Source organism: Saccopteryx bilineata, chromosome 5, assembly GCF_036850765.1.
Source record: "Saccopteryx bilineata isolate mSacBil1 chromosome 5, mSacBil1_pri_phased_curated, whole genome shotgun sequence".
Lineage (NCBI taxonomy): Eukaryota > Metazoa > Chordata > Mammalia > Chiroptera > Emballonuridae > Saccopteryx > Saccopteryx bilineata.
The window spans coordinates 251,486,943-251,631,121 of NC_089494.1; the positions used below are offsets into that span (position 1 = coordinate 251,486,943).

At 44.4% G+C, this 144,179-nt stretch overlaps 1 protein-coding gene across 2 annotated transcripts; it reads left to right on the forward strand.

Moving 5' to 3' along the window:
• The first annotated feature begins 10,810 nt into the window (after nt 1–10,810).
• Nucleotides 10,811–121,061, forward strand: ADGRA3 (adhesion G protein-coupled receptor A3). 2 transcript variants are annotated; one of them, XM_066279429.1, is made up of 19 exons: nt 10,811–11,205; nt 41,612–41,683; nt 44,153–44,224; nt 51,546–51,617; nt 57,935–58,006; nt 60,253–60,413; nt 62,796–63,009; nt 67,424–67,588; nt 70,422–70,623; nt 72,335–72,490; nt 83,718–83,879; nt 85,389–85,592; nt 93,402–93,615; nt 93,857–94,065; nt 103,189–103,313; nt 104,369–104,492; nt 115,261–115,406; nt 119,198–119,293; nt 119,431–121,061. In XM_066279429.1, the coding sequence occupies exons 1-19, from the start codon at nt 10,961–10,963 to the stop codon at nt 120,671–120,673; spliced, it is 3,954 nt and encodes a 1,317-aa protein (XP_066135526.1). In that variant the 5' UTR covers nt 10,811–10,960; the 3' UTR covers nt 120,674–121,061. The 2 variants fall into 2 exon arrangements, with proteins under 2 accessions (XP_066135526.1, XP_066135527.1); XM_066279430.1 differs by lacking the exon at nt 57,935–58,006.
• The last annotated feature ends 23,118 nt before the right edge of the window (nt 121,062–144,179 follow it).

Consider the following 144,179-nt stretch of genomic DNA (forward strand, 5'->3'; position numbering starts at 1 on the left):
TTTATATGCACACACACACATATCCTCCTACATGGGGAGTTACACACATATATGCACACACACATGTATGATTTTTAAAACATTTTATAATATTTTTTATACTTAAATCTTTGATCTCTCTTTAATGAAAGAAAGAAGTCTGTTGATAAGCAGTGAGTAATAATAGCTTGTAACTTTAAAATAATAATTATCCTTTGCCTAGGAAATGTAAAGACCTTCACAGCAGTAATTAAATGGGTGCATGCCTATCCTTCTCAGCTGACAAGTACCCCGAAGGTGGTGACCAAGCCTTTTTTACTCACTGAATTTGCTCTCGGCACTGAGAAGAGTACTTTCACACGGTAAACTCAGTAATAATAATCATCCATTTATTCACTACAAAGAATAAATTCTAAAAATAATCCTTAATTTTAAAATTATATTAGTAATTTATGAACACTCTAAAACATAACAAACAACATAGAAACATAAAGAAGCCATCAACATTGGTTTGCAAGCCTTCCATTCAGGAGAAAACGTGATGCACGTCCTGTGACCTTTACTTTCTATGTTCCTCCTACGCGCCGGGCCATTCGAGGTAAAGGCGGCCCAGTGGACAGCTTCTCTCTGCCATCATGATGCACAGTGCTTATCTGGGGAAATCACCCATCCTACACTTGTTCCAAGAGGTGTATTTTCAACCCAGGCCAGGTCAGTCAGAGGACTCCCTTGTCCCCATCCTTCCTTCAGGGATGTGACCCAAGACAGGCGAGTCACAGCCCTCGCAGGGAACACTGGGAGGGAGAGCGATTGTTCTGCAGGGGATTTACAATATGAAGACAATGTAAGGGTGAAGTCCCCAGCAGGTTTTCAGTTACTTGGTGAGTAGTTCTTTCCATGGAACAAAGCCACAAAGTGCGAAAGAGATGGAGAGAGAGCGAGACAGACCTGGGGACCCAAACGGAATTCCCTTTTGTTTTTAAACCAGTTGGAGCTGTGTTTCTGTCACTTTCACCGGGAACAGTTCTTGACAAACATAGAAATAGTCAGATAGAAATTCATAGTGTCATGGGGAGGCACCAAGAAACAGGTGACTCTTGACTGTCCTCTTTTCAGAGTCTTACTGTGGGGAGCAGGGGGGGCTACACAAAGCCAAGAAGAGCAACAGCAGGAAATGCAGTGTTCTTAGCTGACGGAGTAACCAATAACCCCTGAGATTCTCAACTAAAGGGTTGTCACAGTGTGTACAGGACAGCACCCTAAACAGAAATTGCCCTTCCTCCTAAGACTCTTTATACAGGGTGGGGCAAAATTAAGTTTACAGTTGTGAGTACATGAAACAGTTTATTCTTCCATTATTATTTATCAATTACTGTATTATTTTCCATAAGGACTACTGTCAAGTTAGTTTGCTCTGCCTCTGTGTATTGCCATATTAGTTGCCAGGCAGATGGTTTTGATTATATACTCCCATTAGAAGGGACTGAGTTTTATATAATGAAGATTAGAGAAGCTAATTAAGTGGATTTAGAACTTAATATTCAGAGCTTTTACAGCCAAACAGGCTTCACTTAGATGAGTAACTTTGCATGATAGGAACAGACAGTAGAGTCAGAGGGCTGGGGTATTACCAATTATAATCTAGCAATGAGAGTATCAAATATTCAAATAGATTTAAGGCATAAGTGCAAGTATGAGAAGTTTCAAAGCACTGTCAAGTGAGCTGGAGAGTTGACCTCATAAAGAAATATTTTGCGCCTGACCAGGTGGTGGCGCAGTGAATGGAGTGTCGGACTGGGATGCAGAAGGCCCAGGTTCGAGACCCCAAGGTTGCCAGCATGAGCGCGGGCTCATCTGGTTTGAGCAAAAAGCTCATCAGCTTGGACCCAGGGTCGCTGGCTCGAGCAAGGGGTTACTTGGTCTGCTGAGGGCCTGTGGTCAAGGCACATATGAGAAGGCGGTCGATGAACAACTAAGGTGTCGCAACAAAAAACTGATGATTGATGCTTCTCATCTTTCTCCATTCCTGTCTGTCTGTCCCTATCTGTCCCTCTGATTCTCTCTGTCCCTGTAAAAAAAAAAAAAAAGAAAGAAAGAAACATTTTGCTTAAGTTACCAAACAACAATTAAATTGTGGTTATTATTTGGTAGTAGTCATGGAAAGACACATTAATAAATGGAGAAATGCTCTCCATTCTTTGGCTCATTCATTCATTCATTCATTCATTCATTCATTCATCTATTCATTTGACAATACTTATGGAGTACCTACTTCATGCCAGGTGCTGTTAAGGTGCTGTGGATACAGTAATCAACAAGTAAAAGCTTTGCCTTCATAGACCATACCTCAGGAGCATCTCAGGTATACAGAACTGAACTTAGAATATCCACCTATTACTCTGTGTGGTGACGGGCATTCCCTTTCCAAGGGGTTAGAACAATTGAGGTAATTACCTGCACAAACAGAACTGCGACAGAACCTGTGGAGGTAATGGGCTTGCTTCCTTTGGAATTTTCTGTATAATTGCTTCAATTCCCCATTTTTGTCTTGCTAGTAGAACTATTGAAAAATTAGCTAAAAATGTCCACAGCACTTATTTTGGGGGTATTTAGAAATCTAGAGATGAAAGGAGCTGACTATATATGTATAATTGCAATGTAGTGTGACTGAAGATGAAACGCGTTTGTATTTTATAATGTTTATAATGACAGGTTAGGAGTATACAGGATGTTTTTCCCAGTGACCGATTCCATGCATCCTTTCTTTACTTTCCAACGTTACCAGAATGTGGGGACAATTAATGGGTTTCTCAATTTTTCAGGTAGGGAAACAGATCTTCAGTGGGTGACTCGTTCAAAACTCATGACTACGTTTCTAAGAAAGTCTGATTACAAGTTTATAAGAGAAAACAATTAAACCTGCGGAGTTTTCCCAGATCTCTGGCTCAGGCTTCCACGTGAACCAAGGGTACAACCTCACACACATTCATTTAACCTCAGACCTTGGCTTCTCTCTCTAGAATAAAAGGCAACGAGCTAAATTCGGGCTCAACTATCTTTCACCAGGCACTTAAAGATGTAAAAATCATGTGTTACATGCTTTTGATGTTATCACATTAATTGAATTAAATTTTAGATTAAATATTAAATCAAAACTCACAACAACTGAAGAAACTTAGGCATTAAGAAGTGAACTTGTGTACGGTAACCCAGCTAAGGATCGAGTTCAATATATATATTAATCCAGATATGCTGATTTCAAAAGTCAATGATTTTCCTTTCTACTTCAGCACTTTCCCCTGTCTGTTAGCATTCTACAATGTCACAGAAAACTATACACACAGTCTGACTTGTTGACATAGAATCTAAAACAATCCTGGTATCCACAATACATGTGACTGAGTGAAATAATAACTCTAAATTAAAATTTAAAAGTTTAATTTATATAACCAAATTATTTGTGACGTAATAATGTTTGAGGATTCTAAGTGATACGAGTGTGTTTAAAGTATATTATAGAAATCCTAGAAGGTATTCAGTGTTTTATTACCATACTGATTCAGAGGTTGATTCAAAGTGGTAATTACTTTGTAAGAAATGTATAATTTCAAATATACCTTCCAATCTGTTCAGCTCAACAAACGGATTTTCATGTTAACTGACACTAAGGATGAAAAAGGAAATGTTTCTTTTTCCTTTTTTTTTATTTTATTTTTTATTTTTTTAATTTTTTTTCATTTTTCTGAAGCTGGAAACAGGGAGAGACAGTCTGACAGACTCCCACATGCGCCCGACCGGGATCCACCTGGCACGCCCACCAGGGGCAACGCTCTGCCCACCAGGGGGCGATGCTCTGCCCATCCTGGACGTCGCCATGTTGCGACCAGAGCCACTCCAGCGCCTGAGGCAGAGGACACAGAGCCATCCCCAGCGCCCGGGCCACCCTTGCTCCAATGGAGCCTTGGCTGCGGGAGGGGAAGAGAGAGACAGAGAGGAAAGCGTGGCAGAGGGGTGGAGAAGCAAATGGGCGCTTCTCCTGTGTGCCCTGGCCGGGAATCGAACCCGGGTCCTCCGCACGCTAGGCCGACGCTCTACCGCTGAGCCAACCAGCCAGGGCTCTTTTTCCTTTTTTTGTGGTTTTTTTTTTTTTTAATTTAGACTGAAGGGTCATGATTGGCACATCTGCTGCTGTGCCTATCATTACAAGTTACTAGCTGGTTGATGGATATTAATTATTATACTTGTTACATAGAAGAAAAACTGGTAATAACATAGATAGCTGATATAACAAGACAGTTTAGATACACTAGTTATATTTGGGAAATAGACACTCAGGGAATACTGCTTTTTGGAGAAACTATCTACATCTCTGACATGGATTAAATTTCTCAATTTCCCCAAAGTCTATTGTTTCATCTGTCACATAATATGTTTTCTGAATTATTTTAAAATATTTAATTCTGCTATAAAAATTATAGAAAAAAAGGAAGAATAGATGACATTAAATAGAGAAGCATATAGCTTGTGAGCCATGGTAAACATAGAAAGAAAAGAATACATGTATGGTAAGCAGATAAAAATAATGAAACAAAGGTAAACATTGCATAGAGGTAGAAAAGGATGCAAGGACTATGTATGCACAAATATTTAAGACTCATCACTATGCACAGAGCATATAAGATGCTCAATAATTGTTGGGCTGAACATCAAATTTCCACTGGTGACATCCAACCTGGCTCACTGTGTTCTCTGTTTAAGAGGCACAAATAACATTCAAAGGTGCTGATTAAGCAAGTTATGATTGTGGCCATGCACAAGCTCCCAAGCATCTTTCTAACAGAACAAGTGAGCTGTTGACTCCAGATATACTAAATTTGTTCAGTCAACTTGCTCAAAGTCAACTCTCAGGGTTTGAAACCACACCAGTAGTAGGGAAGTCCGATGTGTCTGAGTTAGAAGACAAAGTGACAGATAGACTGACGTAGGTATTTCATACGAACATTGTATGACCCAATATTAAGGTGGTGTAAGCTCTCATCTGTTTGTATTTTATTCTTTGTGGATACTCCATCGCTTTCCCTGATTCACACCATGTGTTTCAAATGGATAGAATAAGCTGTGTGATTAGAGCATCTTAATTTGGACTGTGAGCCTTTCTGTTTCACAACTTCTGTGCTAAAATACCTGGTCATACAGTTGGAGACAACAGTGACATCAAGATAATCCCCCATGTGGCACGGCTGGCTAATCTTTGCTTCATACTTCGTCTTCATATTTAAAATTGATGATAATTACTTTGCAGTGGGGAAAGAATATGCCATTTCAGAAAGATATTGGGTCAACCAGAAAGAGCATTTAACTGTCACAGGGATACATTTCAGACACTGGAGGGAGCAGACAAACAAAAGAATTCATGTTTCAGCTGGATAAAATCAGAGCATTTGAAAGCTGGTTCCAATTCAAACTCCCATTCTGTCTGAAAGGTGAGATTTAGTGACATGTCAAAGGTCACTACTGCTACTAACTAGGAAGCCAGAACAGGAGCTGAGCTGTCTAAAGAGGCTCGGGAGTTATTTGAGATACTATTGCTGTTTCTATCTGGGTCCTGGATAGTGACCAAGCACACATTCTAGCACACGCTACGTAATAACTAAAAATATAAACCACAGCAGTTACAATTTAATAGGTTAACATGAAATGATGCAAAAATAAACAGAGAGCCTGTTTATTAACAGGGTTCACGGAAGTGTCACTGAGGCAGGTCAAGTGCTACAAGTTGCCATTCTTTCTCCTGCCAATTTCATCATGAAGATACTCATTTCCTTTTGCTTCTAGAAGACAAAACTTGAGTCAATCTTCTCAAGTTAGTTGATTTTAGCTGGGAGTTTATGCCTAGTTATCCAAAATATTTAATTCAAAAAAGCTTTTACCTACCAGCTAATATATGTGAAGAAGTGGGTTAGATGTCTGGAACATAAAGATGAGTACGATTATGGAAATCAACACTTTGGACTTCGTACCACATGCCAGACACTGTTCTCGGCACTAGAACACCACAGTAACAGTGGTGTAAAACAGAATACCCATCACCAATAAAAGTAAGTCCAATGGCCCGAATGGCAGCACCACTATGACCTCAGGGATCCCAATGGCTTGGGTCTTCCCATTTCCTCTGAATATTTTGGGATTTTCCTTTGGGCTTCTTGCCTTGTGGTCACAAGACCTGTTTCAGCTTCAGGTACCATGTCTTCACAATACCACCTCCAGAGCCAGACGAACAGGGGTGGTGACAGACATCACCCATGAGTCTCTTTTCATCACATAAACAATGTCCATCCTGAGGCCTCCCTGCAGACTTCCCCTCCGACTGGTACTGACGAGAGAACTTTCTGTGACGTTGAAAGCACTTCGTCACTTGTGTTGTCGGAAACAGTATCTGCCAGCCACAGATAGTCGGCAAGCGATTGCGTCGTGGCTAGCGTGTCCTAGTTTTACTTACTTTAAATTGAAATACTCACATGTAGCTAGTGCCGACCGCAGTGGACAGCACAATCCGTTTAGTCGTTTGGCCTAGAACTAGGTTAGAGCCACCAGTACCTGGAAGGGAGGCTGGGAAACGGTTAACGTCTTCAGTCGCTGAGAGAGAGCAAGTTTGGTAACGGCTCTTTGACAGCATCCCCCAGTGTCTGCCCCAGAGAGTGAGTGAGTAAGACAGAGTGTCATAGAGCTAGTACTGCGGGGGTGGGGGGGTGGGGTGGGGTGGGGGGGAGGCCAACGGACATCAAAGTGAAAAACAAATAAATTTAAAAAGGTAGATATCTTCAGGTCCAAACAAGCTCTGTTATCTAAACTTGGTCTCTAGGTAATTGGTCTAGATTCTTGAGTAACATAATAGGGAGTGATTGAAGGTGGGAGGGAGTAATTTAAGAAGGGGGTGGTGGTCGGGAAAAGCCTGTAGGGGCTCACAGTATGGTAGAGAAGAAAGAAGACTGGCATGTACAAGAAATTGTTAATGAATAGGGTGCCAGATATGTATATATACACATATACTTATTACATATGGATTCACACACATAGCGATTACAATGTCTACATTAGGAGGAAAAACAAAGCATCTTTGAGTGTTTGTTTCCCTGGTATCTCCTACAAGCCTTACATAACATAGCAAGACAGGATCTGCAGCATAGACGCTTTGGAATGTGGTCCATCTACCATCCCAACAGCAGCAGTTGATGCAATGCAGCTTTACTGAATGGCGTGTACATGAATATGGTTACAAGCGATTTCTCAAAACAGTTTCTATGGTGTGTTCGAAAGTGGGACAATCACAAACCCAGTAAAAACTTTGAAGGGAACTGTTAAGTCCTGCAACTTCAAACGGTAGAATATTCTTGACGCCTGAGGGGGAGGAACAGCAGCAGATAGACCTGTCCTGCAAGCAGCCGCCAGGGTTGGGGTAGCTTAATGAAAGTGAAGAGTTTGGTGTCACCGAGCATGAGTGACAGGAAGTTTCAGACAGTAACATCCTCTGAGATCTTTGTACGTGTGGATTCACGTACCACATCTTTTGAACCCACTCTGGTTCAACGTAACAGACAGTTGTGCACATTCAAAGAACTACAGTGCTGTTCTAAAGCCCTTTCCAGTTTTAATATTCTGCTATTTTGTGATCTATGATATTTAATTTTAAAGATAGTATGAGTGATTTCTTTCTTTCTTTCTTTCTTTCTTTCTTTTTTTTATGGAGACAGAGAGAGAGAGTCAGAGAGAGGGATAGACAGGGACAGACACACAGGAATGGAGAGAGAGGAGAAGCATCAATCATCAGTTTTTCGTTTTGACACCTTAGTTGTTCATTGATTGCTTTCTCATATGTGCCTTGACTGCGGGCCTTCAGCAGACCGAGTAACCCCTTGCTCAAGCCAGTGACCTTGGGTCCAAGCTGATGAGCTTCACTCAAACCAGATGAGCCCGTGCTCAAGCTGGCAACCTTGGGGTCTCTAACCTGGGTCCTCCACATCCCAGTCCAATGCTCTATTCACTGCGCCACCGCCTAGTCGGGCTTGTTTTTTGTTTTTGTTTTTGTTTTTGTTTTTTTTTTTTTTTTTTTTTTAGCATGAGAAAGAAGGAGAGAGACAGACAGATAGAGGTACAGGCAGAAAGAGGCAGAAACAGACAGGAAGGGAAAGAGATGAGAAGCACCAACTTGCCAACTTGTTGTTGTGGCACTTTAGCTGTTCATTGATTGCTTTCTCATACATGCCTTGACCAGGGGGTTTCAGCTGAGCCAGTGACCCCTTGTTCAAGACAGTGACTTTGGGCTCAAGCCAGTACCCATGAAGTCATGTCTATGAACCCACAATTAAGCTGGCGACCCCACACTCAAGCTGGCGACCTCGGAGTTTTGAAGCTGAGTGCTCAGCGTCCCAGGTTATGGCTCTATCCACTGTGCCACCGCCTGCTCAGGCTGGTATGAGTGATTTCTATGCAAGAATGACTGAAATTATCCATATCATAAAACATTTCCTCCATGTTTCTCTTCGGAGTCATAGTACCACCTGAAATAGCCTTTTTTTCCCTGATAATTCTATGCTTTACATACTCTCTCACCTATAGTGAAGTAGAATGAGGCTATGTACCAAATTGCTGTCAGTATTTGCGGTAAACAAAGTTCAAAAGAGACATGCATTGTTCAACAATAGGCTGAAATGGACTATGTGAAAACATTCAGATTCTAAGTTCATGTAAGAATTTGTGGCTATGACAATGATGACATGGGTATTAAAATCTCCTGTAGTGCTACAGTAAGAAGTCTTTATCTTTATAAAGAAAACAGATGATGATGATGATAATGATTTTCTTTGGAAATAAAATACTTGAAATAAATTCAAGAGAAATGTGACCAGTTTTGGCCACTTAACACAGAAGCACCAGTTTGCCATCTAAGCTTACTAATGGCTTGAAAGTTATTTAATGGTGGTGTCTGCCGATCTCCCACTTTTTCTCCTCATCACTATTGAGACCTGCAGTGTTCAGCTTGGTGGGCACGAGGCACCTTGGGCTATTTAAATTCAAATTTAAATGAATGAAAATGAAATAAAATGAGAAATTATGTTCTTACCTCACTCTAGCTTCAAGTGTTAGACAGCCGGCATAGTCGCCATATTGGATAGCCCAGACCTAGAACATTTTTTATCATAGGACATAGTATTAGCCAGGGTGCTGTTAGGTCTACATAGTTGAATCTAAGAAATTTTGGTCAAATGAAGTGGTATTTAAATTTAACGCCATGATGTATGTTAAATGAAGGCCATTTACTTACTATTGAGAAAGTTCTTGTCCTATAAATGGATTTCTGTGGATTGGTTCCCAAAATAAACTCCGTAGGGGCCTTAGGTAGTATTGGCCTTGAAGCCTTAGAGTCAGGCAAGGGTTTTAGAGGGCAGTGTCTATAGCTCTCCTTTCCAAGGGAGTGAAAAATCTCCAGGGCCAAGCAATGTGCTCCTCTAGCCTGTACCCCCTTCCTCCTTCTGACCCTAGAATGCACTGATGAAAAATTCCCAAGGTTATTTCCAGGCCTGGAGCAGGGCTCTTCCTAGAATTGTCCTCCAAAGTGGAAGACCAAACACCTTGTGTGCGCACTCCTAGGCCCAAGGGGCAGACCAGGGGTGTGGACAGAGTTTGGTCGAGAGGGCTGGGGTGTCCACACATGCAGAAAGCCCCTCTTGTTCACAATGGAGCTGGCACAGGGAGCAACAGTGATGGAAATGCTTAGGTCAAAGGCTGAGGCGGGGTTCTCTTCTCTCGCCATGTTCCAGGGCAGAACTCCAAGGTATCTGAGAGCTCTGTACACAGGCCTGGCCTTACAGGTTATTATTAAGGTATATTTCTCAAGGCAGGAGAATAGACTATATTTAATGTTAGTTTAATATACTTCTCGTAAATATTTAAACATAGGGTAAGTGAACCCTGATCTTGCAAAGGTTAAGGCGGGGCAGGCAGCCTTACATAGAAGAGTATGTAATGTATTTAGCTGGAGTTTCTTGGCTAGTTTGCTCACTATTGCTCTAACTGGTTACATCTGATATCATTGGATGTCACAAGGGAATTTCTTTCAAAAGTCTGCTGGTTCAAGGAGGCCTCAACGCGTCTTTTGCAGGAGTCAAAGCCAGAGTTAGTTACTGAAAGCCAGAAACGTCTGGGAGTCCACTTTCTTGGCGAGGAACAAGTTCCCAGCTCTGCTGTATCTGGGACAAATGAGACTACTTACAGTGTGGCAGGAGGTTTGAAATCCCTTCCTGGAAGGGCGGTGGAAAGGAGAGTCCTTCCGATCTAGCTGGTCTGGGACCCTTTTCCCTCGCCTGTCCTTTCACTCGGCATAATCAGCCCTGCTCTGCCGCCACACTCAGGCCCAGCCGGCTCCTCGGCCGAAGGGGGCGGCCCCGGGGCGGCCGGGGCGGCTTTGTCCGGAGGCTGGCCACCCCGCCTGGAGTTCGGACTAGAACTTTCTCCCGCCTCTCCGGGAGTTACCGTCCTCCCGCGGGGCCCCCACAGCTCCCGCCCGAGGCCGGGGTCGGGCCCCAGGGCGGTGGGCGGGGCGGCCCGGGCGCGCGCCCCTCCTCCCGGAGCCGCGAGCGGGCGGCTGGGCGCGGGGAGAGGAGGAGACCGGGCGGCGGCGGAGGGCGGGGCCGCCGCGGGCCGGGCCGGGCCGGGCCGGGTGGGAGGCGGCGGCCACCGAGGGGCAGCGGCGCTCCGGCCGAGCTGCAGAGCGCGCTGCGACCCGCGCCGCCGTGACCCCGCGGCTCCCCGGAGGCCGAGCGCGGCTGCAGCGGACAAAAGAGCATGCCGGCGCCGAGGAGGGCCCGTCCTCCGGCCGCCATGAGGCTCCGGGCGCCGCCGGGCCCGCGCCGCGTCCCCGCCCTCCCGGCCGCCGGCTCGGCCCGCTAGGCCGGCCGCTCGGCCCGCAGGCCCGGCCCGCAGCATGGAGCCGCCCGCGCGCCCGCCGAGCCGCCCGCCGCCGCCGCGTCTGCTGCTGCCGCTCGCGCTGCTGGCGCTGCTGGGCGGTGGCCGCGGCGCCGCGGCGCTGCCCCCGGGCTGCAAGCACGACGGGCGGCCCCGAGCGGCCGGCAGGGCGGCGGGCGCCGCCGAGGGCAAGGTGGTGTGCAGCAGCCTGGAGCTCGCGCAGGTCCTGCCCCCGGACACGCTGCCCAACCGCACGGTCACCCTGTAAGTAGCCCTCGCCCCCGGGACGCGCCCGGCGGGGCTTCCTGGTGGCGGCGCCGCCGCCGCTCTGGGTGCAACTTTGGAGACGGGTCCCGCCGGCACCCACGCGCCTTTGTATGAAGGAGGCTGCAGGCAAGGGTGCCGGCGGGCGGAGGGCTCTGGCCGGGCGCCTTTCGGGGGCTAGCCCGCGAGGCTGCCTCCGAGCCGCCTTCCGGCTCCGCGACTTTGCAAAGGAAAAGTTTTCGGGTTCCCAGGCGCGGGCCGGGCGAAGCGCTTCGGTCGCCGCGCGTGCCACGTGGGGATCCGAGTAAACATGCAGTTGGCAGAGTTGCAGCCCATTCATCCTGTGCTCGGGCTTCCAGAAAACTGCGCTGGATTCCGAGCGCCAGTCCTTAGCTCTGTGCACGTTAAGTTACACTCGGATGCTATTTTGCAACATAAAACAATATCCAAACAACACAGGATTCAGAACGCTCCTCCTGTGTGTGATTCCCCAATCTCCAGACTATCTTAGTTTTAATACGATCAAAGAGCACCTTTTAAAATTGAGTTGTTATTAAGGACCAGAAACATTTGAGATGGAGAGGCTTCACTCCCCCGTTTTCGTGTGTGAGAACTCAGGTTGCGAATCAGAACACTTCGGGATTGAACACTGTGGGGCTGTTATCCTTCCAGCTGGAGGGATAGGTTTTCGGGTTGAGTTGCCACCTGGAAGGGGAAGTTTTTGGTCTGGTAACTTCAGTCAGTGTGTGCTGAGATTCGCAGTTCAGTTCGCAAGCGTGGTTGTGCGGATTCCAGCCGAACAGTTGGCCACAGTGACTCTTGATTGTATTTTCTGAACCATGAATTGGTTTGGAAAAGCTTTAAACTGTTACTAATGGATCTTTTATTGAAGTGAAATATGAGTCCCTTGGCTCCACGTTCCCCTATGTTGTTTTGTAAAAAAAAAAAAAAAAGACCCAAGAACATTATAAAAACATGAAGTGCTCCAGGGGAGCAGCAGGACCCATGAAAAACTTAAAATATGGTTTCCAATTTAACCCAAATTAAGCAGGGTATTGGGTAAAATAAATAAAATCTCATTACTGACACCTTCATTTCTGTTCCTTTGAATCACGAAAGGTTGAACACTGAAGTGTGTGTGTGTGTGTTTATGGAGGCATGAAAGTGAGTAAAAGTTTTGGTTTTGTTTGACTCCTTTACCAACACTTGAGCATTTGGTAATGGCAGCAGCTGTATTTATTTATTTGTTACCAGATTCTTTGAAGTGGAAATTCAGGGTATGGGACCTTAATTACAGCCTTGAGCCAACTGGAGAAAGCGCCCCTGTTGGAGGTCCCCCTTATTGCTCTCAGGAATTAGTCATGGGACATTGGGGTTCTGGATCAGTGGCACTAAAGCTGATTCAAGTTTAGGTCGAGTTTTTCCAAAGCTTCAGCAGTTCCATCTGTATTGATCAACTACTTGTAAATTGTTGATTTTGCTTTACAGACAGGAAAAAAAAACCCCAAAATGATAATGTAGAAAAATCACTTTTCAGAATATTAGAAGTTAAACTTTTTTATTGTTTCTCATGAGCTGATGAAAAGATAAATGCCTGTAGAATGTTATTTTAATCCAATATTTTTGCACCTGAAAGTTCTTTAGATGAAATTGAAATTAATAAAGTTTACTTGGCAAGAACTCATAATTTATTTAAGGATCAAGTAAAGCTGACGTTCTGGGTTCTGGATGAAGTTGGTTCCAGATGTATTGGACAGGTAGAGAGTCTTCCAGGCCAGCTCCGTCATTTTCTCGAGGGAATGAATTTGAGGGTCACTGTGAATAATGACTTGCCCAAGTTCTCACAGTGAATGAACAGTGTGGGGGGGGGGGCGGGGGGCAGGGGTCCATGTCCTGGATTCTCTCCTGTAGCTCTGATGCTTCTTTTCCCTCTTGCCTTCATTTTTCTTCTTCAACCCAGTGTCCCTTGAGCGGTTCCCCTGGGGAGCAAGCAGCATGTTGAGGTTTGAACGGGGTGTGCGCTTCCCAGGGTTGCAGCAAATTACCACAGACGGGTCTGTTCAAACAGATTTCATCCCTCACAGTTCTGGAGGCCAGACATCCGAAATCGAGGCATCAGCGGGGCCACGATCCTTCCCAAGGCCCCAGGAGAATCTTGGTTCTTTCAGCTTCTGACCTTCCTTGGATTGTGGTAAATCACCTGCCATCTCTGCTTCTGTCTTCACATGACTGTCTTCCCACTCTGTGTCTCCGATACTCTCCTTTCTCTTATAAGGATGCCAGTTATTGAATTTAGGGTCCACACGAGTCCAGGATGATCTCATCTCAAGATTCGTAACTTAATTACATCTGCAAAGGCTCTATTTCCAAATAAGGTCACTATCAAAGGTACCAGAAGTTAGGCCTTGGACATCACTTCTTGGCATACATGACTCAAGTCACTGCAGGATATAAATATAAACGTAGTCTTTCTTTACCAGGCACTTGGGGAGATATTCTCTTTCTTTACCAGGCACTTGGGGAGATATTCGGGGAGAAAGATTCATGAATAAGTCCCAGAACATATGGTAAATGCTCTAATATTGAGGTGTGCTTGTAGCAAAAGGAACCCAGAGCTGGGCAACCAAGATTTCTTTGGGGCACAGTTGGAAGGACGGAGGATCCTGGTCCAGTTTGAGAAGGATGAGAAAGATAATTGGGAAGGAAATGGTGAGGGGCTGGGAGGTGGGGGACCCCAGCATGCCTGCCTGTGTGGAACTGGCAGTGTAGTTTGCAGTACTATGCAGTTGATGTGGCTTGAATGTCAGTGGCCCGTGTCCATCCTCTGCACAGAGTGGTCAGAGGGGAGGCGCTAGGGGCCAGTGGAGAACAGGCAGGCTCCCTGGTTTGAGATTTAGTCAGAGGGGAGGCGCTAGGGGCTAGTGGAGAACAGGCAGGCTCTCTGGTTTGAGATTTAGTCTTTTAGGTATGGCCAGTTGCTTTCAGTTGAAAATGGATGGGGTTGAGAGGATGGCAAGGATAGAACTTATTTTAATAATGAAAAATAAGGCCTTTTCTCCATAGCGGACGAAAGGGACTTAAACATAGCCTAAAGCTCAGACTCTTCAATTGTGAACACGCTCGTTTCCACATTTACAGAGAGTTGGAGCAGAAATTCTTGGCATGACCACACATGTTCTCTGTATCTCATGTAGCCTTTTGGATTAAGGGATTAAACTGCGTTTATTATTTTTGCATATACCTTGAATAAAATCTTTGCCCCACTGAATGCTTTTGTAAGGAATATGGTAAATAATTTAAATTTTCACGTTGTATGTGGCATGCTGCTCAGTATAAGTTTTAAAAATTCTGAGGACTTGAGTGATAGGGCATTTTGCAGATTTAGCCCTTGCTTTTCCAGATGTTAGTATTTTTCTCATGATGTTACATGGTGATTGTAGACAAAGGTGTTTTTTGTTTTATTCTTTTTAAAATTTATTTATGATTGATCAAGTAACTCAGGGACAAAAGCCAGATTTTTTTTTTTTCTCAGACTGTTTAACAGACTAAAATAGTACGTGAGTTTTGGTTTTACTTTGTGAAACTCATGTTTGTTTGCTGTGGGAGAACTGGCCGTTGGAGAACCCCAGATGCCCCAGAAAGCCGTGCTTGTGTTGTTCGGAAACTTAACTTCCTAGGGGAGAATGGACTTGCCCCAGAGAAGAAGGCATTTAGGGAACAATTACAGAGTGTCTGTCATTAAGTCGTAAATCCTGCGCTGTGGACTGACTGTTCCGATGCGTTAGGAAGCCTGAGGAGGGGACAGGTGAGTGGGCGGCAGGATCGTTGTTTTCACGTTTCCGGAGTTAGGACGTGAGCGCAGCCCGATCGATCGATCAATCGGAGGGAACCCTGGGCCTGAGTTGTGGGAAGCAGGCGATCCGGAGTGGAGTGCAGCCACGCCTGGTGCCTGGCCCTGCAGGATTGGGAAGGTTTCCGGGACCAGTGCTCAGCCGCGGTATTTCAAACCCGGGTCTGGCTGAGGTCCGTCCATCCGGCGGGGGCGAGTGTGCGGCAGGCAGGGGCACACTGGTGCAGGGGACGGGCCTGCGAAGGAGCTGCTGGGGTGGCGGGGAGCACCCGGGGTGGATCTGGTCATAGAAGCCAAGAGGAGTTCAGGTGCGAAGACAGGAATGGGCACCCCCATTGAGAGGTGCTGAGATTGAAGAACAGTCACGACCACGGGGGTTGGCAGCCCCCTGGGCCCCCTGGACCCCCTGGTGCTCTCCCTGAGCAGTAGCTGTGGGCCAGCGGCCATGGAAGGCAGGTTGGGGCGCTGTGAAGGGAGAACGGAATGAGGTGGTGATCACAGCACCCCGATGAGGGCGAAGTCTGGCGGGAAGGAAGGGCTCTTAGGAAGGCATGCGAGTGTTGGAGCAGGTCTGCTCGGGAGAGGAAGTGCGTGATGGGAGGTGAGGTGGGCTGGGAGCTGGTGCGCAGCAGAGGGCTTGGTTCTTGGTGGCAGCAGGGACTTGTCATCGCCACAGGCTAGCTAGCGGGGAAGGTGGCGAGCATGAGCAGAAAGGCAGGAAGGCAGGTAACGGGCGTGCAGGTGGGGTGCAGAGGGCTTTCCGGCCCATGGCCGCTATTTCTCAGCCACAGAGCGGGCTGAGGCAGGAGGGCAGGTAACGGGCAGGCAGGTGGGGTGCAGAGGGCTTTCCGGCCCCGTGGCTGCTACTTCTCAGCCACAGAGCGGGCTGAGGCAGGAGCGCTCCATACGTGGCGGAAGAGCAGTGGGGTGGTCCTTTGGGGAGGTGGGAAGGGGAGCTATTGGATTGCAGAAATGTCAACAGGGTGGAGTCATGTCCATTTTCGCTCTGTGATCAGACTCGAAGGGAGGTGGTCTCACAGGTGTTTCTCCCGAGCTATGTTCAGCCTAGAGATGCGCACAGTTGGGATCAGCCAGGCTGTTGCTTCGCCAGGTGAGTACAAGAGACAGGAGCAAGTTCGTGAATACCCCAGCAAGCTACTGGGGCCTGAATTCCCACGGTCAAGGGTAAGGTTTCTACCTTGGAATTCAAGATCTTAAGGTCCTACCTACTTATAACGCTAGTGGTCAAGGCCAAGCAGGCTCCCATTGGATGCGGGCAGACAGAAGAACCACAGAGCTGAATGGCGTTAACATCATTCCCGTTGATTAGATTCTTGCAAGAGCCGGTGAGCGAACTGGAAACCAACCCTCTCAGGCAGGATCAGGGAAACCGGCTGGAGAGCAAGTTCCCATAGCCTTATGTAGGACTGGGAGGCATGTGCGTGCGCGCGCACATGCACACACACATATACACACACATACACACACACACGTGACTTCTTGCCACATGCTCACGTACTACTCATGCAACGTGCATGCAGCTGGAAAACAAGCGAGCAAGCCTCACCACAGCTACTTTGCCTCCAGTACCTCTATAGCCTTATTTCCCAACATAGCACAGAGTACTTCTTTCCCGCATGTCGAGTGCGGTACCGTTATGTTGTGGGCGCAGTGCCGAGTGGTAGGGTTCAGGGGTGAGAGGACGTGATTCTTTCTCCCAAGGACCAGGCTTGTCCACAGATTCTCTGCTTAACCAGAAGGCGGCTCTTGCTGGCCCCGAGCAGCCTGTGCTTTGTGTCTTGTGTGCCTCAGCGACCTCAGCTGCGCTTACCCGGAGTCCCTGCTTCTGTACATTCTGGGTCCTTCACAGGCCAGCTCAACTGCTGTAAACTGGCTGTCACCATTTCTCTGAGCAGGGCTTATCGTCTGCTCTGGTGTCACATAGGATGCTGACGCTACTTTCGGAACACCCTTTGGCTTGAGGGAGGACCGTGAGGCCTGTCCAGCAGGTGCCTGTAGTGTGTGTGGGAACGCAATTGATCTTTACCGACCAGAGCAATGCTAAGGAAGGTGAAGCCGTGTGGTGGGGAGTCAGGACAAGTGGGGGCTGGAGGAGGGATGCCAGTTCTAATTTCCACCCCGTTGTGGCAAATGCGAGCATCTGTTCATTTAGTTTAGCTCAGTCAGCGTGTCATAGTTGTAGGAACCCCTCAGCCCCAGTTCAAGAAGGGGTATATTCACTCTGTTTACAGTTATATATGACCCCTGTGGTCTTATGTGTCTGGTGAGCACACGTGTAAGACAGTACGTTGGCAGGATGCTCAGAAATAGTGCAGAATGTTGGGCAGCTGTAGGCATTTGGCTGATGAGTGTAGGTCTTAAGTTTTTGCAATGCTACGAGCACGTGGTGCCTGACCCCGCCTCGGACTCCTGTTGCTTCTTGCCTGTTCACAGTCCTCCAGCATCGGGAGTAGATGAGAGAAGCTGGTGGGTTTGGCAGTAACCCAGAAATCAAAATACCAGGAACAAATGAACACAGCAACGTTGGGAAACTGTTGCTCCAATTAAGTTACAGTGTCTGTAACTTCTTAGGAGTCTGTAAAGATGGCTTAAAAAAAAAAAAAGCACGTAACAGCTCTGCAGAGGAACTCAGAATGACACGGTGAAGTTTCTTTGATAAGCGTGCTCAGTGACTCCCCGTCCAGCTACTTACTTCTCTGCAGGCAGTCGTTGCAGTGCCGGCTGTCTTCCTGCAGAGGAGTCTGAAAGTCCAGAGAACACAACCAGTTTATTGTGTGCCAGCATTTTTCTCAAACAGATAAAACTAACGATACAGAGTTCTTTACAGTTTAGTCCCTGACGAACTTGGTTTTTGCAAAAATTAGGAAACTGTAGGTGCAAACCTACTCAGTTTTTAATTGTTGTCTGACTCAGTTTATTTTAACACTCAATACCATTTTAATGCTTTATGTATGGTTTAGCTTACATTTCTGCTCCAGTGCAGACACTTTTAGTCTGAAGAGGGAGTTTTTACAAAAGTAAGCAGTGCATCTCCCAAGCAAGCTTTTTAATTTTCCTTTCCATGATGAAACATTTTAGAAATGTTGCACGTCTAGTGAGGGGCTCTCCTCCCTGTTGGTGTGGGGCGGGGTGGAGATGTAATCTGCATCCCACGGGAGGCGTGTGTCTGCTTGGCCACTTGCAGTATTATGTTGAACCCATTGCCAATACGGAGCTTTTCACCCAGGGAAGCATTTCTTGTCCTCTAGGTCCTCCTGTTGAGGGCGTGGAGGGAACAAATGGATGGTTTAAGGGATTGTTATAAAGAGAACCCAGCGGCCTGACCTGTGGTGGCGCAGTGGATAAAGCGTCGGCCTGGAATGCTGAGGTCGCCGGTTCAAAACCCTGGGCTTGCCTGGTCAAGGCACATATGGGAGTTGATGCTTCCTGCTCCTCCCCCTGTTCTCTCTCTATCTCTCCCTCTCTCTCTCCCTTTCTCTCTAATAAAAATGAATAAATAAAAAAAATCTAAAAAAAAAAAAAAATTTTTAAAAAAAAAAAAAAAAAAAAGAGAACCCAGAACAACCCCTCTCCCTGCCCCCAACCCCCTGGTCTCATCTCCCTCTTTGTCTGCAGGCTGCAAGCCCAGGTTTGAATCTGCGCCTTCCTCATACTTCCTCATACAGCATAGACAATCCAAAGACCAGAATTTACTTTGATATATACTCTTCAACAGTGGCATGCTTGATAATTTGTACCCTACAGTTTTAACTGCTTGCTTTTGCATCCATTGTGCAAACAGTTATCCGTTGCTTACGCCGCCTGTTGTGGACTCAGGTGAGCTGCTGTGACTTCTCATCTCTGGGCGTGACTTTGTGTGTGTGTGTGTGTGTGTGTGTGTGTGCGCGCGCGCTTATTAGACCAGCTTTATCCTAGTCTTTTATGCTGGTATCCCTTCCTGGAACTCTGCCTCTTGCCTTCGAGCTGTACGGTTTCTGTCAGGCATCTCTCGGGTTAGACTCGAACATCCGGCTCTTTATGATGAGATTTAGCCTGCATCTTCCTCCACTGTGCCCTCCCCTAAGCCAGCAGGGAGATAGGCGAGTAATTGGTGGGCTTAGAAATTATTAAAGGCACTGGATTTCTAACAAGCAGTTGGCAGACCTGGTTTAGGAATCACCTTGCTAAAGGGACGGATAGAACTCTTTGTTCAGTGCCCATCCTTGCTCTCCCTGCCTGTCCATCAGCTGGGCACAGAACTGGCTGGTTGGAAGAGGTGAGGGCATTGAGCCACAAACAAGCAACGCACAGACAGACAGCAGTGCGGTGACTACCAGAGGGACAGGGACGTGGCAGGAGGTACAGGAGGGCAAACTGGGGATAAATGGTGCCAGAAGGAGTCTTGATTTTGGGTGGTGAACACGCAGTACATATACAGATGTTGTATTAATATTAGAGAACAGTATGCTTGAAAACTATATCATGTTATTAACCAGTGTCACCTCGAAAAAGTACAAACAACAAAAGAGAACGCAGAACCCTTTTCCCTGCCTAGTATGTCTTAGACGTCCTGTAGCACACAATCTCCTCCTCTGCGGATGGCGGGCAGTTCTTCCCAGGACTTCTCACGTCACGACGTGTGCACAGTAATGATGTTTGTGTGGAGGGTGCTCAGCCCTAGTCCCACGGCCCTGGGCCCCGCATCCCGGCCCCAGGGGTCGGGAGCAGTTCTCTCCACCTTCCTGTAACCTGCTTGGTGAGTTGGATGTTGAGGTTTTCGGTCTTGCACTGAATTACCTGGGGGCATCAAGAGCTCGGATGCCTGAACCAGGGACCTCATGCTGTATTTTACTGCTTAAGGGTGGGGCCTGGCCTTTGGTACTTTTTAGTGCTCTGCAGGGGATTCTGATGTCACCTGGGTTGAGAAGCTGTTGCTTCGTAGCCCAGTGATCTGAAGGGTTAACCGTTGTCACCAGTGGTCATCAGCTGCAACAGAGCAGGTAGAAGAAAGCGCAGAGGAACTAATTGAGGGCAGCTGCCTCGTTTGGGAGGGAGGGACAGTACCAAGCGGAGCAAAGAAGGATCAAAGTCAAGAGACCTTTTTTTTTAGGACAGATAGCTGAGAGCTTTAGCATTGGGCCTCACTCATAGGAGACCAGAAAAACGACTCTTTGTAAAGTGGGGAGTGATGTGCTTGTGCCGGATTTAATATCAACTCATGCTGAACGAATTAACTGAACGGGCCCGACATCATCCGGCATTTGCCCAAACCAGCGTTTGAGGTCCTGATAACTCGGGGAGCGGGCAACAAAGCACACATGGCCCCAGCCTGAGTGTCGTCTGCATTTTTTACTTTAGATTGCAAATAGAGTCTTATTTCCTGGTAAAAATGCATGAGTAATATGAAATAATAAAGAAGTACGGAGAGCCAGTGAGAGGTCCAGTTTTCCAAGGATGTGCTTGCTCTGGGAAGGAATTCTTTTTTTTCAGTTTTGATACAAGTTTGATAAATAAAAAGAGCTGCTTTTAATTTGCATTCTGACTGTAAGTAAGAGATTAATATTTTTGATGTGTCTACGGAAGAGTCATTTGTATTTGGCAACCTTCTCTGTAAACTTTGTTTCCAAAAGCCACCCCCCAACCTGTACCCCCCACCCTGGTCCTCTTGAGATGTTTAGAGACAGCTCATCATCCAGCAGTATATTTCTTTCATTGTTTTCTTGCTGCTTTGGTGGGGACTTAAGGAGGCGGGGCTGTGGGCATCCTTGTCGTATTCCTTTTTTTTTTTTTTTTTTTTTTTTACAGAGGCAGTCAGAGAGAGGGATAGATAGGGACAGACAGACAAGAACGGAGAAGTGAGAAGCATCAATCATTAGTTTTTCGTTGCGACACCTTAGTTGTTCATTGATTGCTTTCTCACATGTGCCTTGACCAGGGGACTACAGCAGACTGAGTAACCCCTTGCTCGAGCCAGCGACCTTGGGTCCAAGCTGGTGAGCTTTGCTCAAACCAGATGAGCCCACGCTCAAGCTGGTGACCTTGGGGTCTCGAACCTGGGTCCTCTGCATCCCAGTCTGACGCTTTATCCACTGCGCCATCGCCTGGTCAGGCCCTTGTCGTATTCTTGACTTGAAGATTGGCAGGCCTGTAGGGCAGATGACACAAGAGATGTCCTCTCTGACAAGGCACATCACGCATTGCTAGGCTGTGAGTTGGTGTCATCTCGTGTCTAAGGCATCTGCTAGTTGCTTTTAGCTCTTTATTGATCCAGGTGACTGACATTCTTGGTTCTTAGTTTAAATAAAACTTAAAAACGGACATCTGCCGCCCTTTTTTCTTCTGCCCATGTTTTTCCTTCTTCAGTTTACATTATATAATATTTGAATAGTTGTGTGTATTTGAAATCTTTAGTTCTTAAGTAATCGCTATGGGGCGACAGGGGTGGGGGGTTAGGTTTGTGAAATTAGAACATTCCATGGGAAGAAGACTGATGAGTAGTAGTCCATTGTCCGCACAATCTCTGCTTGAGAATTGTTATGACATTGTTTTAGCACATTGGTAGTTCTGCTTTGTAAGTGCGGTTCCCAGCTATTCAGGAATGGTACTTGCAGGCTAGAGTGTCTGCCCAGAGGAGGAGTAAGCAAGCTCCCTATGGAGGCTGGGGAGGAGAGGATCCCTGGGGTAATCTAAGCTCCCCTGTGCTCCCCTGTCCCGCACTCTCCAGCTCAGAGCACGCTGCACAGCATGTGATTGGGAATTAAATTCACTCCCTATAGGAACACATTTCTGAAGTGGGAAACAAGGTTCCGAAGATGTGACGTGGCCCCATCTAGCGTGTCAGTTTTGTGGAGGTCAGAGCCTTTGTGTGCTCCGAGCTGCAACTGTAGCACCTAGGACAGTGATGGGCATTTACACCAACAGACACTTCTGTGCTGGCCTCATACTGTGGCCAGCTGGACAGCAGGTTGTAAATTGTGTTGGATGACACTTGGGTTTCAACCCTCCTTCGATTTAATAGAAGGACACTTAGACTGGCCTAAGAGGTGTAACAGGAGAACAGATTTTTTAAATAACAGTTGTTCAACTTTTCTTTCTTTAAGCCTGTTTGAATCCAAGTCTAATTAAATTGATTCGCTTCCCATCACGATAAGACTTAAAAGCATTCTTTGTTTTTATTGTGCAATTCTCCCCAACGCGCCCCCCCCCCCCCCCCGAAAAAAGCAGGAGGAGATGGCTGGGTGGTGGATTCGGTCTCCAGGACTGTGATTGAGACGATGTGCTTTCTGTTGGATTCATCTGCTTTTTTAACCTGCCTTTTGTTTGTTTGTTTGTTTGCTTGCTTGCTTGCTCTAAACAAGATCAAGCATTTACAACTCGCCCTTTATGGCCAGAACTCCAGGGCTAGGCTGACTCTCAGTCCCCGTGATCCTCTCCTGCCTCGTGTCCGCTTGTATTACTGCAGCTGTCACCCTGTTTGAAGTTATTTATTTACGGTCTTTGCTCTCTTGCCAGATTGTGAACTCTTGAGGGCGATATCTGTGTCCTCAGCATATAGTACACAAACGCTCAGGAAGTCTTTGTTTAAAGAAGTCCCATTAGCCCCTCCCCCTTTTTTCTTTCCCTCCTCAGATAGGACTAAGGTAAGAATCTTACATTAATCTTAACGTGCCATGACTTATCTGTCCTGGACAAAGTATCTAGTCTGAGACTCTTCCAAGCTGGATCCTCAACCCACAAGGTCTAGGCTTAAACTCCCCCTCTTCATTTGATGGTGAAAAGTGTCTGTCTTTTATTTTTCCCATTTTCTTGATCCAGTTTCCTCCTACTTCTTGAGAAATTACCACTTACCTTTTCAACATTTTAAACTTTTCCCCTCATCTATGATGTTTTTCCTCAGCATACAGAGCTGTGTCCTGTTTTTCCTCTGCTCTCCCCCAAATTCTTCCTGTTAGCACCATATTGGAGTGGCCATCCCCTTCCTTTATGATTAAACTTCAGGAAGAGTAGCTTGAATTCATGGTCTTCATTCCTTTACGTCTCTCTCATTTCAGTTCTAGCCCATCGCCGCCCAGTGTCTGCGGCCCTAGATCCAGACACCTTTCATTCCCCACTACCTGTGACTTCTCCTGGGCCTTTACGTCTCCCTCGTTTCAGTTCTAGCCCATCGCTGCCCAGTGTCTGCGGCCCTAGATCCAGACCTCTTTCATTCACCACCACCTGTGACCTCTCCTGGGCCTTTACGTCTCTCTCGTTTCAGTTCTAGCTCATCGCCGCCCAGTGTCTGCGGCCCTAGATCCAGACATCTTTCATTCACCACCACCTGTGACTTCTCCTGGGCCTTTTCGCTTGGTGGTCACCACATCCATTACCACACTCACTCCGTGACTGAACTTCGGCCATTTTATGTTGTTTGGGCTCAGAAGCTCTTACAAGGTAACGGCTGGCTTGTCTGTGCAGTTTCCCTGCTGGGATAGACCTGGGACCCTCAGCTCCCGGTGGGTGGCCCACCTGGTGAGGGAAAACTCTCGGGAATGGGGGTCCTCCATCTGAACCCGTGAGCAATAGAGATTGTCTGCTTGAGTTGATTTTTTCTTTTTTGTGACATAGAGACAGAGATAGGGACAGGCAGGAAGGGAGAGAGATGAGAAGCATCAATTCTTTGTTGCAACACCTTAGTTGTTCACTGATTGCTTTCTCATATGTGCCTTGACCGGGGCGGTGGGGGGGGGGGCTACAGTACACTGAGTAACCCCTTGCTCAAGCCAGCGACCTTGGGCTCAAGCTGATGAACCTTGCTCTAACCAGATGAGCCCGCGCTCAAGCTAGTGACCTCGGGGTCTTGAACCTGGGTCCTGCACATCCCAGTCCGATGTTCTATCCACTGCGCCACGGCCTGGTCAGGTTGCTTGAGTTGATTGCCTTCTTACAGAACCCTGCTTTATTCTTCTACTGTGACTTGATTTTTCAGGGCTCCTTGCTAAAACCAGAAGTGTTTGTGCTGTTGTCTCGGGGATGAAGTTGGAAAACTTGTCCCTCAGATCAGCCTAGAAGTTAGCAACCACAGACTAGGGCTATCTATGGCTGTAAAACTGACAGGCCTGCTTTCTTCTTTTCATGGCTATTTGCAGTTTTCTGCTTTATGTATTTTTTCTCTTTTTAACTTTTCAACCACAGTTGACGTTCTATATTATGTTAGCGTCGGGTGGACAGCGTAGTGGTTAGATGTAAGTGACATAATGTACGAAGGGGCCTCCCCTGGACGTGCCCTACCCACCAGGCACCACCGTAGTTCTTACAGTATTTCTGACCCTATGCCCTGGGCTGTTCTTGACGTCCCTGTGACTGTTCTGTAATTACCAATCTGGACTTCTCAATCCCTCCACCTTCTCCACCCAGCCCCCCCAAGCCCTCCCCCTGGCAGTCTGTTCTCTGTATCTGTGAAGCTGTTTCGGCTTCATTTGTTTATTCTGTTCTATAGATTCCTCTTCTTTCTTAACCTTTGTAATGTCCTCAGGATCTTGTGTTAGTACGTCCATCATTTCTCATCGTAGCAAATCATCAAGGCTTTCAAATCGCAGGTGTCCTGTTGTCCCTGTGGGTCACAGCAGAGGGGGAGGTTATGGGGACCTTCTACACGGTCTTAGCCTTTACAGGGAAAGCAGAGTGTAAGGAGCCCCCGGCCTGCAGTCGATGCAGAGCCGGCTCCCGTTGTGCCCAGGCAGGTGTTTCTGGGAGGTCAGCATAGCCCGCCCCACTCGGGTTCTCTCTTGTTCTTTCTTAATTTCATTGCTGCGCAGCTAGTCTGTGAGAGTTCGTAAGCCTGTGGTCGTGTTTTATTCCGGCTGAGTTTATGCGCCAGTGACGCATTTATTTTGCTGTGGGAGGGGCTGCAGGGTAGTAAAGAAATCGAAAGATCCTGGCCTTCTTCTCATTTGTTCTTTCAAGAGAATATTCCAGAAAACACGTCTTAGCTTTCTAATGGAATTAACTTGATAGACCTGCTCTTTCCAGTTCTGATCTGATCTTACAGTGACCGTGATTGGGTTACGTAGTTAAAAAGACATTCTTTCTGATGTTAGTTTGACTTTCTCTTAAAATGTGTCTGGTAAATGTGGCGACCTACCATGAGTAGAGAAACCTATGATGTCTGTAGAATTTCTTGGCCTTCAGAACTTTTATTTATAAGTGCCCTTAAAGGGCATAAGTGTTCTAATAACAACTGGCATTTAGATATTTGTTACGTGCCAGGTACTGTGCCAAATACAGCATCACGATTGTTAAGACACCTTCATGAGGTTGGTATTGCTCCCATTTTACAGGTGTGCCAACTGAGAGTGAACAGGTAATTTGGTCCATCTGGCCAGGATTGTGACCTCTTGACCTGTAATTCTCACTGTAGTTATATCCATAAACGTCACAGACAAACCTAAATGATGCTCCCTGTAGCAGGAGGGTTGGGATAAACCTTTGTAGAACAGAAGATGCAGAGGACTGTGTGTTGACAGGATTTCTTTCAAGGGATCTAAGTGATGGGAAAATGGTAATTGAGGATTTTCACCCAGAGTAGATTTGATGTCCTAGTAGCTAACTGTTAAAGGAAAGAATTTTAACATCCCATTTTATTGTTTGTCAAGTGGTTAGGGAATGACCAGGGGTGTTTATATTTAGGTTTGCAGTGTAGTACTATTGATCATTAAATAATCAGTCCTTTTCTTACCTGTATCCTTGAGATGGGAAATTTTATCCTAGAATACTAAAGGATCCTATCGCAAACCTAGCTAGCTGCCAATTGTAGATGAGAGAGGTAGTCACATCATTGGGGGGAGGGGACTTGTGTTTTTGGTAGGTCCTTGTCTGAAGTGAAAAGAAGCCATAACACTCCAGCTCTCTTTAGGGAGGGCTTACTGCTACGAGTCAGCTTTGTGCCGGGTAAGCAGAGAGCTGGCATTCCTGTCCCTTACTTGATAAAGGTGATTGAACGGAAAGGTGATTGAACGGAGGATACAGAGGGAATAGCCAGGAGACTAGATAGATAGAGGGCTTCCAGTTGGCTTTGCAACAAAGGAGAATTGTGGCCCTATGCAAATCATTATTGATCTGGCCCTCACTTTCCTGAATAGTAAAATGATGTTTTAAACTAGCTAATCTTTAAGGTCTCTGTGCTGAAATTTTGTGATTTTACGTGTCCTACAGAACCAAACCTGGTAAGATGACTGAGATTTTTTTTTTTAAATCCACAGACTTTATAGAGACATTTAATGAAACTTGGGTCATATTATTAGAACTCATTTACTGCATTATAGTAGTTGTAAATGCAAAGGCTTCTTTCTTGGGGGGTGGTGAGTGAGAGGTGGGTATTGGGTCTCTGCAGTCCTCAGCTCCTGGCCTGCCTGGATCCTGAGCCTGGCCTGTCTTTCCCCACCATTCCTAGCCCTCACTGCCCCACTCTGCCTGCTCAGACCTGCCCTCACTTCCTGGGGTTGATCCCCTGGGCCTTCTGTTCTCCCTCTGCTAACTGCTTTTTTGTTTGTTTTTAAGTGAGAGGAGAGGAGAGAGTCCTGCGTGCCTGCGGACCTGATCCACCCAGCAGCCCTCGGGGGTGATGCTGGGCCAGCCGAGCCACTGGCTGCCAGAGCAGGGGTGGGAGAGAAGGGGAGAGGAAGGGGCAGAGAAGCAGACGTCCTTTCTTCTGTGTGCCCTGACCAGGTATTGAACCTGGGACGTCTGCACGCTGGGCCAGTGCTCTGTCCGCTGACCCCAATGACTAGGGCTTTAATTTAAAAAAAATTTTTTTCCCTCTTAAGTTTCTCTCTTCAATATCTGAACACTTTGAGGAGCTGTTTTAGCATTTGAACTCTGGCTGTCTCTTTGAAAATCCCCATTTCTTCCTCTGGAATATAGATTTTTAGAACACATCTTCATCCTAGAAATACAGATAGGAATCGAGGTTCTTAACATGCCAGCTCATGGAGCAGACCAGCCTGCGTGACAGAACTTCTGAGTGCCACAGGACTCTATGCTGTGTCCCCAGTGTTTAGAAACAGACCCTTTTTAGCCTAGTGAAGATACCCTTTGTGACTAGATGCACGCAGACACACATACACACACACACACACACACGGTTTCCCCCATTTTATTTCCACACGTCGTGAGCATCCTGCAGATTCTTAATCACACAGTTACTCTTCCCTGCCTCGCCCCTGCCCCCGGCCCTTTGCCTGTGTCATCACCTATTTATTCTGAGGCCTCCACACCGGTGTTCTGGCTGATCCTGTGTCACAGGAGTTCTCTGCTGACCTCTGACCCCTAACTTCCTCCCTCTAAGAGAACAGGCCAGTCCCTGGTCACGATCCCACCACCAGCTGTGAAGGTGCATTTGGGGTCATCGTTGGCTATGATGTCACGTCTGTAGTACCACCAGTCCGGCCAATAGATTCTCGGAGTCCTGCACCAGTAGGTCGATTGGGAGTAGCCATCAGGAATGCTGTGTGAGCTTCTCAGGCAAGTGCTGGGACTGAGGATTTGGCACTGGACAAGAAGGTGGTGGCCCTGAAAGCCCAAAACTTTGATAATGACTAGATTGTTTTGTTTTGCTTTTTTAATTTGGTTTTATACTCAGGATCTCAAGGCTTTTTGTACTATCAGGGTTTTTGTACTATCTTCCCTGTTTGGGAGTTTCGACAGCTACTTTGAAACAGGACTCAGCCACCTCAATTGACAGCCTCAAGAGACTTTTTACCGTTAGAATTATTTAGATTCTACACTTACCAGGAAGCTCAACCTTTCACTCCTCAGTGATAGTTTCCAAAATCCAAGTATCTTCTCATAGAGAGCGGCTCCCGGCATTCGGACCGGCTGCCTGAGGATCTCTGGGAGGTTGTATTCAGGGGACAAGCTAGTTCCCCTGTAGTCAGAACTCCTGCAAGGTACTAGAAAAAGACAGACGATCCATTAGAATCACGGGCCAACAATAACAGGTCATGTTTGCTGAGTGTGTTGGATCCTGTCCTAAGTGTGTGAAGTCTTGTCTTAGTTGCTTCCTGTATTTCCCAGTGAGGTCATTATTAGTATGATCCCTCTTCTGTGCCCGAGGCAGTAGGGCGTGGACTGGACGCTCATTAGTTCCCTGAGGGCACCCAGGCCAGAGGTGGTGGAACCAGGATTTGACCCCAGGCAGTCTGACTTCCAGAGTCCATACTCACAATGCCTTTGGCACATTATAATGGCCAAAGGGCATTTCCAGGCCGTCCCAGAAAGGGAACACAACAGGTTATCTCTGTTGAAAAGGTTCTTTCTCTTCCTGTCAGCCTTTTGGATTTCTACTTTTTTTAAAAAAAAAATAAAGTTCAGAAACATTTTCCCCGCTCTGTTCACCTGGGGTCAGTGGTGCATTCCTCTGGTGGCACTTGGCACTTAGAAGCATGTGTGCGGTTAGTCATTGAGGTTCCTGTTTGTATCCTTAGTGTCACTCCCAGCGCACAGTAGGTCCTCAGATATAGTCTCAGTTAATGAGTAGTTGGTCCATCGTGAACTGCAGCTTAAAAAATCAAAGATCCTGAAAGAACTTCAGTATGGGTTTAGTAGAAAGCTCTCCATTCATTTAAAATGGCAAAAATTTTGCTTTTATTGTATTCGTAAATATTAAGCATCTAGTGTTATTTATGATGTATCCACACCTTGGAAAACGGGCTGCCTGAGCTCATGGAGCTGATTTGTTCATAAGATAAGATGAGATGTTATTTACTCAACAGTTGTTCATTTCTAGGCAGTTTTGAAAGATATCTACTGTAGCAGAAAAACCTTCAGTTTTTCTTGAGCTATTTAATTACATGTAAACGTACTGTTCAGTGCTAAAGCAGAAATATAGATTATTTCCTTTTTATTTATGAAACTGCCAAATAAACTGAAATAATCCTAAGAAAAACGGTTGTTAGAAAAATGTCAGGTCTTTAATAAAAATGTCTGGCAACTTGAAATGTTATTTAGTGAACCATTTGAGTAGTTGCGGGTGACCATGTGCTCAGGTTGACACCTGTTAGCTTTGTGTAGATATTAACGGCACTCCTTTTATTCTCAGTGTCTGTTTGAATATAAATTATATCGTGACCCTCATGTAGTGTGTCAGCTGTTGATATCCTTGACTTGATGCTTCGTTGTACATAATGGTTCACCTTGCAGAGATGGATGTTGGAAGTCCTACTGCGAACAGCTTTCAGGGGGCTGGGGGAGCACGTTGGACCCCACCCTAATTCCCCAGATCTGTAGACAACACAGGGTGGGACAGAACTAGCTTTACAGTTGTGAGTACGGGAAAGGGTTAGGATTGATTAATTAGTCTATTTTCCCATATGAACCCCACCCGCTATTAAAACCAAATAATAACAGTGACTGTGTTTTCATGTTTGTTTGGAGAGTTAGAGGGTCTTTCCTTTAACACAAAGTTCAGAAGTTTTACTAGAATAGAACTGTGTGTACGTTTTCCCCCCATTAGCTTGCCTGCTACATGGTTCATTTCTATAAGTCCATCTTCAAACTGGAGACATTTCTTTCCTTTTTTTTTTTTTTTTTGGTTTTGGTTTATGTACATATCTGTATTAGACATTAGTCTTCTATTGTGATAAAACATACGCAACATTTGTCATTGTGACCATCTATCTGTAAGGGGCTAATTCAGTGGCGTTCACCGTGTTGTATTACCGTCATCACAGTCTATACCCAAACCTTCCAAACCTGCTCATCCTCCCCAACGTACACCCTGTGCCAATTAAATAATAATTCCCCGGTCCCTCATTCCCCACAGCGCTCGGTAGCCTGTAACCTCTGTTCTACCTTCTGCAGAGAGATTGCCTTTGTTTCTGTCATTGTAGCCATGTGTGCCCCTTGGAACGCCTATGATTGTGAGTATACTTCAGATTTGTTCTTGATTTGCTTCTCAGTAGTCACTGGCTTTATCTACTGAATTTTAAAAGTCAAGTTATGTCTTTTCACAAAGTTTTAATTTCCTGTGCTGTCATTGAATCTCCTTTGGTTGCCTTACTTATCTCTATTCTTGAGCAGTGTCAGCGGTGGACCGTCTCATAGTCCATGTCGTTACAAGCAGACTTCAGCTTGCTCCCTCTTTCCCACTGCCGCTGGGTGCTTGGGGGTGGGCACCTTTGTCTCCCCTCGGCCCTCTGCACAGGTCAGAGCCCTCCGTGCTCTTGGAGCTGGTGAACTTGAGTGATGAGAGGGCTCAGTGGTGCCCCCCGCCCCTGCAGGCGGGTGATAGGGGCACTAGGAAAGCCCACCTGGGAATTTAAATAACGTCAGATCCTCATGTCCTGTGATTCTGAGTGAACTGGTGGAGAAAGAGTTTGGTATTTTTTTTAAAGCTCCTTACCTGATTTTGGTTTGCAGCCAGAGTTGAGAACCCGTGCGCTCCGCCGGGAGTGGGCAGACGTTTCCGTCCAGGCCCAGGCAGTCCGGGCCGGACAGTTAGCTGCAGCTGCTCCTCCCGGCCCTAAAGCGGGAGTGAACATGGCTGTGTACCCTGCAACTTTGTTTCTCACAGCAGTTCGCAGACTGAGTTTGCCGAGCCCTGATCTCAACCAGCGAGCACAGTTACCCCAGGTATGGATCGCAGCACGGAAGGCGGGAGAGGGGCTCACGTGACGGTTTATCATGTGAGGCGCAGGAGTGGATTCACTGGCCTGCTCTCAGCGACCACACCCACCCGCCGCCACGGCTCCGTCCGCAGACGTGTAGTTCGGCTTTCTGCAAAGGGGGCTTGGCAGGCCGCGGCATCGTGATCGCGGTGGAGAGTTGATCGGTTACATAAGTGTTAGAAATGCTCGTATACACTTGAGTAAGCATCTTCAGTTCAGGACGCAGTGTCCTGTCCGAATGTCTGAGAACAGGGGGCTGATAGAGCAGGTGGTGATTTCTTACTGCCTTTGGTCAGAGAGGTCCGTGGCTGGTGATGTTGTTGAACTTCAGTTCTGCTCTGTGGTCTGTTCTGTTTGTGGAAACAGTGGCTTCCGAGCGTTGGACGCGGGTGCCATGATCCTCACCTGCCGCTGTGAACTACCTGTACTGGGACGGGGACGGTGTTGTCTCAGTTTTAATCTCATTTTTAAAAAAATATTTGTTTTAAACAGCATCTGTGAAGTTACGGTTTCAGGTAATTGTATTTTCTTTAGCAACATGTTAAAGTAGAAATAAAAAATTAGGAAAAGATCTTCAGGAACCCAACAGCTGTGAGTGGACAGTTGGGCGTGGCAGGCCGGCGCTGTTGGCTTTTTCCGGAGGCAGCACAGTGGCCGGGGTGGCGGGTGAGCAGCAGCAGGGGAGGAGCCCAGGGCTGACCCTCACCCTTTTCTAGCTGCGATGACGTCCAGTCGCATGGAACCCCCCAGCTTGCGCTTGAGGCACTTGCATGCGACATGCATTCTTCACAGAAGCCCGCCATGTTTTCTCAGAAATGCCTGATGTCAGGAACTTGTCCAAAGTCATGAAGCCGGATCCTGGAGTTAAGATTCAAATTCAGGTCCTTGTCTCTTGCGCTCAAAAATTATTAGGACAGAGAGGAGGCAAGAAAGTGATCTCGAACAAAAAAATGGGTTAGCGTCGCCAGGTCAGGGAATGGACACCCCCTCCCTGCCACGCGCAGGCCCAGCCTCCGACGCCCTTGCTTTGCTGTTGGTGGTTGGATGCTGGACCAGGATGACTGTGGCACCTGAGAACGGGTGTGCTCCGGGGCCCCTGACTGTTTTCCAGGGAACCCGGGCTCTGCCTGTGGTCGACATAGGAAGTGTTCTGTCCTAACAGGCACCCTTGGTGCTCGACAGCACTCAGCTGTTACGTGAACGGTCGTTGAGTTTTTGGCAGATTTGTCAAGACAGCGTTAGCCCACCAAGTCGGCCCCCTCATCCCTGAGCATCCAGGGAGGAGGGCGGAGAGGAAACAGTGCTCTACTTCTGGGGAAACAGCCCTTTACAAACCCCCAAAGTGCATATCCACTGAACCACGTTTGTGTACTTCCTCTCCTTTCCTTCCAAGAACTCTACTGGAAATGACAGAAAGAGAAAACTGTGAGAATATGAGCAGACCCGTCACTAACGGGGCTGGAGAAGGAGAAGGGCGCTCCAGTGGTCCAGAAGCAGTGGGGCCTCGTGGAATCCGTAAAACAGCGGGGATCAGGTCAATGGTGGCATTACACAGCAAAGGATCTCACAGCCCCGTAGAGGCAAAAGCAGGACGAGCTAGAAAAATGAGTTTTTCCTAATGGGATCCTGGCAAGTTCCCAAGATTTGAAGCTATCGGGAGTGGCAATGAAAGTGGGTGAGGAGAGAGCTCGCCCAGAATGAATGAGCCTGAAACGGCTGCTCTCGTTTGGCTTTCGGAGAGTTTGGCTCCAAGGCGCGGCGGCAGGGCTTGCCTCTGCCAGGAGGACCGTCCAGCTTAGTTTTCAGTAAACTCGGAGGTTTGCCAAGGCAGGATGCGAGGGGGGGGTGGCAGCCAGAAGGAGCCGTCGTAGGGGCCCCCACCTTCCAAGGATATGCGTCTTCTGAACCTTGAAATGCACTTTCGTTCCACCTCCCTTTCCTACCGTTCACCATTATCCTCCTGTGTGCCAAAGAGTCCTTGTGCCACCAGGGGTCCTCATCAGTCCAGACCCCCTCTGGAGTGTAGGCAAGCAACCGAGGGTCATCAGACGTTTGAGAGAGAGCACATCAACAGGACGGTTGGCGAGAAGCGAAGACAGGAAGACCGCAGTTCCTGGTCTCAGTCTGCGACAACAGCAAATCTGTGGACAAGAGCATCCGTGGGAAAGGCGCCCTGGGAAGAGGAGGGGTCTGAGAAGCTCATGGTGGCCAGGTGGTGACCGGAGGGAGCTCTGACTGGGGCAGGAGAGGGGGCCAAGGGCCAAATGGGAACTGGTTAGGGCTTGGGAAATAGTGGTCTGGAAAATGGGGCAGAGTTTCCTCCAAAATTCAAAGCAACAGGTTCAAGCGGAGAATCATGAGGGGAAGTGAGCGCTGTGGAGGGTTGGGTCTGGGAGGCAGGTTCCGGAGTGAGAAGCAGATGGGGAAGGGAAAAGCAGCCAGTGTTCCTGTGATTCTCGGGTGCCATGGGAGATCAGATGCCTGTTTCCAAACAGCTTATCCAGGTGGGAGCTGAGAGACCATGCGTTCATGAGCTAGCTCGCTTCCCTCAACTGTGTGCTGCTTTTTCCCACACCACGAAATACCAAATCTTCAGTACGTCAGTTGACACCCAGCCTTCTCATTCAGAGCTCTTCCGAGTCACTTGACCGTTCTTGTTAATGCATAGTGTCGTTTCCCCACAAAGGCTTTTACGTTGTCTATTTGAAAATAATTTTAAACTTAGGTGAAAGTTAAAAGAATCAGAAAAGTAAGTGGATTCTGCTGTCACTAACGCTTCATGCCTTTGTTCTCTCAGTTGCTTTGCTGCCTGTGACTGTATGATAAATATGTTTTAAATCGTTTGGTAGTATGATGCATACACCATACCCTACTGAGCTTTTTATAAAAATGACCTTAACTGTGTTATTATTTGCATCATTAGACTTGGTAATACAATTTAGATATCTGTGAAGTTGGGTTTTGTTTGTACTTTTTACTTGGTTAATTTAGCAAGCCTCCCCCCTCCCCCAATTTAATTTAATCATACATCCCTGGAAGTTGAACGGCTTCCTTTATAATTTCTCTGGCAGCTGAAGAACGGGAGCTGCTTCGGGGATAGTTCTCCACGGCACATGAGTGAGTCCCACCAGCCTCTCCTCGATGTGAAATTCTGAGAGATGTAATGTTTCTGCTGCCTTTCATTACGCTGACTGCCATATAATGGGCAATCTTCTGTTATACCACTTTTAATTTCAGCGCTGTTTCGTATGGAACCTTAATGTATAAAGGAACCTTAATGTCTAAACATTAAGCCATAATTAAGGATCCGGAGTTAAAATTCAGCCACAGTTTGTATATGTGCCAACATTGACAGCCACGCCTAAATTCATCACTAACTCTTTTTCCGAGCAGCTGGGAATTTCTTTTGATATCAGTATTAGGGTGCTCCTAATTTTAGGAGGGTTAAAATGTGGAAAAATGTATCTTAGAACACTTTTGTGGCGACATTAAAAGAAGAAAACTGGACATGCTCTGATAGAATCCCCCCCCCAATTTTTTTTTTTCTTTTAAGTTTCAGAGAGAAGATTGTACTTCTCATCTGTCTCTCTGGATGCCAAGACTATCCTGTTTTGTTTTTTATCATTAATTCCTTAGAGAGGGATCTTTGACCATACATAGAAACGTTTTGATTTCACTCATTCATTGAATTGACGTTGTGGGTATCTTGTCAGTGGGATCCTCTGGGAAGCACTTGCTAGGGTGAGGTCCGACGTACAAAATTTTTACTGGGGAAAAGAACTGAAAACACAAAGGACGATGAGGCAGAAGCGGGTGCGGGAGACTTTGGACCGGATGCGGGTCCAGCAGCCGCGAAAGGAAAGGGGAAGGAAGGACGCATGTGAGGAATGGGACTGAGACCCCAGTGCAGCTACAGGGAGGTGGTGGCCAGCCCGAGAGGAAGGTCTGGGGCACAGATCGCCCCGCAGGGAGTCTTTACTGGCTGGACCTGAGGGCCTCTCCCCACCGCTGTGCTCAGCTCCTGGCTGGCATCACCTGCAAGGTGAGCGGCCTCTGCCCAGAACCCGGGGCAGACCCTTCGGATGGCCGCAGGGAGATCTGAGCCGTGCGCCCCATTGCTGCAACAGCTACTGAAACTCGGCCACTTTGGGCGTGAACCTGAGGGAGTCGCTTTACCTTGCAAATTTTTGTTGCAATTAAAAAAAAAAAAAAGTACTGATACGGTAGGGTTGAGAGGCGTGACTGAGTAGTATATCCTTAAAAAGAAGGGTGGCTGAATGATGGAACCTCTCAGCTGCTAACCATTATGTTCTTTTTGTGTGTGTGTGGGGGGGTGGTGATGGTCAAGGTCTCTCCACTTTACGGGTTTGACCTTGTCATGGAAAGCATGACAAATACAAACATACCGGAACAGAGGTATCTCAGATGATAAGTGGTGCTGTTAAAACCAGACGATGTGACAGAGTGAGGGCGGAACATTTTCTGACACACAAGCACGAGAGCGTACCACACAGCATTTCTTCCTGCCTGAACGGATGACTAAATGGATGCAGCTGATGGAGGAAACGTGGGTGGGCAGACTAACAGGACAGGCCAGACTGTGTGCCAGCACGAGGGCAGGTGGAGTTCAGTGTGCTTTTGGTTTTTGTTTTTTTACAACAAATAGATGTTTCTCTCAAATCAATCAATAGATTTAAAAATTAAAAAAAGTGTAAATAGTCTCTGAAAAGGGTATCTTCAGCCTTGAACACCTTAGGATCAATTGTTTCAGTTATTGATAGGGAATGAGCAGAGAGATATTCTGTTTTTTTAATTTTAATTTTTAAAAAAAAATTTTATTCATTTTAATTTCTTGTGGTTTTAAAATAAAGATGATTGAAATGGATGGGGAGTTTTGGAATCCAGCAGGTACTCTCTTACTCTTACTTGCTAGGAAGAAATACCTTAGAAATCAGGACTTCCGCCAGGAAACAGAAACTGAACTGGGACAGAGGACACTAAAACAGGAGTCGCAGCTTTTCCCTGCAGAGGGCCAGACAGTAAATACTTCAGGCGCCCAGGCCGGGGGGCGGGGGGGGTGCTGTCAGGGAGACGGGGCCTGGGGGGCACAGCAGGGAAGCCGCCTGAGCCCGCCGGTCCCTAACGGGCACGGCTGTGTTCCAGTCCTCCTTTCAGAGCGCTGGCCGGTCCCTAACGGGCACGGCTGTGTTCCAGTCCTCCTTTCAGAGCGCTGGCCGGTCCCTAACGGGCACGGCTGTGTTCCAGTCCTCCTTTCAGAGCGCTGACATTTGAATTTGATGTGTATCGTAAAATACTATTTAAAAAGGAATTTTTTAGCCTTTTAAAAATATAAAAAACATTCTTAGAGCCCATGGCCCATCAGGAGAACAGGCGGAGTGTTGGATTTGAGTGCCCTTCAACTAGAATGTTGAAGAACTTGTGGGCGAACCAGTTTGCGTTACTTGGGAGAATGAAGCGAAGCACTAAGAACTGACTTTTGAGGAGGTCACATTCCTGAGTTTAGCTTATCACAGGTGGTTCTAAAGGTTTAGGCCATACATACGCCCACTGAGGTTAGTGACTCAGAAGCATAGCCTTGCTCGATTGCCCATTTCTTGTGGTTGGTTGAGCGAGAGGGAGCACGAGCGAGCACTAGTCTGCATGATAAATCTCATACGCAGAATCGGATCCTATCACTCCTGTTTGTAGTACCTGAGCAAATCATACCTGTCAAGCGATGGAAAAGGCATGCATGCCTCAGTCCTCAGCATGTCTCTGAGCTTTCTGTACCAGTCCCTGAAGAGCGTCCGCTCCCCAATTCTGCAGCCTGCCCCTCGCGCCCATCTGTATGGTAATCTGTTCAGCAGACAACTAGAATGGATCCCTGAGTGCTGGAACCAACCTAAACATCCGGTCGTTCGCTTTTACAAACAATAGTGCAGTGAATAATTTTGTTAAATCATTTTTTGTATAGTTGTTGTATCATTCTTTTTTGCATAATATATAACCACACGGCATTTAACATATTGTGCAAACGTGCAAGTGAATGTTTAGGATATATTTCCAGAAGTGGATTTAATGGGTCAAATGTTATATATGCATTTGCCGTTTTGCTCTCCATGGCAATTGTAGTGATTTATAGAAAAATATGAGCAGCTCTTTCCCTCTGGGGAAAAAAAATTAGCACATTTTAATCCACCCATATTGATTTATGGTATCTTGTTTTAGTTTTAATTTACATTTCTCTCACGATTGGAGTTGTATATCCCTTCACATGATTATGATCCATTAATGTTTACTTTTATTGAACTCTGTTCATGGACTTTGCCTAGTTTTCTATTGGGGATATTTTTTAAAGAGCTCTTTACATATTTGAAAAATTGTCCTTTGTTTTTGATAGTAGTTATAAATATTTGTAGTTTATTTTTTAACATTGCCGAGGGGTTTAAAGTTTTCAAGAAAAATATTTTTTTATTGATTTAAATTTATTGTGTTTACATAGATTCAAGTGTCCCACTGAATACATCACCCCACCCCCACGTTCCCTTCAACATCCCCCTGCCCACCTCCTCCCAACACCCTCCCCCCTTCTTTCCAGGATTTGCTTTTCTGCTGTTTATAACGCTTTGTTATGTGTACATAATCTCACCAGTCTCTTTCCCCTCTCTGATCCCATCCTCTCATGCCCTTTTCCTCTGGTCCCTTTGATCCCGCCTCTGTCTCTATTTCGTTCCTCAGTTCACATTGCTCATTGGATTCCTCAAATGAGGTCTATGATATTTTTCTTTTTATAAACATTTAAAGTATAGTCCTACTGGCATCTTTCCAGAGGTCTTGAAAATTTGCCCGCCTCCCATTTATCCTTTTTACTCTTTCTGAGTCTTCTCTCCTTTCCATCAGACCTTCTGTGGCCTCCGGGTCTTCTGCCTCCCTCTTCTAAGGACACTTGTTCTTGGACTTGGGCCCATCAGAGTCCAGGATGATCTCAGCTCAAAACCATATGCAGATCAAAAATGTTTGGTCTGAATAATTAATGCTCTTGAAGTGTATTTTCACTTTCTCTCAACAGGAGAATTATTCTCTGCCTTCTGCCATGCACGGTGTGGGTGCTGTTGCTAGCATGCAATCAGGGACTCCCAGTGATAGCAAGTAAGGGAGAACATGTAAATACTTAGTTTTTATTTCTTTTTGTCCCATAAACTTTGATTAATAAAAAGAACCATGTTTACATTGTCTTACTCCTTTTTTTATTTTCAGCATAGATGATATACTGAACCACCTTGATGTACGGTGTTAAGTTAGAGCAGTGGACTTCAGAGTTGTCTTATCATGTTAAAATTCAAGAGGCGTGAGCCCAGAATAGCGCCCCTAAGCACTGTCTATAGCTCACGGGGTGTTAACGCCATTAGTATAGAACAGAAATGGGCATACAGAAGCTTTATACCTTTCGTCCAGTTTTATATTTTTTTATTTAGTTACCTCCTAGAAAGTTGGAAATTTCAAAAATGTCAGCAAAAATATTGATTATGAATGGGTTTTCGGCTCATAACGATACATGATATTATGCATTTTCTAGTTCTATGGTCCCCTGTCTGAAAATTGAGTATAAAAACTGTCTGCAAAGTAGATTTATTCCTACTGATCTGGTTTTCTTGCACAGAATCCTTAAACAAGACAAGTAATGCATAGACTGAATATATTAACATGGGGTTGTAAACTATATTTTTAAGGTTACAGTTAGAACTTTTTAAGTGTGATGAAATGTCTTTTTACTCTCCTTAATAAAATCTATCATTTATTGTACTAAAGCCTTTATAACTGAGCGAATGACAGTCTTTTCTGCAAAAGCAGTACGGACCACGGAGAGTGTAATGTGGTCTCCACCCGGGCAGTTGATCACAAGCTACTTCCATATTTGGGATGTGTTCTTCACTCAGAAACAGGACGCTCGTATCACTGAGATGAGTCAATAGATTGTGTAGCTTTCCTTCTTTTTGGTTTATTGGTGATAACTTCTTGTTATCATTGTATAAGGTTCGTCAGTTTTGCTCATTAAAACATAAGTAATGATTGGAAATTAAAGGAAGCTAGAAGAGATCTCTCTTGATCATTCTGGCCTAATTTTCTTTTTCCATCTTAAACATGATGACTTTGAATTCTACCTGAGAAGTGAAGGGACTGTCGCAAACTGTATCATTTATTGCTGGTGGGGTCTGAGCGAAAGCCTGGGCTCTGGATCTCACACCATCTCCACTCTTCTTCGCAGTACTTGTAGTGCCTAGTGAGTTGCAAACAGTCACTCCATAAATGTTTTTTGGAATATAAATGTGAGCCATTAATCTCAAGGTATAAATAAACTATTCTTTTTTATTGTTTACATATAGTTGTGTTCAAAATAAACTCAATTTTAAGCTACCCTTAGTTATTAAGGAGAAAATATTTTATTATCAGCAGAAAATATTTTAAAAATAAGAGTCTAGCTATATTTAAAAGATACTGTGAGATTATAAAGAATAAAAGAGGAACCAATAGAAGCCTCATCACTAAGATAGTGATCATTTTTCTGTGTTTCTATCAAGTCGTGTGTGTGTGTGTGTGTGTGTGTGTGTGTGTGTGTGTCTGCCTAAATTCTTTTCAGTCAATGGTATCATTTTGGTTGTTTGCTTTATAATTAACTGATTATATGAATTTTCATTCTAATAAAGTTTTCTTTGAAAGAATCATTTTTAAGGTTGTGAAGGTTATGTAACATTTTGTTGTTTTTGGTGTATCACAATGTATTCATCCCTTCCTCTTACATAAACTGACCTCTTTGGAGGTTTCTAGTTTTGTCTGTTATAAATCATGCTGAAATAGGTCAGTGGATATACTTCTTGTCAGGCTTGGTGACGTGTTAGCGTAGGGTTGCTGGCCGTGACAGCCGGTCGGAGCTCTTGGGTGTGCACCGCCGGGCTGCTCAGGGACCTTTGTGGCCACGTGCCAGTCGGAGTGTGCCTTGTCCTTGCCGACTTCCTCACTTTCAAGTACCTTTGCGATTTTGATTAGAGAACACAGTATTGTATTTTAATGAGAATGTGTTTGATTGCCCTGTTTTCTTGGTCCCCTTGTGGTTGCTTCAGGAACAGCTTTGGGGAGAGGCCAAACACTACACAGTAATACACTTTGATTGCAGGAAACATTAACATGAGAGAGGATGTGAGTGTTAGAACCAGGGAAACCGAACTGGACTTTTAATGAATACTCAGGGAGCGTGTCATGCATTTTTCTAGTTTCCTTCTAGTGTTTATGAGGTAGGTATTTGTCCTTTCCGTTTTATGAATGAGGAAACTCTGGTACAGAGAGGTGGAGTGACTTTGTCCAAAGTCAGTGTCATTTGAAAACGATTTTAGAGCCGGGTTTCAAACACAGGTGTACTAGACTTGAGAAACTCCTAATCGTCCCACATAATAGGCTCTGAAATAGTAATCTGCATAAGCAAGGATTTTTTTTAAAAAAATCACTTATCAAAAAGAGAAATTAGATGTCAAATGGGCATTTTTGTTTCAATACATTTTTAGAATAACGAAAGTAGGCAAAGCGAGAATGTACCTGAACTTTTACGATGCAGGGGTATTGTGTTAACATTTGTGTATACTTAGAATTGTGTGTTGCGGTCTCTGAGGGAGGAGGGTCACCACTCGGCATTGGACCCACTGTGAAGGTTGCCCCTGCTGTTGTTCAACACCCAGTGTGATGGCGAGTTGCTGCCCAGGACGCCAGCAGTGTCTCTCCTGACCAGCGTGGGCATGTATTGGAGAAAGTGGGGCATGGAGTAGAAGTGCCCTGAGTTCCGGGTTCACCATTTGGCTTTGTCATGTACTGGTGTCGTCCTGTGCCATTAATGTAACTCTTCTATGCCTTGGTTATCTCATTGATTATCTTGATACCCCCACTCTCCCAAATCAGGTAGATTTAGCACTTTCACTCTGTCTATGGAAACTCTTTAGTGGTGTTCAAGCCAAGTGTGCATAGTTACAAAGTCTAGAGTGGAAGCTAGATCATGGATACATACATAGTCTCTTATTAGACAGATACTGCCACAGGGGTGGCTTGATTATGATTTCTCATACATTTTTGTTTTCAGGTGTTTTTTCTTCATTGTCTTCATGCATGAGGTATAACATGGTGATACAGCTACTCATATCTCTGTCTATATGAGAGGCCCTAAGGAAAGTACATTTTCACACGTAGGCACATAGGTTTGCATACTGTTAAATTATAAATAATACTCAGCATTATCGCAATGATATCTAGAGGGTACTTTATTTCTTTGTAACATCAATATTTTATAGAGTACCAAACACATTTTTCTATTAAGTTTCCAGTTTTTAAATAACTGTTCAACTTAGGTTGATAAATTCTATAAATGTTTGTCACATTCTTTATTCTTCTGTTGAACTGAGAGCTATTTTGTGTTGACTTCTCTCTCAAAATTTTTGGTTCATTGTGACAAGAACAATTTAGGAGGTTATAGACGTGTGAGCTCTTTTAGGTGGTTTAAAAAAAACACACCAAACTTCCCTCTTTTGTGTGGTACATCTCAAAACTTTGGGGGATAAGAAGAAATGACTCCTTAGAATTCCTCATAAGGGATGTGGGGACATGGGGAAGGGTGTAAAGAGGGACAAATATAAGGTGACAAAATGATTTGACTTTGGGTGATGGGTACACAACATAACCAGAGTTCAAATGCTATAGAAACGTTTACCTGAAACCTCTGTACTCTTATTGAACAGTGGCAATTTCTGTTAATTTTCTAAATAAAATTAAAAAAAAATTCCGCATAAGTTTAAAAATGATGAGCTAAATTACTTTGATATCGATGAGGTACATATATTAAGCAACTTACATTTTATTTTTCTGTTATTTTTAGGATTCTGAGTAACAATAAAATATCTGAGCTGAAGAATGGCTCATTTTCTGGGCTAAGTCTCCTTGAAAGATTGTGAGTATTTTTTTTTTAATCATCATCTCTTACTTGTATTTTACTTAATGCATTTTTATTGTAAATCTAGTACTGAACTTCCAACTTTTCAAAATAAAAATTGAGTTTTTCCAACATTTTACTGGGAGAGATTTCAATAACTGAATTTTAGAAAGTAACTGGTCATACTTTCACTTATAGGTGGAATCTGAAAAACAATATAAAGAGACAAACAAACAGAAATAAACTCAAAGGGACAGAGGACAAACTGATGGTTATCAGATGGGAGGGGGTATATGGGAGAAGTGAAAATGATTCAGAAGTATGAATTGACAGTTATAAACACAGTCACAGAGATGTAAATAAAGTAGAGCACAGGGACTGGATAGTCAATAATACTGTAATAACTCTGTATGGTGTCAAATGGATACTAGACTTATTGGGGTGTAACTTTGTAAGGTGTATAAAGTATATAAATTAGTTGTACACCTGAAACTAATATAATATGTGAACTCTAAGTGAAAAATATATTTAAAAAAAAAAACTAGTTAAAGCAGAGGTCCACAAATTTCCATGAATGGCCAGATAGTCAATATTTTAGGCTCCGTGAGCCATATGGTCTCTGTGACAGTGATTGGACTTGCCGTTGTAGTTAGAGGGCAGCAATAGACAATAAATAAATGAATCGATGTGAAGGGGATATTATTTGCTGTAAAACAGGCCATGGACCCCATAGTTCATTGACCACTGGCTTTTCAAGTGCAAATACGATTTTGAAGTTCTGCCCTGCCCTGTGTGTGTGCCTCATAAAATAACCAAGCAGAATTAAAAAGAAAACAAAAACCCAGGGGGAAAACTTTTGGATAAACTTGAATTTGTTATCCAGATGTCTCTTAATGTGTTCATTGTGTTTTGCTTATGATCAGCTGGGTTACAAGTAGCTCGCTCTCTGGTTTCTGTGGTGGTTGCTGTTTTGCCTTGGTGAGTTTAGCACAGCGCATATTTAATTTGCTTGTGTCCCAAATGCTGTTCTAGGATTGTGCTTCAAATTCCCTTGTGACCCGTACATTTAGGATAGCGTTCCAGAGGACAGGGAACATCTCTTGTGCTGAATACCCAGCTCCCCTCGTTCTCTGCGCTCTCTCTCCTGCTTCCCTTTCTCTGTCCCGAGGTGACTTCTCCCTGTCCTTCCCTGACCACTTCACCCACCGGCTTCTCCCACGGTTTCACTCCCACAGGGCTTCATTGCGCCCATCACCGGAGTGTTATTGAAGCATATACAATCTAAGTGTCTGACCCCGTCTCCAAATACAGCCGCAGTTTGAGATATTAGTGGTTAGGACTTTAACACAGGAATTTAGGGGGGAGACACAGTTCAACCTAGACGTTCAGACTATGTTGTTTAAGAATGAACTGTATGATGTTATTAAAAGTTCTAAAATTTAGACCTCGTCTAAATTTTTTCCTCAGTTTTTTGGTACACTTTTTCTTTGTTTTCAGACTGTTTCTAATTGAGAACTCCTGTGATTTATCCATTCATCCATGTGGTCATTCACTCAACCTTCCTCCCTTCCCTCTTCCCTCTTAGTTTGACAGCGTTGTCATTCATTCTTGGGTTATATTCTGTACTTAGCAGAATTCAATGACGCCCTCCTACACCAACATACTGTTCCTAGTGATTCCTGTGACTGAGAAGCCCGGAGTGAGAGCTGGCCTTCAGGCCTGGCTGGACCCAGGGGCTCAGCATTTGTTCTCTCTTCCTGTCCGTTGGTTTCATCAGACAGGTTCTTTCGTCATGCGGCCAGAGGATCACTGACAGCTCAAGGCTGACTTCTTGACCCCTAAATCAAATCAGCAGGAATGGCCACTTCCTGACCCCTCCTGTCTCCTCTCCCTGAGTTCTAGGTTTAGTTAGAGTTAGACCAGGTCGTGGGATCATGCCAATTATTAGGGCCAGAGTCTTTGAAAAATCAGGACAGGGGTTGATCAAGTCCCACAGCTGGGGTTGTGGGAATCCTAGGCACTGTCTGGTGTGTACCCTGTGCTGTGGGAAAGTGGAGAAAACAAAGGAAAAGGCCGCAGAAACCAAAACTATGCTTACCATGGTGACATAACATCAAATAATTGATAGTGACGATAGCTGTTATCACTGTTAGAGTCTGGGACTTGTTTTAGTTACAATCTTTTATGGAACTGTAGTTTAGTGATAACTTTGAATTGGAATAATATTAGAAGACACCTTTTTTGACATACATTTTTATTCTGCTATTGACCAAAACAAACAGCTTTAGAGCCAGATTCCTCGGATTTGAATTCTGGCTCTGGTGTTTCTACTGGGGTGAACTTGATTTATTTATTTGTTTTTCTTTTGGTGTCAGTTTCACCCCCATTATTTTTATAATTTCTGTTTTCTATATGGTAGGTAAGTGCAATGTGCCAAAATATTTGTTACCGTGTTCATATGTAAATAACTTATTTTATTTTTAACAGGGACCTCCGAAATAATCTCATTAGTAGTATTGATCCTGGTGCCTTCTGGGGACTGTCATCGCTAAAAAGATTGTGAGTGTTTGAATTGCTTTGCTTATGAATGTGAACTGTTTCTTTTGTAAGTAACTAGACAAAAACAGGTTTTTAATAATTTTGAGAAGTTCACCTGGCCAGATCCATGATAGGAAGGAAACAGAGTGTTTAATATAAGTAACTGAGAAGGCAGTTAGTTGGTATAGCAGTTTGCCCTGTTTGGTGAGTATGTCCCTCTTATGCTAATAAAATCATTGCCCACTGGCTTTGCCAGCTGTCATTCATTTGTCTTCTCCAGTTACAATTGCATTCAAACTGGATCTGTGGTGAATGCCATTTCAGTTGAGGTCCCTTTTTGTTAATGATTTAAAGTGTTGCGATTGCCATGTAAACTCCATCTGTGTGTTATTATTTTGAAATCTAAAGGCCAGTTTTTGTTCTGAAGCTGAGCACTCTGCTCCCTGTCCTCCCCTTAAGCTGTTGGACAATTGCTCAGAAGTAACCCTGTGCTTGAGCTGTGTGTCCTGTCTGTCCCCCTTCCTTCTACAGGCATTTATTATGTGCTGGCTGCTAGCCATGCTCTGACCTCCCCGGAGCCGCTCACAGGGATCCTTTAGTCTCTCTGGTGTCTGATTTCACTACTGTTCCCCCTGCACTACTAGGAATACCCCTTACAGAACACTGGATTGTTTTTCTGTGCAATAGGTCTCCCTTCAGAAGTCCATCTGTTGACACTTAGGGGTGGGGCAAGTGGATGGATAATGGAAACACATCCTGCATATATGGGATAAAACAATAATACCCGGCTGGGGAAAGGGGCAGGGACCACGTGGGAGGGGAATGGCCTGCCACAGGAACAGCCAGCATTTGTATTTCAACTTACTTCTTGTATTGAAGAGTAACAAAAGAGTGGATATAGGTGTCAAAACATGTCCCCTGGGGCAACAGTTCAGTTCTTTGGCCACATCCTAAAGTAGAACAGGGGGAAGAGCGCTGGGAAGTTAGGCCAAGGAAGGACTAGGCTTTTGTAGGCTTTGAGGACTTTCTGCCATGTTAACAAAAATTCTAATTCTATTGTTTAGATGAAGGTGGGGGAACTAGCAGAACTTTATGAATATGGATTTTTCATGATCAGATTTGTGTTTCTGAATATTTCTGATGACAGTAAGGAGAAACCACTTAAGTGCAGAGAATCAGGGACAAAAGATGTTGAGGAGAGAGACCACCTCCATTCTTGCTTTTTTTTTTTTTTTGTGAGAGAGTTAGACAGAGACAGACAGGAAGGGAGAGAGATGAGAAGCATCAACCCATAGTTGCGTCACTTTAGTTGTTCATTGATTGCTCCTCATGTGTGCCTTGAAGGCAGAAGGCGCTCAAGCTGAGCCAGTCACCCCTTACTCAAGCCAGTGACCTTTGGGCTCAATCCACCGACCATGGGATCATTTTGATGATCCCACACTCAAGCTGGTGACCTAGGGGTTTCAAGCATGGGCCCTCAGCATCCCAGGTTGATGCTCTATCCACTGCCCCTGTTTGTCTCTGTGTGTCTGTTCTGTCTGTCTGTCTGTCTCTCTCTCTCTTGGTTCTGTTAGTCTTTCTTAGTATTTAAGTTTTTCTTTTAAGAGTTCAAGGTACCAAGTATCATTTATGTCTTACTTGTTTTCCATAGTATTTGTATAGTAACACCAGCTATGTTTGCTCTTAGTGATGCCATGACTTACTTAAATGTTGACACTGGCCTTCCATCCTTCTACTTTGGACATCTTGTAGCTCTTATTCTGTCATTCACAACCTGCTTATTTTTATAGTCAGTTCCAGTTTTAAGAGTTTCCCATGCTAATTTTTAAGGGTTTCTTTTTTTAATATTACTTTTGTAGGTCAAATTATTATTATTATTATTATTATTGACAGAGAGAGAGAGTGTGTGAGAGAGAGGGACAGATAGGGACAGACAGATAGGAAGGGAGAGAGATGAGAACCATTAATTCTTTGTTGTGGTATCTTAGTTGTTCACTGATTGTGTTCTCATATGTGCCTTGACCTGGGAGGGGTTACAGCAGAATGAGTGACCCCTTGCTCAAGCCAGCGACCTTGGGCTTTAAGCCAGTGACCATGGAGTCCTGTCTATGATCCCACACTCAAGCCAGTGACCCTGCACTCAGCTGGTGGCCCGTGCTCAAGCTGGCTCAGGGTTTCGAACCTGGGTCCTCCGCATCTCAGTTCGATGCTCTATCCACTGTGCCACTGCCTGGTCATTCCTGGTAAAATTATTTCAGCTCAAACTCATTCCTCCAGGTCTCCTCTTCGTTCCCATCTTGGGCAGTCTGAAGGCTCAGGATTCAGGAAGATTTAGAGTAATAGGAGTTAAAGGAGTCTCTCTTAGTCTTGTAAAATTTAAAGTTTCCGCCATACTCTGTAGTAGGGGGCTGTGCATAGGCAGGGCATTCCCCTCCCACGTGGTCCCTGCCCCTTTCCCTGGCCGGGTATTATTGTTTTATCCCTTACAGCATATATGCAGGATGTGTTTCCATTATCCATCCACTTGCCCCACCCCTAAGTGTCAACAGATGGACTTCCGAAGGGAGACCTATTGCACAGAAAAACAATCCAGTGTTCCGTAAGGGGTATTCCTGGTAGTGCAGGGGGAACAGTAGTGAAATCAGACACCAGAGAGACTAAAGGATCCCTGTGAGCTGCTCCGGAGACCGGAGTTCCAGGAAAGGAAGATAAGAATTGGAGGGTGGTAGGCATGCGGCAGGCCACAGAGTGCAGTGAGTCAGGTTAGTTGAGAGTTTGGTGGCAGTTGCATCCACCCGGTTGGCCACACAGAGCGGAGAGACAGCAATCGGCACCAGTCTGGGTGCCCGCCAACTGATGAGTCCATGCCGTGTCCCTGTGGGGCTCCCGGGATGTTTGCAGTTCAGCGGGCTCACACAGCGACCAGAGCCTGGCTGTGGGCTTAGAATCCGCTGACAGAGGCGGGGCCCTGGCCAGAGTCCAGCTGCTGAGGGTCGAGGAGGTTAGTAGGACTCGGCCAGACTGACACAGGCCAGGGTGGGGAGCTGGGCCGTCAACAGGCAGCGACCCCTGCAGAAACCGTCGTTAGGGTGGGGAGGGGGTGGCTGAAGGGGCTGGATTTATAACCGCAGCACTGCCACGGCTCACGTTGGTGGGGCGGACTGACACCGTGTGTGTGTGTGTGTGTGTGTGTGTGTGTGTGTGTGTGTGTGTGTGTACCCGGCTCAGTTCGACCCTGTGCCTGTGGACACGAGTCCTAAAGCAGGAATCTGGCGCGTGGTGTTAGACCCACCCTGGTGGAAACTCGGAAACTTGACCAAGGTCACGTCATCTCTTTTAACTGCTCCTCCCAGTGGACCTGATGCTGAAGTGTGAGAACTTCTAGAACAGGGGTCCCCAAACTACGGCCCGTGGGCCACATGCGGCCTGAGGCCATTTATCCGGCCCCCGCCACACTTCCAGAAGGGGCACCTCTTTCATTGGTGGTCAGTGAGAGGAGCATAGTTCCCATTGAAATACTGGTCAGTTTGTTGATTTAAATTTACTTGTTCTTTATTTTAAATATTGTATATTTGTTCCCGTTTTGTTGTTTTACTTTAAAATAAGATATGTGCAGTGTGCATAGGGATTTGTTCATAGTTTTTTTTATAGTTTGGCCCTCCAATGGTCTGAGGGACAGTGAACTGGCCCCTGTGTAAAAAGTTTGGGGACCCCTGTTCTAGAACATTTGACTGCAGGGTGAGGCAAAAGTAGGTTTACAGTTGTATGTGAAATACAGTTTATTCTTGTATTATTTCTCATTAATTATTGTATTATTTGCTATACATACAACCTGTAACCTATTTTGCCCCATTCTGTTTTTCCCTCCAACGTTTTTTTTAAGGGGAGGGGTGTGACGTCATACTGCCACATAAGATGACTTACGCTTGCCCTGTGTGATCCACATCACTGTGGTCACAGCTCTTTTGGAAGGAAGCTTTTTACTTTATTTTATTTTAGGAAGACTAATGCTAACGATACCTCTGCGTCAAGATAGAGGCTGAAGAAAACTGGGCTGTTAATCAAAACCACAATTCCATTAGGATGTTTTAAGGACACAGCAGAATATCTTAGGTTCTCCACCTAATTCTTTTTTTTTTTTTTTTGTATTTTTCTGAAGTTGGAAACGGGGAGGCAGTCAGACAGACTCCCGCATGTGCCTGATGGGGATCCCCCCGGCACGCCCACCAGGGGGCAATGCTCTGCCCATCTGGAGTGTTGCTCTGTTGCAACCAGAGCCATTCTAGCGCCTGAGGCAGAGGCCATGGAGCCATCCTCAGGTCCCGGGCCAACTTTGCTCCAATGGAGCCTTGGCTGCAGGAGGGGAAGAGAGAGACAGAGAGGAAAGAAGGGGGGAGGGGTGGAGAAGCAGATGGGCGCTTCTCCTGTCTGCCCTGGTCGGAAATCGAATCCAGGACTCCTGCACGCCAGGCCGATGCTCTACCACTGAGCCAAACGGCCAGGGCCTCCACCTAATTCTTTTATCATCCAGTAAATAATTTCTCAGTTACTGCCATCCAAAATACATATATAAATATCTCGTTCAGTAGCATTTGATATAATTACTAGTCTTGTACCAGGCACTGCCTTAGCATTTTTCATCGCCTTATACAGTAAGTAGTCTCTTGTGTTCTTGCCTAGGAAAGTAATTGCCATTTATAATCTTCCCACTAGAAAATATATTCTTAATTCCAAACAGCTGACTTTTAATTGAACGTACAGAATACAGTTTGCAAGCTGAGAGAGTCTGAGATGTAACCTCAATGTGATACCAAGACATTTTGCAGTAGTAACATCTCGTAGTTGCTTATAGATAAAGGCGCTTTCTCTTAAGGGACCTTAAATCATTCATTTCAATTGTGCATCCCACTTGACAGCCACGTGATAAGTGTTTTTAGAAGTGCACCCTGGCTTTGCTTTTATTTTGTAGATAATTTGAATCAGGAAGATTAAGTAGCTTTCCACAGAATAATAAACTACCAGAAGTAGGTGAAACTTAGATCTACTTGGTGTCTCTTTTTGCTTTATCCACAAATTCAAGCCGATTCTCAATCTAAAGGAACACCCGTAATCAATACTTAAATACCGTTTTAAATAGATCCGGGTATAATGAAATTGTTTCCCAAAGAATCAGTGGTAATTACACCATTTAAAGCTCAGAATTGAGACAAGAGAATGAATAGACCATGAGAAATGCTTGTTTGAGCAACAATTCACAATTGATGCCTAATTTTCTTAAAATAGTAAAACATAGAAATAAAAGGAAAATCAGCTGGGATTTAAGGAAAAAGTCTTATACGAATAAATACTTAGCTTTAACAGTCTGAGGGAGCAGGGGAGTAGCAAGAGCAATAAAGACTTGTATTGCTTAAGATTCTGTTATCAGAAGTTGACACAAGGAAGGTAAGGCAGAACTATGAGATTAGGGAATACCAGGATGACCCAAGCAGCGAAATATCTAAATGAAAATTTAGTAAGTAGGTTCAAATACTGTCCTTATTATTTCTCATCGGACTAATACATTTTCTTCCTTTGCAAAATACAAAATTTAAAATCCAACAATTTCAGTTTAGAAGTGGGTGGTGCAGATCACTTATTTTTTTTCTGAGTGAGAGTAGGGGGTGATAGACAGACTCCCTCATGTGCCCTAACCTAGATCCACCTGGCAACGCCCGCCTGGGGCCAATGCTCGCATCACCCGAGCTATTTTTGCAAATCACTTCTAAAGAGTGTAACTTGAATGTGTAAATTCTCCATTACAGGGATGTTAAATTCTCCATTATGGATGTTAAAGAAAATGTGATAACAAATGTTTTTGAAAGTTTGGTTTAGAAAGCGTGTTCTCATTCTTTCATCAAAGCTTGAAGTGGTTAATAGTTCCACATCTAACAACTGATAAAAAGAAAAAGATTGTTTAGGGTTTTCTTGCAGTATGGTTTACTAAGTTCACCGATAAATGAAAGCCATGCCATCATATAAGAAGTTTATATTAACTACCAATTATTATCTCCCAATTAAAAAGTCATCTCCAGATTAAAATGTTAAATTGTGTTCAGTTGTCCTTGGTGTGAAGAAAAATACTGAAGAAAGAATACAATACAGGGATGGGTAAAAGTAGGTTGTAAGTAGTCTTTTATTAGTATTATTGTATTATATTCCCACTGTACACCTATTTTTGCCAAAACCTGTGTTTACTACACATTTCACATAGAAGACAAGATTTCATGGATTGAGAAGAAAAACATTGAGAAAGTAGCATTTGATCGAAAATATAAGAGTTTAAGAGTGATAGAAAAAAAATAATAGAAAATACTAATTGGGCCATCACCTAGATATTGTTAAAGCATATCTAAGTAGTGGCCCAATTATTTTATTTATTTATTTTTAAAATTAATTATTATTATTTTTTTGGTGACAGAGAGACAGAGAGAGGAACAGATAGGGACAGACAGACAGGAAGGGAGAAAGATGAGAAGCATTGATTCTTCATAGCGGTACCTTAGTTGTTTATTGATTGCTTTCTCATATGCCTTGATGGGAGTGGGGGGTGGCTTCAGCAGAGCAATTGATCCCTTGCTCAAGCCAGTAACCCCATGCTCAACTTGATGAGACTGCACTCAAGCCAGGTGAGCCCACACTCAAGCCGGCACCTCGGGGTTTCAAACCTGGGTCCTCTGCATTCCAGTCCGAGGCCCTATCTATTGCCCTAATAATTGGTCCGGCCCAATTATTTTTTTTATATAGACTAAGTAACAGCTTTGTAAAGTCAAAGCTAACTCAGCTGTGTTCTCTTTACATTGAAAACTTGGGAGTATTAAAGGAATGAGGTGAGAAAGCATTAAGTTCCAGATGTCTTGAGATAGAAGTTCTGGTGTTTGTTTTGATCATTTGTCCTCTTATCTGTTGTGTTAGATGTTGGCTGAGATGAGGCTCTGCTCCCTCACTTTTCCCAGCATAATTGACTGCGCAGGTCATCAGCAGGCTGGTACCGCAGACAGTAAGACAGATGGGGTCTCATTTGTACTTGTCCACTGGTATCTTGGGTCAGTTTACAGGAGTCAGTGTTTGAAATATGAAGGGCATTATAATTACACAGCGTTAGCCAGCAGGGGCCAGAAGTAAGTGAGAGCGGGATCATGGCCTCTCCCAGAGCCCCCGTGTCTCTCATGAGGGAGGTACGTCTCTCAGTGATGCTGAAAAGGAAGGTTTTGTATGATACCTGGCTGCTGTTTTCAAGTAGTGAGCATGTGAAACCTTCACTAACAGAGCTAACTGAATACATTTCTTTCCCCGTTCTCCTTAGGGATCTGACGAATAATCGAATAGGATGTCTGAATGCAGACATATTTCGAGGACTCACCAATCTGGTTAGATTGTAAGTACACCTTTCTTGCCTATGCAGATATAAGGAAACATTTGCATCAGTACCCAGATATTTATAAATACCTACAACGTGTTGAATATTCAAGTAGTAACTGTTCAGTAGCAACGGAAGTGGTGTAGGGCACAAGGAGCTGGGAATGTAGTCATGAGGACACTGTGACGTCATCAGAACACAGTGTTTCATTGCTGCACACACAGGGACACACATAGACACAGGTGCACTCTGTGCCCCAGGGAACATGTCCACACTGGGAAAGACGATTGACAGCTTGGATATTCTGGGGAAATTTCTTGGACAAGGTGAACCTTGAGCTGATGGCCCAGGAGGCTACAGAGAGTTGGGTCATTAGGAAGGAAAGCACACTGAGCAAACAGTGCTTGGAGGTGGAAAAAGAGCGAGACCAGTTTGTTAAGCAGGAGGCCAGTGGTACTAGGAGTAAATGACCATTTGAGTTGGGCCTTGGGACCTTGTGATTTGGGGTAAGTTATTTAACTTCTGTGAGCTTTTCTGTTTTTCATCTGTCCATGGGATTTATAGTACCTCAAAGTTATTATAAGTATTCATTACAATTTGAATGATCTATGTCTATATATAGATCTGTATCATTGAATTTATATGTAACAGAAATGTAGAATTTTGCAGAAATCATTAGATACATTTTTATTTTTAAAGTGGAGAGGCTCTGTTTGTAAATAACTAGAAATAAGGCTGATTATCTATAACAGAGCTTTATATGGGAATGTATAAAAAGCAGACGGAGGCTCAGAATGGATTCAACAATAGGAAGACCCTGAATGACATTTATGTAGGAAAATGGCATGTTTTAGAGAAGAGCAGTTTGGGAACAGGGTGCAGAGTGAAACACGGGAATGGAGGTAGAATTGTAGTGGAAGGTCTGTTCTTGGTTCTTTTTCTCTGGAGCGTTTCAGAATGTTTCTTCCATTTCGATCACATTACCTGTGAAAAACAGTGAGATTATTTCATCATCTGGAAAGGAGGGGACCTCAGATCAGTCGTTAGAGTAGGACAAAGTACTCCAGCTTCTTAGTGAACTTGTAGTATTTTTCCTTAAAAATACTACACACACATCTTTCCTCCCGAATTAAAAGGACACTTTTAATTTCTATTTCTATTTCTATATAAAAGATTGATTTGGTACACAGCTCTACTCATAACTTGAAATTAATTAAGTCAATTGCATTTTTCTATTTTGTAACTGGATTGCAAACAATTTTATTTTAGTGCTTTTATTATTTCTTCTTCAGAGTTTTATATGTTTAGTTTTAAGGACTGCATAAGAATTGGTAAAATGAGGCATCCATGAAAGAAATTTTTCTTATATTTTTGCTTAGCTGTGACTTGAGTATTGAAAAAAGGAGTCTTTTATTGATTTTAGTTCCAGATGGCTTTATAGCTTTGGCCTGGGTATTTGTTTTGAACCAATAAAAAATGTTTTTTTGTTTGTTTTTGTTCTTAGGCTAAGGACAGGGTGGGACAGTGGTTATGTTCAGGCAGATTACTGTTCTTAGGATTTCTTTTGATTTCTGCCTCACAAGCTGCAGTTTTGGGGAGTTCTAGAGTTTGGGTCATTTCTTACTCTTTTTTTAAACCAATTATTTGATACCCATTGTGAGAATTTACAAGGTCATGAAACACAATGGACATTTATTCAAGGAAATAATTAGCCATATAAAGAACACTATCAAACTTCTAGTTTGTGATTTGATTGAGATGATTTTGTTTGTAACCCATGGAATAATAAATAGATTATTGTGGCTCTTAAATGTAACACTTTATGCTGTGGCAGGTACAGAAATATACCTGACTTACATCCTTTGAATACTGTTCCTAAAATAACTTGGCAATTGAGGTGCCTTCCTAACCTTCAGGAATGGGGGTGAGGGCTGGCAAAATGGGGAAAGCGGCTGAAAGTAGAAAATGCCGGTTATGAGATAAGAAAGCCCTGGGACCTACCGTCCAGCCGGGAGACTGTAGTTAGCAATACTGTGTCGTGTATTTGAAAGATGCTAAGTGAGTCCATCAGAAAAAGTTTTCACAGAAGAAAAAAATTGTAACTATGCGAGGTGATGGATGTTAACTAAGCTTATTGTGGCAATCATTTTGCATTATAAACGTATGTCAAATCATTATATTGTGTATCTAAAACTATGCAGTGTTATATGTCAATTATATGTTAATTTTAAAAAAGTGATTTTTTAAAAAACGTAATGTTTTCGTGCGACAATAAAAGATAAGCAAAACCCCCACCCCCCACCCCCCACCCGACTCCAAAAGAAAACATTCAGGAATCCGTTGCAGTGGAGCTGCTTATACTAGTTTGGGTTGACGTGGTCTAGAGTTCCGGATCGAGACACTTTGGATCCGAGTTCTGTGCGGGCTGCTGCAGTCGCCAGATTTCGGGTTCTCTGTGCCCGGTAGTGTGAAGGCTGGCAACAGTGGGTGTTTCCCACTTGCAGAATACACCCTTTCCTCAGTCTGACGGGGAAAAGAGAGTCTGGGCAGTAAGGGGCACGTGTGCATCTCTTAGATTAGCCGTCGGAGAGCTCGCTCCCTTTTCCTGTCTCCCACACAAAAAGTGCACAGAGAGGAGGAGACCAGAGGGGAGCGCTGTTCGGCCCTTTCCAGTGCTGCTGCCTCTCCCGCTGAGCCCTCTGGGTCTCCCTGGGATGTGGGCTCTCCTCTCAAACTGACTGGCCGGCCGCTTCCCCAGGAGGCCGCGATGGAGGCCCCTCAGGCCTGGGTGGGACCGTGACCTACAGGCAAACAGTCTGTAGTGTTCTTGCCCTGACTTCTTTCTCATTGTTTTGAAACAAGTGTTGACTTTGGAGATTGAGGTTAAATATTGAAAAATAAATGTGTCAGAGGCTGTGGTGGACATGAGTATGTTTCTTTTTTTTTTTTTTTGAGGGGGTTGATTAATTGTGTGTATTGACCTCTTCTGCCTTTGCTGATGGACAGATTGGGCGAAGAGCTATCCTAGAGAAATGAGGCCAAACCTGAAAACCTGAGAGGTTCCCACCCGTCCTACCTTTCACAAGAAATCCCTGCTGGACCAGAGATCTGGGGACCAATGGAGACATCTGTCCTTATCCTTCACATAGTTAATTTACAAAGAAATTGTCAGGCGATCAGCAAATGTTAAACTCTTTTATTTTTCCTTTTTAATAAATTAAAACCTATATTTCTTCCCTAAGAATTACACCTTTAATATTTTCCCTTTAGAAGTAATTGGTGAGTGATATTTGAAAGAACTTCCTTTATACAATTAAAGAGTTACCAAAGTCTTTAAGTAGTAAAACCATACAGTGATGGGAAGGGAAAGCTAACCCCCCCTCCATCTCTCCAGACACATCGCTCTGAGAGCCCTGACTGACCATTTGGTACATATATTTTCAGATTTTTCTGCTGTCCCCACAGCTATGGGTGTACACGTGAGGCTTTACATATTTGCTGTATTTGGCAGTTTACACTTTTTAAAGAAAAATTACCAACATACTAATAAATTTTCAGGAGAGTACACGCCGCTTTAGTTTATGCTTGTTAATAGCTACAGACTATTTCCAGTATAAAACATGATAATGTAGTCAGTTATTTCTCTCTTACAAGAGAGTTGACCGCACTTTCTCTTCCTTGAACGGGTCCGCCCTGGTAACCAAACCCCCCTGTGCATATACAGATGTTGTACCGCATTCATTTCACTTACAGGAACTCAAATAGGTCTGGTGAGCAGCAAGGAAGGAAGGAAAGAAAAGTTCGCCAGGAGAGGAGGAAGTCACCTGCGGGATGGGAGATCATTCGCTCGCCGCTGCATTCAGCGAGCTCAGTGGGACCCGGGCGCAGTGGCTGTGCTGGCTCTGGCCATTCTATTCCTTTTCCTTTTCTGTGTGTGAGCATCTCACCTGCTGGAGTGGGAGTCGGGTGGGAGATCATTCGCCCGCCCCTCCATTCAGCGAGCTCACTGGGACATGGAGCAGTGGCTGTGCTGGCCCCTGCTGTTCTGTTCCTTTTCCTTTTCTGTGTGTGAGCATCTCACCTGCTGGGTGGGAGCTCATTCGCCCGGTCACTGCATTCAGCGAGCTCACTGGGACACGGAGCAGTGGCTGTGCTGCCCCTGGCCGTTCTGTTCCTTTTCCTTTTCTGTGTGTGAGCATCTCACCAGCTGGAGTGGGAGTCGGGCGTTTTAAAGTACGTGTAAGTTTTTATGGCCCCTCAACCGAAGCCCATTACTCCATTTGATCTTCCGCCAAACAAAGAGCAGTCCGTCCCCATCCTGGGGGCAGTTGGTGCGTGTGGGGGTTGACGGGGGAGATGTCTGTCTGCGATGGGATTCCCTTCTCCGAGACTATTAAGGGAACATCTCCAGCAATACCTAATAATTAGAAGAAATAGTCCAGTAATTAGAAACCCGTGGTCCCTGTAAGATGCAATTATTTTGTTTATACTTAAATTCTGTAGTTGTAGGATAATTTTTTTTTTTTTTAATTTTCAAGTTACTATTATGGAATCTCTTTTAAACATAAAACATCAAAGATAATGTGTAAGGAATCTTCAAGTCCTGATTTTCTAGCTTCAACGCTTAGCAGTTCATAGCCAATCTTTAGTTATGCCTCCGTCTCTTGACTTTTCACCTGCTTCATTTTAACGGAATCCTGGTGATTATGATTTCACATAGACTAGCTTCATGCAAGTAGAGTTCATTTTAATTGCATCTAAGTCACTTGCTTACGCTGTTGCGATGACTTACACTCCCATTAGCAGTACCTTCTTCGAAAGTCGCATGCAGTACCCACTCCGACAGGCCACAGCACAGAGGAAAAGGGCATCTCTTCTGTTGTTCTTTTAATTTGCAAATATTCTTTTATATTTGTTTGCTTTCTAAGTTTATAGGCAACTCTGTAAGGATCAGAGTCATTTTATCCAGTTTTTGATGCCTAAAAACATAATGGTAACACCCATCCAATGAGGTTCTGATTGAAATTCCTTATATATTAGTTTGTGAAGCATTGCCTTTGTGTAATATTAAGTGAGCAGGAATTCATGGCTGCAGGTGCCATGGGAACAGAGGATTTCTCCCAGATCGATTCTCTTGCTTCTTCCCACTAGGGATTCCATCTGCCCCATGGTCACTTTCTCCCCCATGGGAAGCATTCAACCCAGGCTCCAGAGCCCTGCAGGCAGCCCCGGACTTCCGGGAGAACTAGAGGTCTGGCTGTATCTGTTCTGCACACCACCCCAGACACAGAACTGATGTTGTGGGTGGATCGTGCTGCCATTCTCTTGAGTGTTAGCAGCCTCCTGAAGGTGGACTCCACGTCCTGAACAGTCAGCCACCAGCACCGAGCACCTACTATATACCTCAGCATGTTACTAGCTGCCCTTGGTACCCCAGTAAGTAAGACAGGTCCCTCCTCAGCTGGAGTTCATAGTCAAACATGGAGGAAATACTTCTGTCAAATCATTATGGGTGTAACAGACGACTCCGATTGTAGCATGGGTTGTTTTGGGTTTTAATTCATATAAAACCCTGCCAGGGTTTAGACAGGTATTTCTTAACACCATCTGATACAAGGGGAAACAATAGGCCCACCCTGAACTCGAGTCCCGGCCTTGCCCTGTAAACCTGGACTCCTGACACTCTGTTGATCTTTCTTTACTGCTGATGGTCATTCATTCAGGTCATCTGTTGTCTTTTTTTTTGGCAATTTTTTCTTTCTTAAATGATACTGAGCGAACACATGAAGCGTAATTTCTGGTTGCATTAAGAGCAGGACTGAAGATTAGTAAGGTAACTTCCAGATTCACACGGTGTTTGATATGAAAATCCTTATCTAGCTGAAAGAATTTTAAAATCATATTTTTGTTTACTGTTTTATACACGGTTAAGAACAATATTCTTTTTCCAGCCTTGGAGAAGTAGTTACTATTTGTGCCCTCTTTATAAGACTTAGAATAACTTTTATAAATTCTTTGCAGTGTTGAATCATTATAGGACACTTGAAGAACCATGAAAAAATATTAAAAGATATATTTATTAGGTTTTGGGGGGGTTTTTTAGCAAGAAAGAGAGAGAAAGATAGATAGACAGACAGACAGACAGACAGACAAGCATCAACTCATTGTTCTCACGTGTGCCTTCACCGGGGATTGAACTGGAGGTCTCGGGCTCAGGCAGGCGACCCCAGGATCGAATCGGCGACCTCAGCACTCCGGGGCAACCCCCGTCCACTGTGCCTACACCAGTCAGGCTATTTTAAAAGTGAAATTATTTCCTTTCTTTTTCTCCCCAGAAACCTTTCCGGGAATTTGTTTTCTTCATTATCTCAAGGAACTTTTGATTATCTTGGCTCCTTACGGTCTTTGTAAGTAAGAATTTTTTTCTCCTGTTTTAAATGGTATTTTAGGTTTTGAAAATTAGAAAGGTTTTTTTTTTTATGGTTTAAGAGAGCTGGTGAGGGAAATCTTGTGATTTTGCAGAAATTAGCATCATTCTTGAGAGCTTGCATTTTCATTGAAGAACATACTGCAAACTTAATGGGATGCCTTTCAGAGAGGGACAGCCGTTTCCTCCTCCGAGTGGCACATCAGTCAGATCTGTGTTCCAGTAACGACGGTGGTAATTCTTCCACTTTGACTTTGTTTTCAAATTAGAAAAGATTTTGTTCTCTAACCAATTAAATCCCAGAAGTGTAAAACATTCCTTCCTCTGAAGAATTTGTGCTTAAGAATTTTTTATACTTCAGGGGTTTAATCTTATCCTGTAACCCCTTTGCTAACTGAATTCACAACTTATTACATTTCTAGGCGTGTTTATATAGAGTGTCTGCTTTTTGAGGTCAGTGTAAGCTCGTATTTACACAGTTCTCTGTAGCTTTAGAATTGGCCAGATTTTTTCCCCAAAGATGCAGTTTTATTAACTGCAAGATTATAATGGTGTTGCTTTTGAACAGTAACTTTTTCCAGATAAACATGAATATATTTTAAACATTCAGTCATACGAAAGTCTTTCAGAATCACAGTTGAATAGAACGTTTTTCAAGTTTTTATTATGTGCACAGTTAAATGTTCTGTTTTTCTTACGTGTACCTCATGGGATTGAGTTTCTTTTCCCAGGGAAAGTTTTGTTCTCGACGGGATGTCTCTGTTGTCTCTGACTTCTTTTCTCCCCTCCCTTCTCCTTTCCTTCCTTTCCCAAGCCTGTCATTTAACTCTCATTCAGCAGTTCCGTTGGGCTGTAGCTGCTAGATTAGCATCTGTCTGTGTCCTCACCGGCCTAGGGGACACAGGTAGGTGCTTCCATAGAGCGTCACGTTGGATCAAACTCCAGGTGACCGCTTTTCGGGGAACAAACACATCATCTTCTTTTGGCATATTTAGTGGGCTCAGGTCAGTCTGGACCATGAAGTTTAGGAAATCGATAGGACTGCAAAGAATGATCTGGCTTTTGAGACCCTGGGCAGCAGAAATATGGGGAGTATTTTCATCCCCAAACTGGGGGACATTGCCAGTGTTTTTGCTTGGTTGTGCTAGGAAGTGGCCGGGAGCTGGTGTGTAGGAATTAGAAGGCAGGCCAGTCCTTGTTTTGGTTCCTTTTTTTTTCCAAGTTACTCTCTCTTTGTTTTATCTCATCCCAACTCCCCCCACCCCCTTCATTTTACCAGAACTGAGGCAAAGCCTGCACCAGCCGTGGAGTGAGTGAGAGGTACATACGGTTGTATTTGCTCTTTGCACTTGGTCTGTATGTTTGTACAGACCACGCTGCATTCTATTTTAGTTATATTTATGTTTTGTTTCCGTTACATAACGTCCTCCTAGTTGGCAGGAGACAGTATCTGCTTTTATTTTTATTAGCTGTCCCTAGTGAAGTGCATGACACACGACTAGTTAGTGCTTCGTAAAGCAGGTATTCCAGAAATTTTTGTGCTTTTATACAAGCAGCTGAATGTCCTCTTCTTCGTTTCATACGTCCAAGTGTCTAACTCGAACACTTCTTGCCACACAGAAAGATAAGTCTCTGTTTCCTCTCATATCAGTGTGAGGTCTTATCTTTAGATTGGTTGAGTCAGTATCCCATAGGCTTGTAAAGAACTGTAGTATCCCTGGCACGTAGCTGAAAGTGTCAGAAGTAGTCCCCACCCTCGAGGGACTTGCACTCCAGTCAGACAGATGGATGTATCCAAGTGAAGCCATCACATTTTGCTTTATGTTGTGAGAAGTATCAGGAGAGTCTATAGGCATTCAAGCCAAGAACATGGCAGTGACGGCTGGAAAAATTGGAAAAGGCTTCAGGAGGCAGCACGAGCATTTGCAGACACAAAGGATGCGTCTTTGGGATTCCAGGACCCTGGGATTTGGGAGCTTGTTGTATGGATGAGGCCTGATGAGGAGATTTTGTTCGCATACCAGCTTTGGTTGAAAGCAGCCTGGGTCTCCGGACCAGCGGGGGACCGTGCTGGAGTCACACCCTCCGCAGGTCCCCACCCGGGAACGGGGGCCATATCCAGCTGGCGCTAAAGGTGCTTGACACCCAAAGCACAGGACAGCGTGAAACCAAAGTGCCATTCCATGTATTCACCATAATCTGTGATTTGTATCGTGTCCGCTACAGAGAATTCCAGACGGAGTATCTCCTGTGTGATTGTAACATACTGTGGATGCACCGCTGGGTCAAGGAGAGGAACGTCACTGTGCGGGACACGCGCTGTGTTTTCCCCAAGTCCCTGCAGGCGCAGCCGGTCACAGGGGTGAAGCAGGAGCTGCTGACATGCGGTGAGGGAGACAGGAGGGCAGAGAGCTTTCCCCGTGTTTTACCCGCCACTGTGGTTTTCTTGAAGAGCTATAAAATTCTCTTTCTATTTTGATGGGACTGAATACAACCATCAATCTTCAATGGATTTGGTGATGATTGAGTTGATGGCAACAATTAAGTCAGCCTGAGTAAAATACATTGTTTTGTTTGTTTGTTTGGTATTTAAGGTTCTTAGGTCCTGAACAGCTTTATGAAAACCAATGTCAAAGAACAGTAGAGATCTTCAACTTTTCTACCAGTTGGCAAATTAGGAATTCGTTGATAGTAATGAAATCTCAGGATGTGATCAATCACTGTTTGGGGGAACATGGATTGCTACGGTAGAGTCTGGCAATTTGCATCCATGTTCTTAGGAAATAGATACAGACTGACCCAATAATTCTATATGTAAGGGTTTATTCCTAGGAAGTGATCAGCTACATGTGTAGCTCTTCAGACTACTTTATATTTAAGCCTATCCAAAATTCTCAAAAATGGGAGGTTGGTTTAGTTATTTGTATTATGCAACTATTGAAAATCATGATTTTGAAGAATAACAAATGACTTGAGGAAAATAACACATTTACTGTGTATTAAAAGAAAAAAGAAAAGACATATCAAACAAAAGCAGTCTTTAAAATAGAAATAGGTTCAGCTTAGTCTTTGTGTTGGGAAATAACTATCATTTTTTTCCCTTTCCTCTTTATTTTATTTTTTATTTTTTATTTTTTATTTTTGGTATTTTTCTGAAGCTAGAAACGGGGAGAGATAGTCAGACAGACTCCCGCATGCGCCCAACCGGATCCACTGGGCACGCCCACCAGGGGGCAATGCTCTGCCCCTCCGGGGCGTCGCTCTGCCGCCACCAGAGCCACTCTAGCGCCTGGGGCAGAGGCCAAGGAGCCATCCCCAGCGCCCGGGCCATCTTTGCTCCAATGGAGCCTCGGCAGCAGGAGGGGAGGAGAGAGACAGAGAGGAAGGAGAGGGGGAGGGGTGGAGAAGCAGATGGGCGCTTCTCCTGTGTGCTGGGAATCGGAACTGGGACTTCTGCACGTCAGGCCGGCGCTCTACCATTGAGCCAACCGGCCAGGGCCTCCTCTTTATTTTTAATGTTGTTATTTCGCAGGTAAAATATCTTCACTGGATTAAAATTAAGATTCATGAAAATAAATAATGTATACTTACATCAAATCATTATGATACACACTTTAAATATTTTACACCTTAATTGGTTAGTTTAACCTCAATAAAGAAAAAACTAAAAGAAAAAAACAACAACTCATGCTGTACTCATGGCTAGTGGCAAAGATACATTGGTATATTATTTCTTGCACCTTTTTTCTATGTTTTGACTAAAATATCATATTCTCATGCTTTCATAACCTCTTTAAATTTGAAATAATGTAAACTTATTTTGCAATCATATAAAATAGATCCATACCAATCCATTATATAGATGTAACTCTACTCGGACAACTTCCTTATTACTGCATATTTAGGCTGTTGCTAATTTCTCACTCCACAAACAGTGCAAGGATTCATTTCCTTCTGTCCATCTTTGAATGCATGCTTTTGGGTAGACTACTAAAATTAGAATTGTTCTGTTAGGCAATGGAATAAGTATTTTAAAGACTTGATATTGTGTACATTTTTTTGCATATATACTTAAAATTTCTCCCTTTTGTTGGCAGGAAATATATCAGCTTTTTTGGCTTATTTATTTTATTTTATTTTTCAATTGAATGTATTGGGGTGACACTGGTTAACATAATTACACAGATTTCAGGTGCATACTTCCACGACATACCCCTGTACACTATATTGTGTGTTTACCCCTCCTCCCACTCAAAGTGATTATAATATATGAGACTTTAAAAATTATTTTCCTCTTCTCTTTAAATGTCCTAAACTTTCTGCAATCAGTAGGTATTACTTTATACCCAGAAACCTGTAGTTTAATCAAAGATAATACAGTTTCCAACATGTATTTTTAAATTGTGTATATATTAGCATTTACTTATCACTAGTTCCGTTCTCCAGATTTAAGTATCATTTTGCAATTTTTTTTTTTTGTATTGCTCTTTGATCATCTGATAGTCTGGTGACACCATCAAAAAGGAAGATTTCTAAATGTCGGGACTGATTACAAAATGGGTTCATCTTCATTCTGCCAGTTTTGTTTTCGTCTGGGACCCTCTTATGTTAGTAGCAGCCTTGCTTGTGCTAGCATTTTGAAATGCTCGTGGCTGAGGAATATTTGTTTTTTGGTTTTTAAAGTTTTAGTTAGAATTTCCATAACTTACCATTCTGGAGCGTGTATCTGGCATTGAGCTGGTTTACTGAGTTTGTTCTGCTGTCTCTAGATCCTCCGCTTGAACTGCCGTCTTTCTACATGACTCCGTCTCATCGCCAGGTTGTGTTCGAAGGAGACAGCCTTCCCTTCCAGTGCATGGCCTCGTACATAGATCAGGACATGCAGGTGCTGTGGTATCAGGACGGGCGAATCGTTGAGACGGATGAATCGCAAGGTATCTTTGTTGAAAAGAACATGATTCACAACTGCTCGCTGATTGCAAGGTAAACTTTTTAAAATGAGGAATGGTCTCTTTGGATGTTACTAATTGTTTTAGAATTGTAACTTTTAGTTGGAATTTGAATTGCTATTTTACCTTCTTGGATTTGAGTAGCAAACATCTGGATTCCTGATTGTTACTCATCTTGTAAAATTAAATCACTGTCTTTTCCACCCACTTTTATAGAGGGGGTGAAGAATAAGATAAAAGAGAAACACTGATAAAAATGTATGGACCTTTTGTTTAAAAGTTTTAGGAGGAAAACTGTAAAGTGTTAGTGCCAAGCTTAATTTCTAACCATTTCCTGTGCTAAGTTCAGACTTCCCCTTTTAGGCATCGCCTAATATTGACCATTTTATGACTAATGCTACATTTTAAGATACTTCCTCTCTCTACCCCACTAGCATAATGAAATATAATATCTGTGTTGTTAATGTCATGACTTTTGTGAACACCAAAATATTTCATTCAAATGAACTTTATAAAGTGTAAGAAACAGAGTAAAATATATATGATATTATCACTCACCAAATGTTTTATTTTGGTTAATTTTAATCTGTAGGCATTGGATTTTCTCTGTGTGTGTGTCTCTTTGTCTCTCTCTCTTGTGTCTCTTAATTTCCTTCCTACCAATTCCTTAAAGACAGATTTCTGCTTGAATTTTTAAGAGTAGTAAGGCTGTAGTTTCCGAACTCTGCTGGGGCACCCTAAGGTAGTGGGGGAGGGGTGGATAGCACAACAGACTCAGACACTTGAAAGTTATGGTGAAACAAAAGATTCTCTGAGTTAAAAACCCTGTCTGGGAATTGTGGAAGCAAATATTCAACTTTTTAATTTGGTTTTCTACTGAGATTTCCTTTCTGATTATTAGAAGTATATTTTCATTTATGTCTTTTAATGTATTTATAGTAGATGCTTTTAAATCTTTGCCAGCTAATTTTAGCATCTGGGTCATATTGGAATTATTCACCATTGACTACTTTTCTTTTGAATTTGGCTTATATTCTTCATTTTTCTAAAAAAAATAGTATATGTCCAGGGATGTTGGATTGTATCCTGAACATTGTGAATGATTCACTATAGAGGAAGAGTTGGCCGAGTATAGCCTATAATGTGGGTAGATTTTCTGTGCAGAAGTTTGGACTTATAGTCAGGCACCTTTCTACCTTCCACCTCTGATTGTTCATCAAGTTAGTTTGTGACTTTCTATTTGACTCGGGTATGTCCTTGGACATAAGCCATTAAAAATAATTTTATGATTGCTCCCCAATGCCAGTCCCTTCTTCCTCATGTCAACTCCTCTCGGGTTTCTGTTTGCTTTGGATCGCTGTCAGTGTATTCAGCTCATTGTCATTTGGTTATTGTCCAGAGCCAATAATTATTAAGTGCAGGGAGGGCGGTTTGGTGGGAGCTTCCCTTTGTTAGCGCCTCTGAGATTGTTGGAAACAGTGTATCAGGTTTCATGGAGAAGTCGCTCATTATTACAGTCTTTATACTCTGCTGATAATTTCGTAAGTGTATACATGTGTTAAAATTCATCAGTTGAGGACCTGGCTGGTTGGCTCAGTGGTAGAGTGTTGGCCTGGCATGTGGAAGTCCCGGGTTCGATTCCCGGCCAGGGCACACAGGAGAGGCACCCATCTGCTTCTCCACCCCTCCCCCCTCCTTCCTCTCTGTCTCTCTCTACCCCTCCCGCACCGAGGCTCCATTGGAGCAAAAGATGGCCCGCTGGGGATGGCTCTTTGGCCTCTGCCCCAGGTGCTAGAATGGCTCTGGTCTTGACAGAGCGACGCCCCGATGGGCAGAGCATCGCCCCCTGGTGGGCATGCCGGGTGGGTCCCGGTTGGGCGCATGCGGGAGTCTGTCTGACTGTCTCCCGTTTCCAGCTTCAGAAAAAAAAAAAAAAAAACCTCATCAGTTGGGCATTTCAAGCAGCTATATGAATAGACAAAAGTTGGCACATAATACAACAGTCAAGCTTTAAAAATACATGGAAACTTTTTTGATTGAAGAGCTTTGATTAATTGAGAACCCTTGATTTTGATGACTATAAAGTAACTAGATTAACATGATAAATTTATTTCTACAAGTCATACTTTAAACTCTTTATAGAAGTATCCTAAGAATAGCAACCTAGTCTCATATATTTGTTGGTAGGAACACGGCTCAAGTGGAAAACTTTTCTGTGAAGACTGAGAAGTCCTTTACCCAGCCGTAGCCAGCCTCAGAATAACACAGAAGTTGTAGAGAAAGGAAGTACGGTTCTGGAATTGGTTCCTGAGCTACCTCTAGAGTTTTCATGGGTCTCCTCAGGCACTGATCTGTGCTTAGGGTTAGTAGTTTTCCTCCAGGACGAACCGAGGCTGCTTCTTTCTCCTCGTATCTCCAAGGGTGCTGCCTTGAGGACGCCTGGACGTTTTATTCCGAGAAGTGGCTTTAGACATTGAAGTTACTACTGAAAGTTACCTTAATAAAAGGATAGCTCGGTTGGTTAGAGCATCATCCCAAAGCACAGAGGTTACTGGTTCGATCCTCTGTCAGAGCACATACAGGGACTGATTGATGTTCTCCTCTCTCTCTCTCTCTCTCTCCCCCTTCCTCCCTCCCTCTTTCCCTTTTCCCTCCCTCTCCCTCCCTCCCTCCCTCTCTCTCTCTCTCTCTCTTTCCCCTCTCTCCCTTCTTTTCTCCCTTCTTCCTTCCCTTCTTCTCCCTTCCTCTTTCACTAAAATGAATACATAAATATAAAAAAAAAGGTTTACAAAATATATTAGGACACTATAGCTCTTATTGGGTGTGTTAAAATACCCTGGACACCACAATGATTTTACAGAGGTACTGTGGGATATTTTAAGTTTTGGAGGAAGAATAGCAATATTTGACATGTCAGACACCACAGAGCTCCTAGCTCCAGGCTTTTATGGTGTCATCGTTAGATTGTGTTGAATTCCTTTTGCTAGTGTCATACTTTAGGATGTGGGGTTTTTTTGTTGATTGCTTTGATACAAAGCAAGTACCATATGAAAATCATTGTGAAACAAGAAATAAGGGGTCTGACCTGTGGTGGCGTGGATAAAGCACTGACCTGGAATGCTTAGGTCACTGGTTCAAGACCCTGGGCTTGCCTGGTCAAGGCACATATGGGAGTTGATGCTTCCTGCTCCTCTCCCCTTTTCTCTCTGTCCCTCTCTCCCTACTCTCCAAAATAAATAAAATTGAAAAACCCAGAAAAAAAGAGAAGAAATAAGGGTGTCACTGTCTGATCTGATGTGTGATTAATTTTATAGTCCCCAAAAGGCAGATGCAGGTCATTAGATGTAGTTGTTTTTTAAGAATGCAGTGTTTATTTCAAATTGATGTGTGCTATTTTTTCAAATGGCTGCTAAGTTATTATGACGTAAATACCCAGCTTGGGGATTTAATGTCAGAGTCTTTTGTGTCACTTGATCTTGGAATGTATTTATTACAGTGTACTGGTTTATTTACTGACTTGGTAAAGACGATAAACATTTTCTTTAATACAGAATAGTTGTATCTCAGAGTCATTCGTGGAGCATTTGTTGTGTAGCCATTGGTGACTTGGACTGGAAAGATGTCTGTTAAACTTAAGACATCGTTTTTGTAAGTTACTTAAAATGACAGTCTATGTCTAATTACTTATCATTTGTATCTACTTAAAAGCAAAGCCTAATTTGTCCTGTTGGTGTGGAGAATAAAGGTTAATTGAATGTTCTGACATTTGCTCTTTAATTAAAAGGTTTTTCATATTAGAGAATTATGACTTCATCTTGCAAACTAAATGTACTGACAGCGATTGAGAAATGGAGCTATTTTGTAAATTGAAGTATACCTTTACATGGAAACTCCTTTTGTTAAACCATTAATTAGTAATTTCCTACTTTTTTTAAAAAAACTTAACACGTTGTTTCTTGTATAACCCTTCTTCCACAAAATATTTTACCTTAAATGTGTTCTTAATTACGTACTTTGTAATATTCATCCTCCTTGTTCATACTTGAATATTTTCCTGAGAGTCAGTGAAGAAAGGTAGATAGATGTAGTGTAGAAACTTCTCCACTGGCTGTGATGAAGAATGTGCCGGGGTGTTTCTGCCCGCCCTGCTGTGCCCGCTCTCCTGCTTCTGGAAGCAGGTGTCTCAGGCACTGTGGACTGTTGCATCTTACTCATACGTCCCTGTCACTCTCGCCGTAGTGTGTCCAGTCTCTCTACCCGCTCGTCCTGACTTGCGGCTGAAGTGCTTAAGTGGAGAGACATTTTTTTAAACGTGTTTTGATCTAACGAGCACTTGGCCCACAATGTGCGTTCAGACATATTTGCTAAATGAGTGATAGAGGCCTGCGTGGTTTTCCTTTTTTTGCCTAACCATATTTTCTCTCTTTTTAAAATCTTTCTTCATGCAGTGCCCTAACCATTTCTAATATTCAGGCTGGATCGACCGGAAATTGGGGCTGTCACGTCCAGACCAAGCGCGGGAATAATACGAGAACGGTCGATATTGTCGTATTAGAAAGCTCTGCCCAGTACTGTCCTCCTGAGAGGGTGGTCAACAATAAGGGTGACTTCAGGTCAGTGTCATGGAAACGGTTAGAAAAGTCTGATTTGCCTGATGTCCCTTTTTATCCTCAAAGGCACATAATTGGCCTCCTACCCTCAGTAAGAATATTGGAGAAACGTTTGTGTATTCATGTTTACATCTTTATATATCTAAGAACCACCCTTTAAACAGTAACTTCAGAATCATTTACAGAGATTTAAAAAACAAAAAACCTTATCTCAAATCTGTTGATTTATGAGTCCTTGCAGGTAGAGCCAGAAGTGTTTATTTTTAACAGGCAGTTTTGTTGAAAAAGTTAAGCACCATTACTGTAGGGAAACATTTTGGAAATTCTGCTTAAAAAGTCCAAAATTTAGACAGACTAGTGCTATTTCCTGTTTCTCTCCAAGCTCTCCTTTATGTATGGACACTGGAGGGTTTCAGATCGCCAAGTCACTTCTAACTCACGGCAGCTTCGGGGACGCCGCACTGGGAGAGCCACAGATAGGACTTCCTGTTGGGTTCCGTGGCGTTCAAGCAAGAAGAACCAAACGGGAAGAAGACTGGATCTGTGTTTCTCTCTCTTTTTTGTAATTCTCCTTGACGTGACTATATGGAAATTAATACTCATTATTGGCAGTGGATGAATCTTTGGGAAATGAGAGGGGTGGGGTGACTGAAACTTGGGGAGCCCTCGGGGCTGGATTTAGTTAACGTAAGCAGAATGACGGAAATGATTTTTTTTTTCTTAGAAAGTGTAGAATTGGTGAGAGGGAACAACTTTTACCTTAGTCTCTCTTTACCTTCAAAGTTGATTTAAAACATCTTTAACTATACCATTTACTTAATATGTTTTAGGAGCAGGAGTTTAATAATGAGTGTGTAGTTGGTATAAAGGGTGAGAAAGAGGTTGCCTTTAAAAGTAGTGTAAGGGTTGTCAAACACCAGCTTGTACTGTTGACAGTTGGTGCTCTAAGCCCGATTTTTAAGGATTAGAAAATCCTTCATGTTAGTCTTTTAAGTCCAAACTGAAGAAGTGATAACCACATCTTCAGATCCGCTAGTTCATCGTTGCTTTGTTAAAAATAAACTTTAAAAAAAAATTCTCCTTGACATGAATATATAGAAATTAGCATTTATTATTGCTAGTAAGCTGTCTCTTATATGAACTTTTAATCTCTAATACTCATATTGTATACCTTAAAGTGAAAGAACAGTTGTTATTTCTGCCATATTCAAAATCTTTTATTAAAGAATCATAATACGATGATTTCTGTTTTTGGCAGGGTTGCTGTTTTTACTCCTAGTATTTTTCATTTTTAAAATACAAGAGGAATATAATTATTTAGCTAATTAATGAATCACCCATCTTTTGATATGCCTTAAGGTATAATGCAGTTAAACTTCCACTCCTTTAAGAATTTAGTGTTGCTTGATCTAGTTATGCAAATTTTGGTAATGAAGTATATTTTGATGTGACTGGATATTATGGTTTAGCAATTCCTGTGTTACTGGTGAGCTATAACTTATATTAAATATGTTCGATTTCAATGCTAGAAATGGAGCTCAAATAATATTTTCTCAGCCCAGTTAGTGATAACCTACCCCTGGTCAGCAAACTGCGGCTCGCGAGCCACATGTGGCTCTTTGGCCCCTCGAGTGTGGCTCTTCCACAAAATACCACGTCCGAGCGCTACCTCAATAAGGAATGGACCTACCTATATAGTTTAAGTTTAAAAAATTTGGCTCTCAAAAGAAATTTCAGTCATTTTACTGTTGATATTTGGCTCTGTTGACTAATGAGTTTGCCGACCTCTGATTGATCCTAGGCCAGCAAGTTTGTGTAGTCATTTGCATAGAGAGGGGCTTCTCCCAGAAAATTTGGTTGTGTACACTGTGTTAGAGGTCTTCCACTCCACCCCCAAGTGCGGACATTTGCTAGAGGACTACAGGACTCAGCATGAAGGTGAAGTGACAGCTCCGATATATGATAGTGACGTAGGGGAGATGACAGGTGGGCTGGAGAGACCCATCTGCAGGCCCCTTCATGCTCCCGCACTCCCGTGGGGCTCCCATGGAGCCTGCGCCTTCTCCTGCCGTGAAAAGACGACCTCTGCAGTATTTCTGCCCACAGAAGCCAACTGGCGTCTCAGCACCCCACGTTCTTATTGCTGGTCACGTAGGCACCCTTTGCCTGGCACATACCCAGGTCTCAGCCTTCCAGGAGAAAGCAGTAGTTCAGCATAAACCATACGGCTTGTACAGCTGTCTGGGCACAGTGAGCCACCCTTACCAGTTAACTGTTCACGGCCACTCTTTAAGTTCTAGATTCCTAGACGCCGGCGAAGGGCCCGTGTTGCGAGCAGGCCTTTCTAAGGATGGCCGTCCCCGACCAGCTATCGTAACTTTTTCTGCATGTCTAATGATAATAACTCTACTTCTGCAAAAGGCCAAATTCTAATTATATTGGAAAAGATCCTGACCTCCTATACCTAATGGTTATTACATAAGCCAACAATGCGGTAACAGTAATTAAGAAGAAACAGAAAACTCTCTGTTGCACCATTTTTCTTTTTTGCAGCATAAGATGCAATTTCCCTGTGTTTGTAGCAACATTAGAATATTTTAGGAAAATATCCTATTCTATTATGCTATTAAAAGACGCTTGGCTGATAGTTTAAAACGATTTAGTCCATGTTAATCTTTTTTCTTTTTTTTTAAATCATTTTGGCCTTTATTCTTCAGGGAGTTTTGTTTGTTTCTCCTGCTTGATTTTTTCTCTGGGATTGTGCATGCCATGTTCTGACCTGGATTTTCCTCCGCTATGGCTGTGTCAGGGTGGCCTTCTCACTCTGTTTGTCCAGGTGGCCCAGGACGTTGGCGGGCATCACTGCCTACCTGCTGTGCTCTCGGAACACCCATGGCGGTGGGATCTACCCCGGAAGCCCGCAGGACGAGAGGAGGGCTTGGCGCCGATGTGACCGAGGTGGCTTTTGGGCGGATGAGGACTATTCTCGCTGCCAGTATGCGAACGATGTCACTAGAGTCCTTTATATGTTTAATCAGGTAACTAGCAAGTCTTCCGATTGGCTGAGGGTGTTGAGAAAACCGTGTTCGAGCCAAATACTTATGATCTCTTTTTTAAAAATTTAGCCAGGTGTACAGATTGGGTGTTCATACTACAGTGGACTGACCCGTCTGTGGAATAAGGTCTAGTCTTCTCAAGTGGTATTCAAGTCCTTCTAAGGCATTACTCTTTCTTTCCTGTCTCTGCCTGACTTTGTGTCTGTGTTTGAATAACTTTATCATCAGTACCTGGTGGATAGAATCGCAACTGTCCTTCACGTCTACCTGCGAAGCCACCACTCGAGTGTCTTCTAAAATCCCTTTGTCACAAGCAATCCCTTGTCGTGCCTGTCCCACTCAGATGCCTTCCTTGTCTTTATTTCTTTGTGTCTTTTATAAAACACACCTAATTGTAAACAGCTGGAAGATAGTTTCTGTGTTACACATATTCTAATGATCCTAGGCACCTATGTACGGTGTTTCTAATGGTTGGTGCCACATCATGTGTAAGTCAATGGATAAACAAAGGTAAAACATGACTGGCATACAGATAAGTGCTAAATCAGTGGTCCCCCCCCCCCCCACAGCTGGTATACTCAGGGAAGGCTTCACTAAGCAGGTGGGAGGAGTCTGTGCAGAGGGTGGATCATTAGGAAGGATGAGATGGTGCAGCACATGTATCCGATGTGGTTTTATGCATTATTCTATGTCATCCCAAGTTTAAAAGATAATTCCCCTCAGGTTCATTTCCATCAAAATTTTCCTTCTCTCAGGTTTGAAAAAGCATTTTAAGGAAATCACGGCGAGTAGATGATATACAGTGTGTCCGTAAAGTCATGGTGTACTTTTGACCTGTCACAGGAAAGCAACAAAGGACGATAGAAATGTGAAATCTGCACTAAAGAAAAGGAAAACTCTTCCAGTTTCATACCTATTCAGTGCAGTTCGATGTGGGCTCACACACAGATTTTTTAGGGCTCCTTAAGTAGCTATCCCGTCCAGGCGTCCCCAAACTACGGTCCGCGGGCCGCATGCAGCCCCCTGAAGCCATTTATCCGGCCCCCCACCGCACTTCCGGAAGGGCCACCTCTTTCATTGGTGGTCAGTGAGAGAAGCACTGTATATGGCGGCCCTCCAACAGTCTGAGGGTCAGTGAATTGGCCCTCTGTGTAAAAAGTTTGGGGACCCCTGCGTACAGCCTCTACAGACTCGTCACTGACTGATGGCCTACCAGAACGGGTTTCTCCACCAAACTGCTGGTTTCCTTCAACAGCTTATCCCACCGAGTAATGTGATTCCTATGTGGTGGCGCTTCGTTATAAACGCGCCGATATTCACCTTGCACTTTGGTCATGGATTTGAATTTAGCGAGCCACAGAACACTCTGAACTTTCCTCTGTACCGTCCACATCTCCACTGGCATGGCCGTGGGCTGCTCCGCTGTATACACGGTGTTACGTCATCATCTGCACATGCGCACATGCTGCCACATCATCCTACAGAAACTGGGAGGGTTTTCCTTTTATTTGGTGCAGATTTCACATTTCTATCGTCTTTTGTTGCTTTCCTGTGACCGGTCAAAAGTGCACCATGACTTTACAGACACACTGTAGTCCGAATTCATGGCAGTGTTTTGAAATGCAAAGGAAAGATGTCAAAAATTGTGCTGATTGATTTGCTAAAAGCTCCTCTTTTTGCCCTTTTCCCATAGATGCCTCTCAATCTTACCAATGCCGTGGCCACAGCCAGGCAGTTACTGGCTTACACTGTAGAAGCAGCCAACTTTTCTGACAAGATGGATGTTATATTTGTGGCTGAAATGATAGAAAAATTCGGAAGATTTACCAAAGAGGAAAAATCGAAAGAGGTATTTTTCTTGTTCCTGTTGGTATTATTTATAACAAGTAAACAGTCACGTGAGAGACTTACGTCTCAGTTTTTTTGTTTTTGTTTTTGTATTTTTCTGAAGTGAGAACCGGGGAGGCAGATAGACAGACTCCCACATGCACCCGACTGGGATCCACCTGGCACGCCCACCAGGGGGCGATGGTCTGTTGCTAGCCATTCTAGCACCTGAGGCAGAGGCCCTGGAGCCACCCTCAGCGCCCGGGCCAACTTTGCTCCAATGGAGCCTTGGCTGCGGGAGGGAAAGAGAGAGACAGAGAGGAAGGAGAGGGGGAAGGGTGGAGAAGCAGATGAGCACCTCTCCTGTGTGCCCTGGCCGGGAATTGAACCCAGGACTTCCACACGCCGGGTCAATGTTCTACCACTGAGCCAACCAGCCAAGGCTTTGCATCTCTGTTTTTAAAGCCCATTTATGTTTGATATATTTGAACTAAGTACATGCACTTTTCATGCCGCAAATTGTCATGGAGAAACGTAGGCTCTCTCTGTCAGCCACCTTTTGTTGGGAGGACTAGAGAAGAACTGTGTATTCTTGGAAGTGAAGTTGCTGTGATAGCACACAGCCTGCCCCGTCAGGTGAGAGAGAGCCGTCCGCTCCTCCTTGTGCGTCAGCCAGGGCTGCCTGTCAGGCTTCCCGGCTCCCTGTGACTCACCCAGCCCTCCGTTCTTTCTTCTTCATCAGCTTTACGTCACCCAGATGTGTGTCCAATTGCTTACTTCCCTTTGTCCTTAATGCCAGGCCGCTGTAGGAACTTGCCTGAAAATTCAATTGATTAAATATGCAAGTTGTGAAAATCTTAGTGGCTTTGGAAAGGAGTGCATTTTAATGGGCCCTGTTTCCAACTACGATATGCTTGTCCGCATGGATGTCCTTTAGGGGGGACACGGTGGCAGCAGCAGTTTCAGAATGAATGAGCAGCGAGTCAGGCTTTGAGTGCGTTTGGAAACGCAGACTGGCATATTCTTAAGCTTCATGTTTCCAGCTACGAGAGAACTTGACATATACTGTTTCTTTTGTGATGTCATCACTTACACACACATGAATTTCAGAAGTAGAGGAAACCTTGATCAAGTCACAAACTGAAGCCCAAAGCAAATTCAGTGATTCATCCGAGGTTCTGCAGCGCGGTTAGGACGGGCTGGACACAGCAGCCGTTGCGTTGGCGGCCCAATCCAGGGGTTTCCCACACTTCACTTTTCCTCTGCCGCTCCGCGGGCCCTGTCGTGCATTCCAGACTACTCAGCAGACCGCCGTCCGGAAGTCCCGAGGGCTCAGATTCATGACTGTGAAAAGGCAAAAAATACAAGCCTTTTTTTCCTAAAGCATTTAATTAAAGACTTTTTTTAGTTCTTTTGGTAGACTATTAATATCTTGCATTGTAGAGACAAGTTTTGAAAGTGCAGCCACAGCACGAGACACTCGACTTGATACAATGTAGCCAGTAACGAAGGGAAGTGGGTGTATGCGTGCAGTGGGTCTCAGTCCTAAGAGACCGTTTTGGGGGTGTTCTCTGAAGGTCAGACCGCAGGTTTGTGATGACCTCTGCAGATCTCTGTGACCCTGGGCCACAGCCCACTCCCTGCAGTACGTGTTCTCAGCACGGGGAGACGCTGTCTGGATCCTGGCTCTGTGGGAATACTGCTCTCCACTGTCGATTATACTCCCAGGTTAGCTGCCCACGTGATGACGTGTCATTTGCGGAAGTGGGATGTTTCAAGGGACTAGAGTAATTAGCGTGGCAATTGGAATGCGGGCACTGGAAAAGATTCTGCCATCATATAGTACGTATTTGTTCTCATGCCCCCCTCTGTGGACGTGTGGGACCTTTGCTCACCTCCCAGCCGCGTGGAGCACTGTTGTGCCCAGAGGCGTACGCTCCACTCTGGTCGCCAGGGTGTGGGACGCACGGTCTGCCACTTCGCAGTGCGCTTGGGAGAAGTGTCTTGTTGATGACTGAGAGCAAATGTGGTCTCGTGGGTGGTTAATTACCCAGGGGCCCTTTATTTTAAAAATGGGTATGATCCTTGCCGCGCTTACCTTGCAAGTGAAAATATAGGTAAAATATTTTTGTACTGTACTTGCAAAACTAGGGTGAAATTTTATAGGAATAGAAAGTTAAAGTCTTATGATCCCAAAAACTAGGAGTAAGGTTCTTAAAAAAAAAAAAATCACCCGAGTTCTTTAGTTATGTCTCTAAATACTTAGGTTTGCTGCGGATCAGTGGTTTTCAACCTTTTTACATTTGGGGACTGGTGAAAATAGAATTATTTTAGGGACTGCTAAGGCAGAAATCAGGCTGCTCATAAGCAAATGTGACTAAGAGCGTTGGGTCTATAATCTTCATACAAAATCAGGTGGTTAATGAACTCTTTTGCAGACTGGCATGACATTTCTGATGGACCAGTCTGTCGACCCACAGTTGAAAACCACTGCTGTAGATTGCTGTCACTTTCACCGGTTGACAATTATCTTTAGAAACAAATGATGGCAACTGATTTTTAAGTATAAATAGGAGAATCAGAGGGAAAATATTCAGGATTGAAAATTGAAGTATACATGCAATATTACTCATGACTCAGTGACAGACTTCCTGTCCGATTCTTCGGAAGGTCAAACCGAAGGCCATGGCTTTCACCATTTACTGTAGTAAAACGAAATCATGAGGGTTAAGGGAGGCATCATTTTAAGTTGATTACTACAGCATAAAGTTATGCTAAGTTATCCTAAAATGAACATAACATAATTGGACAAGTAATTAAATTGATTTTTGTTTTATGTCCAAAAAAGTTACTCTGCTGTGGTTAATTTCATAGCTGAAGTAATTGTGAAACGGTTGCGTCTTAACCTAGGATTGAATCTAGTGGACACCAGCTGACCCTCTGTGGTTAGGGTGGGTATTGAAAGCTATCAAACCGCCAGCTCTAGATGGTGTATTTAGTGGGGTCTTTAAAAAGCAGCTCAAGGTTATGTCAGGCAGCATAAGCATCTGTTTCGTATTTCAGAGAGTGATGAAAACATTATGTAACCATTTCAGGAGATAAGAAATATTAGAGATTAGGTTTCGTTGGGTCCCTTTACTGTGCTTCGGTTTTTATACGGAAGTGAGGCGTACACCATCACTGGTTTACTACAGAGTTAAACTTTATTAAAAGGCACATTTGTATGTACAATTTTAAAAATATATAAATTTCTTTTATTTATTCATTTTAAAACATAATCTTTTCTGGCCTGACCTGTGGTGGTGCCATGGACAGAGTGTTGACCTGGAATGCTGAGGTCACTGGTTCAAAACCCCGGGCTTGCCTGGTCAAGGCGCATATGAGAAGCAACTACTATGAGTTCATGCTTCCTGCTCCTCTCTCTTTCCTCTCTCTAAAATCAATAAATCAAATCTTAAAAAGTGACCACTTCTGTATTAGCAGTTGTGTTTCTTCTTTACTTTCAGTATTTCTGATGTCTTTTTTTCTTGATCTTACTTGTCAGACTTTCTGCGTTCATCTTTTCAGAGGCCCAGCTGCTGGCTTTGCGGTCCTTTCCAGGACGCTGTTTCTCGCACCTGACCATGTGTCGGCACTGCCTGAAGGCTTCGCTACACCGGCTTTGCGGTGGAGGCTGAGAGTTCGCCTCTCTCTCAAGTTCTGGGGGACGCTAGGGCAGCATGTCTTTGAGGAAGGCACAGGCTTGGAAAACCATTGTAGTGTCTTCATATTCTATACTTACCGATTTTAATTTTTCTTTTCCTTTGGGTTTAACTTTATAAAAATTTTTGTAAATGTTTTTTGGAAAATTCTAAATGCACAGGAGAAACTGTTTTTATTAGTAACTACATTATACCTTTTACCTTCAACATTTTTCAATACTTGCCAATCTTATTTTATTCATCCATTTTTTCTTTTTCCTGCTTTCTCCTGTTTATTCCTACTTTCTCCTGTTTTGTCTTTTTCCTTTTTCCCTCCTTTTTCCTTCTCCTCCCTCCTTCTTCCTCCTCTTTTCTCCCTCTTCCTTCCTTCCTCCCTCCCTCCCTCCCTCTCTCCTTCTCTCCCTTTCTTCTTTCCTCTCTCCCTCCTTGTCTCCCTCCCTCCCTCTCTTCTTCCCTCTCTCCTCTCCTTCCTTCCCTCCCTCCCTCCCTCCCTCCCTCCCTCACTCCTTCCCTCCTTCCCTCTCCCTCTCTCCCTCTCTCCCTCTCTCCCTCCCTCCCTCTATTCCTCTCTCCCTCCCTCCCTCCCTCCCATCTTCCCTCTCCCTCCCTCCCTCTCTCCCTCCCTCCCTCCCATCTTCCCTCTCCCTCTCTCCCTCCCTCCCTCCCTCCCTCCCTCCCTCCCTCTCTCCCTCTCTCCTTCTCTCCCTCCCTCCCTCTCTCCCTCTCTCCCTCCCTCCCTCTCTCCTTCTCTCCCTCCCTCCCTCCCTCCCTCCCTCCCTCCCTCCCTCCCTCCTTCCCTCTCTCTCTCTCCCCTTCCCCTTTCCTCTTTCTTTGTCAATGCTGGGTCATTTCATGGTGAATTCTGATGTCATATTTTATCTATAATCTTTTACATTATAAGGAACTTATTAGACCACGATCTTCTTATTTTGTCACCAAAATGAGCTCTCAGCCCTTAATACCATCAAATATCTAGTCAATGGTCAATTTTCCTTAATTAGCGTTTACTTACAAATGTAGGCCTTGTATGTGAAGACCTATGGAGTTTATCCATATAATTTTGCAGTTGATCTGTGGGATTCTTAGTTATGTCACCAGCAACTACCAGTTTTTCTGTTCCTATATTGAATGTTTTTGCCCCCCCCCCCCCCGCCCCGGTTATACATTGGTGAGGACATCAGAACAGTGTTGAGGAATGCTGGTGATAAAAGTATCCATGAGAGTGGTCTCAGTTATCATTAGCAGGTGTGACACCTGCTTGCCGCTGCCCAGTGCCCAGTGTCCGGGGGCAGCAACAGCCGGGTCCCTGTCCCCATGGGGTTCGTTCTCAGCTTGAGGTTTTTCAGACCCTGGGAGTCATGTGAAGTCTGACCTCCGTCCATCCTGTCCATCCCGGAGTGAAGGGCAGCTTGTGTTTGCAGGTTGCCAGGGAAGAGATTTCTTACCCCTTCCACCTTGGGCCAGGGTCGGGGCAGGCCGGTGTGAGGGGGCCTTGCTGGGCTCTTCCTGCTGCAAGGCCACTGCGTGCTGGATTGTTCTGACCTGGAGCTGCCCCGGCCTGCCAGCTGGCGCGGTGACCCTCTCCTGGGAGGCCTGTGTGCGTGGCCCCAGGCCCTGTGTGGATGGCAGGACACTCAGTGCAGCCCACGTCCAGCAGAGCTCAGCCACGGAGCTTCCGGATCCCGCTGGTGTTTGCGGCTGGCTCTGCCGGAGCCTTAGCCTTCTGCCTGGCCATCGGTGCATTTAAAAATGATCACTTTTTCTCCTGCAGCGGTTTTTCCTTTTTAGCAGGAAAAATTCCCGAGGACTGACTTCTATAGTCAGAAACAAACTAAATGCTTCCAGGGGGAGGCTGGAGGGACCTTGGAAGGGAGGCTTTTCCACTTGCTGTAGAGGGCCGGCTGATGTCGGCACCCGTTAAATCCCCCTCTCTGGACTGGTGTGCCTCCTCTGTTCCTAGAATTTGTCAGAAAAACATCTTCGTCTGAAGGAAAGCTTCCCTTTTCGGTTGGCAATTATAAAGTTACCCTCATTGCCATGACTAGAAACATCAAGGATCAGCTTCCCCCCAAGTTCCTTTCTGGAAGGTAATGAAGAATAAATGCAGTGTTATTCTCAGCAGTTTTCTCCTCTTCCTTTCTCACCTGTTTTCCCAGTTCCATCATCTTCCTCCTTCTCTTTCCCCTCCCCCTTCCCTCCTCCCCCTCCCCCTCCCCCCTCCTCCTTCCCTTCTTCTCTCTCCCCCAGCCTCCCCTTCTTCCTCTTCCACTTCTCTCTTCTCTCCCCCCTTCCCCTTCCCTCCTCCCCCTCCCCCCTCCTCCTTCCCTTCTTCTCTCTCCCCCAGCCTCCCCTTCTTCCTCTTCCACTTCTCTCTTCTCTCTCCCTCCCCCTCCACCCCTTTCTCCCCCTCTTCCCCCTCCTCCTTCCCTTCTTCTCTCTCCCCCAGCCTCCCCTTCCTCCTCTTCCACTTCTCTCTTCTCTCCCCCCTCCCCCTCTTCCCCTTTCTCCCCCCTTTCCACCTCCCCCTTCTCCCCCTCCCCACCTTCCCTCCTCCTTTTGCCCTTCTCTCCTTCTCCCCCCTCCCCCTCCTTCTTCCCCTTTATCTCCCTCCCCCTACCTCCCCTTCCTCCTTTTCCACTTCTCCCCCTCCTCACCTTCCTTCCCCCTTCCTCCTCCCCCTTCTCTCCTCCACTCCTCCACCTCCTCCCCTGTTCCCCCTCCTCACCTCCCCTTTTACTCCTCCTCCTTCTTCCCCCTTATCCCCCTCCCCCTACCTCCTCTTCCTCCTCTTCTCCCCTCCTCACCTCCTTCCCCCCTTCTTCCTCCTCCTCCCCTCCCCCTCCCCCTCCCCTCCCCCTCCCCCTCCTCCCCTTCCCCTTCTTCCCCTTCTTCCCCTCCTCCCCTCTTCCCCCTCCCCTACTCCCCCTCCTCTCCTCTTCTTCCCCCTCCCCTCTCCCCCCTCCTCCCTTCTTCCCCCTCCTCCCCTCTTCCTCCCTCTCCCCTTCTTCCCCTCCTCCCTTCTTCCTCCTCCTTACCTCTTCCCCCTCCTCCCCTTCCTCCCCCTCCCCTCCTCCTCTTCCTCCTCTCCTCTTCCCCTTCTCCTCCTCCCTTTCCCTGTGCTCTTCCTTTTGACCTCCATACCACAGTAAAACCAGAGGTGTAAATTTGCCATAGGTCATCACAGTGAGACCTCTTCTTGCACGAATATTGATGGGTTAATCAAGCCCGCTGCTGAGAAGCCAGTAGTGGGATCCTGAGATCCTCAGGACACTGAGCTAGTTAAGAGTGACATAAGTCCACTTTTAAACCTTGACTTTCACAGTAGAGCAGTTTGTTCATTGAAAGTCATGGTAATGACACACTTTAAGATGAGAGTGCAGGATCTCAATATTATTCATAATTTGTAACTAGGACAAAATCACAAAGAAGACTTGGACTTGAATAATAATGATATCAGCTGCTATTATTATTAGTAGTATTTCCTCATGTTTAGACTACATGTCAATTCCTGTAGTTCCCATTTCCTCTGAGCTGTCCCCAAACGCCTGCCTAGCGGCTGCCTTACTCACACTTGCATCTATAATTCTTGCTTTTCTGGCTATTAGAATCAATAGGGGCACCCCTGCTGCTCTATGCTTGAAAACAGAAGTGTCGGGAGGGGCTAGACCCCTTGGCACCTCTCAAAGTTACGAATTGCTTAATGAAGATACGTGTCTTCTGTTTTATTCTTTTCTTGCAATTTACTATGGAATGGGGTGTTTCGAGCACTTTTCCTAGGGCTCTTGATCTCATATTAAAAATGAGCTAACTGAGTTTTGGAGAGGCTAAATATTTGCTCATGGACATCTAACTTGTGACAGACAGAGTTGAAATCTTAACCTAGTAGTATTGAACTCTGCGACACATAAATACTCTGCCTTCAGTGTTATATCATATCCCTAATACGTAAAAATGAAATAGTAGGAAGTTTAGTTCATGTAATAATCTTTGTATATAGTATGCTAACATATCAAATTGATGAAATTTGCAGATGGTTTTGGTCAAATGTAGATCAAAATTCCAAACATATATAGAATTGAGAAGAACAAGAACTATTCTGCCCCTCTTAAAACAGATGACATTTAACATGTTCGTAGTTATTAATGTGGCATTTTCATTCTTTACCCTTGATCTCCCATAAAGTATGTTCACATGTATTTTCATTTGATCCTGAGTGTTGTGTGTGACAGGTGCAAGAGCAGGTGTGTGCGTCCTTCTGACCCTCCTGTGGCTGCACCGGCCTGCCGGGAGCGAGGTCAGGGGCACGCGCAGTGCTTCCCCGTGCCGGCTGCGGCCTGGCCGGACCGGCCTGCCGGGAGCGAGGTCAGGGGCACGCGCGGTGCTTCCCCGTGCCGGCTGCGGCCTGGCCGCACCGGCCTGCCGGGAGCGAGGTCAGGGGCACGCGCGGTGCTTCCCCGTGCCGGCTGCGGCCTGGCCGGACCGGCCTGCCGGGAGCGAGGTCAAGGGCACGTGCAGCGCTTCCTCTTGCCGGCTGCAGCTTTTAAGCTCGCTTTGTGTGTCAGGTTTCAGAAATAACTTTTTTACTCCAATGCAATTTTTCATGCACTGTTATCACTGCTGTGAAGGACTCAGGACTGCTTCTGTGACCCACGACGCGAGCATAGATATTTTTATGGTTACCTGCTCTTGAGGAGATGTTGGCATCAAATTCTGTTCCTCAGGTCTTAGCCATCAAGAATGAAGTAGTGAGAAACAATGCTTTTTCTCAGACAAGGCAACCACTTGCGTTAACTCTGTCCCTTCTTAGAGATCGTTTTCTTTACAATTATTAACACATTAAGTTCCGTTGCTGGCCATTATCGCGAGAGCCACAGCAGTAGCTCTTTGATCATATAATAATCACAATAGTCATAGTTTGTCAGTGAGAGGCGGTGTGCCTCTCAGGTCTTTGGTTGGGTCCTCATAAAAGCTGCACGTTTTTAAAAATTTTAGAAAAGTATAAAACAGCAGGTCTACTTGTAATTGTGCTCATTTGCAAATCTCTCCTTAGAATAGAATCAGTAATTTCCTGTCGTTTGTCTTTTAAGTTTGTGTGGCCAATGGGAATTTCTTTCCTGAGAGCCAGAGAGCCTGTCTTATCATATCATGCCTTTTACCCTATTTATTTTTGCATAAAAATTCAAAAGAACAATAGGTAAGAATAATAGGCAATAACTTAGACAAATTATTCCATCTACTCTGAATTCCCATTGAGAGGTGGTGGTTATTCTAATTGCTGTATAAACTGCTGGTTGACGCACTCCGTAATTGACATGTCAGAGTCACCAACCTTGTCCATAGCTTCAGAAGTAAGGGCTTCTGTTAGAATGAAACGCACCCCCATACACCCCTGGTGTGTTAGGCGTCAGTACCAGGATGCTAGTGTTCCCTGAATTGTGCAGAGTGGCTCAGGCATCTGCAAAGCATCACTACAGGCTCTTCCCAGTTTTCTGTTGATTTTTTTGGGTTTGGGGAGGACAGGCCCTGTGAGAATTGAGAATGTGTGAGTCCATTAAACTAGGGTGTTTGAATTAAAGTTCATTACTCTTCATCCTGCCTTACTGTGCCCATTTCCTTCATTGCAGTTATATAATCTAAATCACTTTTTGAAAATATATGTATTCCATGTTTTCGGAACTATATGCTCCAACACGGAGCTGTGTGTCCCTTTCTTTCCCTGCTGTGCCCTCCTTGTGCAGGACAGCACCTGGCTTACCACCTGGCTTACCTTGGTCCTCGGTAAACAGTCGTGAGTGAGTGAATATTGCATACCTATCGGCTCTTAGTCCAGCAGTCACACTGGTGAATAAAGGTATAAGTACCAGTAGGGCACAGAGCAGTCCCTGCCCTCGAGGGGTTAGGACAAAGGTGTGATACGCTTTGTGAAGAGCCGGGCCGCGGCAGTGAACTATTTCTGCGGTGAGCTGAGGTTGGCAGGGATGAAGAGAAAGAGGCAGTTTCGCTGGACCCATAGGTCCTATGTATGAATACAGACTTTAAAAATGTGCCCTTCCTAACACTTCTTCTAGAGCCTGTCCCCTTCAAAGGAGGGGGTCTGTGTTGGGATTCAAGTGGTTAAAAAAAAAAAGGAGCAATAAAATTACAAGGAGAGCTCACAGTTTGTCTGTGTGTGTGTGTGTGTGTGTGTGTGTGTGTGTGTGTGTGCTTGCCACGTGCCAGGTATGTGGTTTCAAGAGCCTTATATGTATTATTGGAACTTAATCTTCACAACATTCAGAACAGACAGGATTGCTGTTGTCCCCATTATTCAAATAAAGGAAGATCTGAGAGGTTAAGTAGCCGGTGCAGCTGCAGCGAGGGGTTGGGATTTGAAGTCCTGTTCTTCAGCCCTGTTCTTACTGTAGTTATTTCACCCAATCATCCTAGGATTGGTATCTGGTGGGTTTCCAGAGACCTGTCTCTGTGACGGGGAGCCTGGTGGGACAGTCTGAGTTTTTCCCCAAACCCAGCTCAGTCCTCGTAATTGTACATCCCAGGTAGAGTGGTAGATGCAGAACAGGTTGGACAGCTCACCTGGGATCCTCTGCGATGATCAAAAGACATTTGCTAAAACAGCCTGAGCTTTCTGGCTCGGCTTTGGGGCCTCATGCCTTTGATGCTTACATATTGATCAGAGAGCCAGCCAGCTTCCAAATCCCCTGATCCCACCTCTGGAGTGCTTCTGTTGTTCTTTCTGCCCTAGATCGCCCTCTCGTGAACATTTTGCTCAACACCAACCCCCCTGACGCCGGTCTGTCTCATTAGCCCTGTGCATTCCGTGCACTTTCCTGACATGGGACGTCCAGGTCAGCGGCAACAGTAGCCAGTGGACATTTCACCGGCGTTGCCTGACAGATGCTGACATCTGTATGTTATGAACTGAGCTGATAAAAAGAATTCACTTGCTGCATGCACTAGCTCAGCTCACAGCTTAATAAAACAGGCAGTGCAGAGGGAGCAGCACTGGTTTCCTGGCACGGGGTCCTAAAGCGTTCATTGAACTGGGGGGAAGGGAAGGGCAGGGCAGTTCATCCGAGGTGGAGGGAGCTGCGTGTGCAAAGACACCTGCAGTGGTCCTGATGGAAGGGGGACTTCCTGGTTTTGGATATACCTAGAGTTTCGAACATGACCGGATACTAAAGTGCTGGACAATGGATATTTCTTAGTAATGGCACTAAAACTTACACAAAAAGAAGTGTTTGTAAATGGTTTTCCAGACAAAGAGTTTAGGTCTTTTTATTTGGGGATCCTGTGATGTCTTTCCTTTGCTCTTGATTAATTGCCCCCTCCCATTTGAGTAGCACATGTCAGTCTTTCCACCAGTAATTTGTTACTTACACACACTGTTTTGACGTAACTAGTACCAAATGGCCGTAATCGAATGTGCTGTTCATATCTGAAGAGGTTTCAATGGGAACAAGTACAGTGCCTGTCGGGTGGTCCTGAGGATTCCGGTGACGTGCAGCAGCCTGGGTTAACTGTCTCTCTTCCCTCCCGGATGCCTGCCAGCTGGGTGACGTGATGGTTGACATTGCAAGCAACATCATGCTGGCGGATGAGCGCGTCCTGTGGCTGGCGCAAAGGGAGGCGAAAGCCTGCAGCAGGATCGTGCTCTGCCTGCAGCGGATCGCAACGCACCGCCTCGCCAGCGGAGCTCACGTTTACTCCACAGTAAGCGCGCCATCCTCCTAAAATTCTAAGGGAGAAAAAGTCCTGTGATTTAAGGAAAAAAAATTTTAAGTGGACTTTGTGCATATGTGGTACTTAGAATGGTGCCTTGCCTACAGAGTAGGCGTGAATGTAACCAACCTTAAAAAAGGAAAGGGGCACTGTATTGTCCTTAGACTTAGCAGTAGCCTCTGTCACCTTCCTGGGCGTGAAAGGCTACTCACTTCCTGTGCGCTGTCTGGAGCGGTTGTGACAGATGGGAGAGACAGATGCTGGCGGTCCTCCAGACGTGGGGGTGGCTCTTATATCAACATGTCCTACGGTTGGGGGACCCCTGAGTTCAGTCTCACTCTTGAATTTCTTAAAATTGTTGGGGCAGGTACCATCTATTTCAGGTGATTTTTCTGGCTTACATTGAGCATCTGTTGATCTACTACTAGTTAGCCTACTACCTCCCCTTCTCTTTTCTTTCTTTTTTATAAATATTACTTTTTAATTGACTTTATTGGGGTGATATTGGATAATGAAATGTATGTTTCAGGCATACAATTCCACAACACATCATCTGTACAGTGCATTGTGTGCTCACCACCCCAAGTCAAGTCTCCTTCCATCACCGTCTGTACCTCCTTTACTGCCTTCTCTCCCCTGCCTTTCCTCGCGGGAATCGCTGTACTGTGTGTGGACTATGTCTATGCATTTTTTGGTTTTTGTTTTTGTTTAATCCTTTTACCTATTCACCCAACCTCCCCTCGATAGCTGTCTATTCTCAGTATAATTTTTATACAATTTTAAATGAAATTGTTTTCTTCGTTTTTCTTTCTGATAGTTCATCATTATTCTTTTAAAAATGCAGCTGATTTTTGGCTATTTATTTTATATGCTGCTACTTGACTGATTTCATTTTTCAGTTCTAATAGTTTTTTTGTGGAATCATTAGGGTTCTCTAGATACTGTGTAATCAACATAATGACAGAGCACCTTTGGAGTGAGTCCACGTAAAAATTTTTATCTGTACAGCTGAATGCAAAGAGTTAACTACATTTTTCTGTAAAGGAAAAAAAAAAGTTAATATGCTGAACGAGGCACCTTTTAAGTGTGTGTTTCTCCAGCCCCTGTCACTCTCCCTATTCCGTGATCACTAACAAAGGCCATGGAGACCACCAGCCGACTCCTTTTATAGACACTTGTTTTAGCTTACAGTTTTCTTCAGTGCTCTTCAACTCATTTTTCACTGACTTTGAATTTATGGCTGATCCTCCACACTATGGTGCCGCGCCCTTTTCCTCTTCGTTGGTGTCTATTTTGGGACATCCTTCTGTTTCCAATGGTTGTGTTTATTTGCTTTTTTTTTTTTTATTCTGCTACCTATCTACATAGTGTATTTGTTTAGTAAGAACCCAAGTGTTCTCTTTAATTTATGTACAATGTTTTGTGTTTGAAAATCCTTTGAAAGTGCTTTCCTCCATATTATACATCTTTTCATAACTCCTGTTTGATTGACTTTTGAAGTATTCACCCAACATCGCTCTGGAAGCCTATGTCATCAAGGCCACGGGCTTCATGGGGATGACATGTACCGTGTTCCAGAAAGTGGCAGCCTCCGACCGGTCAGGACTGTCCGACTACGGGCGGCGGGACCCGGACGGGAGCCTGGATAAGCAGCTGAGCTTCAAGTGCAACGTGTCCAACACGTTTTCAAGCCTGGCGCTGAAGGTGGGTCACAGTTGCGAGTCTCTGAGACCCTTTGCAGTTAGATTAGAACACTCAAAATGTTTTGCTTTGCTAAAGAACCTTTATTAAATATTATTTGAGGAGCAGGTATCAGTATTATTTCTGCTGTGGTTTTAAAATCCGTTCGGACCAGGAAGGGACAACATTACGACTTTGGTGGGACCAGGCGTGTTTGCCTTTGGACTCCTTTCTCCACACAAAAATATCAAAGTTACATTGTACGACGGCAGTGGTAAAAAGATGAATATGTTAATATTACGTATTAAAACATGTTCATTGACCTTAAGTTTTATTTTCATTGCTCCTGACTTTCAAGACAGAGCGTCTTGTGCCCTTGGCTCTGTGCCTACGGGTCCCAATGGAAGACCGGCCTTGAGACGGAGCCGTTAATCAGGAGGCCTGGGTATCAAGGTTTTTGGCAAAGAAGTCAAACGTGATAAGTCTTTAGAAAATGTGTTTTTTATTGCAACAAGCAGAATTCAAAGCATTTCTGTTGATTTTTACAGTTTGGGTTTTAGACATGTTTCCTCAAACGACATTGAGGCAGGTAGCGGAGGTGTAATTCCTGCCCCCGATGGAACCACATTTTCCCGCGTCGCTTGGTATGGCCATGTGGGACCATATTCTCTGTGCGTTCTAATTGCTCGGTACTTTCTCTGTTCCTGGCTTGCTTCTGAAGTCTGTCACAAACAGTGTTGCAGTCATTTTGATGGCTGCATAATAATTGATCAAATAGGTGTTAGGTGTTGGTCCACTCAGTAAACATTGAATGGATGAGTGAATGAGTGAAAGGGCGAAGAGTTCATGTGTTTGGTCACACCTTACCCTGGTGCCCTCCACAGGAAAAGCCAATCTGCTGAGTTTACAAAGAGCCCGTTTCCCCCACCGCCCAAGACAATCTCAGCTGGGTCAGAATGTCTAATGATCATGGATTTAGCTGGTACCTTACACTCAGAGGGAAATTGCCAAGAAGGATTTGTTATTCTTGGTTCTGGGAGAGTAACTGATGTAGCCAGCATTGCTACTGCAGACCTGCTCCTCTCCTTCTCGGGTGTTTTGTTGGTAAAGACATACCACAGAAGGAATAGAAACAGCATCGCACGCAAACCCACGAGAGAAAGGTGTGTGTCTTTGAGCAGCGCTTAAAATTGTTGAATCCTTCTGTCTTAAAGGATCATAGTTGGTAGAAAGGGATTAAAAAAATGGTGAAACCCTGTGCACTTCATGATTTTCACCACTTACCCCTCTGGGTAAAAAAGATCCTACTTGCGAGAGCGGAGAGTTTTCAATGAACGCTCAAATGGGTCCGTTTCGTACTGTTCTTTTTAAGATCGTCTTGTGGCCAGAAACCAAGGGCACGTTCCACTGTTATTCATGCTTCATATACGGACAGGACTGAGCTGAGCGAATGAGGAACATACCCTTCATGACACAGAATTAGTCCCACATCTTCATGTCGACAGCTGAAAATACTTTAGCACTTTAACAGAAATCTTTCTATTTTAAACTTTATACGAGGAGAGCATATACTCGTCCATATGTTTTTTTTAATACCTTAAATACAGCACTAACTAGCCATGCCTGTATCCAATAATTGACTGTATTACCGTTCAGTGGGAAAAAATACCAGCATATGAAGTTAACCCCATAAAAAACGCCAGCTCTGAGCAATACAGGAGCCTTCCTTGAATTGCTTCCTCCGTGTTCCTTGAATCTCTGTCCTTTTCTGTTTACTTACTGCCAGAGCCTGGTTTGCATGGACTTCCATCCTGTGCTGCCCGAACCACTGTTACCTATTTAGTCTCTGTGACTGCAGGCCCTTCCTTAAAATCTCATCCTTCTCGTATACATTAGTCAGCAAGTACCGATACAACCATGCCAGTGAGGACAATACAGAAAGACTTCCTCCTGTGCAGCAGTGCCTCCCCCGCCCTGCTGGTCCTTCTGCCGGGGCCCCTCCCACATACGCCTGGCACCTGGTGCCTGTATGGCAGAGGGCGCCTGGGAGCCTGCCCCCACTGGAGAGGCTGTTCTCGTGGTCAGTGTGCGCATCATTGCAGGCGTTCAGGTTGTGAGCATGATCCCGATCTACCCAACATGGAAACTGACCTTGGCCCTCCCCGACACGTACTTCCTGTCTCTCTGGAAGCGGGCCTTTGGGTGGCTTCCTCACTGGGCGTTTACCCCTTGCTCCGTGTCTCTTCCTGCCTCCTCTTCCTTCTGTCCAGTGACAGCGCACTTCCTCTGGTTGCTCTCCCAGCCACTGGCCCTTCATAGACAGGCTCGCACTCGTTCTTCTGCTGGAGTTTCCTCCTCCTTTCCCCGTCTCCCCAGCTCTGTGCTTGTGTGTTATCACCCGACAGATATGTCACCTTCAGGAAGTCTGAGCTGATACCATCCTCTCTGTCCTCACCTCTCCTGTCCTTATTCCCTTTATTTCTCTACCTCACTCTGCCCCTAACACTCTGCCCATCTCTCTGTCATTGCCTGTCACATGCAGGAGCCAGACGGGTGTCTCATCTCCTACCCTGGACGACTGGGGGTTGTACGAGGGCAGAGCTGGTGCTCGAGTCATCGATGGTCCCGGCTGTTTGGCCCGTTGGAGGTTGAGTTGTCATCTGACTCTTAAAGCACCTAATCTGATAATTTTCATAACCAAACGCTTTCTCCCACGGTTGGCACCATAATTGAGACACGTTAGCATCACAAAATATTACCTGTTTTCGCTGAAGTACTAAAAGCTTTTAGAAATTTCTGGTGTTTTGAATTCAGCTGTATTGTAGCCAGAAGGAACTGGTTTGTTTAACCTTCGTGGACTGTAATTTAGAAACCAGTTTTTCTCTGCGTATCTCCTATTTCCCTCATCTCAGACGTCTAGGGCTTTACCCCAGCTGAAGTCTTTTTAATTTTCCAGACCAAATAAATACATCCTTTTGCTTCCTGCCTGGGTGTCTGCCCTTTTTCGTGCCCTCAGCACCACGGCTGCCTAGTGAAATTCCTGCTACTGTCCCTGTAGGACGCGGTCACATGGCCCCGTCCTTTTCTTCCTCAGGATTTGTCACTGCCTGCTAGTCCCATGGTGCTTTGTTCATTCTCCAGAATAAATAGAAGCTAATGTGAGTTGAGTTACAGGGAGAGAGGCCATAAGGAATGGTGACTATGAGTGTGGGCTGTCTGCAGCCAGACAGCATAGATTCACAGTCTGCTGCCCCAGTTAACGGCTGTGCAAACCCGGGCAAGTACTTAACCTCTCTGATGTCAGTTTCTCATGTGTTACATAGGAATCAGGAAATGGTACTGAAAGGATTGTTGAGAGGATTAAGTGAGGATAAAGTATAGACATTTATAACAGTGCCTGGCACAGAGGAAGCATATGATAAACGTTAGCTCTTACTGTTTTATTATTGTGGTCTCTTTCTTGTTAAATCACAGAGATTTGAGGACAGGAACCATGCTTGTTTTATGGTGTGTTTCTAGATGCTGCACAATGCCAAGCAGAGTAATGCAACATTCGGTAAATGTTGTTGAATAAAAATTAAGAGCCACACTTATTAGCAAAGAAAGTCAGTTAGAAATATTAATCCTAAAGGCAAACATAATCCCCATTGATCTTGAGGAGATAATGAAAAGGTGGTATATAGTTCCAAACAAACTATGTACAAAAAATAATTAAGATCTGCCATCCTCTCTGTTTAAAATTGAGTGTGTAGGTAGTCAAGAAAACATGGAGAAATTAGTACTTTATTTTTTTGAATCAGGTAATTCGTTGACTCTAATTTTAGTGTTAAATTCTATGGATTTAAACACATTAGGATTTTAGGAAAATTTAATTAATTTAATTTAACTTATTTAATTTATTACATGGTGGTGGAACTCCAGATATATATATACACACACAAACACACACACACTGTTCACAAAAATTAGGGGATCAGGGGACATGCAGACACTCCAGTACTTTCAGCCTTCTGTCTAGTGCATTTTCACCAATGATATAAAAGATGGTTTTGCATCTCATTTGTGTAATCAAACAACTTTCTTTGACTTGTTGTTGGCTTTTCTGATGTTCTTGTTTAATAAAAAAAAATCAAATGCTTCTTTTTTTTATTGCTTCATATTCATTTTGAAATATCCCCTAATTTTTGCAATTTAGCAGAGAAATTCATTATAAGAGCTCTATAGTAACATTGATTTCATGTGTGTTCATCCTTTGTCAGTTTTTAGTATTGAAATTAATACGAGGATTGTAGAAGTAAAAACGTGATGAGGTTCTAGATTATGTGGAAAATCAGCCTCCAGATAATTATTTGCCACCTGGTGGCAGTAATAAGAATAAAAATACCAACCACAGTTCCTTTGCCCTTTGTTACTGTCTTGGTCATGGTCCCGTTTGGTCCTCACATCGCTGATAGAGGGATCACTAGCTGCTTGGCAGCTGAGGCGGGGGGAGGGGCATAACGCCGGGCGATGTTAGGCAGCTGCTCTGTCGTGAGCCTGGACCCGAGTCCTGGTTCCTTGCTTCAAGTCCCCTGTCCATTTCCCCATGGGTGGCATATGAGCTTCCGATAATAAATGTTAGACACCGGAAACATGTCTTCCCAAAGGATTTTCAGAATGAGTCTCCTCATTTGTTAGCTATAATCCATGTGTTTACGTCTATTTCTATTGCTGCAATCCATACTTTAAAACACAAATATATATTTCAATGAAATTATAAACCCTGTGGTCCTTCAGGCCAAGTTGCAAAAGGTTTTATAATCATGATAAATGTAAAAAATTAAATACATGTGTCTCAGTGATTTTTTTTAAACTAGGTTTTTAACTTTTTCATAATAAATGATCAACACTTCAAAAAATTAAATAGCCCTGGCCGGTTGGCTCAGCGGTAGAGCATCGGCCTGGCGTGCGGGGGACCCGGGTTCGATTCCCGGCCAGGGCACATAGGAGAAGCGCCCATTTGCTTCTCCACCCCCACCCCCTCCTTCCTCTCTGTCTCTCTCTTCCCCTCCCGCAGCCAAGGCTCCATTGGAGCAAAGATGGCCCGGGCGCTGGGGATGGCTCCTTGGCCTCTGCCCCAGGCGCTAGAGTGGCTCTGGTCGCAGCAGAGCGACACCCCGGAGGGGCAGAGCATCGCCCCCTGGTGGGCAGAGCGTCGCCCTGGTGGGCGTGCTGGGTGGATCCCGGTCGGACGCATGCGGGAGTCTGTCTGACTGTCTCTCCCCTTTCCAGCTTCAGAAAAGAAAAGGAAAAAAAAAAATTAAATATACAGGCATTCCACTGTTACTATAAAACTCTCAATATTATCGATGAAGCTGAGCTTTGCCTTGCCAAACCTCCAGGCTTCCCTCTCTCCGTCACAAGGAGCAGGTAATTAGTGGTTAGTAGTGTTCGGTATTGACTCGGAAGGGTATCATCGAAGCCATCAGTATGGAGCAGCCTTGAATGTAGTCCTCATTTCTCAGTGATCTAGCCGTCTATGTCCTTGGGCTTTTTAAATTGTTCTTGTTGCTTGGTTGGTTTTACAAGTTTAAACATGTGAAGAAAAAGTTTTTGTACTTCTAGAAATTATACATGTTATTTCCTTTTTCAACTCTCTTTTAGAAAATATTACTGTGATTTTTAAAATTTTTCATTTAGCATAAGTAATACTTTTCCAGAGAACTGTGCTTTGTTTTCAGTTCATTTTGCATTCAAGAATTTTATGAATTTGTTGATGTTTTTCCTTATTTGAATGCCTCATTTTATACTTAAAAGAAATTTATACACTTAATAGAATTTTACTGGATTAGTGAATGAGTTTAGAATACACCTTGTTTCCCCACTAGATTATATTTGTGAGAATTTTAGAAAACTTTTTATGCATTTCCTTAGGTGAAATATTTCAAATGTTTTCTTGGCACCTTCTGTTTGAAAGTAAGATCTAAACCGTCAGTATTCAAACTTTCGAAATACTTGTACTCAACATATTTATGAGTATCCAAAACTGTGGGTATCCGATGTGTTCTAACATCGTTCTAAGCACAGCAGCCAGACTAATTCTAAAAATTATTTACTTGCTTAAGTATTCCTTTTTTTAAATTTTTTATTTTTTAAAAAAATTTTTTATAAAGATTTTATTTATTCATTATAGAGAGGGGAAAGAGAGAGAGAGAGAAGGGGGGAGGAGCAGAAAGCATCAACTCCCATATGTGACTTGACCAGGCAAGCCCAGGGTTTTGAACCGGCAACCTCAGCGTTTCCAGGTTGACACTTTATCCACTGTGCCACTACAGGTCAGGCAACCTTTTTTTTTTACATAAAGATGTCACACAGACTTTTCTTAATTTTATAAACAGTGGGCTACTTGGATCAAACAGGAGTGCCAAGGAACTATTATTAACATGAGGAAGAGTCTAGAAAAACAAGTGAGATTGTACCTCAAGTTCCCCCTATTGTAGCCGGAGGAGCAGAGAGAGAATAAGGCACACTGGGAGACTGCAGGTGTTAGCTATGCTGCACACGGGCACAGAATGTTGCATGAGTCTAGAAAAGGGAGCAGTATACTGAGGACACATGCAATGAATCGTCCAAAACAAAAGAAAATAAGTCCAGTTTGAAGGACTTTGTAGCATCCTTCTCTTGGCTGCCAACCTCTCTCCTCTTGACCTGGTTTTTACAATGCCAACATAGTTGTCTTGCTAAACATCAGATCTGACTAGTTTGAGTATAACCAGCAGAACAGTGGAGCATTTCAACCAGAGACACTGGCTTGTGCAGTATTCACAGCGGCATACAAAACGGATGAGAGCTCAAAAAAACAGAATTTCAGTATGGCCAGAGTATAGGTTGTGGAATAGGGAGTCTTAAAAGCTGAATTTGAGACACAGATTTTATCCAAATGTTATGGTGCACTTAGGATTTGGGTCAGTATTCTCTAATCATTAGAGAACCAAGGTGTTATTGAAACTGAAACAACATGATCATATTTATTTCTTAAGAGGAAATTCCACTGGCAACGTGAACCTTGGATTGGAGAGAGAGAGGTCTGTTGGTGCCAATGGAAAGACTGTGATAAATTCTTAAGATAGGGAATTTTATTTTAGATAGATAATTATTTGCCTCCTGGGTTTATAGATTTATTTTTTATTGAGTGCTGAATGATTTATAATTTTTTAAAATTGCTAATAAAGGCTGAAAAATAATCAGTGACCAGCCAGCATCTTCTGTTGTTTCTATTCATTACTATGTTTTTCTAAACGTAATATGTTTCTTAGTCTCGGGGGAACTTCTAAAACAATTTGCTGTATCTAAGCTTCTAGTATGTTTTATAATTTCTTTCTTTTCCTGTTTGACTGTTTGAATCCATCATAAATCACCTTAAAAGTTTCATAAGCCCAAATTAATTATACTCACATTTGTGATATGCTATATTTGGACTTACTTACCAAATTTTGTCATTGTAAAACTGATATAAAGAGTGATCAGAAATTCCTGATCTGTTTAATGCTGCCTACTTCAGCAATATATGTTATCATAGGAAAATCCACTCTATTTTGAAATTATCTCGTTTACTTCTTTAACTTTGAAATAGAATTGCATTTCTTCTTATTTTAAAGGTCTTTGCTTCTATGCTGTTATGTAGTGTGCAGACATGTCAGTTAACTGATAAGTTGTTTTTATCAAATTTTATGTATACATTCTAAAAAGTATTCAGCATGTAATTAGAAGACATTTGTAAGTATCTAAAATGTTCTTTTTGGTTTCTACATACTAATACGGCAACCTTTTGTTGTTGTTTTTAAATGTTTTCAGAATACTATTGTAGAAGCTTCAATTCAACTTCCACCGTCCCTTTTCTCACCAAAGCAAAAGAGGGAAGTCAGACTGGCGGATGACTCTCTCTACAAGCTTCAGCTCATCGCTTTCCGCAACGGGAAGCTGTTCCCGGCCACCGGGAACTCAACGCATTTGGCTGATGATGGGAAACGGCGGACGGTGGTTACCCCCGTGATTCTCACCAAAATAGGTTTGCATGTGGCCTGTGCTAGCCTTTCGTCCCTGGGCAGTGCGACTTCATTATTTACTGTTCCTTAAAATGCTGCTGCTTGGGTTTGTTTTTTGTTTTTGCTTTTTTTTTTTTTTGTTTCTTGTTTTAATGAGTCATCAGCGGAGACAGATATTACACAGTACCTCGTTTGGGTGCGGGTGGACATTTCATTGTTCATGAGGTTTGCTTCTGAAATACATTTACGTCCCCCTTTCTCCAGATGGCGTGAACGTGGACAGCCACCGCATCCCCGTCAATGTGACGCTGCGCCGCATCGCGCACGGAGCGGACGCCGTGGCCGCACAGTGGGATTTCGACTTGCTGAACGGACAGGGAGGCTGGAAGTCGGACGGGTGCCACATACTGTCCTCGGATGAGAACATCACCACCATTCAGTGCTACTCCCTTAGCAACTACGCGGTCTTAATGGTATGGCCGGTGTCACTCTGCATAGATATGAAGACTTCTCGTGTGTTCCTTATGCATAAACTCAACTGGAAAAAAAAATTTGTCTTTTAAAACTTTTAACATAAATGGCGCCCTTTTAGTACAAGGTGATGTTTGCTGTAATTCTGATTTTAAAGGGAAATTGAGTTCCTACCAAGTGCAGTGTATAGGATTGAAATTAGTTAGTATAGGGATTTTCAGTAAACTTTTGTAAGTGAATCAGTTCACCTGGACTTTGACCTTCAGATTTGGAGACATCTTTATAGTCCAACTGTCAGCCCATTAAGTGACTCATTTGCCCAAAGATAAACAGTGAATAGAGAGATTTTTCTTGGGTCTTCTTTTGAATTTACAGTAATGGTGATAATTTCAGTTTAGTCACACTGCAAGTAACAAAGTGTTGAGACAAGTCATGTCTTTGCAGTTCTAATGCTAATCAAGCTGATGCTTTCTGTTATTTATCGTTATTAATCTTCACTAAAGTAACTGTAGCTTTTAAAGTATCTAGGGACAGGTCTTTTCACGAGTGAGTTATTTATGTGAATCTGATCTGTGACCTAATAATTATCAAATTAGTCATGCTAATTTTTATTTTATATTCCAGTTAGTATTAGATATAAACACCCTGGAGTATCTATACATGTATTTAGAATATGGTGGAGGGCATTGCTAATGAACCTGGAAGACAAGTCTCGGAAACAGCCGGAGGCTCTCCCGATGTACCGGCACCCACGTTGATTTCTGCCTCCAGCTCTGAACCTGTTGTCTAGACAATAGTTTGTGAAAGTATTAACTAGCCTTGAAATTTGATACATTTTGCTTTTTATGATTTACTCTTTTCTTGAAAAAAAAATTAAAGGCTCTTTACTACTAGAAATGGTCTTAAAAGAAGCTGGAATAGGAATAGATTTTTCTCAAGCCTGTTTCGTCTTTTTCTGCTCCTCAACCTAGTTATACCTGGCCTACCTGTCAAACAGGAAGAGTAAACAGGATACTTAGCAGGCTGTGCGGCTTGTCTCTTCAGTGACATCCACTTACGTGTTATTAATCCCAGGGGACAGTGGGCAGAGGCTCTGCTATTTAGACTCAGCTGTATTTATGTAAGTCCTTTATCGTCTTGGATTTCAAGTTTGTGTTGATAGTTTAGGAATCTCCTCACAATTAGAAAAGGTTTGATTTCTATAAGAGTGAGTTTGGTTTCTACAAGTTCGTACTTTATTGGTAGTAACCTTTCAGAATAAAGCATGAAGCATTTCTCTTTCAGTTTGAAAGTATTTTCTAATTTAGGTTTTGATTACAAAATAACGAGAAGCAATGAAGTACTGAAGGAGAAATAATAGATACAACTTTGTCTGAAACTTATCTAACAGAGAAGTAGAAAAAGTTGGAAAAAATAAATGAAACACAAAAAAGGAATTTTATAAGCTTCACTGGTAGTGACATACTTATACCGTGTGAAACTTTTATTCTTATTTCATCCAATACCAGTTTAAAGCATCTATTTTCGAACATCCTAGCTGTTCTTCTAAACTATTTAAATTAATGTAATCCCTTTTCAGAAGAAATAAGCTATTCTTTTATCTTTCATACTTTAATCTTTTAAAAAATGGCAATACACAATTCTTTTAAGCTAAAATGTAGTACTAAGATTTTTTTCTATTTTCAAAGCATATCCTTTCTTTTGCTTTTCTTAAATATAACTGTGCCACCTAGAGGCAGCAATGAGGAACATATCTAAAATTATTGACAAAATTAAAATTAATATGTGGGATTTTTAGAGTTGCTAATTAAACATTAATGGAAGTTAAAGGAAACCATACCTACTTTCAGATATGTCTAAAAAAGCAATTCTTTTTAAAAATTGGAAGTCAACATATTTTCCCCTACTTGACACTATTTTGAATAATAAAGTTCTGTTTTTCTGGAAAACTTACCTTGGTTTTATATAGCAAGTCAAAGAAATTTCTATTTTAAAACATGGGACAAAAAGAATATATATATTTGTAATTCTCGAACAGATACCACAGTTTGGTTCAGTAGCCATCCCAGAGTAACCCATCATATCTGTCAGGGCTCCGTGGGATCCAGAGCAGAAATTGGGTCTGTTTGAAATAGATGATTAGAGATAGCCATTTGGGTCAGGAGGGATTCTGGGATTCTAGGAGCTGGCCAGTCGAAAACAAACAAAAAAACAACCCAGCAACCTAGATAGCGAGTAGGTAAATAAAGGTCAGGGTCAAACCATGTATGTAGTTTAACTGGTGATAGCGGTGAAGGTATGATATAATAATCTCTACACCCTGCGTCCCCTTTGCTGTTGTGTTCACCCAGAAATCCATGAAACTGAAGGGCACTCATGTGTTTCTACATCTCTAGGGTTGCTTTTAAATATTGTTTATGTAAAACTTGCTGGATTTCTCAAACTTGGGCTTCATTTGCTACATAATTGCACATGAGCGCTAGTCATGTTTCTGTTTACACCATATTTTACTAAGTTCCTATTCATCAAGCCTTTTAATTATTTCTACACATGAATGAATAGTGAGAACTTGCCTCTCACCCCTCTCCCTTCACTTTCTCCATAAAACAGCAGGTAAGCATTAACATTCATTTCTTGAATATTGTCAAAGAGATTTTCAGGTGTATTGAAACCATAATAAAAACACTTTCTTCCATTTTTTCTTTCATTTTTTTTCATGAATCCACATTTTCCCAGCATGGTAATTTCCATAGAGCAGTAGACTTTATAGTGATGAGATCTTATGGTGAGAGGATGGTGGTGATAATGATGGCGGTGATGGTGATGGCGGTGACTAATTTTCATTAAGCAGTTGTGTAGTAGGCACTCCTCTGAAGTCTTCACATGCATTAACCTAGTTGGTTGTCATAACAACATCATGAAGTATGGTACTGTGACCATTATCCTCATTCTACATGTGAAGAAAGTCACAGAGAGATTAGGCACCATGCCTTGTTTACATATTCAGTTAGTGTTGGAATTGAGATCTGAATTCAGACTCTAGAAATTTGTGCTCTTGTTCCCTATACTAAATCTCCTTTCTGAAATCTCATATCAGTACAAAAGAGCTTCCTTACTCTTCTTTACCCTTGAATAGGTCCCTGTCATAATTTATTTAGATATTACTCTCTTTTGTTTCCAGTAACTTGCATATACAATATTATCTTGCACATTTAATAGAAAATCAGCAGGATTAATTACCAAGTGGAATTGGTAATCAAAGGGGACCGACACTTTCTCCTTTTTTTTTTTTTTTTTGCGATATTGAGCAGAGTGCGCAGATCTTGAATGTATGGTGTGCTGAAAATTCTACGCTGAAAGCAAACATTCAGCTACCATCAAAATCAGGACCCACACTTGAGCTCTTGGAAGCTCTTCCGTGTTTCTCTCTAGTTCACTCCCAGCAGCATCTCAAGCCTCTGATGGCTGTCATGATAGATGAGTTTTGTCTTACTTAATGAGAATCGTACCGTCTGTTCTTCCTGAGGGTTTGGTGTCTTTCTTTCCCATGACTTGATTCTGTGAGACTTAGCTTTGTTTTGCATGTAGCGGCATGCCTGCATACTAATCCATGTATGACAGTACCCAGACTTGTGCCTTCTACTGTGGACATGGTTTTTGATGGAATGAAATTGCTGGATAGTAGGCTGTCCCTATATTTAGCTTTAGTAGATACTACTTTATAGTTGACCAAAGTGGTTGTGTTGGTTTACGGTCTCACCCATAATGAGAGTTTTATTTGCTTCACATTCTTGCCAGGGCTTGCTATTCTAAATCTTTAATGTTAGTGTTTCGGTGGTGGTATTATGGTATGTCATTGTGGCTTTCGTTTGCCTTCCTCTGGTGACTACAGACATTGAGCACCTCTTCATTTTCTTATTGTCAGTTTGGGGACCCCTTTTAAGATGCTCTTACTCAGGTCTTGCCCTTTTTTCATTATCTTTTTTTTTTTTTTTTTAGATAGAGGAGAGGAGAGGGACAGACAGGGACAGAAAAACAGGAAGGGAGGGAGATGAGAAGCATCAATTCTTCATTGCGGCACCTTAGTTGTTCATTGATTGCTTTCTCAGATGTGCCTTGACTTGGAGGGCTACAGCAGAGTGAGTGACCCCTTGCTTAAGCCAGCGACCTTGGGCTCAAGCCAGTGACCATGGGGTCATGTCTGTGATCCCACGGTCAAGCTGATGAGCCCGCGCTCAAGCCGGTGACCTCGGGGTCTTGGACCTGGGTCCTCAGCATCCTCCTAGCTGACGCTTTCTCCACTGCACCACTGCCTGATCAGGCTCTTTCTTTTCATTTTATTGAGATATTGACATTCAACTCTGTGTAAGTTTAAGGTATACATCATAGTGACTTGACTTACATATATTTTGAAATGTTTACCATAAAAAGTTTAGTTAGCATCTATTAGCTCATGGATTTAAAAAAAAAATAAAGTTTTATTTCTTGTGATGAAAACTTTTGGGATTTACTCTTTTATCAACTTTTAAATAACCACGCAGCTGTGGTAACTATATTCATCGTGTCGCACATTCTATCCCCAGTGCTTACTTGCTGTATAACCGGGAGTTTGTCCCTGCTGATGATCCTCATCTTCCCACCCTCTGCCTCTGGTCTCTTTTCCTATGAAGTGTGTTTGTTTCTTGTTTGTTTAAGGTTCCGCATGTAAGTCTTGGCCTGGTTTTGATTTGTTGACTTGGTTGTCTCTTGCTTCTCCTGAGTTACCGGGATTGTGGATGTGGTTAGTGCTCAGGACCTTCCCGTAAAGGGTTTGTGCGTTGCAGGGACCGTCTCCCAGCCCACGCCTGTCTTCTCCCACGCAGGCTGCTGTGTCAGAATTCCACCTACTGGGTGTTTATGAACAACAGGAGCTTGTTGCTCAGAGCTCTGGAGGCTGCATGTCCGAGATCAGGGTTCACTGTCTAGAGGGGCCCTTTGTGTCCTCACGTATGTAGTAAGGGACAGGGGTCTCCCTGGCGCCTCTTTCATGTGGGCAGTACTCCAGTTTGTGAGGACTTGCCTCTCATGACCTAATCACCTCCCAGAGCCCCCGCCTCCTAATACCATCACACAGGGGAATAGATATCAGCACGTACAAAGGGGAGCAGGGTGGGGGCACCGGCATCGAGCCTGCAGAAGTGCCTTGATTCCTCTTCTCTTCATACTGTCTTTTTATGGACAGAGTTTCTTAATTTTCCTGTTGTTTTTTTTTTTTAATACTGCTTATTATGTTTATTTATTTATTTATTTTCACAGAGTCAGAGAGAGAGGCAGAGAGAGGGATAGACAGGGACAGACAGACAGGAACGAAGAGCTAAGAAGCGTCAATCATTAGTTTTTCGTTGCACATTGCGACAACTTAGTTCATTGATTGCTTTCTCATATGTGTCTTGACCGCAGGCCTTCAGCAGACTGAGTAACCCTTTGTTCGAGCCAGCGACCTTGGGTCCAAGCTGGTGAGCTTTTTGCTCAAACCAGATGAGCCCGCGCTCAAGCTGGCGACCTTGGGGTCTCGAACCTGGGTCCTAGGCATCCCAGTCCGATGCTCTATCCACTGCGCCACCGCCTGGTCAGGCTTTTTTGTGTTCTATTTAAGCAATCTTCACCCACCTTAAGATCGTAACGATATTCTTCTTTGTTTTCTTCAAGAAGCTTTACTGTGTTTTATCTTTCACACTGAAGTGCCTAACTCAAGCGGGAATGGCTTTCTGTCGGGCGTGAAGTGGGGAGCACAGAGTCCTCGGGTCAGTCTGTGTCTCTGAGGGGAAATAGAAAAGCAACATAGGGGTCATAGTCTTTTTTAATATATTTCTAATATCAGATCTATTTTTAATTCATGGTAAACTCTTTACAATTCTATATATTCTGACAGAAGGTACCCTAATATATTTCTTTACTTCCATTGCTCAGTGTGATGACATTAGATAATTACTGATTTATAATTATCCTTGTTATTGATACGCTGCTAATGAATTCCTTAAAACTGCCAGTCACTTAATATATAGTTATTGTCGGGCTAGATGGAACTTGAAAATATATGCATTTTTGTCTGTCAAGGAAACAGATTTTCAAGAACTGGTCTTTCATTTATTTGTGCCCTTAATAATCCTCATCATAGTGATTCTTACCATGTTCTCTCAGGTGTTCTCATACTGCTTAGCATCTGTGGACAACCTTACTTTTCACTTCCTAGCTCAGATTTTTCTAAAACCGTGTTCCATAGAGAAAAGTGACCCGGAGCGCGTTTAGTTCGGAGCCGAGCCCTTGTCCTGTGAGCAGAGACCTGTCTCATCTCCGACTGCAGTCACACTCGACTGTGAGCGAGTCTCCCTTTTTCTTCTCGAGGGTGTCTCCTGGTGGCCCTTGTTGGACAGTGTAGTTAGAGACGTCTTGGTTATAGTAGCCTATATTCGTTTACCGGTATAATGAAAAATGATCTTCCCATTTCTACTTCACTTTTCTTGTTCGGGATCTTTAACAACTTGCCTATCCTGATCTTCTCAGTCGTCTTAAAGAGTCGTATGCTCTCAATAATTTTGTGCTATCGAGATAGGCTTTTCATATCTTATTTGTTCTCTCTGCTCCAGGGGCCGTAAACCCTGGCAAACGTTTGACCCACAGGCCCAAATCAGTCAGTAGTTGTTTGCTTTAAATGCTGGAAAGCTAAGAGTGATTTTAAAATTCTGTAATGATCGGTGATTGACAGGGACCTGCTAACAGCCTCAGGTTGCCTGTTGGCGCGCAAAGCTTGAAGATTCCGCTCTCCGGCCCCTTGTCCCGGGCTCGTTTCTCAGCAGGGGCGCTCCTGCACTGGGGACAGGCGGGTTTGTTGGGACACCAGGAACGCCCCTGTAGAAGCAGTGTCCTCTGTGACCTGTGACAGTAGCCCTTGTGCTTTCTCCAGTCGTGACTTTGAACTAGGAGTCATCACCCTCCATTTCCAAATCCAGTTTCTGTCTTGTGCTGGGCCATACTCACTTGGCTTTGGAAAAAGACTGATTTCTTTTCAACGTGAATATTGCATTCAGCATATAATATATTATGGGAACTGCAGTGGCGCTTGGTCTGATGTCTTATTAGATAATGCCCAGTTCCCTGTGCTGAATTACTCTCTGCCAAGGACCGTGGAAGGCACATTTATACTTCCCACTCTGGCCCTTACTCCACACCCGTCACACGTTGGTGGTGTCTCCTGTTGTTATGCCCCAAAATGATGTACATAGGTAGCAACAAAGTGGCGACGTGTTACTGAACAGCTCCTCCAGGGAATGTGCAGCAGCCGGTGCATAGGAGGAGTGTGGAGTCCGAGTCGCAGATATGGAAGGCTTGCCCTCTGTTCATTCCTTCTGCACTGGTAACAGTCGCTTCTCATACCGATTGAGTGGGAATGTGTCTACTCCTCTTAGTATCTAACTGGTTCTCATTGCCCCAGTATGGAGATATGTATATTTTTACTTTTCCCACTAACAGTCTGGACTGTTAGCAGAATGCAAGTACTCTAAGACCACAGACTAATCTTGTAGGCTTCTCACAGGGGCCTGTTGTTCCTCATTCCTGGTAATAAGCTTCTCCTCTTGTATTTTCCTGTGCGGGTACTTAGTATACAGCCTGTCAAGCCCTCGAGGGCTGGGGCTACATCCTGCGTTTCCCGGATTATCCGGTGCTTGGCATAGTGCCTGGTGATGGTGGGCACTCAGTTAACATTTGTCAAATAAACAGCTGAGTCATAGGTTTGCGACTCATCAGTATAGGGAGGGCTCAGGCTGGAATTCAGTTTTCCGTGTTGTAGCTTCAGCTTCCCATTAACTGTGATTTGTGTCTGGCTCCGTGGGTCTCTGTTGTCATTCGTTACAGCGAGGGGCTTGTTAAGGCGCTCTGATTGACCAACTTAGGTCTGTAGTCACATACTGTCCCCGTGCGATTCCCTCGTGGGGACACCGCGTCCTGCTTTCCTATACCGTTGAGGCCGTCGTCAGTGTTCCCGTCTACCCTGCGCCCACTTCCCGTGTCTCATCAGCTTTCCTCCTCGCAGGTCTTGTGTCCGGCTCTCCGAGTCGGTTTACGGAGGTGACCCAGTGACGGGGTCTGGTAGGTCTACAGCTTTGCCTCCTAAAACCCCAGCTTTCTGGCGCGGTGGCTCTGGCCAGGGCGGGGCCCCTTCCCCCCTGCTGTGGTCCTTTGTGAGGAAGGACGCCTTGAGACGTTTCATTCTAGGAGGTGCCGCCGGCACTTCGCTGGGGACACAGACCTGGCAGCCACTCTCCTCTGGATCTAATCCGCAAGCACCTAATGTCTTCATGCCTTTGATTTTTCAGACTATAAAATGGGGCTAATGCTGTATCTAGCTCGTTACTCTGTATAAAATGCTTGCCCAGTGCCTGGATGGTGGTGAAGGCTGTGCAAGTGACTTGCTCTGATTGTGCGATTGCTCTTCCTGATGGTTGAGCCCTTGGCGTCCGTAACCGCGCTGCCCTTACCCCCGTCAGACCGTGTTGTGGTCTGCTGGTGCGCCTCTCTCCCCTGTGACGCTCAGCTCTTCCAGGGCAGGAACCACGTCGCACCATTCTGTCCCCGGGGCCGTCCTTGCTCAGTGTTTGGTACATTCGTATTTGTCAAACTTATTTTTTGACTTAGAGCTACTGCTGCTGTCTTCTGTTGTATCAGCCGGTGAATGTGCAGAGGGATGAGTAGGGTGAAGGAGCATTAGAAAGGGTGATCTCTGTGGTCAGCCCGTCTCACCAACCCCCGTGTGGGCTCCTGGCCTCTCTGCGCTGCCCTCGGCAGTGTCAGCATTCACATTTCAGAGCAGATGTAGGACAGGACTAGTCTAGTGTAGAACAGAAGTTTATGTGTGTATATACACGCGTGCGCACGCGCACACAGTTCACGGTATATGTCCCAGTGTTAGGATGGCAAAGTGAGGTAGGACGAACTAGCACAGAGCGTTAGTCCCTGGATAAAATGAAGAACAGTAGGACCACAGTTTTGTTGGTCCGCGTGCTTCCGCCCCTGGAGAGCGTCTCAGCCGTTCCGCGTTCCGCGTCCAGAAAAGCACGGCTGGAACGATGCTCTCGTTTTCCCCTCAGGATCTGACGGGGTCTGAGCTCTACGCCCCGGCGGCCAGCCTGCTGCACCCCGTGGTCTACACCACCGCCGTCATCCTCCTCCTGAGCCTGCTCGCGGTCGTCGTCAGCTACACCTACCACCACAGGTACGCGGAGGTGGCGCGACGGGCTGAGACTGGGCGTATTCCCCCTTCCAGTAGGACACGGAGTTTCGTGCCGTGCCGTCTTTCCAAAGGGAGAACAGTGGCTTTAGCATGCATTCCGACTATTTGGGACATGCATAATCAGCACACAAGATGGTCAGTTCACCTTGTGTAGCATCCCGCGGTTTCCGGGGTGTGTATATGGGAGCGCGTGTGGGAGGGAGGCCGGTGTTGGGGGAGGGGAGGGGGAGGGGAGGGGAGCCGGCCGGGGTGAGCTCAGGTGGAGACCTGTTACCTCGGAGAGGCGTCTTCCAGAACCGGACTCTGGTACTGTTTCTGGTCTATGACTTTTTTCCCTAATGGGATAGTCTTTATTTTATAGATGGCCTTTGTAAAAAAGTTTCTGACATTTAAGCACGGGATGTGATTTTGTTAATGGAAGGCAGAGCTACAGAAACTTTTAAGGATGGAAATAGTGAACGGAAGGGATTTGCTAAGCAGAAACTCACTTTATAAGAGGTTTTGCTAGAGTGTATTTTCCTATTTAAGCTGGACCTGTTTGGCATTTCTTGACATTTAGTTAAGAAACAAAAGGAGATTTTGATGTTAAAATAAAAGAGAAGAAAGAAAGACTTCAACATTTTATTAGGAAAGGCCAGAGAAGTGCGCCAGGCAGTTGTAGGTCAGGGAAAGGAGACTGCCGCCTTGCAGAAATCTCCAGGAAGCAAAGTCTGTCATAGACACCGGCACTAACAAAAGCCAACATGTTTCTTATTATGGAGAATTTCATTAACCTTTAGTGGGGGCAGTAGTTCCATATATGACTTGGTTTTTTTTAGTACGTCAAGTTAAATGTTAAAAAACTGTTGAGTTAAATGAGTTCTCAAAACATCCATGTGTGTGTCTGTCAGATCGTGTATGGTTTTTAAATAAAATGTTTAAGCATTTAACTCTGGTGTTTTATGCTACTGTAATTGTTAACTTGAAGGTGAATATCGTAGTGTACTGCTTTAGATGTGCTAGCCTGCATGTTAACATTCCTCTTTTTATTTTAACAGTTTGATTAGGATTAGTCTCAAGGGCTGGCACATGCTTGTGAACTTGTGCTTCCATATTTTCCTGACCTGCATCGTCTTTGTGGGAGGAATAACCCAAACCAGAAATGCCAGCGTCTGCCAGGCGGTGAGTCCGAGGGAAAACCTGAACTGCGGGAGAAGGACCGTGTTCCAAAGGAGTTTCAGATGGAGCGTTGACAGTGGAAAGGGTTCCTGTTGCCTGAAAGTTTATTTTTCTTGCACTAAGTTAAGCTGAGTGTCTGTCACTTCAGCAGCTCGCCGGGATCCTTCGGGTGTTGAGTCATCGTTTCATAATGGAACGTGTGACGTGAGGAGCTTGTCCCTTTATCTTTGGGTCCCATGCTGCTTGTTACGTGGGCGATAATGCTGAGCATCTTAAACAGTTTGCCAAGTCCTGACTTTGGCTGAAGGAGAAGCAACATTTTCTGACAGTAGGATTTTAAAAATTATTTTATTTCTTGATGAAAACAATAGGAATTAGAAAAATATTTAGGCCCTGGCTGCTTAGCTCACTTGGTTAAGATCATCCTGAAACAGGTTGCAGGTGTGGCCCCTCTCAGGGCAACCACGGGGAGCAACCGAAAATGCACGGCCGAATGGAACAACAAGTGCTTCCCTTCGCCCTCTGCTTTCTCTCCCTTCCTCTCTCTGTCTCTTTAAAAATCAATAAAAGTGAAGTGCTGGCCAGACAGCTCTGGAGCGCTGTCCCGGCGCCTGGAGGCTGCTGGTTTGATTCCCGCTCAGGACTCATACAGGAGCAGCTCATCATTCCTGTCTCTCTCCCTGACTCTCAAAAAAAAAAAAAGATTTAACAGTAAGATATAAAAAGAAGCTTCTTAGGGGTGGTAAATACAAAGAATTAAAAAATATTTATTCCTGGCCTGACCTGTGGTGGCGCAGTGGATAAAGCGTCAACCTGGGAACACTGAGGTCACCGGTTCAAAACCCTGCACTTGTCTGATCAAGGCACATATGGGAGTTGATGCTTCCTGCTCTTCCCCCTTTCTCTTCTCTTCTCTTCTCTTCTCTTCTCTTCTCTTCTCTTCTCTTCTCTCTCTCTCTCTCTCTTTCTCACTCTCTCCTCTCTAAAATGAATAAAATAAATATTTATTCCTAATTTTAAATAAATTATTACATATGTAGCCTTAGTAAATAGTATTCTTGCAGAATAAGAGTATATGTGAATAGAAAATACAGAAACTTTTATATCTCTGTTTGCATGTTTTTTTGATATGCATGATAGCAAGCAACATAGTAATTAGGAGTTCAGACTGGGCCCTGGCCAGTGGCTCAGTGGTAGAGCATCAGCCCAGTGTGTGCAAGTCCCGTGTTCGATCCCCAGTCAGGGCACACAGGAGAAGCAACCATCTGCTTCTCCACCCCTCCCCCTCACTTCTCTCTCTCTCTCTCTCTCTCTCTCTCTCTCTTTCTCTCTCTCCCCCCCCCTCCCCTGTCACCTCACCCCCCTCTCCCTCTCCTCATCCCTTCCTGCAGCCATGGCTTGATTAGACTTAGTTGGCCCTGGGCGCTGAGGATGGCTCCATGGCCTCCACCTCAGGCAATAAAAAGTGCCTCTGGTTGCAACAGAGCATCGCCCCCTAGTGAATTTGCTGGGTAGATCCCAGTCGGGGCTCATACAGTAGTCTGTCTATACCTCCTCTCCTCTCACTAAAAAAAAGAAAAAGAGAAAGAGTTTAGACTGTCTAGATTTGGATATCAGTTCTGTTTTCTAACTGTGTTTTAATGGGCAAATGATGTAACCTTTTTTTTTTAATTGCAAAAAACCATAATGAGATCTATCCTCTTCACAAATTGTTCAGTGTACGGGGGGTGTTCACTGTAAATATACGGGTGTCCAGAGCTTTTTCCTCTTGCATGGCCAAGCCCCTGCCCCCGTTGAAGAGCGGCCCGCCGGTGCCTTTCCCCAGCCCCTGGCAGCCGCCACTCGCCTTTCTGGCTCTGTGACCTCGACAGCATACTTACCTCATTTAAGTCAAATGATACAGTGTTTTCCCTTCTGTGACTAGCGTATTTCACTGAGCGTAATGTCCTCAGAACTCACCACGTTGCTGCCTGTGGCAGGATTTCCTTCTTTCTTTTTAGTGGCTGAATAAATATGCCATTGTACGTGTATGCCGCGTTTTCTTAACCGTCTGTCTTTCCGTAGCCGTCCGGTTGCTCCCGCGCTTGGCTGTGGTGAGGGACGCGGCGGGGTGGAAGGGAGCATAGGGAGCTCTTTGAAGTCTTCATTTCAATATCTAATGTTTCTGTGTCCCAGTTTTCTCACCTGTAATTTAGGTATAATAATTGGGTTGTTGTCAGGTGACTTGCTTATTTATATAAAAAACCCCTGAAGTAATTTACAGGATATATTTGATACAATAGAAATGTTTAGAAAAGAGTGAATGTAAGTTCATTATACAAAAGTTTTCTGGTATTATGCAGAAATGCAACTAGGAGAAAACATTAATTAATGAGAAGGTAACATTTTGTGTGTGTGTGTGTGTGTGAGAGAGAGAGAGAGAGAGACAGAGAGAGGGACAGATAGGGACAAACAGGAAGGGAAAGATATAAGAAGCATCAATTCTTCATTGCAGCATCTTTGTTATTCATTGACTGCTTTCTAATATGTGCCTTTGGGGGGGGCTACAGCAGAGCAAGTGACACCTTGCTCAATCCAGCAACCTTGGGCTTAAGCCAACGACCTTGGGCTCAAGCCAGCAACCATGGGGTCATGTCTATGATCCCACGCTCAAGCCAGCAACCCCACACTCAAGCTGGATGAGCCCGCACTCAAGCCAACAACCTTGGGGTTTCGAACCTGGGTCCTCCGCATCCCAGTCTGACACTCTATCCACTGCACCACCGCCTGGTCAGGCAAGAAGATAACATTTATATGGTATCAAAGAATATCAAGTACTTAGAAATAACAAAAGATGTTCAAGACTACAGGTTAAATTTTAATAGGTATTAAAGAAGACACAAATGGAAAGCTATACTAGGCTCAAGGATAGGAAGAGTTACTATCAGGAAGGAACAGGTTTATACATAGAAGAGAATTTTTCATGAACCTCAATAAAATGATGTTCAAACACGCAGACCAGGGAAAAGCTCGAGACACGTTTGTGTGTGGAGGGCAGGAGAGACAGGAGAAACAGCCACCCCAGTGTGGCAAGGGTGGCATTTAACAGAGATGATTAAGGGAAACTTGCCTATGAGGCAGTTTGCCTCTTGGCAGCTGTGAGACGGCTTGGATGCTGCCCACACCCCTTGGCAAGTGCCAAGGACAAGAGAGAACAGGACAAGAGGGACAGGGCTGCTGGTCGGTGACCAGTCCCATGTACAGGAAGATGCCTTCCCTGCTGGCCCAGGTCGGGACAGTGAACGGCCCGATCCCAGAACCAGCATGCCAGGGGCACACGGGAGAGGTGCCGGTGTAGGTCAGCAGCAAAGCACCCAGTGTGGTCAGTCTCCGAGGGTACTTATCGGAACTGATCTCCATTCTGGCCCGGGTCCGGCTTGTGGGTCCGACAGTCATGTCTGGGACAGTCTCTCCTTTTCGCGTGGTTCTAAGGTTACCTAAAAGTAGAAGATTAAAGATAGCCAGGGCAGCCTGACCAAGGTGACACAGTGGATAGAGCGTCCACCTGGGATGCTGAGGTCCCAGGTTTGAAACTGTGTGGTTGCCGGCTTGAGCGCAAGCTCATCCAAGTTAAGTGCGAGGTTGCTGGCTTGAGCATGGGATCCTCAATGTGATTCTCTGCTCTCTGGCTTGAGCCCAGAGGTCACTGGCTTGAATCTAAGGTCACTGGCTGGAGCAAGGGGTCACTGGCTCAACTGGAGCCCCTGGACAAGGCACATATGAAAAGCAACCAGTGAACAACTAAGGTGCCGTAACTACGAATTGATGCTTCTCATCTCTGTCTCTCTGTCCCCATCTCTCTCACTTAAAAAAAAGAAGAAGATAGCCAGGACATTTCTGAAAAAGAGGCTAGAGTAGGGAGGTTGTCCTAGTCATCAGGGCTAATTAGGCTGTTGTAATTAAAACTGTAGTGTTTGCCTTAGGGATCAATAAATTGACCAACATAATGCAATAGGGTGGTCAGGAGCAGACCCGCGTGGAACTGTGCTCTAAGGTAGAGGTTGCATGCCTCGTCAGTGGGTACAGCGAGACCCCCTATGCAATAAAGGGAGCTAGGGAAAGTCCTTTTGGAAAAAGATGAAAATGGATCTATACCTTGTGACATATTTTTATGAAGTCAACTCTTGAGTATATTAAAAACTTACATGCCCAAACCAGGATGTTTAAATTCATATTAGATATCCCAGCTCTTGGGATAAGGAGGCATTTCTTAAATATGGCACTAACCTGGCATTGACTAGAAGAAAGATAAATTTGACTAAATTAAACATAAGAACTTTTATTTGTTAAGATCTCTTAGCAAGTGAAAACACAAGATGGCATTCTCAATACATAACCACTGACAGTATTAGAATAAAAAACATATTAAAAAATGTGATCAATGAGAAGACCACTGAAAACCCAGTAGAAAGAAAAAAATGGCATGTGATTAGGCAGGCATTTCGTAGAATTGTAAGTACGCGGGGCCGGTGTGCACCTGAAGAGATGTCCAGCGTCATCAGTGGTCACAGAGAGCTAGCATTTGATGCCTTCTCTGTGGGCAGAAGCCTGCCCTGATGATGCCAGCTGTGGAGCGGGTGGATCCACAGACCCTTTTTATGCCTCGTGTGTGGGGAGGGGAGGTACGTGGATGACTCTGGGAGGCTTTGCCTTCCTCAAGTTGAGCGTTCATGTGACCTGGGACGCGGTCCCACTCCTGGGCTCGGAGAATGCGCCTGCCCATATGTGACAGTGGGGTGCGCATGAGTATGCATGTGCACATGAATATTCATAGCAGCACCACCCACAGTAGCACCATGCTGGAAGCAGCCCAAATGCCTGTCACCGCGAGAGTGAATGAATAAACTGTAATATTATGCGAGAGTCAAAACTAATGAATTACAACAATGCGTAACTATGTGTCTCAGCACCATAAATTACATTTCCTCCGTTATCTTTTTTTTAGAAAGATAAAAGTAAGTGAAATGAAACAGTACACTTCTAATGAAGTGTGCAATAAAACTGTCAGAAAAGGAAGGCGCGGGGATGATAAACGCAGGGTACCTGCTGGTGGTTTTCTTGGGTGAAAGGGATCCCGTGTTTCAGGATGGGTTTTTGTTTTTCAAGGTCTTACCTTTCGTCTTGCTGGTAAATTTTTGAATGCTTACCGTTAAAAATAACTAAGTAAATAACTAAAGGCAGGCAGGCTGTGGGTGGCCCAGCCGTTAACAGGTGCCGTGCACCTGAGGCAGATGATCTATCCAGTATTGCGTATCTGAGTGGAATTCAACATGGGAGCACGTGTGAGGACCGTCGAGAGGATTCGGTGAGCACCCGGCACACACTGAGTGCTCAGTCGTTGTTCGCACTTACCACGGCTGTTCACTGTGGAGAGGATTCGGTGAGCACCCGGCACACACTGAGTGCTCAATCGTCGTTCGCACTTACCACGGCTGTTCACTATGGAGAGGATTCAGTGAGCACCCGGCTCACACCGAGTGCTCAGTCGTTGTTCGCACTTACCACGGCTGTTCACTGTGGAGAGGATTCGGTGAGCACCCGGCACACACTGAGTGCTCAGTCGTCGTTCGCACTATGGCTGTTCACTGTGGAGAGGATTCGGTGAGCACCCGGCACACACCGAGTGCTCAGTCGTTGTTCGCACTTACCACGGCTGTTCACTGTGGAGAGGATTCGGGTGAGCACCCGGCACACACTGAGTGCTCAGTCGTCGTTCGCACTTACCACGGCTGTTCACTGTGGAGAGGATTCGGTGAGCACCCGGCTCACACCGAGTGCTCAGTCGTTGTTCGCACTTACCACGGCTGTTCACTGTGGAGAGGATTCGGTGAGCACCCGGCACACACTGAGTGTTCAGTCGTCGTTCGCACTAACCACGGCTGTTCACTGTGGAGAGGATTCGGTGAGCACCCGGCACACACCGAGTGCTCAGTCGTTGTTCGCACTATGGCTGTTCACTGTGGAGAGGATTCGGTGAGCACCCCGCACACACCGAGTGCTCAGTCGTTGTTCGCACTATGGCTGTTCACTGTGGAGAGGATTCGGTGAGCACCCCGCACACACCGAGTGCTCAGTCGTTGTTCGCACTATGGCTGTTCACTGTGGAGAGGATTCGGTGAGCACCCGGCACACACTGAGTGTTCAGTCGTTCGCACTATGGCTGTTCACTGTGGAGAGGATTTGGTGAGCACCCGGCACACACCGAGTGCTCAGTCGTCGTTCGCACTTACCACGGCTGTTCACTGTGGAGAGGATTCGGTGAGCACCCCGCACACACCGAGTGCTCAGTCGTTGTTCGCACTTACCACGGCTGTTCACTGTGGATGGTATGACCTCCCAGCTGGGCGGGGCGCTTCTCCGTTTTAGACTGTTCCTGTACGCGTGAGAACAACCCTGTTGGGAGCCGACAAGAAGGCAGGTGGCTGTCGGTCTCGCTCATGTCAGCTTGTTACGTGTAGAGAAGCCGGATCCAGTTTCCTGTCCTGTCTTGCCCCCTCTTCACGTGGCTGCCTCCCACTAAGCGTGCGGGTCTGGCTGCTGTCCTGTCTCAGAGTCCCTGTCTGTCTCCCCCCCTCTAGATCCTGGGGTGCTTATTCAAATTCCAGAGTGCCTACTAAACTGTAATTGGCCGGTGTTTTCCCTGTTGGTTGTCTGGCCTCTAAGCTGTGCAGGGGCAGGGACTGCCTTGATTTGATCACAGGACCTGACTCATAGTAGGTGTTCGGCAAATGTTAGTTGAGTGAATGAACAGAAAGGCCTTTGTTTGCAAAAAGTAGAAATCATTCAACCCTGAGAGCCATTTTTAGCATCCTCTAGTAGGAGAGGACTTAGCGCACTATGGTAGCAATGGTCTCAATTTTATTGAAAAAAAAAATAGTCATTGACTTCTTGAAGTAGGCACGTCCATTTCTCTCACCAAGGACATGTATAGAAAGAAAGCATTGTACAGATGACTGCCTTTCATTGTCCTGAATGGTATTGTATACCTTCCCTAGAAAGAAAAGGAGAAGAATTGCAGTGGGTTTTCAGGGGCTAAAACAAATGTTCATTTGTTAAAAATGTATATGCCAAGGGAAAGGCAGGTCTGTGTGTTTCCATTTGTCCTTTTCTGCTTTTAGAATGGCTCCGCTTCTGTGAAAAGCACAGCCTCACTCTCGGTATTTCTGACTCAGACATGACTTGCTTCTCTTTGCTGATGAAATCCGTACTTAGTCCCGCGGGTGGGCAGCCGGGAGGGGGAAGGGAAATGCAGAAAGGAGCAGCCTGGGGTTCCGGACACCAGCAGGTGGGCTCTGAATCTGTCTTTCAGAACAGCCTGCATGGTGATCACTTAACCTAGTGGAGGCCTGGTGTTTCTGCTCTAAAATAGTAGGCTGGGCCAGTTAAGTTAGATGACCATTCAGGTTCTTCCATCTCTAAAACTGAACCCTAAAGTGCACGTACGTGACATGCAGTTTGATATGTGCACACAGTTCCTGTAGTCTTGTCTCATCTCCGTTCTGAAGCATGCATACCTTAGGAACAGTGTGAGCAGGTTCTGATGCTGTTTCCGCCCCGCAGTAATAGGGTGGGGTCACGAAAGGTGCCACCAGGCAGGTATTTCTCAGTGTCTTGTCTCATCTCCGTTCTGAAGCATGCATACCTTAGGAACAGTGTGAGCGCGTTCTGATACTGGTTCCACCCGCAGTAATCGGGTGGGGTCATGAAAGGTGCCACCAGGCAGGTATTTCTCAGTGGGGCTCTTAAGTCGGTTCCAGGTGGCACCTGGGGTACTTTCTAGAACCTTGAACTGTCTCGCAAAAGGAGCTGAGCGAGTGACAGAGGAGCAGGACCTGCTGTCGAGGTTGGGAGGGATCTGGGTTTCGGGTCGTGATGTACCGCCAGATAATTGCTCAACTGTTAATTTTCTGGTCCCTGGTTTCCTTAGCTATGCAGTGAGAGGATTTGGCGGGATCTCATTTAAGTGACCTTGTTGCTCTACCACTCCATGATTTCATCAGCTAAATAGAGTGCCAGCTGACCTTCTCAGGTGTCCTCTTCTGTCTGTTATCTAGGGGACTGCAGCCGCGGTGTTATGAGGCGCCTTGGGAAAGTTTAATCAGGGAATAGCAGGAGCTTGCTACTTGCCAACGACTGCAAATGTGTTATCTTCGTATTAACCCTCGAATGCCCTTCTTCTTGATATGCTCGATACGTACGTAAATGGGGTCTAAGGGACTTAACTCCATGCCTCGAGGCGCGGGGGCTCTTGGGTGGCAGAGGCATACCTTAAATGCCGCTCTCGGGCTCGGAGCGCCCCTTACTCCCCGTCGCTGGCTTTACCAGGTAGGTAGGAAGTATCAGCGTGGCATAATGGAAGGTGCACGGGCCCTGGGAACCCACAGACTCGGGTCTGAGTCGTGGCCCGAGCTGGACGATTCACTTCTCCCTGCCTCAGTCTCCTAGTCCGTGCCTCGGGGGTGTTAACAACCACTGGACGACGATGCACCAGTTTGCACGCCCACCAATGGTGCACAAACTAGGAATTCTTAGGAAATTGAGGGAAGAGGGGTTTAGGGGTAGTCAGAATAAGTAGGGGGTTAAAAAGGTACACACTTCTGTTATAAAATAAATGTCGAGGTTTAATGTACAGCATAAGGGATAGGGAATATAGTTGATCCCATAGTAACTGATGGTAGAAGGTAGTTCCTAGACATGCCGGGGCCGTTTCGTAATGTCTGTGAATACTGACTCGCTGAGAGAGATCCCTGAAACTAATAAGACATCGTACATAAGTTATACATCAATAGAAAGAGTTTCCGTCTTGCACCTCCTGTGCTGGAAACCGCTTCCGCGTCTCACCCTTTGACCTCCAACAGCTTTCTCGTCCCGCCCTTTGACCTCTGCGCCGGAGGAAGCTCCTGCTGAGGTGGGGTCGCCTGCCCTTCAGTCAGGACCAGCCGTTCCTCGTGAGTGTTTTGCTTCCCGCGTGCCAAATTTCCTTGTGCTATTTTTACTGCCAGCACTTGGGACGAGGCCAGACAGCTCAACGTGTTATTTTACGCTTTTCGTCCCACTTCTGTCTGTAAATTTTGCTGCTGCAGTGCGGTCAGTGAAACCAGGGGACCAGGAGCCGCTGTTCTCCCTGAGACTGTAACTCTGACTTCCCTCGTGTGGCCGGGCTGGGCCCACCCTGTCAGCCCTCGCGGGGTCTTTGCAAGGACAGTGACGCTCCCCCCGGCTGGGACGCCCCTCGCTGCGCCCTGACACTTTCCTGTCCCCAGGTGTCACCTGCAGATTGGTGCCCATTCAGATGAACTTTGGGCAGCAGTCTGAATGCTTTCGTTATTAACCTACGTCTGATAATGTCAGTCAAGTTGATTTTCTTGAGATTGGAGAGCCATCCAGTTAGAATGAAAATTCCTTTTCTTGGAGATTTTTATTAATAGAATTTTACCTATAATTATAAAAGAAAAAAAAATGATCACAGAGATAGGAAGTAATTAGTCAGATAAGAAAACTGAATTATATCCTTGATGCGTTAATGACACATCCATTTATTTTTCTTAAAATAGGTTTTAAACCTCTCAGCCTCGTAGATCTCTTCCTCTAGAATTGTATCCTTAACCAGGGTTGTTTCAAACACAGGTCATACAGTATGCACCCCCCCCATACCCTCCTTGAAGAAACTTGATTAGTGCATTCATTTAAATATATTACAGTGATCCGCTGTTTATTAGCCACTTACTATGTTCCAGATATTGCCCATTCAATCCCTTTAAAAACCCCAGAGATGGTTTTGATAACCCCCCCACCACTGTTCAAGTGAGGAAAGTTACTTATAGAGAGAGAACATTTTCATAGCTCCTTTTTTTTTTTATCAGTTGCTGCCTATGTAGCCGGCAGTGTGCTAAATGCTTTTATAGCATTGAATTGAAACCTCACCGTGCCTGAGATGTTGTGTGACTTGCTAAGGTGTGTGACTTGCAGGTAAGGGGTGGATCTGGCAAAGCTTCCCGACCCCAGATCCCCCCTCCTAACCACCAGTTGTTCATACTGCTCTCTGACCTTGGTTGTGCATCAAAGCTCTGGAGTAGAACTTGAGTCCCTTACTCTGAGGCTTGTTTTGTGTGCTGTGACTTTTGCCTTGCCTTCTATGTTACTCCTAAAAATGGGCTTTAGAATCTGAACTCTAACTTATAACAGTGCGTCTATGAGAAGCGTGTCTTTGATTCATTGTTGTCTGGTAACCAGTTCCGTGGTGTACTAAGGGGCATCTTGGGTATCCCTTGTAGTCTGTGGGCCTCCTAGGTCCAGCTGCTTGTTTGCTCTGAGAAGACATAATCCTCTCTTCCACGGCAGTTAGAGAGCTTTTTTTGTCTCATTAGCAGGCAAAGGAGTCGATTGTTCATACTGTTTTTGAATCAGATCTTTTTTTTTTTTTTTTTGAAATTTACCAATTTTTTAAAAAATTATTGATTGAGTTTTAGAGAGAAGGGGGAGAGAGAGAAAGAGAACCATTGATTTGTTGTTCCACTTATTCACACCATCATCGGTTGATTCTTGTGTGTGCTCCGAGCAGGGATCGAACTTGCAACCTTAGCGTTGTCAGGTTGACGCTCTGACTGAGCTACCCGGCCAGCGCCTCACCGGTCTTTTTGATAAGCCTCACTAGCAGCTGTTACCCTTTATGTTTGAGAAGGGGAATTCTAGTTTTCTTTTCAGTTTATGTGTTTTTCCATCTTCTTTCTAGGTTGGGATAGTTCTTCATTATTCCACCCTGGCCACGGTCCTGTGGGTGGGAGTGACAGCTCGGAACATCTATAAGCAGGTCACTAAAAAAGCGAAGAGGTGCCAGGATCCCGATGAACTGCCTCCCCCACCGAGACCGATGCTCAGGTACCTGATGCCTTTGTTTACTGCGTTACGTGAATGGTGAAACTTACTGAAGCATTGTGGTAACAGAATCGCGGAGTGAGTTCGGACAGTAGAGAATGGATGGGAGCTGGGCTTCCTGGAGTGGAGTACTGGCTGTGCCCCCTCCAGACGGGGTCCAGCATGACGTCCAGACCCCCGTGCCTTTCTGTCTCACCTGTGAAGTGGGCCCGAAGGAGAACGGCGTGCCTGGAGTACTAAGGGAGGGGCTGCCTGCATCACGGGCTCCATGAGAAGTGAGCTGGTGTTGTTGTCCTGGGGTCAGGCCCTAGGCCAGGGGTCCCCAAACTTTTTACACAGGGGGCCAGTTCACTGTCCTTCAGACCGTTGGAGGGCCAGACTATAAAAAAAAACTATGAACAAATCCCTATGCACACTGCACATATTTTAAAGTAAAAAAACAAAACGGGAACAAATACAATATTTAAAATAGAGAACAAGTAAATTTAAATCAACAAACTGACCAGTATTTCAATGGGAACTATGCTCCTCTCACTGACCACCAATGAAAGAGGTGCCCCTTCTGGAAGTGTGGCGGGGGCCGGATAAATGGCCTCAGGCCGCATGTGGCCCACGGGCCGTAGTTTGGGGACCCCTGCCCTAGGCTTTAATCGGCTCAGGGATGCATCAGCTTCATCAGCTTTCTTATTCTCTGCAAAAGACAGAATGGTTTTAGAGTTAAGCCCTTTTTTAACCATTACCATTAGCAGGATCGGTGAGTAAAAGTTGACTGATGTCTCTCGAGTTTATTGAATGCTGGGTATGGACTTGGCCTGAAGAAACCCTCCCGGCCTCAAGGACTTGACTACAGTCTTAGCGGAGACAGGCACGTGAAGAACTGACTGTTGAGGGTATAAGAAGTAAAGTGGAGATACATTTTTTGAAAATACAACCAAAGCAGCCATTGATGGGGAAGGGGGCTCTTATGAACTGTGTGAGCTCTGGCGAGAGCCTTCATCAGTGATTGGAGTAAAGGGTTCGGGTGGCACTAGAGGACTAGGTGGTGAGCTGAGGAGCTCAGAGCACTGAACTTGGGCTGGAACCGAGGTCGGTGACGTACAGACACAGGGATTCGGGGTGAACGTGAACGCTGAGCTTCAGGCCTTTGGGGGCCCCGTCTGAACGTGGGCAGCCACTGAAGGATTCTTAGCTAAGGAAATATAGCTTGAGTAGGTGACTTTTTAGAAAGACAGCCATGCGTTAGTCTAGAATCTGAGTTGGAATGCTTGGGAGGAAGGAACTTCGCTTAGGGCACTAGGGAGGGGGGTTCCCGCGAGGCTGAAGCCAGAGAGTGGCATAGAGAATAGAGAGGACACGCTCAAGAGGCTTGAGGAGGCTTTTCTCGGGTTGGTGACCACCTGGGTTTAAGAGGTGAATGAGGGAGAGATGTATAAAGATGGCTGCAAATATCTATTCCAGGAGCTGGGACTCAGTGGTCTTCATTTTTTTACACTTAGAGACTGGTAAAAACGGAATTATTTCAGGGACCACTAAGGCAGAACTCACCCTGAGCATAAGCGAATTCAGCTGAGGTCATTGGGTCTATAATCTTCATACAACATCAGGGTGGCCAGTCTTTCATCAGCCAGCATGAAGTATCAGGTGGTCGTCTCAGCAGATGGTGCTTCCATTAACTGAAAAAAATCATATAAGAAACATAAATGGGGGTGGAGGTAATAGGCACAGGGGAGGTAGGCACACCATTCTTTCTTGTGGAAAGGTGGCATTTTTCGAATTCTGGTGCTCAGCAGGGAAAAGGAGGCAGGCATCCTGTAGATGGGGCAGGTGTTTCCAGGTGGGGTCACATAAACAAGATCCCCCAGGGAGAAGTTAGTCAGGACAAGAATGGTTCCTGAGCCATGTCTGTGATTAACGGTCGGGCCATGGAAAATAAAAAGAAGAATCATGAATCACAGAAATGTACATTGGAGACCTATATAATCTTATTAACCAATGCTACCTGAATAAATTTAATAAAAGAAAAAATTTTAAAAAATAAAAGTATTCTGATGTTTAAAAATAAAGAATTGAATTGAAAGGAAACACCTGGAGAACACAGAAGATTGGGGTGTCCAGGACAGGGGCAGCAGCAGGGCTTGGCCAGAGTTGGGTCAGAGAGGACGGGGTCTTCCACCTCTGTCACTTGCATGACGAGAACTGAGGTGGTGTTTGGCTGAGAGCCTGGGAGTCCTGTCCTCAAGCAGCGGTTCCCATCTGTTGGGCTCTTAGGAAAAACACCCACAGCTGAGTAAGAGCCAGCTTGGGCTCCCAGCCCCAGGCGGTTCCTGAATGACCCCCAGCACCCCTTTAGCTCTAGACAGTGCAGGCTCCTCCCTCCGGGTCCTCCTTCCCTGTGACAGTGACAGTGAGATCCGGGAAGCCCCCGCAGCCTGGCCGCCTGGGGGGGGGCAGGGGTGCCTGAGACTTCTGGTCTCAGAGACAGCGGTTCCAGGCGCGTGTCTGTGGAAACAGCCTCGTGTTCAGGTGTCAGAGGTGCAGCAGATGCTGGCGCTGGTCTTCCCGGGAGTCTGCACTGCAGGGAGAGGGGAAGGCGGCAGGTGGGGGAGAGTTTGAGGAGAGAGAAAACTTGAACAGAGGATAGGCTGAAAGTAAGAGGCGTGGAGAAGATGTAAAGCTGTCAAACACGGGCTAATTGATGATAGCAAGTCCTGGCGGTGGGGGGGGGGGGGTCAGAGGTTAGAGGGGCGGAAAGGGATGCAGAATAATTAGGAGACAGTGCCTTCTCAGGGAACAAGCAGGTGGGAATCAGTATGGTAGGAGGAGCGGAGGGTTGTGGGTGTTGGCCTCCCTCTAATGTGAGAGAGAAGACAGGGCTCTGGTTGTATAGCGTAACTAGCTGTCTTTTTCTGCAGTGCTAATAACGTATTTAAGGATTTTAGTACCTGTGAACATGACTAAGAAACAGTCTGTGGAAGAAAATGTGTTAGGTGTATTGCCTTTCTCCAGCCCATTCAGGATTCAGGCTGGGCCTCAGCAAGTGGCAGTTGCAGACGTGGGACCCTGACCATCCCCGGGGGGACCCAGCCAGGGCGGAAAGTTGCCTGTTTCTCATCTCAGAGAGCTCCAAGAAGCTCTGGCCCCAAAAACATTTCTGTCCCTGGGACCAGCACCCACTCCCCTCCCCGCGCCCCTCTCCCCGGTCTCCTTCCGTTCTTGGTGACCGTGTGGAGCTGCTGGGAACCTGGGACCTTCCCGGCCTGATCTCGGGGACTGGGAATGAGCACACACACCCTCGAGTGTCCAGGAAGTGCAGGCTTAGCCAGACATTCGTCAATAGTTAATACGTCGTTACGTGTTTCGTCTGCACGAGGGCGCAGTGAAATCTGGAAGTCCCTCTGGACTTGACCAGTTCACCAGCTGAATCTAACAAAACACACACACACACACAGACAGCACGGTGCCCCCTGTAAGAGCAAGTATGTAAACTGAAACTCTCCCGTGGTAGCTGAGTGTTCCTCTGCCTGTCCACAGGGTGGCAGAGCATGACCAGCTTTCCTCAGCCTGGAAACTTGGTCAGCCTTGTGTTTAGAGAGAGAGAAAAAAAAAAACACATCTAAACAAAACTTGTTTAAATTTAAGAAACATTATGCTAACACAGCATCCCGTACAAGTTAAGCTGCCACTTACTCTTGGAGTGGGAATAATGACCTGTAAGGAGAGACTGGGCCGTCATGAAATGTGCGCACCTTAAACTCACTGGCTGATGAGCGGTGGCTTCTTGTGTCCCCTCCTAGGTTTTACCTGATCGGGGGCGGGATCCCCGTCATCGTCTGCGGCATCACGGCGGCGGCGAACATCAAGAATTACGGCAGTCGGCCACAGGCGCCCTAGTGAGTGTCTTGCGTTCTCTGCGTCCCGACCCGGTTGCTTCTCTTTCAACCGTTTCTCGGGCACGAAAGCTTATTGCTATTCAGCCAACGGCGGGTTGACAACGAGGCGCTGAGCTGCTCGCTCTTTTCTTTCCTAGTTGCTGGATGGCGTGGGAACCGTCTCTGGGAGCCTTCTACGGGCCTGCCAGCTTCATCACCTTCGTCAACTGTATGTACTTTCTGAGCATATTTATCCAGTTGAAACGGCACCCCGAGCGCAGGTACGAGCTGAAGGAGCCCGCCGAGGAGCAGCAGCGGCTGGCGGCTGGCGACCACGGCGAGGTCCACCCGCAGGACTCCATGTCCCTGTCTCTGATCTCCACGTCGGCGCTGGAGAACGAGCACCCCTTCCAGGCGCAGCTGCTGGGCTGCAGCCTCACTCTGCTGCTCTACGTGGCTCTGTGGCTGTGCGGGGCCTTGGCCGTCTCCTTGTACTACCCCTTGGACTTGGTGTTCAGCTTCTTTTTCGGAGCCACCTGTTTAAGCCTCAGCGCGTTCATCGTGGTCCACCACTGTGTCAGCCGGGAGGACGTGAGACTCGCGTGGATCATGACCTGCTGCCCCGGCCGGAGCTCGTACTCCGTGCAGGTCAACGTGCAGCCCCCCAACTCCGGAGGGACGAGCGGCGAGGCCCCCAAGTGCACCAACAGCAGCGCCGAATCTTCGTGCACGAACAAGAGTGCGTCGAGCTTCAAAAACTCCTCCCAGGGCTGCAAACTGACGAACCTGCAGGCGGCCGCAGCTCAGTGCCACAGCAGTTCTCTGCCTTTGAACGCCACGCCCCAGCTTGACAATAGCCTGACGGAACACTCGATGGACAATGACATCAAAATGCACGTGGCGCCGTTAGAAGTTCAGTTTCGGACAAATGTGCACCCGAGCCGCCATCACAAAAACAGAAGTAAAGGACACCGGGCAAGCCGACTGACAGTCCTCAGAGAATATGCCTATGACGTCCCCACGAGCGTGGAAGGCAGTGTGCAGAACGGCTTGCCGAAAAGTCGGCCAGCCAATAGCGAAGGCCACTCGAGGAGTCGGCGAGCGTACTTAGCCTATAGGGAGAGGCAGTACAACCCGCCCCAGCCAGACAGCAGCGATGCTTGCAGCACACTTCCCAAGAGCAGCAGGAACCTGGAAAAGCCCGTTTCCACTGGCAGTAAAAAAGATGCCTTAAGGAAGCCAACTGGGGTGGAACTTGAAAGTCAGCAGAAGTCTTACGGCCTCAACTTGGCCATTCAGAACGGACCAGTGAAAAGCCACGGGCAGGACGGACCCTTGCTGGGTACGGACAGCACTGGCAACGTCAGGACTGGATTGTGGAAACACGAAACAACTGTGTAGCGGTGTCGGGCGGCCTGGGCGCAGGTCCTGCCAACTCTGACGGGCACATTCCTGGAAGCTATGAACTTGTAAAGACAAACTGTTTACAGTCACCTTAGGGATTCGAAAGAATTTTGAATAAACTTCCAAGTTTGGGATTTCACTTATTTTCTATCTGCCAGTTGTTACTTTTTGATGAATCAAAGGGAGGGAGGGAGATAGGAAGAGAAAGAAAAGCAGGAAGGATGGGGGGAGAAGGCGAGAAGGAAAACCTCTAAAGCATTGTTTTAGTTGTCAAGGTACCAGCGGGACATGTTGGGGTTCTGAAATGTGATTTCTTGAGATTTGTAATAGCAGCTTAACATTTCAGACTTGTATTTGATACAATAAATTGGTGCTTTTCATTGTGTCCATCTTATATTTTTCTGTTTGACGATAGAAGCATCTCGTTCCATTTTAATGCTGCTTATACATCGGGGTAGTTGAAGGAGATGCCTGCACACGACAGTTATCAGATTTTCACAGGGTTACGTCTCTGATTATGGCGTAGAATCAAGGGGCTCTTGGATTGCTGTGTTTTATAAATGTAACTTTTAATGCTGCAGCTTTTTCAAAAGCTGTCACAGAAAGTTTTTCTGAAAATGGAAATGCCTAAAAGAGCTCTTCCTAGATTTTATTACATTTGCCGTGTAAATTTGATCCTATTCATACTACTTTTACTACTCTTAGGGCTTCTCAGAGGCTTATTTTGGGGTTTGATTTTCTTATTGAGTTTTTTTTTCCTCAGCGTTTTATTCTTGGTTGTAAATGAAGAGCCACTGTGTCAGGCCCACATTCACTCATTCTGGACTCTTCAGTACTGCTCTGGTGTTGGCTCTGACTTGGTCCTTAGGTTCATTCTGAGGGACTGCTGTTTAAATTCCATTGCAGGTTTAAATTTCATAAAAGCAGGACTGACCCTAAAGTGAGCATTGGTCATTGGTGCTCTACAGCCTTCCCCATCTCCAGTCCGCAGTCTCACTGGGGCCCATTCCTGGACTCTTGAAAATTAGGCCGAGTCCACCTGGACTCCTTCAAGACTTCGGTCCCTTTGCTATGCAGAACAATGCCTGTAAAGATGGGCACAGCTCAGGTCTGGTTTTTGTTTGTTTGTTTTAATTTATTGGGGTGGCACTGAGGAATAAAATTACGTAGGTTTCAGGTGTGCAGTTCTATAATACATCATAGGCTGCATCGTGCGCAGATCTGTTTCTGACAGCAGTCTGAAGGCCTAAGCGGGTCAGATTCAGAGGTGTACATTGGAGAAATGCTGCAAGAGTCAAGGCTGCCCTGATACACCTTAAGATCTAATTTACGGCTTGTTTTTAGAGGAATTCTCCCAGACACCGTGAGATCGCCTGTTAAGAGTATAACTGTTCTTTTCATGGGGTTACTGCGTTAAGAAGAAATCATTTTGCTTGCAATGACGAAACTGGTAGTTCTAGTTAAGCCTTTTGTCAGGTGTCAGTTTCAAAGACGTGCTTTTTGGTGGGGGAAGCAAGGCGACCAGATGGATAGATGTGCCCCTTGTACACCGGGCCACTGCCTGGCCCAGGGGCTCCTGGAAAGTTGATGCGTATGTGCAGGATGATGTATAGAAATGACAAAGATACACCAATGAGCAATGGAGTGGATAATTATCGCTATTTAATTTGGCTCTGTTATTTATTTATTTATTTTTTCTGTATTTTTCTGAAACTGGAAACGGGGAGAGACAGTCAGACAGACTCCCGCATGCGCCCGACCGGGATCCACCCAGCACGCCCACCAGGGGGCGATGCTCTGCCCACCAGGGGGCGATGCTCTGCCCCTCCGGGGCGTCGCTCTGTTACGACCAGTAATTTGGCTCTGTTATTTTGCAAGACATCATTCCAATGATTCCCCTGCTTCTCTGGCCCACAGGTCAATACTACATAGAGTGAGAATTTCTTCCTTTTATCCTACCTCTCCACAGGAAGTGATGCATTTCCCTTCCTGAAAATACTCACCATTCATTAAGCATTTAATTTAAATATAACTTCCTGTAGGGAACGCAAGGAAGAGAAGCTTGCAGCAGAGAGTAGCAGACTAGACAAAATCTCAAATACTTGTAATAAAGTGAAGATTCCGCTAAAATACTCCGTGTTTTGATACCTAAAGCAGAGAAAGGGGTGAGCGATGATTTTATGCATTCTGTTAGTATTGGATGGAATTGAAATTTGGCACTTGCATGTGGAAAGTAGCAAATGTGATCTCCCGTCTTTGTCATTTATGATTATGGTTTGTGCTGGTTGAGGTTTCTCTATTTTTCCTAGAATCATAAACTCTTAAGAGATATTTCAGTTTTCTTAGACATGGACTCATTTTCCTCCTTTAAAAATTTTGGCAACAGAGGTCCAAAGAATTTCTGACAAGCAGAATGTGCTGTCAGGTCATGCCACACGTAGGACCGGAACTGTTTGCTGATGTCGTGGCCATCAGCACACATCTCACTGTTTCCTGGAGGCATTCACTCATACTCCTTAGTGTTTCTTATCTATAGCAGTGGTCCCCAATCCCCAGGGAATTGGGGGGCCGGTACTGGTCCACAGAGAAAGAATGAATAACATTATTTCCGTTTTATTTATATTTAAGTCTGAACGATGTTTTATTTTTAAAAAAATGACCAGATTCCCTCTGTTACATCCGTCTAAGACTCACTCTTGACTCTTGTCTCGGTCACATGATACATTTAGCCGTCCCACCCTAAAGGCCAGTCCATGAAAATATTTTCTGACATTAAATCGGTCTGTGGCCCAAAAAAGGTTGGGGACCACTGATCTATAGTTTACTGAACATTCTTCTCAGCCCCCTTACGTTGTTTGAGTTTAATTTCATAATGAGGCATGACATAAAAACTTGCTTGATCATGTCATTATATGCTATGTAATGTATATAATGTCCACATATTATATTCATAACTTATGTTATATGCTCACCTGTGTTTTAGATGATAATTAAAAATCAGGTTTGTGCATGAGTACTTTTGTAATTAGATTTATAGATGTGTGTAAATGTGTGTTAATTCATGTTATCAGTAGGCAGCAAGTATACTCATAAAAATTAGATATTTCAAAATGAATATGAAGCAATAAAAGAAGCATTTGATTTCTTTTTCTATTAAACAAGAACATCAGAAAAGCAAACGACAAGTCAAAGAAAGTTTTTCATTTATGCAAATGAGATGGAAAACCAACTCTTTCATTGGTGGAAAGGCACTCTACAGAAGGCTGAAAGTACTGGAGTGTCTGCACGTTCCCTGAGCCCCTAATTTTTGTGAGCAGTGTAATTTCTAAAACTAAAACTGAGCACATGGAATTTGATGTAACTTGACTCCAGGTTCCATGTGTTTATGTAGATATAATCTTCAAATCAGATGTACCTTATCTACAGATGCTGACAATTCGACTGTGCTCATTGAGAAATAACAATGTTCAAACATCTATACCAGGGTCTTTCAGGCATTGAGTTCAGAATGCTCCAACCGGAGTCAGCTAAGACCAGAAAAAAATGAGGAAGTAAAAAATTAACAGAAAGTACTTAATGTAAGAATTAGACTAGATCATCAAGGAAAGTGAGTCATACCACATGAATCTAACATTTAAAACAAATGTTAACTTTGTTTTTCTTCTCAGATTCTTAGACTCATGAATTATTTTAGTATACCTCCGTGCTCTTATCTAAGAGATGTTTTGATCTTCTTAACTACTTGTGATGTTTGCCAAGTTTGAGTCATTCCAGTACATTTTTGTCAACTTTGCCATATTTTCCCTAACATTTATATTAATAGTGTCATCTGGATCAACTCCTTTTTCACTGAAGTTTAAGTAACAATAAATCCAACAGATGTATTTGTATATATGAAGCAAACTCTTTAAGGAGAAATTTGTAACTGTTGATAACCGGTTGCTACTAAAAGCCTCTGATTACATAGTTTTTGGCTTTAGACAAAGATGGGATTGCGGTCAATAAGTTTCTGGTTTTTAAGTTTTGGTGTCGACTGTCTTGAGTCTTCTTCCCAGCCTCCTCTGGGGCCCCTAGTCTAGAACCACATCTTATATTAGTGGTTCAAGTTCCTAGCCAGTGGTGATACTGCAACGCAGGAGGCTCTGACTGAGGAACACAACTCACAGGGCAAGCGTTGGAGTCCCTGAGTCACTGTGCGCTGATCGTCCTGTCTTTCTAGCTTCCCTGGTGTTCCCAGCTCGGTGTGCAGTGGAGCCCCAGGCGGCCAGCCGTTGGTTATAGCTTCTTTCAGGCCTCCTTTCCCCGGATGCCAGTCACTCGGGGGCGTACTCAGTGTGATAGTAAGAAACCCCCATTTATGTATCAGTGAGAGACTGAGACCTTCACTTAATTTTTGGCCAAAATCTCATGAGGTTTTTGTTAACTTCTGCTTCATGTTGTTTGCAGAATGTGTTGCCCTAATTGTGACATGTTTGCAAAACATTAGAAGATTGAAAAGAGAGTTTAATCTGTTGCCACCATCTAGTTGGAGAATGACTTTTAAAAAGTCATCCATGTAGTTGGATGGATGACTTTTATTAATGTTCTGAGTATTTTTAAAATATTCAAAATATCTTTCTAGGGCTCTTCAGGTGCATTTCAAGCTGGGTTGTTCCAACAATGTAACGAATCGAGCAAATCATGTCTCCATTTTTGCAATCTCGTGTTCAGTCTGTCTTGCCAATGTCATATTTTAATGAATATTGGCTTGTATAGTGAAATTTAGGGTGTTCAAATGAGCAAATATATATGCTAGATAAGGTTGCCTGCCAAAGCCAGGTGTGGTCACATGTGCCGGCTTGGGTTGAAGATTGCGTCCAGGAAGACATTCCCTGTCACGGTAGTGAGCTCCAGCAGATCAGCAGGGTGCTTCTGTTACCAGCATCTGTTCCTTTATAAAACGGAGTGAAAATAGTGATCTGGTGATCAACTATGATTAACAATTTTGATCCTGGCCAGGTAGCTCTGTTTCTTTGAACATTGTCCCAATATGCCAAGGTTGTGGGTTCAGTCCCCAGTCAGGGCCCGTACAAGAATCAACCAATGAATGCATAATAAATACGTGGAAAATTGACATTTCTCTCTCTCTCTCTCTCTCTCTCTCTCTCTCTCTCTCTCTCTCTCTCTCCCCCCTTCCTCTCTAAAATCAATAAACTTAAAAAACAAAATAATTTTTACTGCTTAGTTGTTTTTTTTTTAATGTTGAGTCTTGGTAAACTATTTTTTAAAATGCAACATTTTAGGGTTTTAACATAGTAACAGTTTCTTGCTGAAGTAATGGTCTGGCCTGTGTGCCTCGCCTGGCAGCTGTCCCCAGGTGTTCTCAGCCTTCTGCCATTGTCTGACTGCTTCCTCAGAGCACGCAGGACAACAGGTGTGGAAGGTTGTGTGGATGGAGCCTAGAGATGGCTTAAGTTATTTCTACCCATAATGCACTAGCCTGAGCACATTTATGGCCAACCTAACTGGAAAGGAAGCTGGGAAGCATAGTCTGGCTGTGTGTGGAAGAAAAGAATGGGGATGATGGAGCAAAAACATCAACTGGACTGCAAAAACCAGATTCTCTGTAAACACAACTGTGAACTTATTCCCACCTAGTCTTCATTACATCTTTAAAACCTTAGGTGTAAGCATTGATCCATTATGGGTTCCAAACAAAAATTCTAGGTTTCATGTCAGTTCAAATTTTGTGATGGTCAGTATTCTGAAAAGAATACAAATACATAGACATTCGGTATTCATTTTACTGAATTCCCTAGGGTGTGGTCAAAAAGTACTTTGTTTAAAGTTTATTCATTTCTGTTTTTATCCATAATATTCTCATCTGAAAATTATTATATTGGGAATTTTCACTTGCTGAAGTTTAAATATATTAACAATTGTGCATCAGTCTCTAGGACTTTTTGAACTTGCAAAGATGAAACTTCATACACCCATCAGACAACACCCCATTTTCTCCACCCATCCAGCCATGGCAGCTACCCTTCTACTTTGTTTTTATACTTGACTGCTCTAGATACCTCCAGTAGGTGGAATCACCAGTATTCGTCTTTATGTGACTGGCTTATTTCACTTAGCGTAGTGTCCTCAGGGTTCATCCATGGTGTAGCATGTATCAGAATTTCCTTCCTGCTTTAGGGCTGAATTACATTGTATGAGTATGAGGATTCTGCATTTTTAATCCATCCATCTGCCAATGGGTATTTGGGTTGTTTCTACCTTTTGGCTTATGTGAGTAATGTTACTATCGAAGTGAGCGTACGAATATCACTTCGAGAGCCTGTTTTCAATCCTTTGGATATATATCCAGAAGCAGAATTGCTGGATCAAATTGCAGTTCTATTTAGTTTTCGAGGAATCACCATGCTCTATTCACAGGGGCTGCACCACTTTGCATTCTCAGCAGCTATGCACAAGGGTCTGGTTTCTGCGCATCCTCGCCTGCACTCTTTATTTTTCATTTTGTTCTAGGATAACCTTCCTCGTTTTGATTTGAATTTGCATTTTCCTAATGATAGGTGATATTGAGCATGTGTTTTATATGTTTGTTGGTCATTTGTGTATCCTTTTGTTTTGAGGGATTACACTGCTATTTTTCTAGCTTTTTAAAATGGATTTTAAGTTGTTTACTTTTTCTAAAATACAGTTAGAGATATACATTTTCCTGTGAATGTTATTTGGAAATAAGACCATAGGTCTATCGTTCTAAGCCTTGTAAACTGTATGTAAATTCCTTCATGTTGCTTTCTTTTGTTTATTTTGAAAATAATAATAGCCTACCTCTTTATTTAACCCAGAATGCAGTGAGAAACTATTTTTATTTTTTAAAGAGGGAGAGAGAGAAACAGGAAGGGAGAGTGAGATGAAAAGCATCAACTCATAGTTGCGGCACTTAAGTTGTCCACTGATTACTTCTCATATGTGCCTTCACTGAGCCGGTGACCCCTTGCTCCAGCCAGTGTCCTTAGGTGCAAACCAATGGCCTAGGGCTCAAGCCAGAGACCATGGGATCATTACCTGCTGAAATCTCCTAACTCCTCATTTTGATAGTTTTCTCTTCTTGCATGCCTGGAGAAGTTTCTGCGGTGAGTTGTATGTGGTAAAGATGCCTGATTGTGCTCCCATTTGAGATGTTGCATAGGAGGCCCCTCAGTATGGGCCGAACGCTGAGATTTTCTCTAGCTGTGCTATATAGTTCTAGCCCTGGTCCTGAAGACATTTTGCCTCTCTGACAAATCTTCCCTGAAATAGATTAGCTTTATGGAAAGCTGGAGAAAACCTTATGTAGCTCTAGAATTATAATCAACAACAGGAAACTCTATAAAGGACTGAATGGTTTGAGTCAGATATGTAGATTTTTTTTGTTGCAACTTAAAAGTTCCTAACACTGAATGCAAACCATGTTTGATAAGTAGTGTTTATGCAAAATTTCATACATTGCCCCGACTTTAGGGTTAAACTGGCAAGCTGACGCTTGGAAACCCTGAATGGTCGGCCTGGCTTTGTTGACTCATGGACTTGGCTGTTGGCGTCTATATCGAAACAGGATTTTAGTGCCCAGGGAGGCAAGCAGGAGCAGCCAGGTTGCCACGTCGGCTGAGTCCCTCGCAGGCCCCATGGATAGACAGAGATCCACCATGTTTGAGGAGACAAAAGAAGGAAGGTGATCAGTCATGGCCTGGGCTCTGGTTGTCCTCCTGCAAGCTTATAGCTGCATGGGTTTGGTGTTTAATTTTTTTACTGTCTGCATTCTTTTATAATTATCCTCAACCCAAGGTGATAACTTAAAATGTGGCCTTGCCAGGTGCCATTTCGGCAGACAGAATAAGCAAACAAAATCCAGCCCTGACAGAGCCCACCCTGCATGAGCTGTAGGAGTTATGTGCCCAGGTGTGCATAGTCCCGGAGGGGTTCAGCATCCTTTTGGGATGACCTGCTAGTTGTCTTTCTTGCACCCTTGCATCTCCCCCGTATCTACATGGATACCGTCTTCATGCTCCGTGATCCCTTGACCGTAGTTAATCATTCCCGGAACAGGTACGTGACCCAAGCAAAGCCAGGGCAGGCAGTCTCTTCCTTGGGAAGTTGAACTAAGAAGTCTCTTTTAGTCACGTGATTGATGATTTAAAGACTCAGGATTCTTAGGCCTGTCATGCATTGTGCCATGTGACTCTATAGCCAGAGAGAATGATGTAGAAAACCAGTCTGGTGACAAGAAACAGTCCTAAATGCTTTTGAGTGCCTGGGTTTACAGATCTCCCCCAGTACAGCTACGTTTCCTACCTGTCAGTTCTGTGACATATACTCGAGCGTGGAATCTCCCCCAACCACTCACTTTTTTGTTTGTTTGTTTGAAGTTGTCATTTTCTGTTACTTACATTCCAAGAGTTCAAACAAATATACCAGTTGAGACGTGATCTCTTTTTTTTTTTTTTTTTTTTTTTTTTTGCGTCTTCTCGGGGATTAGACATCTCCGTATTGATGGATGTTTGAATGAAGAAATACTCCAGATCGGACAATTATATGCTGCTGTTCCATTTTTGGATAAGCCTTCTAATTTAATCTCATTGTTTGAGTAAAAATGCCTAATAATAATAATGTGAATATAAATTTTGGTACCATTATTTTGTAGGTTTTATACGTGATACCAGCCATCACCATGCTAGGGAGAGATTTAAGACTGCAAAAAGACACTTCTCTAGGCAATAAGAAGTATGCCAACATCACATTACACATTTAATATTTTGCAGGTGAGGTTTGCTCTTCAGCCAAAATTACTCTTTTTCACATGAACAGAAGATTGGTTGAATGGTAGTGACTAATTCAAGAAGTAACACTAACTGACTGAAAGGCTTTTCAGAAGCAAAAATAGTCTCCTAAAAATGTTTTCGTATTCTATAGAATGCTACTCATTTACATTCACCTTTGAATAGTGAAATTCTTTTGGACTCATCAAATATAGGGTTTTTTTTTTTTCTATCACAAAATAGAAGACATTTAAGAAGTTAACAATTTTCATGAAGATCTATTTATAATTTCATATTTCTACTTTAAGCAAATAGTTATAGAGAGGATGTTAGAATGGACCTTCCCTGCCTCAATTTCAACTAAGGTGCCAAATCAATGAAAATCACGATGCCAAACAGAGTGAAAGCACCACATGCAAATTTTATAAAAGGAACCTAAAGGAGCCTGTTGCACAACTCTGTATCCAGCCTACATGTTAAGGATCAAAGAAGAGGTCGGGTAGACTGGTGAAGGAGACTGAAGAAAAGACGGGAGGAGCTGATGCTATCCTGAGAAAGGGGTGGGGTGCGCCTCCTTTTCCTCGAGCTTGGAGCCGGGAGTTCTCGTCAGGAGACTGGAAAGGCTGATTACACATGTTCTTTGAAATTGAGACATGACACGTTGGGGATCAGTTCACCCTTACCCTCAGGAAATGTAGGGAAAGAGGATATGGTAGGTAAAATGATGGTGCTCCAAATATGTCTGCAAAATAATCCCTAGGACCAGTGACTATGTTACCTCCCTTGGCAAACAGGACCTTGCAAATGTGATTAAGTTAAGGATCTTGAGATGGGAGGTTATCTTGGATTAACCGAGTGGGCCCAAGGAAATCACAAGGATCTTTTTGAAAGGGCTTCAAAGGGTCAAAGCCAGAGGAATGATGCTGGAAGCAGAGGTTAGAACAAGTGTACAGCCAGGGAATGCAGACTCTTCCTCTAGAACCTGGAAAAGGCCAGAATGAATTCTCCCTATTTCTTCAGAGCCTTCAGAAGAACACAGCCCGACCAGAACCTTGATTTTAACCTAGTGATAATATTTTGGACTTGTGAACTCTATTACAGTGAAATAATATATTTGTGATAATTTGTTGTGATGGTAATCAACTAATACATAGGCTGATGTTTTGGAGACAAAGAGTGTGACTGTTGTGGTGTATGCTGAACAACAGAGATAAGAGGAGAAGGATGGATGAGTATTTTCTATGGTCCAGATGTGGGCCTCACCAGAGAGCACTGGCAAGAGATTTTTGTGAGGCCTACTCAACAGTGCCCTCTAGAGGAGCAAGGTGGTATCACCAGGGTGAGTTTGGAGGTATGCCATTGACTGGCCATTGTTAAGAATGGAATTCTAATGACCATAAGTGTCCTTCTATGTCAAGGAAACGGCAGCAGAGTAGGACCCAGAGAGCTCAAGGCCAACATATGATGGTCCCAATTCAAGTAAAACTTTTCTTGCCCCCCTTTCCAACAGGCCCATGCCGACAGAGGCTAAAGCCACCTTCAGATAGATGTGGAAGACAAGATGCAGAAATGGAGAGCTGCCCACCACCCCTTTCTGTTGCAGGCTCTAAGGAGTAGTGGTTCCAACTAACTGGGAAAGAGTAGGTTATTGGGCATTGAAGCACATTTATAGCTTTATGGTCTTGAAATGGACTTTCTATTTTTTTTCTTTTTTGTTGCAAAAAAAGAGAGAAAGACGCAGACAGGAAGGGAGAAAGGTGAGAAATATCAACTCGTGGTTGTCCCACTTTAGTTGCTCATTGATTGCTTTCTCACATGTACCTTGACTAGGCGGGGACTCCAGCCAAGCCAGTGACCCCTCGTTTAAGCCAGTGATCTTGGGCTTCAAGCCAGCAAACTTTGGGTTCAAGCCAGCAGCCATGGAGTCATGTCTGTGATCCCACGCTCAAGCTGGCAACCTTGGGGTTTCGAACCTGGGTCCTCAGCATTCCAGGCCAATATTCAACTCACTAAGCCACCGCCTGGTCAGGCTTTAAATTTTTTAACAGTGTGAAGGGACTATAGAACCATTGAGATTTTTCTTCTGAGGAATATTTTTGTCTCTCACTGAATAAAGTAAAAGCAGACAGTAGGGAACAAAATACAGTTACATCTTTTAAATTTCCCACTCATAAAATAAAAATTTTATCGACTCTAGAAAATTAGAGGAGGTAATGTTGATAACTATAGATTGTAAGGTAGAAATGGAGGTGTCAGTGGCTATTAAGTATGTTTCTCAGTTAACAAGACAAAACCACATCATTAAGTGTCCTTAGATGGATTGAGGAGGCATCATTCTTGAGAATCTGTTCATATGCCTTATAATTTTCATCATTTTTAAAAGGCTTAACTTGATTATATTGGGGGGACCATTCATTCTTGCTTTACATGGCTTTTAAAAACCCTTACTTTTCTGGATCAATTTGTCTAATTTGAAATGATATAAATTTCTTTTTTCTGCTTTCTTTAGCCTTACTTAAAGACCTTGAAGAAATGTTCATTTTAAAATATTCATTCATTTATGGAAATCAAAGCTTGCTAGAGTTATGGGTTCTTTTCATCTTTAGTAGAGAAATTCCATTTTTACAGATTTTGGAAATAATAGACACATAAGTAAGTGAAAATGCAAAAGACTAGAGAGTTTGGATGAAGCAGTAAGAATCTTTTGAGTCAAAGGGGCCCATATTGCTGTAACTACAAAACAAATACCTAAAAAAAGGCTACTAAGTGCACCAACTTCTATATTTCCTGTCAGAGCCATTCTTGATACCTTATACCCAATATAAACTTCTTCATGAAGCATCCTAACAACAGAGCCCCACTTTTACACTGCTGCCACTAGTGTGGATACAACCTTCCAGGAACAATAAAAACTAGGACCAGAAACGAATTGACCCAAGAGTCAGATTTAGCACTGTTTAATTGCTCTAGTATCTCACCTGTGGCCCAATAGAGAGGGCCTGTCTGGAAGAATCGTGGACGTGGCTTCTGGGGGATGGAGTGAACCCAAATAATTTTCATAGGAGATGCACATACTTTTAAGGAAATGATGCTGGAGGAAGTACTGCCATCTTGGACTAAAAGGGACAGAGTTCAAAGTGGGACTTCCACTTCCTATGGTCTGGAAGAAGTCTGAGAAATGCTATCATCTGTCAACATGGAACACTTCCAGTGGAAAAGTAAGAATAGTTCAGGGAAGAAACAAGAATTCAGAAGGAGAACAGAGTAACTACTGTCAGGGAGAAGGACTGAGCCACGAGAAAGGATTGTTTCCAGCTCCCTGACCATGGATACTTGACCGGGTTCCAGAATTGGTATAGACCAGTGACTGTTATTTGTCTCCTGAGTCTCCCTGTTTGAATGGGAGTGTCCACATGGTGATCCTGTTGTTTTTCTCATGAATGTGTGTTCGTTGATGGGAGCTTGAGAAGGTCTCTATTTAGTTCCTCAGGTCTCTGAACCAAGAAGACCTGCTCTTGATCATTGGCATCCAAGCGGCCTCATCTGCATCTGGACTTGAAATAGGTCTTGAGATCATGGGCTTTGAGCCTAATGCCATAACTGATCAAAACTTTGGAGGGACCAGGGATGCTGGTTTATGTATTTTTCATGTGGGAAAATTTCAAGTCATTTTGGCTAGAGGATAAACAGCGGTAGATTGCAAAAATATAGTCATGGTGTTTTAAAGCCTTTTCCATCAAAAGATGGAGTTAATTTAAGCCTAATCATGGGACTTGCTTTAGTCCATGAGAAAGCAGCAAAAATGACAGAAGCAGAGGTTTGAAAGCTACTTGACTTGCTTCTCTTTGGAACCCTAGACCACCGTGGAGTGAAGCATGGGCTAAGGGGGAGGAGAGATCAGGTGAGATAGACACAGGCTACCCTGCCTGGCACCCCTGCCCTGCCAGCCAGCCTGCCAACCACTAGGTAAATGAACGAGACCACCCAGCCCCAGCTGTGCCAGCACAGAACAGAAGCATTTCCCAGAGAGTCATGACAAATAATTATAAGCTATTCCGTTTGAGGCTGATTTCTTATATAGCAAAAGCTAGTATAAGTATACCCAGATCTGTGCAGTAGCTAAGAAAAAAAATATGAAAAACTGCAGTTATAGATGCATAATTGGTCAAGACCTAATGAATGATTACGATAGTCTAAAAATATTTTTAAGTTGCCAAATGGCAGAATCAACGTTAACACCTATGAAACAAGATGGGACTCAGGAGATTCATTAAAGCAAGACAATGAAAGAGGATGGTTTACGTAGTAATAGGACAAAAACAATGTCCCTTATCTCATCGGGATAGCCTTTTCATTGGTCCTTGAATGAGAAGTGATTAAGCACTAGCAACATTTCCTAAAAATATGCTGTGTACATGTTCGCTTACCGTAACTGTTGACTAAATGGCAGATACTTTGTTCTGCGTTCCAGGTTCAGTCCTCCTTGTGATAATTTTTGAAATCTCAAGACATTGAACCTTAGCGATGGTTAAGAGAAAGACCTCAACTGCATAGTCACAAGCTGAACCCTGAAGCAACGACTGGTGGGCAGAGTGGACAGTCAGGTAGCCGCCTTCTGGCTGGGGGCTACCTGCAGCTGCATCAGAATGCTCAGAGGAGCTTGTTCAGAACACAGACTCTGGGGCCCCGCTCAGAGTTTTTGAGTCGGAACCCCTGGGGTGTCCAGGAATCTGTATTCCAAAGACAAAGCTGGCTGCTGTGAAAATTAAGCTAGAGGTTGCAAACCGTTTCGGCTACTGCTAACATTAAAGGGAATGAATGCATAGAGAAATTCTGTGGGAAACCAAGAAATAATTACCAGTTTTTGATATTTCCTCAGTAACTCGTTTATTTTTATCCATAAAAGATTCCCTCAGGACGGCTTCCCTTGGATGTTGAGAATATTTATGGTATACTTATGGAGGTAACTGTGATTACCTACCTAAGAACTCACATGACATTACCAGGCTAGAGATCTGCAGGTGATTTTCAAATTAGTCACATAATGTCTAAAGCACTTATTTAAAATCTTGAGTGAGATTATACAACTGAGACCAATCCATTTTGTCAATTTCCACATTTCTCCAGGTAGATACAACCACCTAGCCATTTCCCCAGCAAGTTATGGGTGGTTTTGTAAATCAGGGTAATTAAGGTGACAAGTTACTGTTACTCAGCTCAGAATGTAACAACGTATTTCCAGTATGACTGCATTCACTACACATTCACAATTATACTTTGCAGTTGTGTCACTTGACCCAAATAGGAGCCAAAGAATATTGAGTTTTAATCCCCTGCCTTGCATGAAAAAACTCTTCTCTCTAAGGTAATAATATAAAAATAATATCTATTTTTGAAATATAACCCCAAAACATTGTTGTTGTGATTAGGAGAAAAAGTTTTTCAGCAAAACTAAGACCATTATCTCCCTACAGTGTGGCATGGTGAGTAAGAGCGTAGACTCGAGCTAACCGGACGGTCTAGATTCGGAACTTCAGTTATTCACGTTTGTCTGTGTCCACGAGGGGAGGGAAGTAAAGAGGGCCAAGTAGACGGTGTTGGAAACTGATCTGACTTTGGGTGATGGGCATACAACACAATGAATAGTTTAAATGCTATAGAGATGTTCACCTGAAACCTTTGTGTTCCTATGGACCAATGTCACCCCATTAAATTTAATTTCTAAATAAAAAAAAGAAATTTAAAAGATTCCAGTAACCTATAGCAAAAATATTTAACTTCTCTGCTTCCTTTAGTTTTTTAAGTCTATAAAATGGCAAAAAATAATTGCACTTCTCTCATGGGTTTGTTGTCATGATTTCATAAATGATACACATACAGGCTCAGAGAAACATCTAGCACAAAGTGAGCACTCCATAAAATTAACCACTGTTGTCATTTATCTATTAGATAACATGACAGAATTAGGTCTCTGGTCAGTAATATATTCGTTTTCAGTATATTTTCCTATCCCCCTTTTGCTCTAAATAATAACTTGGTGTTTCTTTTTTAAAAAATTGTCATATAACTGACATAACATTATATTAGTTTCAGGTGTCCAACGGAATAATTCAAGATTTGTATATGTTGCGAAACGATCACCACAATAAGTCCAGGTAACACCTGTCCCCACACACGGCTACAAACTTCTTTCTGGTAATGAGAACTTTCAAGATGCACTCTCCTCGCTACTTTCAAATATACAGAACAGTATTATCAACCACAGTCACCATGCTGTTCATCACATCTCCATGACTTTAGCATCCCGAGAAAAACACTGACGTTCCCTTTCTTTATTTATGCAGTGTGTTACATCCTCCAGCAGGACCATGGGTAGGCATGTCATTCCAAATGTAGCACGTTGGAAACATCTCATGTTTAAATCATAGATATTTAAATGGGTTTCTGCTTAAATATAGCCCATATTTTGTTTCAGGTAACATTCTGAATGGTGGCTGTTTCTTCTTCATCCAGACTGATGAGGGTGTTGAACTCACACAGATGGGCAAGTCATGGACCTGTCTTGTATTCTTTAAATAGAGCTCAGCGATCCTTGTAATTTGCAAACTAGCTTGCCCCTTCTCCCTCTAGCCCCACCTTTCTTAGATCGTAAGTGATTCACGTGACCCTGTCAGCATCCTAATCTTACTTATGTGACTGAGTACTGCAGGCACAGAACTCACCTAACCTGTGAATTCTCCTTGAACTTGTAGGGAAAACAGACATGGGAAGGGAGGATTTCAGTTAAAGAGATGGTCCTGTGCCTCGGGGGTTACATGTTGAATCCTGATGATAGTTGTCTCGCCCTAGTGCAAAGTATATGCTCTTGTACTGTACTGATTATTAGCTGATCCCCTGGTACGGAGGTCCAGGGAGGGCTGATGCAGATACCGTAAGATGGAGAGGCAGATGAAAGGCAGGGAACTGACATCCCAAATGACCAAGAAGAACTCCGTCATCAAATCCTAGAGCCCCTTGGATGCTGGGAGGTGAAGCTAAAAGGGCAGAAATGAGTACAGGCAGGGATGGAGGAGACGGTGGAGGGACCCGCGGGCACAAGGCAGGAGGATGTGGGACTTCCTCAGTAATCCGAGCTGACATGAGCACAGCTCTCTCATGAGGCTTTGGTAGTTTAATCCATGTTACAACTGCAGGATCAGGAGAACAGGACTATATTAAATCCTGTTATGCAATGCTTAAGAATAGTTCACTCTTTTTCATTGCAGGTCCCTGCATTAGGCAGTGGAGTTACAAATAGTAATAATGATCAGTGTTGTGACAATAATAACAGGCACAGAATAGCCAGCGCTTACCCAGGGCTTACTTATCCCGTGCCTGTTATGCGATACCTCTCCTAGGCTTTGCCGTTATTAGCTCCTTATAACTCTATGGCATTACCATTCGTTCTGTTTTTGTTTTCCAGGTGTTACCGTTCCACTTCCCATCTGATGGGTGGTGAATCAGAAGCACATAAAGGTGAAATGCTTTGCTCACTGTCGCTCAGCAGGTAAGTGGTGGAGTCACAGTTCAAACCGCAGAAAGTCTGGCTCCCAGGTCTGCAATAGATGGCTCTCAGTATAACAGACGGGGAGGCAGGAAACGTACATGAGCAGATGGGTGACCAGATAGCCAACTTGGTCCTGAATGTTGACTTAGCACTGTACACAGGAGACGCCTCGGGGGTCTGCAGCACAGAGAATGCTGTAGGTGGCTATTTGTAGAGGTTTTGGGACTTAAGGGATTTAAAAATCAAACTCAAAGTTATATAAACAAAGGGAATTCATTGGTGATATAACTAAAAAAACCAGGAGTTTATCTTCCGGTTTGTCTGCATCTGGGATGTAAGTAATGTTACCAAGAATATTTTGCCTTCCGTATCCTGGCATTTCTTTCTCCGGTTGGCTTCCTTCTCCACACAGCCCCCGTCAGCTGGGCTGGATCGCTCCTGCCTCTGGTTGCCTTCCTTCTCCACACAGCCCCCCTCAGCTGGGCGGGATCGCTCCTGCCTCTGGTTGCCTTCCTTCTCCACACAGCCCCCTCAGCTGGGCGGGATCGCTCCTGCCTCTGGTTGCCTTCCTTCTCCACACAGCCCCCCTCAGCTGGGTGGGATCGCCCCTGCCAGGTTTGCAATTACATTCTGCTCGCCCGTCAGCCCAGTAAGGAACTTATCCTGCTCCATTTGACCAGAAACAGTTCCAGAACTAATGCTCACTGATTCCCATGTCCATGGCTTTAGTGGCATATTTGCTCCCTAATCAAATTATTGTGGGCCCGCTTGGGTTAATATGCGTCCCTCACACCAAAGAGGTGCCTCTCCCACGATTCTATGGAGTATAATCCAGGGGAGGTGGTTTCCCACGTGAAGACATGAGTGCGGAACCCAGAGGAAAGGGGGTTGATGAACTCGGGGTGAAGAATAAAACAAAACAACGGACCCCTTGTCCCTCCGTTACCAGGTGATAGACTGAGGAGGCGACACGCCGGGCACACAGATACCGAGAACAAAGGCAGCGTGTACAAGTGCCCACACCTCTTGGGAAGTCAGGGACTGGAATTAGAGTTGCATTTTAGGCACAGTTTAGAGCAGCAAGCCTGGGGAGTGTAGGGAGAAGGTGGCAGTCCCCTTCAGGATGTGGAAAGGCAGTCTCAAAGCCATGCAAAGAATAATGGAGTGTGTTTTGAGGGTGACAAATACAGTGTGTCCGTAAAGTCATGGTGCACTTTTGACCGGTCACAGGAAAGCAACAAAAGATGATAAAAATGTGAAATCTGCACCAAATAAAAAGAAAACCCTCCCAGTTTCTGTAGGATGATGTGGCAGCATGTGCACATGCGCAGATGATGACGTAACACAGTGTATACAGTGGAGCAGCCCACGGCCATGCCAGTCCAGATGTGGACGGTACAGAGGAAAGTTCAGTGTGTTCTGTGGCTCGCTAAATTTGAATCCGTGACCAAAGTGCAATGTGAATATTGGCGCGTTTATTACGAAGCGCCACCACATAGGAATCACATTACTCGGTGGGATAAGCAGTTGAAGGAAACTGGCAGTTTGGTGGAGAAACCCCGTTCTGGTAGGCCATCAGTCAGTGACGAGTCTGTAGAGGCTACGGGATAGCTACCTAAGGAGCCCTAAAAAATCTGTGCGTGAGCCCACATCGAACTGCACTGAATAGGTATGAAACTGAGAGAGTTTTCCTTTTATTTGGTGCAGATTTCACATTTCATCTTTTGTTGCTTTCCTGTGACCGGTCAAAAATGCACCATGACTTTACGGACAGACTGTAGTTCAAATGTGAGAGAAGGTAAAGCTGACGTTGTTTATTTTGGCCAGGTAGTGGAGAGACCTGGTGTGCCAAACCAAGAAATATTTATATCTTATTTTGCAGGCAGTAGCTAGATAACCACTGTACATAGTTCTGCAGAGGAGTAAACACTAATTTAAACACTAATTTAAGATGATTAATCTAACAAGGATGGCTAGCAAATCATGGATTCCCAAATTCTTTACTAATGTTACAATTGACAGTATCCCTGCATCTGAGATTTATAGGGGAAGTCACACTATGGGGATGATGGACATACTGGTAAAGTTGTGTTCATTAACCACTAGTGGGTGCACCACACTGCTGGACAATCCTGTTGGCTTTCGTTAGTGACTCACGTTCTGAAATAACTATTTCACGTCTTTCGTCCACTGTCTGAGCTCGGACCCCTCCTGCCGCCCCTTCGGCCTTTCCTCCACCCTCACGGCCATCACGTCAGTCCAAGGTCCCTCCCACTTGTACCTGGACCTGTGACACCTGTTCAGAGACCCTTGATTCCAGCCCTGTTCTGTCTCTGCCCCCTCCTGCGGCTTTCTCCCAAATTCCAAGTACTACAGGTGGTGTGGTGTTGGTGTCCGGAAAGAATATTTTAGGGAAGTCCCAGAATAAAGGAAAGGAAAGAAACAAAAAGGTAGATGGAAGGATATGAGCATGTTTTTGAGCTGAAGAGATAGAGCCAGTAGAGAGATTATCATGCAAACCAAAAAAAAAAAAAGGTGGGGGTGATTAATGAAGCAAGACTTCAGAGTAGAGAACTACACTATTGTGGCTATTGCCAGACCACAGCTCTCCAGTAAAGCAGGGAAAAGGAGAGAGACATCCTGCGTGTTGTAGTTGACAAAACGGTAACCTGGCCTGAGCCCCAGGCTTCCACCCTGAGCTCGAATCTGAAGCTGCTATGGACTGGGCAGGACTAGAGCCGTTTATTCAGTACTTTGCTTAATCGCCTTCTAGGTCTTTCTATGCCTGTTGGAGTTTGATGGTGACTACCTGAATGTGAACCCTTGTGGAATATACGTTGTACTGAGAACTGAGAAACCACGTATTTCCCCATGTATAAGACACCCCTTAACTTTGGGGCCCAAAATTTGAGAAAAGTAAATGTATTACGTAGTTACTGAACTCAAGTTTTATTCATCATCAAATTCATACAGCTCCTCATCACTGTCAAACTCCCACCCATTAGCTTGTCCTCATCTGTGTCTGATGCCGAATCACTGTCTTCAAAAATGAGCACAGATGCCTGACCAGGTGGTGGCACAGTGGATAGAGCGTCGGACTGGGAGGCAGAGGACCCAGGTTCAAGACCCTGAGGTCGCCAGCTTGAGTGCGGGCTCATCTGGTTTGAGCAAAGCTCACCAGCTTGGACCCAAGGTCGCTGGCTTCGAGCAAGGGGTTACTGGGTCTGCTGTAGCCCCACAGTCAAGGCACCTATGAGAAAGCAATCAATGAACACCTAAGGTGTTCTTCGCAACAATTCTTCGCAACGAAGAATTGATGATTGATGCTTCTCATCTCTCTTCGTTCCTGTCTGTCTATCCCTCTCTCTGACTCTCTCTCTGTCTCTGGGGGAAAAAAAAGAATGAGCGCAGAAACAAATGCAAAAAAGTGGGAAATGCAAGTAAAAAAATCTACAACCACTGTATGAGATGCATTCAGTTTTGGGATCCCAAATATTTTGAAAAAGGGTGTGTCTTATACATGGGGAAATGTGGTACTATAAAAACTGAGACTCTCCTGGGAGAGGTCAGGCAGGGTGCAGAGTAATATGCATGTGAGGGAGGCTGGGAATCTTTTCAATTTCTACTTTTCACTTGGCGGCTTACTGTTTGTGCTGGAAGCATCGTGCGGCCCCTAGCCACAGATACGGCTCGGCATCGGCCAGAGTTCCTGGGGTCAGGTTTAAGTGGGGCTAAATTGAGCTTAGTTTGGGAGCACTGACCATCAGAAGCAGGCAGAAGGTCTGTTCCAGCTGCCACACTACAAGTAAGAAGACAAGTAATTTTTTTTTTTACAGAGACAGAGAGAGTCAGAGAGAGGGATAGACAGGGACAGACAGGAACGGAGAGAGATGAGAAGCATCAATCATTAGTTTTTTGTTGTGGCACCTTAGCTGTTCATTGACTGCGCTCTCATATGTGCCTTGACCGTGGGTCTTCAGCAGACCGAGTAACCCCTTGCTCAAGCCAGCGACCTTGGGTCCAAGCTGGGGAGCTTTTGCTCAAACCAGATGAGCCTGCTCTCAAGCTGGGACCTTGGGGTCTCGAACCTGGGTCCTCTGCCTCCCAGTCCGACGCTCTATCCACTGTGCCATTGCCTGGTCAGGCAATTAGTAATATTTTAGTACAGGTTTCTCATAAACTTGTTGATCAAAAAGACATTAACAAAATAGAAGATTTGAATATCATAATATCCCCAGGATAATAAATTTATATAGAAATAGAAATGTAAAATATATATACAAAAGTTTGAATATTATTGAATGCCCATAAAACACACACAAAACTGCATAGTTTGTGATGAAGAAGTAAATAAAACAACAGCACAAAGACTATTTCAATAAAATTAGAAATCAGTGACAAAAGGAAAGCTAGAAAATTGGAATGTATTTGGAAACTAAATTATACTATTAAAAACCTTGTGAGTAAAACACAAATAATGCTAAAATTAGGTAATTATTGGAACTGATATAGGAAATTATTACATAAAATTTATGCAATGTAGCTAAGGCAGTATTTGATGAAAAATGTATAGCTTTAAAGACATTTACTGTAATAAAAACTGAGGTCAAATTAGCTGATTGTTCAATTAACAAAAGAATTTGCTCTTAAAGAGTTAAGAGTAGATAAGAAATAAAGAATATTAAAATAGATGTAATATTTATTGACTCAGGATTTGTTAGTAATCAACTCACTTGATCCACAATAATAAAGATAAATGTAAAAACCAATGATATTGATTAAAAATAATAGAGAACATTAATCAAACAAAAGTTAAAATAATTTAAATTAATAAAGTAAGATAAATAAGACATTTATTTTTCTAAGTCTATCAAATTTTCATAATCAAATAATTCCTGCCATACTATTTTTTTTTCTCTAGGAAACAGAGAGAATTATACTCAATTCATTTTATGAAGCTAGAAAAACCATTCTTTTAAACATGAAGATGATAGGAGAAAAGGCATTTTAGGCTTTTTGCACTTAAAATAGAAGTGCTAAAATGCAAATGAGGTATTAATCAAATCCAACCATGTAACATATTATGATTAAATAGGGCTTACCCAGGAATTCAAGTATCATTTAATTACAGAGATTCACTATGCCAGTAGATTGAAGAAGAATCACTTCATCTGAACAGAAGCAGAAAATGCACTGGATTGTACCCAATTCCTATTTGTGATTAAAAAAAAAATGTATAACTAGAAACATAAGGAAAATTGCTTAACTTGATAAAAACCTACTACAAATATAACTTAATGCCATTTAATAATATAAGGATCCCCATTCCCATTATTATTCTTTTTTTTAAAATTAATTTATTATTTATTCATTTTAGAGAGGAGAGAGAGAGAGAGAGAGAAAGAGAGGAGAGAGAGAAAGGGGGGAGGAGCAGGAAGCATCAACTCCCATATGTGCCTTGACCACGCAAGTGCAGAGTTTTGAACCGGCGACCTCAGTGTTCCCAGGTCAACACTTTATCCACTGCGCCACCACAGGTCAGGCCCATTATTATTCTTAATTAGTGATTTTTACCCTTTTTTTATCTTATGGCATGAATAAACTAATTACTAAAATTCTGCAGCACGCACACAAATATATTTTTTGTCAGTCTGATAAAAAAATAGGTATAATTTTGATTCATTCACACTGGACAGCTGTTGTGTTGGCTGTTGTCATTTCTTTTTTTAATATGTTTGAGAGTCTAAGGGGAAAGAGGTAAACACCCCTGACTGCAGAGTCAGGCATTGCAGGTTTTAGGAGTTCTGTGCACACCAGTGGCCCACACCAGGCCGGTTGAAAATTGCTGTTTTTAATCATGGTTTTGGATGTTCCGACCAACGCAACCCGATCAGTAAAACAAAAGGAGTATTTCGATCAGAATGGGCTAGTTTATGCTGTCGTTCATAAAAACTAAACACGTTAGTTGCTCAAACACAGGTTTATTTATTGCTCATGCCAAGTGTTCTTTATGGTATGGCAGAGGGATAGGGATGGGCTTATTACCAGTCAGAGGCAGGCTGATGGAGTAGCCACTGCCTTAGGCATTGTTAATCAGCGTCTCTCAGGGAGAAGGACAGCTGGGAGGACCTGGCATCCACTGGTTCCAGAGTGATCCATGGCACTGGGCTCAAAACTCCACTGGCCTGAAATAGTCACATAAGCCTACCCAGGAACAGGGCAGCTAGGAAGTCCATATCTTAATATGGACTCTGAAAGGGAGGAGACGTGGAAGTATTGGTGGGCATTATCGATGACTACCACAAAAGCATATTAATTGGAAAAGAAGATAAGATACAAAACTCCCCTTCTTTGTAAATTTATGAGTATTTCCATAAACGAGAAACACAGGGAAAACAATAGCCAAATTACTATGACTAACGAGATCTTGTAGCAACATTGGTGAAGACGTGATCGCTGTACAGAAACAAACAGGAGTACCACACCTCACCGTGCTGCTGTCCCTCGCCTGTTCTCCTGCGACTGTGGATGGAGTAGGTGTGTTTCTTGTCACTTCAGAACCAGATTCTACTTTCTCTCACCTGTCCCAGCCGAGTACAGGTCTCCGTTTTTCTGCATTCTGGGATCCTTCCCCTTAGGACTCAAGCTATTTATACGTTCTCAGCTCTTAAGAACAATCTCTGTTTATTGATGGTACACCCACCTTTGGCTCCCACCCCGTTTTGCTGTCACCCTTAAGAGCAAAACTCCTTGAGACGGTGTCTGTGCTTGTTGTCTCTAGTTCCTCTCCTTCCTTTGTCTCTTGAACCCACAGTCTTGACTCCTTCTCCTTCTGTGGTGATGAATGACCTCCAGTAGTTTGTTCCCAGGTCGTTTCTGTCTTGGCCTATCATTGGTATTTGATAAAGTAGATCGCATCTTCCTGTAAACCAGGGGTAGTCAACCTTTTTATACCTACCGCCCACTTTTGTTATCTCTTTTAGTAAAATTTTCTAACCGCCCACCGGTTCCACAATAATGGTGATTTATAAAGTAGGGAATTCACTTTACTTTATAAAATTTATAAAGCAGAGTTACAGCAAGTTAAAGCATATAATAATAATTACTTGCCAAGTACTTTATGTCAGATTTTCGCTAAGTTTGGCAGAATAAATCTTTATAAAACAACTTA

Excerpts from the sequence above, each read along its gene's own strand:
- ADGRA3 (XM_066279429.1), top strand. The coding sequence starts at position 10,961 with ATGGAGCCGCCCGCGCGCCCGCCGAGCCGCCCGCCGCCGCCGCGTCTG. Across the intron at positions 51,618-57,934 it reads CTCACCAATCTGGTTAGATT|AAACCTTTCCGGGAATTTGT; the intron begins GTAAGTACACCT and ends TTTTCTCCCCAG. Across the intron at positions 63,010-67,423 it reads AACTGCTCGCTGATTGCAAG|TGCCCTAACCATTTCTAATA; the intron begins GTAAACTTTTTA and ends TTCTTCATGCAG.